This window comes from Myotis nattereri (assembly GCF_964212035.1).
Source record: "Myotis nattereri genome assembly, chromosome: 2".
Taxonomy (NCBI): Eukaryota; Metazoa; Chordata; class Mammalia; order Chiroptera; family Vespertilionidae; genus Myotis; species Myotis nattereri.
In genome coordinates, this window is record NC_138076.1 from 176,194,601 (window position 1) to 176,329,700 (window position 135,100).

At 40.9% G+C, this 135,100-nt stretch overlaps 1 protein-coding gene and 1 pseudogene across 2 annotated transcripts; one reads left to right on the top strand and one right to left on the bottom strand.

Moving 5' to 3' along the window:
• Nucleotides 1–22,566: 22,566 nt before the first annotated feature.
• Nucleotides 22,567–100,579, top strand: PKP2 (plakophilin 2). Its single transcript, XM_081083680.1, has 13 exons — nucleotides 22,567–22,893; nucleotides 38,270–38,382; nucleotides 38,743–39,443; nucleotides 46,203–46,338; nucleotides 58,388–58,595; nucleotides 66,102–66,279; nucleotides 81,890–82,007; nucleotides 82,859–83,023; nucleotides 84,079–84,252; nucleotides 88,036–88,189; nucleotides 92,485–92,674; nucleotides 98,898–98,985; nucleotides 99,136–100,579. Exons 1-13 carry the CDS (start codon nucleotides 22,593–22,595, stop codon nucleotides 99,202–99,204), a joined length of 2,595 nt encoding a protein of 864 aa, XP_080939806.1. The 5' UTR covers nucleotides 22,567–22,592; the 3' UTR covers nucleotides 99,205–100,579.
• Nucleotides 31,206–31,754, bottom strand: LOC308512297 (large ribosomal subunit protein uL6-like; annotated as a pseudogene). Its single transcript has one exon. The product of its transcript is annotated as a large ribosomal subunit protein uL6-like (transcript).
• Nucleotides 100,580–135,100: the final 34,521 nt, after the last annotated feature.

Consider the following 135,100-nt stretch of genomic DNA (forward strand, 5'->3'; position numbering starts at 1 on the left):
AGAGATATTTGAATATCCATATTCATAGGAGGGTTATTCACAAAAGCCAAAAGGTGAAAGCAATCCAAGTGTCCATCAGTAGGTAAATGAATAAACAAAATGTGGTGTGCATTTATTATCCAGCCATTAAAAAAAAAAAAAATCTGCCCTGACCGGTTTGGCTCAGTGGATAGAGCATCGGCCTGCGGACTGAAAGGTCCCAGGTTCGATTCTGGTCAAGGGCATGTACCTGGGTTGCGGGCACTTCCCCAGTGGGGGGTGTGCAGGAGGCAGCTGATCAATGTTTCTCTCTCATCGATGTTTCTGACTATATATCCCTCTCCATTCCTCTCTGTAAAAAAATCAATAATATATATATATATCTGTCCTAGAGGGTTTGGCTCAGTGAATAAAGCACCGCCTGCGGACCAAAGGGTCCAGGGTTCGATTCTGGTCAAAGGCAACAACCTCGGTTGCAGGCTCCTCCCTGCCCCAGGCCCTCGTCAGGACGTGTGCAGGAGGCAACCAATCTATGTGTTTCTCTCACATCAATATTTCTGTCTTTCCCTCTTTCTTCCACTCTCTAAAAATCAATGGAAAAATATCCTGGGATGAGGATAAAAAAGAAAAAAAGAAGAAAATTCTGACACAGTGATACAACATGGATGAACCTTGAGGACGTTATGCTAAATGAAATAAACCAGTCACAAAAAGGACAAATATTATGTGATTTTACTTATATGAAGTACCTAGAGTAGTCAAAGACAGAAAGTAGTCAAAGGCAGGTGATTCCTCAGGGTTGGGGTTAGTGGGAAGTTGTTGTTTAATGGGTATAGAGTTTTAGTTTTATAAGATGAAAAGAGTTCTGGAGATTGGTTATACAATGTACTTAATGCCACTAAACTGTACACTTAAAAAGGTTAAGATGGTAAGTTTAATGTCTTTTGTATTTTATCACAATTAAAAAATAAAAAACTAAATTAAAACAAATAACCTAAACATTTTTTAAGAAAAAGAAAAATTTTTAACAAAAAAAGACATTATTTTGAGTGAATGGACAAAAGGAAAAGAGAGAAATGGCACCCTATCACCCATCCCCCATTGTCACCAAACCTGATTCCATGTCTTTCTCCTCTTGTTACTTTGGCTGACCCTTCCCCTACATCCATAAATCCAACCCTGTCTTTCCAAATCTAGCTCAAATGTCACCACCTCTTACTTTATTGATTCATCCAAATAAATATCTTTCCACCTTTGAATTTCTGCAGTCCTTTATTGATCTTCTACAATTCATTATACGTATATGCATGTTTTATCTCCACTAAAAGATTGGGGACTCTTTGAGTGTCTAACACTATAAATGGTTATTTTAATATCCTCTCCCTTCCCCAAACTTCACACCACAGTTTACATAAACCTAATCCTCAGCTATTTTTCCTGCCCTATTTCCTTTTTTTCCTTTTTTTATTTAAATCTATTGGTGTAACATTGGTTAATAATATTATATACATTTTAGGTGTACAACTTTATAATACAACATCTGTATATTCCATTCTATGCTCACCACCCAAAGTCTAGTCTTTCTGTCACCATATATTTAACCCCCTTTATCCTATTCATCCTTCCTCCAGCCCCCTTCCTCTCTGCTAATCACCATACTGTTGTCTGTGTCTGTGAGTTTCTTTTTTTGTTGCTGTTTTATATCCCACATATGAGTAAAATCATATGGTTCTTTTCCTTTTCCATCTGACTTATTTCACTTAGCATAATATTCTTAAGATCTATCCATGCTGTCACAAATGGCAGTATTTCATCCTTTTTATGGCTGAGTAGCATTCCATTGTATATATGTATCACATCTTCTTTATTCAATCATCGATCAAAGGACACTTCAGTTGTTTCCAGACCCGCCCCTATGCCCACTGCAATCTCTCAGCCCACAATTCCTTTCAAGGTGCACGAATTCATGCACAGGGTCCCTAGTTATGAATAATGTTGCAGTGAACATAGAGGTACATGTATCTCTTTCTATTTTAGGGATGGGGAGAGAGAGAGATTGAGAGAGAAACATCAATTTTTGTTGTTCCACTTATTTATGCATTCATTAGTTGATTCTTGTATCAGTCCTGACTGGGGATCGAACCCACAGCCTTGGCATATCGGGAGGACACTAGTCTAACCAACTGAACAACCCAGTCAGGGAGGGGTACATATATCTTTACAAATAAGTGTTTTCAAAAATTTTAGGTAAATACCCATAAGGGGGGTTACTGGATATATAGTAGCTTTATTCTTAATTGTTTTAGGAACCTCCATACTGTTTTCCATAGTGTCTGCAGCAATTTACATTCCCACCAGCAGTGTGCAAGGATTCCCTTTCCTCCACTTCCTCTCCAGCAGTTACTTCTTGTCTTATTGATAATAGCCATTCTAATAGGTATAAGGTGGTATCTCATTGTAGTTTTGATTTGCATATTCATTACAGCTAGTGAAGTTGACCATCTTTTCATATGTCAGCCATCTGTATGTCTTCTTGGGAAAAGTGTCTGTTTGGATCCTTTGCCGATTTAAATTAGATTACTTGGGGTTTGGTGGTTTTTGTTTGTTTTCTTGTCATTGAATTGTATTTATATATATTATATCAGCCCCTTATCTTCTCCCATTCCTGACCTAGTTCTTGCTTGATAAGAATAGAAAAGTAAGTGCTTTTGGAAGTTACGTAGTCTAAAACCCATCTCTTCTCCTGCTCATCTACCTAAGACATGGAACCTTATTCTAGTGATATGATACTCAGAGACCTTTCCTCTGGATAAAAGAGATACTGGAAGATATTCTGATTTTTCCTCTAAAAAAACAAACAAACAAACAAACAACAACAACAAAAAACTGTAGCTGATCTTGGTATAGTCCATGCTGTCAATAATGTTCTTCATTCCCCAGAGTCAGTTTTGCTCATCAGAATTCAGCCCATTAGGCTTTCACATTCCCTAAGTTGAAGTGATGAGGAAAGCTTATTAGCTCAGAACATTCTTTATGGAAACCAGTAATAAGGAAAGAAGAATACAAGACACAAGCCTAGGGCCAAAAGAAATGTAGAGTATTAGATAGTGCTCCTCAATACTGGGAAAATCCCTCAAATTCTTGGGTCTTAGTTTTTCCACTTGGAAACAAAAAAGGGGGGGAAAGTTAAAAGATCTCTGTAGGACTTTTTTTTTAAGCTCAAATGGTTTATAATTTTATGAAACTTCTTTCTCAAAAAAATCACCAAATACCGTTTTGTTACACACAGTGTTTGTTAGTCTTTTCTCATTTTCCTTTGCCTTTGCAGCATTTTTCACTCTTGACTACATTTTCTTCTTTCACTAGATTTAAATAAAAAGTTGTGATTTCCTTAGGAGCAGGTAACACTTAAGACGCGTATGGTTATGTAGGATGGGCATTGCCAACACACCACATCCAAAGGGCAGTATTTCCATCAAATACATCATACCTATGTATTTCCTCAACAATGACCGGCATGTATTCAAACAAAGTTATTTTTTAGCATTTACTCTTTTTAAATGAGAGAAAAAGAGAAGTTCACATAAACTGACCCCATTAATTCTATGCTCCTTTCCATTTTCCAGCCACTGTATCTGCCAGTCTCCCTACCTTTGGTCCTCATCCTCCACCAATATGTCTTACACACCACTACCAGTTATGTCTTCCCAAGACACAGGCATGGTCATCTCTTTTGTTTTCTTGACAACATCCATTTATTGCTGAAGAAAATATGAGTCATCCATGTTCTGACCCCAGCCTACTCTTCTGGCTTATCTCCTGATTACTAAGTATTACATACTCATGGGTGGGGGAGGTGTAATAGAATGAGTTGGCAAAAGAACAATTATTATTGGCTATAATATAAGTGCTTATACTATGTCTGTGTCCAAGTAGACACAGTTGTTTTCAATCCGTTTTAACGTCTGATTGGGTAAAATAAAAGTGAAAATTCTGTCCTCTTATTTGGGGCCTTGAGATAATTTCACAGGGACTTATAAAGTTCCCAGTATTTCAATCCAGGGACACTTTCCGTTTAAGGTAAAGCAAAGCATTCTTCTCATCTTGGAATGATTTATTACTCAGAAGCTAAAGAAAAGTACTCATTAATCCCTCTCTATTATTCACATATGAATGTGACATGCAGAGGGGTGTCTCATCACTTAGTCATTCACAAGTTTTAGGACATTTAGCTCAAAAATAGATGACAACTCATAAAAGTTCTCTCCCCGTTTATTGTTTCTGGTCATTCCATTGTCTACGGCAGCAAGTCCATGACATACCATTATCAGCTGACTGCTGTTTTTAGTTTTTATATAAATGTTCCTCCTGTGAATTTTCTAAATGGATAAGCCTTCTACCTGAGATGTAAAATGAGAAAGCATCAAAGAGCTAAACTGAGGGCCAATTCTTTCCCCCACTTAGTGGCTAAATCTAGAATTTTAAAATGAAACGTATTTCCTTTCAGTTTCAGATTTTAGAAGCATAAGATAGACATATTGAAAAAAAAATAAGAAAATGAGATTTGAGAAACACGGGTGCAAAAGTAAAGATGACTTTCTGTGAATTGGTGACTTGGCTCTACAGTTCTTGCACTAGCATAGGCAGCTTGGGACTAGTGGCTTATCTAGTTGCACTTGCAGGATCTTACACAAATCTTTGGTTCCACATACAAAATGATGGTCCTTGGGATCAAGAGTAATCCCACTTCCTTTTTTGTTTTCTTTTTTTTTTAATAACTCAGGGTTCTTTCTCTGCCAGTGTTTTGAAGTGCCACAGTCCAGACTAACTAAACGTCTACATGCCAATTAATTGCCCAACTTCCTCTTCTTTCTTTTATTTGTAAGTTGGGTGTGTCTTACTCTGTTCAGCAATTATATTTCTTTAAACTGTATATATCAAATATTTATAAACTTAGTCATAATATAAACATACTGTGAGATCGCCTATAAAATCAGGGATTTTTTTGTGATTTCTTTAGCATTGTTATATTTTGGGTACCTCAATTTTAACTCACTAGGCATGGTTACAAAAGGAGCTTTGACCTTTGTCATAAACTCATTGGATTTTCTTGGCATCAGCCCGAAGTATTCTCATTTTAGTCAAGTTCATAGTGCTCTCTCCTTGATGAGTCATATTGTTTTAAAACCACTGACAGTTTCATCAACATTATCATGGTTCTTGCATGTACAGTTTAGCTTAGGCTTTCTTTCACTTCACTGAAACCACCTGGTTCTAGAAACAGCTAACAAAGGTGTTTATATTGGAGAGCACTCAAAGGATCCCATGTCAGGGTCAAATTTTTGTTGTTGTTTTTCTATTCTTTTAGCATTTGGGGGGGAGTAAGGTGTGCATAAACTAAAGAATACATCCTGAAACTGATGGGGGAAGGGAGAACAACACCCTATTTAAGTTAATTCATTTAAATATCAAAGTCCCAAATAAAAAGGAAAATACCCTATAACAACCACTTGATGTCACTGCTGTAGCTCCTCTCCAGCTTTGGAGAAGCAGGGAAGTTGGCTACTTCTTAAGTCACCAGAAAAGAGAAGACAAATATAGTTTTAATATTTTCTCATGGACATTTTTTAAAAAGTAATGATTGCTTCTGTTTTAAACTGGGTTATTCCACCATGTGTCTTTTTTTTTGTAATATATTTTATTGATTTTTTACAGAGAGGAAAGGAGAGGGATAGAGAGTTAGAAACATCGATGACAGAGAAACATCAATCAGCTGCCTCCTGCACACCCCCTACTGGGGATGTGCCTGCAACCAAGGTACATGACCTTGACCGGAATCGAACCTGGGACCTTTCAGTCTGCAGGCCGACGCTCTATCCACTGAGCCAAACCAGTTAGGGCCCACCATGTGTCTTTTACTTGCTCTGTAAAGAGAAGGGAATTGCATGAAGGGACTGAACAGATACTACTGGACAAAGGCAAATATTTCATTCCCGTGTTTGCAGTTCTCCAATGTAGCCATGTATCAAAATTTATCTGGAGATATTTTTAAAAACACAGATCACTGGACTCTACCCTAGAACTACAGAATCAGAATCTCTGGGGTGGGGCATGGACACTTATGTTTTTACAAATTTTTCAGAGTGATTCTGAATATCAGTAAGGTTTGAAAATCCCTGTTTCACTTTGTCCTACACCTCTCCTAATTTATAATGTTAGAGAATGTAAGCTGACTTGATATCCTATTTAATAAAGAGGGAATATGCTAATTGACCCTCACACCATCACAAAGATGGCAGCACCCACAGCCAATAAGGAAGGGATATGCTCATTGACTGCCCCACCCTCAAAGATGGTGGTACCCACAGCCAAAAGATGGCGGCATCCAGTCCCCTCAGCCCCTCTGCACACTTGCCTCCAGAGTTCCCCAGGCCCCTCAGTCCCCCAGCCCCCCAGGACCGGCCCGAGGTGCAGGCAAGTCTCGGATGTTGGCTGCCCAGCCACCTAGGGCCACCCAAGGCTCAGGTAACAAGGCTTGTGCTGCCGGCAGTGGCAGCAGCAGAGGTGTGATGGGGCATTGCCTTCCCCTGATTGCCAGTTCACCTCCCACCCCTGAGGGCTCCCGGACTGTGAGAGGGGACAGGCCGGATTGAGGGACGCCCCCCCACTCCAGTGCATGAATTTTCATGCACTGGGCCTCTAGTTCTATATAACTGAATAATTATGCATTTTTATATCTTCATATGCCACTCAAAATGAACTTTTATCCCTCGTTCAGCCCTTCTTTCTTTCATCTCCTTTCCTTCATGGAACTTCTTTATTTTTCTCTTCCTTAAATATTACACAGTATACACATCTTTAATAGTAATAACTTCATATTTTGCTTTACTTATATATCTATTTTTTCAATTGAAGGAAAGCTGAGCTAATTCCACCTCTCTTTGCTGCTTGGTCTTTTCTTTTATGACAAGCACAATTTTAGTTTCAGCATTTTCCTAATAATAAAAACAAACTCCCTTATTAAATTTATACAATGTTATAGGTAAAATATATATGTGTTTTAAAATAATTCCCTTTACCGGCCAATTACATGCCTGATCCTATTTCGTACAAGTGCCTACATTCTCTCACAAAATCGCACTGGAAGTATACCATTAATGTATCTTTACAAATGAAACTAAAGCCAGAATATGGCCTCCTTCACCCCCACACTCTAATCTTAAAGTCAGAAATTCTAACACAAATACCTTTGCAGGTTTCAGATGCTGCTTTGTCTTGTCGGAAATATGATCACCTTGCTACTGACCAATTTATTAAGTGTCCACTGTGCAGACTGCAAGTTAGATATGAAGAGCCTTACATAAAGACATAGCACGCAATCTTCTTGGTGTGTTGTATTGTTTCTGCTTACCAGGGAAAAGAAGCTCATGGCAAACCCAGAGCAGCGAGCCCACTGCTCTATCAGAATCCAGCGCACTTAGAGCACTTGCCAAACTTTTGCTGAGTGAGGGACAGAAGAATCTATGCCTTGGAAAAAGAGTCTAACAAGGAGCCCCACCTTTGGCTGATAAATTGAAGGTTAGAATGTCTTCTTGGTTTTCGTTTTGTTTTTCAACAACACTCAGTGCATTTCAGCTCTTTTGTAGAAAATATCAACAATCTCAAGTTTCTTGCTTGCTTTTAGACTTGCTTTTAAAGGGGATTTATGACCAGAAACACCTTCACCCAGCCAATCATTTATGTAAGAAAGACTGATTCAATTTTAGCATGCTCTAATTCTGCCTTCTTCCTAACACAACAGCTGGGAAGAATATCAAAGCAAAAATTGCATACTGAAGTCTGATAATAGCCAAAATAATGATTATGTGAGCACCAGATACCTGAAACACTGCCAACAGAAAGAAAACAAATACTGTTCATTTTGTCTGAGCAAAATTGAAAAAGAAATTCAGGTATTTTTTAAAAAAAATAAATGAAGTAAGCACATTACTCAAGTCTGAATAAAAATATTTTGTCAGTCTTTACAAGCAAAAAATATCTCATGACAAAAGGGGACTAATTTCACTCACATCTCAAACAGTTGCACAAATGCTTTTCCTCAAAACAATCCTCGCACTTTTGTAAGCAGCAGCAGTTCTTTACATGTGTTTCCAAATTTGTCATTCGGGATTTTTAAAAGGCACACACTCAAAGATCGAAGTTTAATAAAATGAATAATTGTTACCGCTCCATCAAGGATCCCCCTGAGTGAAAGCAGATGGTCTTCTTTAGCAAGTGTGTGGCAGTGACTCCTTGTGCAGCGCAGGGCCACGGTCCGGCCAGCAGTTTCACCCGCCACTGTGTTCCACCTGACTCGAGTACTTTCGGCTGCTATCCACAGATCCCGGTAAACATTACACTCAAAGAAGAAATGTTCAAAATCATACAGATTTTTGCTCCACAAATCAGAATCTCAGAGGTAGTGTTGGGAATCTGTGCAAATGTCAACATGATGGAAAAGACAGATAAAGTTTTACTAGTATTATTATGAAAACAGTTTTACTATGGAGAACTCTATGAAAGGATCTCAGGGAACTCTAAGGGTATGAACACTATGCTTTAAAAACTATTGCTTTAAACTTAGAAGCCCACCAGAGAAGTTATACAGGAATTTATTTTTAAGGCAGGACTAGAAATTTGAGATTCCCAAGCAAATCAGTAGAAAATGTGTCCCAAGAGTTGCTTGTGTTGAGAGCCAGAGGCGACAGAGGAAAGAAAAGAAGCAGTCTTAACCTCCTAAACAACCAAACTTCTTCGTGGTCTTTTGAATAGTGCTGGACATCCTTTCCACATCAACAATGTTTCTGCTACTATTCCTTCCTCTGGCTGAGAAAAACACATACCCTAGAGCCCTATTTCCCCTTACGAGCCCGATAGCCACTGCATTACCTCTATGGCAGTAGTTTTCAACCTTCCTAATGCCGCGACCCTTTAATACAGTTCCTCATGTTATGGTGACCCCCAACCATAAAATTATTTTTGTTGCTACTTCCTAACTGTAATTTTGCTACTGTTATGAATCATAATGTAAATATCTGATATGCAGGATGTATTTTCATTGTTACAAATTGAACATAATTAAAGCATAGTGATTAATCACAAAAACAATATGTAATTATATATGTGTTTTCCGATGGTCTTAGGCGACCCCTGTGAAAGGGTCGTTCAACCCCCAAAGGGGTCGCGACCCACAGGTTGAGAACCGCTGCTCTATGGGCTCTCCTAAATGGAGATCAACTCATCTCTACTTTCTTTTTCTCTTCCAGGCCATTCTAGAGCCTATAAGTAAGTAGATGAGTATCTTGGATCCATACCTCAAAGCACTGTCCCTCCTCCAAAACTTTCTATGTCTCTCCATTAACTAATTGCAGGTTTTTCAGAGTTGCCAGAGACATTTTCCCCATTAAAAAGTATCCATACATTACTAAAGTTTGAGAAGTACTTTTGTATACAGTACAAAACCTACTCTTAACATTCAAGGCCTTGGAGTTTGGACCTCAACTAAATTTCTTGCATTATAGCCCATTAATCCTTTTTTACCTGTGGATCCCAAACCTGCCTGTTCATCAGAATCACATTGAAAGTGTTTTCAAGCTACAGATTCCCAACACTACCTCTGAGATTCTGATTTATGAAGCAATGGAGCCCAAGAATCTGTATGATTTTTAATGTTTCTTCTGTGAGTCTAATGTTCACCTGGGCCTGGGAATAACAGTCAGAAGTATTCTAGTCAGACTAGGTTCTTATCAGCTTTCCAACTATCACACATTTCTTCTACCTCCGCACTTCTGCTGCCCACTTTCTTATACTCTCTACCCACTTGCCACTTAACCAATTCCCACTCTTAAGATGTAGCTCCATTAATACCCAACCACAGTCCCTACAAATATCCTCCGTGATTGCACCGGGAGGAAAGCTATCTCTTATTCCTGGGATTTCAGGGATACTGTTTATCTTTTCAGTTTATTCAGCACATCACCCCAGACCACTCCCTTCATTGTTGAATGATTTTTGATATGCTATTGTTATTTAACCTTTACATATTTTGTTTTATCTCCCTATCTACAACCTACAATGGAAAGGCCTCCAGGACAACAGTGTGCCTTACCCTTTTGGATACCAAACTCCTGACTACTGTCTTGCACATTGCTGGCTGTTAAAACAATCTGTTACTTTGATGACACATATCTAAACATTCTAAAATATGCAAGGTAACATTTAACATTCACGTAGCACTTTGTGACTTATGAAAAATGTTTCTACCCATTATGTTACTTGTGATGTTATCTCTATTAAATGCGGTAGTGTTTACTGCCTCCATCATTAAGGCAGAACTAAGGCTTAGGGAAGTCTAACAACCTGACCAAGGTTAAATAATCTAATTCCATATTATATTTCTTTATATATTACACCTTATTATTCTTTTTTTATCCCCTAATTTTTCATTTTAAGTATCTTATAAACAAGCAAACATAAAATGAGCCTCTTTATTGAGGACACTAGGCTAAGCTCCTAAAAAATGTCATCTCATTTAATTCTCAGGAACAAAACGAAATGATACTAAGGAGTCTGTGGGTGGAGCAAAGAGAAAAAATGAGGACAGACGACGTTGGCCTTGCTAAGGAGAGGAAGCATGAACTGGACCTTAAGAGATGGGTAGAAATAAACCAGGCAGCCACCGAAAGAAAGAGGAAATGAGCACCAGCAATTTAGGGGATGACAAGAATTTTAGCCTGGCCACTTCAGAATCTTTGTGCTAGAGAGTTTCATATTGTAAAATAAAGTAATCTTGCTAGGTGAAGCTGATGGGCAAGATCTTACAATGCCAGGATAACTAATACTGTCTTGATCCCTTAGGCAACTGACTGTTACCAGGGTCATTTCCTCACTTAAATACTTTCCAGATAATATCTTTGAAATTTTATTTATTGAGTCAATATACTATATTGATATTTCTGCTGAAATCTAGAACATCGAAATATGAGCAGGGTCAATCAAAATACCCAGCACATCCTTCTGAATCTTTTCTTTAGAAGCTGTTGCCACAGTCACAACTTCAGAGGGACTTCTTTCTTACCTTTCCTTTTTTTGTCACAGAGAAACCACTAGGATTCCTATTTGACTTCGGTTCTATGGTCAGAATTTTTTCTTCAAAAGGTTTCCTGCTTTCTGAGATACAAGATTTTAAGCTTTAAAAGAGCAGTCCTGGACAGGCTCTAATGGGAGCTTGTTTGGTTCACTGCAATAGTGATATTGAAGAATTTCAGAAAACTTGGGCTGTAAAGATAATACAAGAAGGCTCAGGAATGCAGAGTTATGTGTCCTGTTTAGACCTATCCCTGAAACCATGAAAATCCGGAGCTTCTCAAAAGGTCTTTGCCCTTCAGAGGATTTAGGTCATGACTCTGGGAGATTTGCCAGAAGTCAGCAGTAAGCTGGGTTTCAGGTTCTAGGATCTACTACAAATTGTGAAAACAGGCAATTGCTCAACCTTACTTTCATTTAACACATTGTTACTCAGAGCATTAAGTTTCAAAATAAAAATAATGAAATAAAATAAACAAATGTCAGAATCCCATCTCTAATTATAAACCATATATATATATATATATATATATATATATATATATATATATATCACTAAAAGATTTGTCCCCACATTGACACTCTATTTAAAAAGAGAGAAGGACTAAAATTAAGGTGTTTTTTTATTATGCATTCATTTAACAAGTCCTGTGAGCTTACTAAATGTATAGATTCTAAGAACTACAGATGACTTGGTGAGCAAGAAAAAGTTTCTGCTTGCATGGGTCTTACATTCTAGTTGGGAAATAATACATATGAACATATATACCTCTGTAAATAAGAAAACTACCAGGCCATCGTAAGTGCTTTGTGGAGAGTGACAGGATAGCTACTTAAGACTAGTTGATCAGAGAAATTCTTTCTGAGGAGGAGATACTTAAACAAATCTGAATGTCAGAAAAAAAGCCAATCCCTTGAAAATGCAGGAAAGCATCTTCCAGGAAGAGGAAAGAATAATGCACAGGTATATTTTATAAAGAAATAAAAAAGAATACTATGCCCCCCCTCACACACCCAACCTCACCTGGACAATTTTTAAATTGGGGTTTATGCTGCAGACCTAATAAAAGAGAACAAAACATAGTTGCTATGGTCTGAATGCTTGTGTCCCAAAAATTCATATATTGAAACCTAATGCCCGCTGTGATGGTATTAGAGAGGTGGGGCCTTTGGGAGGTACTTAGGTCGGGGATGGGATTGGGGCATGTGGGGAAGAAGATAGAGCCCTCATGAATGGGAGTAGTGCTTTTTAAAAGAGACCCCAGAAAGGTCCCTTCCCCGTCTGCCATGTATGGACACAGCAAAAAGGTGCCTTCTGTGATCCAGGAAGGGTCCTTACCAGACACCAAATCTGCTAGTGTCTTGATCTTGGACTTCCCAGCCTCCAGAACTTAAGACATAAATATTTATTGTTATTAAGACAGCCAGTTTATGGTATTTTACATAGCAGCCTGGACAAACTAAGACAATAATGGAATAACAATGTAAAATAATGGGGTTGGACTGACAATTGGTCTATCCTCTCTCATTCACATCACTGTTTACAATTGTTATTCTTTTGAACTATAGCAACTATATTCCAAGTGAATAGTATACTTTCCTTCTTACTATTAAAAAGGTATCATGTATTTTTCCCTTATCATTATAAGTAGAGATGCCACAATAAAATTGTATGACATTTATCACTTTTGAGGTTCAATTTTTTCATTTTTATTCATTTTTTAAATTTATTAATGAGTACATTCTGAGTAAAATTCAAGATTATGATTGTTCAAGCACCAGTGACCTCACTGAAATGGTAAACAAACTGGAACTCCATTCACTTTTAAACCAGTAGAGGACAGTGAATCCTTCGCATCCAGTGAAACACATCTGGATTAACTGCACTTGATTTGTAAAGATACCCAAGGTTCCTCTGAATAGAGTTTATACTCCACTGATAGGACAGGCAGAGAGCTATTTGTATCCACTAATCTTGGGTAAATCCAGATTGCTTTTCTTTGGCTTTGTTCCTCCAGCCATCAAAAGGTCATAGCAATTCTGTCAAATTCTGAGAGATATGCCAATTCTAAATAATAATGATGATGATTATGATAATAATAATAATAGCAAGTACCATTTATGGAGCAGTAAGGGTTTTATATGGTTTGTGAAGATGGCCACAATATCTCCTCCCATCCCTGCATGCACATCCCTTGGAATAAAACTTTGTGGTCTCTCCTTCAAGAAGTGGCATCTTTTTCTCTACCCCTTGAATCTGGGCTAGTCTTGTGACTTGCTTTAGCCAGAAGGCTATATGGTGTCCCCCCAAAATGTATACACACACTTTAAATAATTATAAAGGAAGTGTTTATTAAAATACATTTCATTTTCCACGGACACAGACAATGGTGTGGTGAGGGCCTGGGGAGGGGGCAGGGGCAAGCTAGAAGGGGTCAATGAGGAAAAAAGGGGACATCTGTAATTTCTTCAACAATAAAGATAAACTTAAAAATAATAATAAAATACATTTTATTTTCAAAATTGAGCTATCAACTGTTAAAGTGTAGATGCATTTTTTGGGGACACCCTGTATATGTTCAAAATGACAGTAAGCAAGTGCCAGAGCCTGGGCCTAAAAAGACCTATTGTTTCTGCTCTTGCTCTTAGAATGCTACTGAAGCCCGCCCTATAAAGAAGTCCCAACTAGCCTCCTGGAGGATGGAAGGCCACGTGGACAGAAAGGCTCCACCATCCCAGCTGTTCCAGCCATCCCAGTTGAGGCATGGGACTCGTGAGAATGGCTGTCTCAGACCACCCAGACCAGCCCAGCCACCAGCTAACCTCAGCCATATGAGTGAGCCCAGGCCAGACCCATAGAAGTATTGTGGAGTCAACCACAAAACCATAAGAAGGAAATCTTTCTTGTTTTAAGCTCTTAAATATTGGGATGGGTTTTTTGCAATTATAGATCATTGATATGCTAAATATTGACTAGAGAGCTAAGGACTTTATATTTAGTATCTATATGAATCTTCTTAATCCTGTAAGGTCAATACTATTAATGACACCACATTACAAATGAAGAGCTTAAAGCTGGGTGAATTTAGGTAATTTGTCCAAGTCACACAGTAAAGAAACAATCAAACACAGCACTGGCCTCAAGCACACATTTATATCAACCTACTATTCTATATGATGTTTGTGAGGGAACAAGGGGGGGGGGGGGCGGGTTGGTGAGGCTTTTAAAATCCGACTCAGATTATTAGTATTATTTTTCTATATGGAATATAATGATTCTGTTTGGGGAATTTTAAGAAAATAGTAATGTGTATGAAAAAAGGAGACAAATATTAAAATGCAGAAAATATATTTATGAAGGAATAATATACATCAATTGATAACATATATATCAATCAATATCTTATGTTCAAGTAACTTCCAAGTAAATAAAAAAATATATAGTAAAATAATTTTAATAATTTAAACAACATATGACACTGACATGTTAGATCCTCTATAAAGTTATATATAAATACTCAATTCTACTGAATTTCTCTGCTACTTTCATAAGGTTAAAAATCACTAAAGGTTGTTCTCCTCTGGGTACTCAAGTTGCTTTGATGTTTTGTTTCCGGCCAAGTCACCTCTTCAGAATCCTTTTGTTCAGCTGCTTCAAAATGCCTATAGGTGAGAGGTTACACTCATTATTTATTAAGCACCTGATCGTTATCTCATTGCAAGATTCAGGTTGGAGACAAAGAGGTGAGGATCATGGTCTCTAATGTGGACAAGAATACGTGATAGAAATCAACCAAATTGTACCCTCCCTGCAGCCTCTCTGGCCTTCAGATGAGAGATCTGACAACCAGTAATGTACCCGCTGTAGTCACCCACCCAGAAGGTAATCATTTTAACTCATCTGCCAAGCTCATATGTGCCATGAGTCATGATGAAAGGAACTGTCTTGAAAGCTTCAGTAACGAGGAACAAATTGTGCATTGCCAGCCCTAGTGGTTGCCCACCTGGTTTCCACCTCCCACACCACTTAGGGGTCTTTTAAAAAGAATAATTTTCAGACCTACACACTCACCACATAGCCAAGGTAGCAGACAACATGAACATCTGCATTAAAGAGGAACACCTTCACCCTCACTGCTATTGAGAGTCCCCACTGGAGATGTGTTCAGAGCTTCCTTTTCCAGGCCTGATCCACCTTCGTTATATGTGGCTAATGTAAAACTGCTACCCATTGCCTTGGCAACACGTCCATGTGCTAAAAAAGGAAACAAAACCTGAGGTTTATTTTAAATTTTCTATCTGCCAGAAATACTAATTTAAGAAATACTTTTTAAAAGCAATAGAAAATAATGCCTATAAATAGTAACAGGAAAATAGTTCGTGAGAGAAGACATTCATGAAAATGTATTAAGAGTTTATCTTTTAAATATGAATCAAAGAGTTTTGATGCTGTTCATGTTATTTAAAGTTCTCCATTAAGATAATATTTCCACTCTATAATTTATACTATATTTAGTCTTTTAGGAACTTCCTGAATGTTTTGCATATTGAAATTTCCCATAATGGAATTTATATATGGCTAAAGCAGTGGTTCTCAACCTTCCTAATGCCGCGACCCTTTAATACAGTTCCTCATGTTGTGGTGACGCCCAACCATAAAATTATTTTCATTGCTACTTCATAACTGTAATTTTGCTACTGTTATGAATTGTAATGTAAATATCTGATATGCAGGATGTATTTCCCTTGTTACAAATTGAACATAATTAAAGCATAGTGATTAATCACAAAAACAATATGTAATTATATATGTGTTTTCCGATGGTCCCTGTGAAAGGGTTGTTCAACCCCCAAAGGGGTCATGACCCACAGGTTGAGAACTGCTGGGCTAAAGGTAGTAAAATTACTCTGAGGAAGCCCTAACTGTAGATTTGAAAACAATAAAAGATTAATCCTTTAAAGATGGAGTGTGTAAATGAAAGAAAAATGCAAGTGTAAAGTTCAAGAATTTCTGAATCATTAAGTTCCCAGCAGAAGGAACTGTAGCCTCATAATTAAGTTATCTGTAATTTATGTTCCACTTGTACATTCCTGTGGTTCAAACTTTTTATTTTGTTTTATCAAATTCGGTTGGTAAATGAAAAATCCTATCTAATAAGGAGGGAATATGCTAATTGACCCTCACACTGTCACAAAGATGGTGGAGCCCACAGCCAATAAGGAGGGAATATGCTAATTGACTGCCACGTCCTCAAATATGGCAGCACCCACAGACACAAGATGTCTGGCAGGGCAGGGCAGTTGGGGATGACCAAGCCTGCAGGGAAGGGTAATTAGGGGTGGCTGGGCCAGCAGGGGAAGGCAGTTGGGGGTGACCAGTCCAGCAGGGGAGGACAACTGGGGGCAATTGGGCCAGCAGGGGAGCAGTTAAGCGTCGATCAGGCTGGCAGGGGAGTGGTTAGGGGGTGATCAGGGTGGCAGGCAGAGCGGTTAGGGACAATCAGGCAGGCAGGCAGGTGAGCAGTTGGGAGCCAGCAGTCCTGGATTGTGGAATCGGGCCTAAACTGGCAGTCGGACAACTCCCAAGGGGTCTCAGATTGGAGAGGGTGCAGGCTGGACTGAGGGACACCCCCTACCCAGCACGAATTTTGTGCACTGGGCTTATAGTAAAAGAAATAAAAGAGTTTTCAAAACTGGGCCTAAATATTAAAAAGTAGCAGATTGTAGAGCAGCCAAACACCACAAAAGTACTCAGAGCATTTTACTTCCACACTTCAATCTGTTGACTGGAAGCTACTGTCTGCTGTTATCTCAGGGCTTGCTCACAATTTAGGAAGCTGGCTAGGCAGTTTTCCCAGGAAACAGGGTAGGGCCTGCATTTGTTGGAATAGAAGCATAGTTAGACTACGTTTTGGGGCACAATGCCAGTCTGCATACTTCCTCACCTGGTAATTAACAGTTGCTATTACAACAGGATTCTTATCTCCAAAGGGAGCCATTTAATGAGTTTATATTATTTTCAAAAGGATTATTTTCTTGAATTATTGAATTCTGAAACTATTTAAAATTTATGTCAGTATAATTTTTTATTTATAGAGATTATTACATAACTATTAATTGAATACCCATTTACATTTATTATTGATAGAAACTTGTTAGTCGCCATTTTTGTTCTTTACCGCTGCGTTCCTTCTTTGTTTCCTGTTTTTTCTATTTACAGCAGACCCTTTAGCATTTCTTGCATTGCTGGTTTGGTTGTAATAAACTCCCGTAGACCATTTTTGTCTGTGAAGCTCCTGATTTGACCCTCAATTTTGATTGATAGCCTCGCTGGGTATAGTATTCTTGGATTCAGACCCTTCCTTTGCATGACTTTGTATATTTCATTCCATTCCCTTCTTGCCTGATGTGTTTCTGTTGAGAAATCGGTCGCTAGTCTGATGGGGGATCCTTTGTAGGTAACTTTCTGTCTCTCTCTGGCTGCTTTTAAGATTCTTGCTTTGTCGTTGGTGTTTGCCAGTTTAATTATTATGTGCCTTGGTGTCGGTCTTTTCGGGTTCATTTTGTTTGGGACTCTGTGAGCTTCTTGGATTTGTGTGAGTTTTTTCCTCCCTATATCAGGGAAATTTTCTGTTACTATTTTTTCAAACAGGTTTTCTATTCCTTGCTCAGTTTCCTCTCCTTCTGGCACCCCTATTATTCGGATGTTGTTTCATTTAGCATTGTCCCAGAGTTCTCTTAGGCTCTCTTCCTGCTTTTTAATTTTTTTTTCTAGAAGCTGTTCTGTTTGGGTATTTTTTTCTACCTTGTCTTCTAGCTCGCTGATACGGTCCTCTGCTTCTTCTAGTCTACTGTTGATACTTTCTATTGAGTTCTTTATGGCAGTGATGTCGTTTTTCATTTCTTCTTGGTTTCTCTTCATTTCCTCTTTGTTCTTCTTCATTTCCTCTTGGTTCCTACACATATTGTTGAATTGGTCTTCCATTCTTTTCATCCACCTTATGACCATTACTCTGAATTCTTTCTCTGACAGGTTGCTTGCCTCCATTGCCTCTATTTTGTTTACTTCCTTTTCTGATGATGCCTGTTTTTCTTTCATAATTGGGTTGGTTCTTTGTTTCACCATGATTTCTCTTCTCAAGGTGTTTGGTTATGTAGATCTCTCTCTGTTGCGCTGATTCAAAGGCACAAAATACAACACAACAAGGCACAACGTACAAGGCACCGAACTAAATGCATTCACGATATTAATAACCCCAAATAAAGGTGACCCCCCCGAGCGAAGAGAATTAGGGGATAAAGAAGAAAAAAGAGAAAAATATTAGAGAGAAAAATAAAAAACAAAAAGGAGTGCCGAAATGAGATTGGGAAAAGGGAGAGAAAAAAAAAAAAAAACACAAAAAGACCAAAAAAAACAAAAAACAAAAAAAAACCAACAACAACAAAAACAAAAAAAAAATTAAGAGAATGAAATAGAGGTGGGGAAGAGGCTATTTGTATGGGGAGAGCAAGGGATTGGAAATTAGATATATAAGTAGGGTGAAATTTAGACAGTGGGTAGAAAGAAGGAATAGGTAAAATCCAAAGCAGGAATAGGGTAAGAGAAACAGGACAACAAAAGGGGAAAAGTGAGGAAGAGAGTTTTGGCTTAAGGGTAAATGTGAGATAGAGAGAAATGATGCTAAAGGAACGATGAAAATAGAGTGTAGAACACTAATCCCAAAATAAAATAAAGAAAAATAAAAAAAAAATAATAAAAAATAAAATGACCCTTGAAAAAATGGTAAAAGGATAGCAATAATACTGGTTAAAAAATGTAGTAATTAAAAAGGTAAAATCAGGTGATGAAAAAAATAAAAAATAAATAAATAAATAAAATAGGTTCTTAATGAAATGGTGAAAAAAGAATTAAAAAAATATATATATAAAAATATTCGGAAGTGAAGGTGCTTCAGATCTTCCACTCTTCTTTTTGGCACGCCTCAGTCCTGCCAGGCATTCAGGGGAGTGTTGAACTTCCCTGCGATACACTGTCCCTCCGTGCAGTAAACCACAGACCTGATTTTAAGGCAGGTTGTATTTTTTTACCAGACTGCCTTTGTGATCGCAAAAGAGACAGTTCGTGGCTCTGCCTCTGGGTGGCAGTGTGTCTGGATTTACCTCCGAGGCTCTAAGTCCTCTCTATCAGTAGGGTTTTGTCCTCTATGGTATTTGGAACTGATTCGGGAAAGACCACTGCCCAGAGCTGGTTCCTTGCCACTGTCCGCTGTTTCCCAGGCTCCCCAAAAAGAACTTTCCCCTACAGGCTCTGCGAATGACCCCAACTGGGGAATCCCATGCGCTGGGTTTAATAATCAAATGCACGGATCTAAGGGGAACTGTAACAAGAGCCTGATAGTTGTGCGAATTCGCAAGCCTCCACCTTCCAGGTCTGCGCACAGTCTCCGTGCGCAGTCTCCGCGCGCCCACTCGCCCCTGGCACCAAGCAGCCAGCAGATTGGCAAAGTCCAAGGCTGCTCCTTTACATCCAGTCCAGCTATGGGCTCATTTTTCGCGTTCCCTTCTGCCAGCAGCCCTGTGGGGCCCCTTCCCCACTCGCGGGTCACGCTGGTCCCAACGGCTGCAGACTCTGTGGGGCGCAGATTCCGCCCCGCGCGCGCGAGCTCGGTCCTCCCTCCAACCCGAACTGCAAACCGCACCTTTAGGGGATGTCCAACCTTTCCGTGAGAAGAAGCAGTGCTCGTCTGAGTTCACGCAGTCACGCTGCTTGAGATCCCTTGTTTCCAGGTTAGTAGCTGGTCTCTGGATGCCGGCAACAACCACCCAAGATGGCGCAGTCTCCGCTGCTTAGCTGGCGCACCAGGAGAGGCTTCAGCCGCAGTCTCCAACCGTCCTTTTTTTTCCCTGGGGGTTCTCGGTCTTTCCTAGCTGCAGACAATCTCTCAGCTGAAAATCCTCTACCTATTCGGGCTGAATGTTACCCGTTTCAGCTGCTCACCCTTATCTGCTCCAGGACAAGGCACAGGACACGTCCGCTTATACCTCCGCCATTTTCCGAGCCTCTTGAATAACTAGAGTACGTAGGATATCTATCTGACTTTTTTAAAAATAAGTTACAGGCCCTGACTGGGTAGCTCAGTTGGTTAGAATGTCATCCCATACATCAAGGTTTTGGGTTCCATCCCCAGTCAGGGCACATACAAGAATCAACCAATGAATGCATAAATAAGTGGAACAACAAGTTTATGTTTCTCTCTCACATGCATTTTCTCTAAAATCAATAAATTACCAAAAAAAATAAACAAAAGAGTATGAAAGCCTAAATAAGTACTATGAATAGTTGTTGTAGTAATTATTATGTACAATGTAATAAATAAACTAGGTGCTTTTATGCATCATTCATTCATTCAACATATACCTATTATCTACTATGTGCACTGTTCCAGGAACTGGAGATCAACAGTGAACAAAACAAAATCCCTGCTTTCATGGAGCTTATTCTACAGTAAGGAAACAATAATTAAATAACCAAAGCATAAAGCACATGTAATGAAAATAAGAGCTATGGAAAATGTGTATTTGAATAAGCGTCTCATTCAAATGATAAGTTGACATGAGCAGAGACCAAAGGAAGTAAAAAAATCCAAAATTGGATCTCAGGGCGATGTCTGTTAAAGATCATTGAACAATTATTTATTGAGGATTTCTTGTAACCACTTACCATTCAATCCTTACAGCAGCACTTCATGGTAGGTGTCTTATTGCTCCCATTTTGCAGGTAAGAGAACTGAGGCTTAAAAATGTAAGGAAACTTTCTTAAAGCCACACTACTTATAAAGGACAAGCTAAGATTTAACCCATATCTGCCTCAGTCACAAGCTGTGCTTTTGGCCATCTTCCTTCTGTCAAATCACCCAACCCCCTGATAGCCCTGCAGCTCTGTGTGTGACAGGGTATGGAGCCCCAACCCCCCTGATGGGCCCTGCTCTGTGCATGATAGGGGGCAGCGCCCCAACTCCCTGATTGGCCCTGCTCTGTGCGTGACAGGGGGTGGCATCTCAACCTCCCGATCCGCCCTGCTCTGAGCCTGACCAGGGGCAGCACCTAGGGATTGGGCCTGCCCTCTGCCACCCGGGAGCAGGCCTAAGCCAGCAGGTCGTTATCTCCCGAGGGGTTCCAGACTGCAAGAGGGCATAGGCCAGGCTGAGGGACCTCCTCTCCTCCCCGAGTGACCAAATTTTTGTGCACCGGGCCTCTAGTATAAAGATAAAATGGCATGCATAGGAAAGTGGGGAAGGGGAAAGCTGTGCTCTCTAGCCACCCCAGATCTGAGTGAGTGGAGCTTTACAGTAATTGAGTGGCTTGAGGAAAAGCAAACATCTTCCCAAGCAATCAAAGGAAGACTATCTGACTTAATACCTGTGATAGATGTTTTTCTTTCTGCCTCTCAAGGCCAAAGAGGAAAATCAGGATGAGTGGCTTTGGTTGTAAACTTTAAGGTCAAGGACCCTTTCTGTTGAGCTTAGCTTTCAAGTTCTCAGTAGTCAAGTATGTGTGAAACATATTTAATAGCGGGATAAATACAAGTTGTGGAAGACGAGATTGAAAGTCAGAGGTGCCTTCCATGGGCCCCCTCCAGAGCCTGTCGTAAAGATCACGTAATCAACATTAGCAGGGCTGTTAAAAAGTATCACCTATTAGAAGTGTGCTCTTCCCTAGCGCCTCTAGCTGGAGTTTCTCTGTGTGGGTGTGTTCCTCGGAGAGGAGTTGTGTGCAGAGAGTGTACTGGGTACAATGTGTATTTATTTGTAAGAGGAAACAGAAGATCTCAATGAGGAAGAACATATGTTTCTGAGACTGCATCTGTGCAAAAAGTACATAATCCCTGAAGTTGTACTAAGGAAAAAAAACAACTACCGGATTATAAAAAACCAGAATCTTTTATTTCACGCATGTCCTCTTGGCACAGTTCCCCCCTCCTGCTTTTTCTGCCTGACCAAATAATTCTTTCTCACCCTCAGGTCCAGGAAAACCACGAAATGTTTCGAACAGTTTGGCATAGCCTGACTCGCCAGGTTAGTAATCACGTGGGGATCCCAGAGGCAAACCTTAGCCCTAGAAGAGACGTGACTCTTCAGGGATCACCTGCCCGGGGCGCTACGCAATGGAGCTGAAATCATCCTTTGAGGGCTGGGCAGAGGCCCAGCAAGGAAACTAAAGTTGGGCGCGGCCCTGGCAGGTAGCAGCCTAGGTGATCTGGAGCGTGCGCGACCACCAGGTGTCCCACTCGCCAGGTGTCCCGGCTGGCCGCCGGCTCCGCCCCGCCCCCGGGCTCAGTGCGCCTGTCTGGCGGGAGCCGCGCCCCCTCGCCCTGGGAGGTTGGGCTCCAGGGCTCCCTTGGCCTTGGTCCCCTCCGGCCGCCCACCGGCGCTGGGGGCGGGGCCGGGGCGGCGGGGCGGGGCCAGGGCGGCGGGGTGGGGCTCGCACCAATGCCCCCGGCTCGTCGGCAGCTGCTTCACCCGCAGATCTCGCAGCAGGCGAGCGGCTCGGTCCCCTCCCGCGGTCCCATGGCAGCCCCCGGCTCCCCCGCGGAATGCGGTTACATCCGGACGGTCCTGGGCCAGCAGATCCTGGGGCAGCTGGACAGCTCCAGCCTGGCTCTGCCCTCCGAGGCCAAGCTGAAGCTGGCGGGGAGCAGCGGCCGCGGCGGCCAGGCGGCCAAGAGCCTGCGGATCCAGGAGCAGGTGCAGCAGACCCTGGCCCGGAAGGGCCGCAGCTTCGTGGGCAACGGTGAGTGGAGCCCGCCACCCCGCTGCATCGCCCGACCCTCCTCCTTCTCCCCCTTTCCTCCTCACCCCGTTGCTTTGACTCCCTGCTTCCTGAGGGTGCGGGACCTGGTATCCTGCCCACCTGTTGCTCGCGGTCCCTTTGAACGAGCCGCCGCGCCTCGCGACCCAGACCGGCTTGCTTGGGGAAAGCAGTCTTTTCTAAAATAACCTCCCACTCAGCTTTGTCCTGTGTGTATCAGCGTATATTAAATGCACGTCTATATCTATGTGAAAGAATTCAGTCTTAAGATTTTTACTCCTTCCTTAACCGGCTCCCCCCGGCGCCTTCCTCCCACCCCCTCCCCCCCTCCCCCCAGGGGTCTTAATGGGGAGGCTCCGGGAGTCTGTAAACACTTTGAAATGCTGTGCTAATGCAGAAAGTCGATAGGATCATTTTCCTAGGGGAAAGCGCCCCTCGGTTTTATTAGTTTTTTTAAAGAGTCTAAGGCACCATTGAATATTTTGAAAAAGAAAACCTGGAAGTACTGGCGCTCCTACAAACTGTAAATTGGGATGGCGGTGCCTCGCCCAGGTACTTCGGGGCGCTCCACCCAGTGTACTGCGCCAGTGGTTGATCTAGGAAGTGAAAAAATTGGGAAGGAGGCTTTGGGCTAGGAACAGTCAGTGCCCCGCGGGGGGAGGAGGGGGGCTTTGGCCGGGCCAGCCGCAGCACCCACACCCACACCCCCTCAGAGGCGAAAGGGGTTTTTATAAAGTAAAACACTGTATCAGTAATTAATAGTTGGGGTAGAGGGAAGGTGAAGAAGATGGCAAACTAGTTCTACAAATTAGAAAACAGGAAATATTTTCTCCCCTGCTAAAATCGTGATTGAAGCTACACAGTCCCATTTTTATTAGTTTTTTTTTTTCATTATAAAAGTATTGAAGGGTTATAGAAAAGAGAACAGGAAAGAAATTGAACAATTAATTAAGTTGGGATATCAGTTTGTTTCCTGCAATGTTGAACTTTTCTCTAGGAAATAATTCGGCAATGGCAAATGGAGAGCGCATTAGGAAAAAGAAAAATGCTTGCAGGTCGGACTAGAAATTTAAAATAGCAGACCCTGGGAGGCCATATAGTTTTCAATTCGTGTGAAAGAATCCTAAAGGATCAGGCAGTCAATATTTACATATTTGAAAGGCAAATAGTTGTTTGATGATTATAGTTAATGTAACTGAGTGCCTACTATGTGTCGGGAATTGGACTACATGGTTCATGTTCATTGTGTTATTTATGCCCCCCACTCCCCCCAAAAAGAAAATCTGTTAGGTAAGCCCTCTAATCCCCATTGTACAGATGAAGACTGTAAGCAGTTAGGTAAGACTCAGGTTCCCACAGATAGTAAGTAGCAGAACTGATATTTAAACTTACAAGCCTGAATTTTTAAACTACTCATCAGTTATATTAAGCTTTTTGGTTATTAATACTAAGTAGGATCTTTATCAGACACCAAGTTCCCTCCCATTTTTTCCATAAATAAAATTGAGGTGGTTCTGAGAGAGTGGAAGGTGTAGATAACACAGAATTGCCACAGTGCATGGAAAAAAACCTATATTTATGTTAAGGAGGCTGACTAATGGCTTCAGGATAGCTGAGGTCAGTTGTTGACCAATGGAGTCACTGCACCCCTTTATTCTGTGCAAGTCCAGTGCTACACTAGAACCAAACTAGCTTCTGCTTGGAGACACAGGGATGCACATTAGATCGTCTTCCGTACCCTCTGAGAGTGGCTAGCCGGAAATAACAGGACGCCAGCTATGCAATAAATCTGAGGAACAGAGAAGGAAAGGGAGCATTACTGAGCATCTAGTATGTGCCTAACCCTATTTAAAAATATGTTTGCATTTTACTATATCCTTAAAACAATTATATAAGATAGATATGAGGAGTCATTTCACATATGTAGAATGTGTAGGTCTCTCCACATTGATTGGACGCTTAGTCTCAAAGCCACACATGATCTGTCTGTCCTCTCTACAGCATGATGAATTCATGTTGTTTCGTGAATTCAAGAACTATCAAATGAGTCTGTTCTTCATGAAAGGCATTGAATTAAACATAGACTCTGCTTGCTTTTAAGCAAGGAGTTTAAGGTCTGAAGAAGGAAACCTACCTCTAAAAAAAATGTATCAAATAAAACATGGTAAGTGACAGTAAAAAAGAACAGCTAGTACGTTATGGAGTTTAGAAGGATGAATTAGACCACTGACTGAAGGGACTTTGAGGAGCTGCTTGGAGGAATTGGGATTTTAGATCCCCCAAGATTCAGTGGGATTGGACATAGAGAGGTTGCTGGAGAGAACATTTTAGGCGGGAATAGCAGGAATGTGTCATAGTTCACAGAATTGATATGGTAGAGCAAAGTGCACTGTCATGATACTTCTGCTCTAATGCTAAGGGCAACTGGCTGAGTGGCTCTTCAAACTAAGGAACAAAGTGTTTGAAATATTTTGTTTGCAACGGGAGCTTCCCAGCAAGCTGAAATGCACTCAGCAGCCTACACAGAAATGCAAGTCAGGCAGAGAGATAAGGCAGCAAACACCTACTTACTTTAAAGCCTCAGCTTTTTGAGACTCAAAGAAGTAATCCACTTGAAAGGAATTTAACATGAACGTGCCATGAACAATTACCAGAGGTGGTTCAAGTATGTTGTTTAATCCAAGTTCTTTGAAAAGGTCTGGGGGCTCTTGATGGTTGTGAGTATTGCATTTATTATTTCCGTATTACTGTCATGTCTCTACAGTTGAAACAGACAAGCAATTGTTGAAACAGTGCTGGTCTGGAAAGAATCCTGTATCAACACAAGAAATTCTGGGAAGAGGTGACCCTGGTGTTGACTGTTTTTAGTTCCTTGGGCCCTGGAGAATTCTGAATTGTTGACATACCTGTAAGATTGAGGCAGCAGATAATCTGCTGAAAAACATGAGCTCTATGGGGCTGATCTGTTGATAAATACCCTGCAAGGATCTTTAACCCGGCCAGTTTCTCTCTAGTGCCTTAATATTGGTGGGTGGTTTTCACTGTAAATCATTCTAACTCGTGTTGTTATTGTAAACTGTGCTGAACACTTTTAAAGTTAGCTGTAACTCATGGGGGTGGAGGCAGAGGGGCAGAGGTGTACAGCAGCATTGTGAAATGAGTCTGTATTGTAGGGAGTTTTTAAAATTCTTTTATAAAAGTCACAGAGAAGACATTTAAGGATTGCAAGTATTAGCAAAGGGAAAAATTTTAAATGTCCATAATCCTAGTTATTACACTTTGGGAATACTACCACTTTACATATTACACTGTCCCCCCATGGGTGCCCATGTAGGAAGAAAGTCATGTTTTAAAGTGTTGTCTGTAATACTTATAAAACACAATGAACAACAGTATCTTAATAAAATTTTCAACTTCTTTCAAATTTTACCTTAAAAACTTGAGGCATGCCATTTACTGAAATGGTTTCCCTGGACAATATCTTTTGAATATCTGGCATCAGGGGGAATTCTGGAGAAAGGACTGAAAACTGGCTAAGGCAGCAAATGGCAATTGATAGGTGTTACTGGGGTGGGGGAGTTAGACATGGTTCAAATCCTGTACGAATTCTTTTATTGCCAAAAAGGAATTCCAGGAATGAAGCAATTCTGGAAGCGAAGTGACTAGTCATTCTGAAGGTAGGAGAGATTAGGAGAGGGGAGAGAAAAAAAAAGACTTCAATAATAGGGTGGTAAGGTCATGGCCATGCTGCTCTGAATGAAAAGTGTTGGTGGTGCCACCTGATTTAATATTCCATGTCTGCCTAATATTGCCCATGGGTGACCTTCTATCCAGTGTCTAGCAAATTGCTTGCAGAGAATTTAAAAAAAAAAAAAGGTGTTGTGTTGTTTTTTTTTTAAGAAATTCTTCTGACTATAATTAGTCGAAGGAAATAGAATGTTAAGACAATGCTGATTACAAAAAAATGAGCTCTTCACCCCTAGAAATGGTGAGAACACATCTTTTGTGGGTAAGGCAGGGTCTGGTAGAGAGGTTTCAGAATCAATGGAACAGTGTGTGATTATAAAAGTTCCTTGCCTATGTGTCACAGATAAGATACAGGAAATTACCTTAAAGAGAAGAAGACTGTTCGTTCACTCTGGCGTTTTAAAAGACTCCATTAATGTTATCTCTGCCCTGTGCTACTGGTTCCAATCATAGGAACACAGGGTAGCTCACTTGAATTAGATATTCTAGGTATTTGTTGTTCACATTAGCTCATTCTCCTGAAGTGTTGTTTTGGATATCAACTGTAAATGGTTTTCCCATATAATAAATTAAGGCTACACATATTTATATTATTTTCTCTTCAAATAGTTAACATTGATTTTACACTCAAATTGAATTTCTGGTCTGATCAATAAAAATGATTTTCTCTTTATTCAGTTTCTTCTTAAGGTGAAGAAAACTCTTTGTAAATGTCCTAGAGAAATATAGTAGCTTTCTGTTCACACTTTGCAAGTAAAAAGGGTGGATCGTTCCACTACTGACATATAAAAAAAAAAAATGATTTTCTGAGAAGACAAATATTATTGGCAACTTATCAATGATAACAATGAAATATAATAACAAAATGTTGCTAAGACCTCTGGTATTTAAAAATCTGACTTGATTAATGTGACTTATAATAATATAATTTAGTTCTATCTCAGATGACATTCAGGAATCTTAAGTTATACAATTCTGAGATTAATGTTTTCCAGCTATTTTGCATGTACACAAATATGTGAAGACAGAAGCACCATACTTCTCTTGGGGAAGTAAACAGTAAAAGGCAATGCAAGTGGGATATACAAAATTAGGAAAAAACTTAATCTTTGTATTAGAATGAGCCATCTCACTCCCCTGCCTTATTAGGGTAAGAATAATAATAGAATTTCAGGTCCTCTGCCAATGGAAATATAAGAAATCTATTGTGTATCTCTGTGTAATGCAGTTAATGATGATTGGATGATTGAATATTGGACATAAAAACAGTTTGTTATGTTCTTAAATACTTAAAGATGAGCTAGGGAACCCAATATGTAGCCTTAGAGAAAAATGCATATTTACAAAAAAGAAAACACAATCACCACTACCATTAAAATAATTCACATATTTATATCTTGGAATAATCAGCTTTAGGCTTTAACAATATTAATTGGCCAAAGCATGATAACCAGATTTCAGCCATTCCTTTATTTTCAGAAGAAAATATTGCTCATTAGAAGTTTAGTAAATTGTTCCCACTAAATCTTAAATCACAGTAATACAACCATGGGATGGGGTTGAGAAGTATCACGTCAGAATTATTGTATCTTGATTACCTTTTTTCCTTTGAAGGAAACAAACAGGAACTTTTCTTGACAGATAATCAGAGTTATTATAGACCACCAAAATATTACAGATAAATAAACAAGCCACACAGAGAAGAGAATGAGAGTAAATATATATTATCCAAAAGTCTTTCTAACCTTGCCAAAATGAGCATAGTCAGCTTTCTTAGTCACTCAGGAAGAAAGTCTGCCTACATTTGGGAGAAATTTTTCTTCCCTATATGTTTCCAGAATGACAGAGAAACAGTAGAAAATATTTGAGTATCTTACATGTACTCCAAGGCAAAAACACACAAGCAACCACTTTCCTCACATTTTGGCTCCATGGTGGCAAGCCACAGGATAGATGTCAGCCTGAAGCATTAAGTGTCAACTGAATTGTGTGACTAGCAGATTTTGAATGGACAAGGAAATATGACTCATCAACAATTAACTTGTCAACTGCTAATGCAGGACTGTACTAGACATGGAAGTAAAGGATGTGAGTCTTCATGTTGAGGAGGTAAAATTTACTGGAAAGATAAGGTAACCTCTTCCTGCTTTAGTCTGGCCTCACTCCAATCTATTCTCCCTATAGCTACTAGAGTAAATTTTCTGAAGTCTCATCAAACCATCTTCTGATTTATTATCCTTCTGATTCATTTTCTTGCTGTTATCTGCAAGAGTAAAATCCTCATTCAACATGGCATTCCAAAGTCTTCATGATCTAATGCCTGCAACTCCTCAACTGTCATCCTATCACCACTACTCCCACAGCCCACCAGACAAACATGTGCATTTATCTTACATGGTGTTCTTATGCCTACCCCTCCCCCACTCCTCCCTCCCTTTTCTGGGCCTGGTTAACTCTTGCAAGCCCCTCAAAACGCAGTTCAGTTGTGTCCTCCATTGGGCAGCCTTCCCTCACCCCTCCTCCACCTCACAGTATAGAAGGAGATCTTAATACAAGTTAAAGATTTGGTCATTATGAGTCACAGAAGATGTTTCAGCAGAGGAGAAACACGGAAAATGCAAAGGTTTTCTGAAACCACACTTGGCAGATTTGGTGGATTTAAAAGAGAAGGGATAGAAGTTGTGAAAATCAGTTGGAAGGAAAAAGGTTAGCCCTAGCAATTGAGAAGCTATAGAAATATGATTACTTAAGACCATTACAAAACCTGTAGTGAGTTTTATAAAGAAAAAAAATTTAAATTTGTGAGTTCCAAAAATTCATCTTTTTGACTGTTGCATCATTGTGAGAGTATAATGTGATACTTGTCATTGCAATTCTAAAGTAATCACTATGGGGATATCTCAGCAAGTGAATTGGTAGGAATGCCAAAGGAGACAAATTATATGAATTAAGAGATTTAGACATTTCCAGACTGTAGCAATGTAGTACTTAGCCAGTGCTAAGTTACCAGTTTATAATGACAAATTCTATAATCACATATTCTGGCTACCCAAACAAAATACATTTATAGCCACCAGCACTATGAAAGGGCCTTTTTAATCTGTATTTTTTTTTGTAGTTATCTATTGCAGTAATTTGAAATTGGCCCCAAAATGCCATAAACTGATGCATCAAAGGATAACCTCAAATTGCTTAGGGGGCTCCTGAAAAGTAAGGATTTTTGGTGGTTGATTGGTATATCCATTGACTAGTCACAGAGTGGCACATGGAGCATGTGGCCCATTCTCCCAAGAGAGCTGGTCTGTCCCTGGCATAGTCAACTTTGTTGGGAGGCAGCTATGCTCACCACTATGCCACCAATGCCTATGGCTGGTATATTCAACTTAGTAAGAAATCATAGGCAGTACTATCCAGGCGTACCCCCGCTACACTGAATTGTTTCCTAGGGTTGATTATGTGAGCTGTGTTAACTGTAATAAGAATTACACAATAATCACTACCGCACACATTTTGTTAATTTCTCAAGAAGGTGAAACATTATTAGACTTCGATGTGTTTTAAAACATCTTTTCACCATTGTTTTTGAAACCAACAACTCGTTGGTTTCCAGCCTGAGCAAGTACCTACCTGAGTTCTATGCAATGTGTGAAATTGTTGCATATCTGGTCATTTTTCTTATAAAGCAATAAAAGAAGATAAAGGAAGTTAGTTTGCTTTTTTAATGTAAGTCTGGGGAAAAGAATCCTGTGTTATATGCCTCACAAACAAAAATGTGTCACCAACTCGGAGAGTCCTGATAATATGGCTCTTGATGGGTCCTAACATATTTCATATTCTCTTTTAAGTTACTGGTAAATAACTCTAAGGAGCCACAGAAATGTGAATTGCTATACAGATTTCTTCTAGTAAGTTTCAAGATGCCATGTCTTACTTGTAATGGCATGCCCCCAATTTTTCTCTAATGGAAGAAGTGAAGTATTTGTAAGGTGTGCAGAGAAAGAGCGCTATTATTACCCAAAGGTTCCTGTAGAAAGACCAAGTACCAGAGGTGACAGTGTTTAGACCTCCAAATTCTCTTTCCACCAAAAAGACCATTGTGAATCCACACTGTGAAGGCAACTGCTTGTGAGCACAATTAAATGTAGCATTTATTATTTTATTTTATTTTTTAAAATACATTTTTATTGATTTCAGAGAAAAAGAAAGTGGGAGAGAGAGATGGAAACATCAGTGATGAAAGAGAATCATTGATCAGCTGCCTCCTGTAGACACCACATTGGGGATCAAGCCCACAACCGGGGCATGTGCCCTGACCGGGAATCAAACCATGACCTCCTGGTTCATAGGTCGATGCTTAACCACTGAGCCATGCCAGCCAGGCTAATTGTAGCATTTAAATTAATACCAGCAGCGAATGCTGACTGATTTCTATGCATACATATTTCCCCCCAAATCAATACACGGCCTTTATTGCATCTTTAAAAATCAAGGTAAGGCTGAGGAATCACCTGACATCTTGTTGTTTCTATAGCTGCACAGTGTAGATCTCATTTATCAGCCTGCTGACCTGTTCCTTTTTCAGAAACAGAGATACCATCCAAATATTTTCTGATATCCTTCTTTTTAAAGTTGTGGCTTGTTGAATCAAAGCAGCTGAATTTTGTACAAGTTCAATGTCAGCTCCTTAAAAAATGTATTCATCTTTCTGGGCTTGAGATACTGAACAAACAATGCCTGAACTCACCCGAACCGTGCAGATGTATTTTTCACCCAAGAAATTGTGGGTTTCAACAAGAGAACCATTCTCCTAAATAACAATGTTGGTGGGGAGTTGAGCGTACACAGACCTCATATTGTAATGGAAACCTGGTGTAACACCCTTGTTCTGTACAGGACAGCAGATAGTGCAAATGGTAGCTCATGTGTCAACCCAGAACCTATTTTTTTTCCCCAAGGAAACTGAGTTCTACATTTATGTGACAGAAGTCCCTCCACGGGGTGCCTTTGGATTCCTTCACAATAACTGTGCGTCCCTTCCAAGTGATGTTGACATTTTCTGGAATGTCGACAGTCTGATGGCTGAGAATGGTCTTCATCTACTCAATGGAGGTGGCAAAATCTGTGGCATACACTTAACAATACCTGTTTCCTAAGAATTGCTTGTCCCTCCATCTCTGTACATTCTCCTTTGAGAGCTCAGGGTGAACCAAGCAAATTAGTTTTTAACCAGGCTCAGAGGGTGCTAGACGCTTGAAAGAAAAGATGCTATGCTGACTATGAATGCTATTCTCTTCTCTAATAGAAGGTTATCTAAAAGTTTTGTTTTCTTGTTTGTTTAGCAAGTCCCTGTCATCTACTTACTTTAAGGCCGTGGTTCTCAACCTTCCTAATGCCGCGACCCTTTAATACAGTTCCTCATGTTGTAGTGACCCACAGCCATAAAATTATTTTCGTTGCTACTTCATAACTGTAATTTTGCTATTGTTATGAATTGTAATGTAAATATCTGATATGCAGGATGTATTTTCATTGTTACAAATTGAACATAATTAAAGCATAGTGATTAATCACAAAAACAATATGTAATTATATATGTGTTTTCCGATGGTCTTAGGCGACCCCTGTGAAAGGGTCGTTCAACCCCCAAAGGGGTCGCGACCCACAGGTTGGCGACCCACAGGTTGAGAACCACTGCCTTCAGGGAAGCTATAGTTGATTTTTTAAATGTGCCCAATATAAGTAATGGTGTCAAAATAGAGGCTTCTCATTGTGGTTTCATAAATGTATTTGATTTATCCAATTAGGAAATAAAACTGCTCACAAAACCTACAAAGAAAAAACTGATTATGGAAATCAACTTATTTTTTTAACCCTAAAATAATCCATTATTTTGGATAATGCATAGGTGAACAGAAATCAAGATATTTTCCTACAAGCTGTTTGGGTATAGTATATCCCTCAGATTAATATTCAGACTAGGAAAGAAAGAGAATTACATTGTCCTGTAAGGTCTACTACACCTCTGCCATCTTCTGAGCAATTTGTAATCCTTCCTTCCATCAAAACCAGTCCCCTTTAGCCTTCTCCTCCAGCCCCAGCCCCACCCCTACAATTGCTTTGACCAGAATTGCTTCCTATTTGAGGAGGGTGGAGTTTAAAGTTGTTCTGTAACTGCTTCTTTTATTTCCTTTAAAGTGGGTTCCATAAAATGTCCATGGTGTTCTTAGAAGAAAAGGTTTGGATAATATTGCCTGAGTTAATATTAATTTGAAATATTCCCTATAAATCATTACCTCCTTTTTGGAAACACCAAAAATACATAATGCATGATGCAAGTGAAATGAATGGCAAAAAAAAAAAACCCACTATAATGTTATTCTGATCCTCAGTGGCCGGGTCAATCAAAAATAGCCTATTTGACTTTGTGTGGCAGACACACAATGCAATATACAAATCATGTATCATAGAGATACACAATTAAAACCTATATGATCCTATTCATCAGTGTCACCCAATAAATTTAATAAGAAAAAATAAAACAGAAAAAAAAATCAAATTCAATATCACTGGTAAAGTTACCAGAATAAAAGCTCTGAGGTACAACACAATGTAAAGCTTGCATACTAGCATATTTCTCCTTCTAGAATAGATTAATTCAAGAAAAAGTGTGAAATATAAATTTTTTGTGATCCAAATTCTGTTTTAAAAACCATACCTCGTTTTTGCATGTTGCTTTACATTTTCAAAGCATTTGAATGAGTGCTTTCTCAGGTAAACCTCTTTCTCAGCAACTCTGTTAGTAGCTGGAATTGAGGGAAACTGAGGCAGCTCAGTGATTTGACCAGATACGTAGAATGCAGTAGAGTGGAGGCTCCAGACCAAGTCCACAGATTCCTTTGGTTTAGGGAAGATACCCACCTCCTTTTGTGAAGCAAATGAATCCTTTGAAATATAGCCACACGCTCATTCTCCATGTTAGAAAATGTGAGTTTTCATGTTGGATATGTTTAAAGCAGGGTGTGCCTGTATGTATAGTATGTTTTTGTTTGCTGTCATTTCTATTTTTGGAGAATAATTCGTGGCTGAATTATTTCATCTGTCCCATAGTCATTATTATGGTATATAATATTTTATCCTCTGACTGAACAGAAAATAATGACTTGCCTTAAAGAGATTAGTTTCCATCCTGATTAATATTTATCTTTTAAGAAAAAATTCCACCTTGTTCAAAATTTCTTTAAAATCTTAGAACACAGTTGCTAATTCACCTTTAATCCACTATACTGATCTCAAACGCATGACTATCTAGGCAAATTAATCTGCATTATTTGTCGTTTGAGATTGGCCTTTTAACCAGAGAAACCATCCTTTGTACCAGCCTGCAGGTTGAATATCAGGAATCACAACTTCTCTGGAAAAGGAAGAGAGTTTGTGGTTTAAAGATCCAATCTTATTTTATTCCTGTTACCAACCCCGTTGTAGATACTTTGGGAACCAGTAAACTGGTTTCAGTTCATACATCTGAAAATGCAAGGAGAAGCTTCCTTATGAGGACTTGTGTCAGCAAGTAGAGAACTAATATTTGCAGAGTATTTTGAGTTGCTCAGGCAAAGGTTCTAGAGCAGGAGTGGGGAATGTCTGGCCCAAGGGCCTTATAAGGTCTGACCCTGCCAAGGAATTAGGGGGGAGTTATTAAATGTTTGACCAAATATAGCAGGCTAATTTTTAAGTTGATAATTTTGTATGGCCCGTGAATGATGTTATCAATATCCAAATGGCCCTTGGCAGAAAAAAGGCTCCCTTATCCTGTTCTAGAGGAAGGAGAATGATCGATTTTTGGTCCTTATATCAAAAACTATGATGATAATCCCTTCAAGGTCTCATATTTGACAATTCCAGAAAAGTCTCCATGCACTTAAACAACAGAGACCAGTGGAAAGGAGGAACCCAGAGTTCAAACCTGATATTAAATCTCTTTGCAATTTAAAGCAGTTAATTTGTTTCCCTATTTATCAAGGGAAATGATAATAGCTGGCTCTGCATCACAGAATATTGAAAAGAAACACATAAAATAATTTGAGCTCCTGAAAGAAAAGTAATATTGGAATGTAAGGAGTTCAAATGAATTGCTTTAAAAAGCCTTACAGCCTCCAGCAACAACGTGAGTTAAACTTCTTACTTCCACAGGCCTGCTTATAAAGTTCAATGATTAGCTATTTTGATAGGCTACACTGTTTCCCTGGGTCCTGCTCAAAGATTCTTACACATTTTTTAAAATATATTTTATTGATTTTTTACAGAGAGGAAGGGAGAGGGATAGAGAGTTAGAAACATCGATGAGCGAGAAACATCGATCAGCTGCCTCCTGCACACCCCCTACTGGGGATGTGCCTGCAACCAAGGTACATGCCCTTGACCGGAACCGAACCTGGGACCCTTTGGTCCGCAGGCCGACGCTCTATCCACTGAGCCAAACCGGTCAGGGCGATTCTTACACATTTTAAAAATCCTTGCTGGAATCTTAGTTTGAAGATGCAAATAGCCCTCTAAACCCACCCCCACCCCCACCCTCCCAAGCCTCCCACCCCCAGTAACTGTTTATGAATATCTGCTTGTTCCTGGACACTGCAGGGACGCCAGGTTAGAGGGACCCATTGAAGAAATGTTGAATTCCTAAATTCCTTTCATCATCTGCCATTTTAGTACAGAGTAACAGGAATTAATCATTCTGGCAGCCATCCATATATGCCATTAGGATTTTCCCATTCTGGTTGTCCCTGCCTTTCATATATTTAGTTTTCATACAGTCTAAAATTCTGAACATGGATAACCTTGAACTACTTTTTTTTTCTTTATTGATTAAGGTATTACATATGTGTCCTTATCGCCCCATTGCCCCACCCCCACCTCCCCCACTCATGCCCTCACCACCCTGGTGTCTGTGTCCATTGATTAGACTTATATGCATGCATACAAGTCCTCTGGTTGATCTCTCCCCCTTACCCCCACCCTCCGCTACCTTCCCTCTGAGGTTTGACGGTCTGATTGATGCTTCTCTGTCTCTGAATCTGTTTTTGTTCATCAGTTTATGTTGTTCATTATGTTCCATAAGTGAGTGAGATCATGTGGTATTTATCTTTCTCTGACTGGCTTATTTCGCTTAGCATAATGCTCTCCAGTTCCATCCATGCTGTTGCAAATGGTAAGAATTCCTTCTTTTTTACAGCAGTGTAGTATTCCAGTAGATTTGTGTAGATTCCAGTAGTATTGTGTAGATTTGCCAGTTTTTTAATCCACTCATCTACTGATGGGCACTTAGGCTGTTTCCAAATCTTAGCTATTGTAAATTGTGCTGCTATGAACATAGGGGTGCATATATCCTTTCTGATTGGTGTTTCTGGCTTCTTGGGATATATTCCTAGAAGTGGGACCACTGGGTCAAATGGGAGTTCCATTTTTAGTTTTTTGAGGGAACTCCATACTGTTCTCCACAGTGGCTGCACCAGTCAGCATTCCCACCCAGTAAACTAAACTACTTTTTATTAAAGTAATAAATTTAGTTTCTTATATATCAATTGACCAATAATTTTCTTCCTCACCATAACCTCTGTAGAAAAGGCTTCTGTTTTATTGGAGGGGGGCAGAGTTTAAGCACTCCCCTGCCCCTGCTCACCCCCTCACCACACCCCACTGCGGAGGACTCCCTGGTACCCAGGCCTTTCAGAATTAGAGCCAGCATATTCCCTGGACCTGCTCAGTTAGCCTCCTTTCCCATACCAGCAGGACCCTTGCAGCCCTGCCTCCCTGAAAGTCTGGGATGGATTTGGGGTGGGAGTGGAGGACAGAGGGAATGGTGAGTGGGGGCAGAGTTAGGGACTTCGGGCAGCCTGAGCAGGAGCTGGAGGTAGGCATTGAGAGCTCAGCCCTGAGGCCACTCACAGCTTTGCTCTGGGGTCTTAGAGAAGATTCCTTTACCCCATTCATTGTCCCAGTTTTAGGCATTTTCTGTCATTAAGGTTAAAAGTTAAGGGGCTACTTGACTTTTTACCATCCCTTGTGGAGATATCAGCCCCCTAGAAATCAGGCCTGGCTTACCTCAACTTCTCTAGTCTTTAGAGTGACATTTACAAACCTGCACTGCCTCCCCCAGGACCCCTCCAGGCCTAAAACTTGTTTACCAGCCAGATTATTTAGCTCCAGGAAATAAGACACATGTACACGCACGTTTTGGGATGGATTCATTCTTCTTCATGCTCTCACACAACAACAATCTCCATTCCCTCCTCCCTCAAAATAACTTGTGAATTTATCTTTGAAACTTTGACTTTATAACAATGTATTGAGAAAATATGTTGGTGTGTTCCAATTGTATTGGAAAGAAAAACCTAGGCTAAAATTAGGGAATCAGAAATTTCCTAGGTTTTAGAGATCTTTGATTATTTTGACCAGCTTGTGTGTGTGTGTGTGTGTGTGTGTGTGTGTGTGTGAGAGAGAGAGAGAGAGAGAGAGAGAGAGAGAGAGAGAGAGAGAGAAGGCAGTAGGAGATTATAAAGGAACAAATAACAAGATGGGAGAAGGATCAAGTTGTAGAAGATGGTGACAACACTGTCTTCCACCACCCGCTCCTCAGAGGAGTGCTTTAAGAGACACACACGTCAGCTGAGAGTCCCTGTGGGCCCCCAGGACTGAGCAGGAAAGGCTGTGTTCACAGCAGAGTGGGCTGGCGGTTAGATCACCAAACTAAGAATGAGCCAACCCAGCTCATTCCAAAAATGGACTCATTTGTAGGGCAGAGGCTGATTTCCTCTCCTGCCTCACTCTCACATGGCCAAATACTGCCCTCCAACCCCCCCCCCCCCCAGTCCTGTTTACTTTGACCACACTGAGCCACCTTGTTGTTTATACAAGCTATCTTATCTAGTATTGTTGAGTCACCCTTATATTTATTGCCTACACCTACTGCCTTCTCAGGTAGCTTCTGGGGTCCTGCCCTGGGAATAGAGCTCTCTGACTTAAGAAGCTGAACTTTTATTTTTTGAAGTATATTTTTATTGATTTCAGAGAGGAAGGGAGAGGGAAAGAGAGAAACATCAATGATGAGAATCATTGATCAGCTGCCTCCTGCACACCCCCTACTGGGGATCAAGTACACAACTCGGGCATGTGCCCTGACTGGGAATGGAACTGTGACCTCCTGGTTCATAGGCCCAGGCTCAACCACGGAGCCACACCAGCCAGGCCAAGAAGCTGAAGTTTTATAGTATAGACCCACCTAAGCCAATAAGTGATTCCCAGATTTCTCAGCATTGTAACAAACAGACACTTCTTTTATATTTGTGAAAATTTCCTCTCCCCTTTCTTCGCTTTCCTTTAAAATATTTAATTATATATTTTACTTTTAATTCAACTTTTATTTCGAAAAGCTTGTAGATAATGCTGTGATAACAACCTTTCATCATTTGCTACATCCAAGGATAATGTTACACCAGCACGTAAAAACACTAATATAAATCTAATACTTGTTTTTGACCTTAATACTTACACTTAAAATATGCTACTGTTATACAGTGTTTAACTACTACATTCTTTTAATGTACGTGCTTGATTGCAGGAAATCTTCACCGAGCCAGCAGTGTTCCTGAGTATGTCTACAACCTGCACTTGGTGGAAAATGACTTCCCTGGCGGGCATTCCCCGGCTCCTAAAACCTATGACAGGCGAAAGGTAGGATGCCAAAGAACGCGACACTAGTTATCAGAAACATTTTCCATCTCCCACCGATTAGTGTTTAATGTTGCCTCTCCGAAATACTGCTACTTCCTAAATGAACTATGAGAAGATTGATTTTGTGTGGACACTGTAGAAAACTGGACATTGAAACGGCCTCAAATCCTGGTGCAAATAACGCGTCAAACCAGGTTAACCACGTCTTGTTTAGAAACAGATTTTACCCAGAAAGGGCCTAGCTTCTCCAGGTGATTCCGAGAAAGGGACCCCTTGTGTAAGAGCCCCGGAATAGTGAGTCTTCAACAGAGGTGGAGACCGACCGATGCCTCATTTCACCTTTCTCTCTCCCTCGTGCAGTCGGGCATAACCGCGGCGTATGAAGGTCGCTGGGGGAGAGGCACCGCGCAGTACAGCTCCCAGAAGTCGGTGGAAGACAGGCCCCTGAGGCAGCCTCTGCGGAGACTGGAGATCTCCCCGGACAGCAGCCCCGAGCGGGTCCGCTACTCGCACAGCGAGTACCAGTACAGCCAGAGGAGCCAGGCGGCGCACACGCTGCGGCACCGCGACAGCCTGCGGTCCACCCTCCTGCTGCCGCCCAGGTACGCGCGCTCCGAAATCCTGGGCTTCACGTCGGGGGCCGCGAGCCGGCAGCGCTACTATGACACTTACCACAGGCAGGTCCAGTACGGCTCGGTGAACGACTCCGTGTTTGACGGCGCCCCGCCCAACCCCGTGGTGCGGGCGTACCCGCGGCCCGGGACCAGCCACAGCATGAGCAACCTCCTGGAGAAAGAGAACTACCTGATGGCCGGCTCGGCGCTCGGGCAGGCCAGGCCGCTGCTGCCCCTGCAGCCCCTGCAGCCCGCCGCGCACAACAGGGCTGCCCGCGCCTCCTGGCATCAGAGTTCCTTCCACAGCGCGCGCACGGCGAGGGACGCGGGGCCCAGTGTCGCCGTGGATGCGGCCGGGAGGAGGACGCACCTGACTGCGGGCCAGGTGGCTGCCGGAAGCGGGGCCGTGCTGGCGGAGAGAACCGCTTTCACCGACGCCCAGCTCAGGTGAGGCCCCGTCTCAGTCTGCAGTTCCCACAGCCCCCAGGCCGAGCTGGCACTTCCGAGGCTGCAGAGAAAGGTGTTCAGAAATAAGTGTTCCAGGAACGGCTTTGCGGGCAGCTGTGAAAGTGACAGATGATCTTCCCACGGGCCGGATCCTGCCCATTTGAAATGAATAAAACTAAAAAAAAAAAAAAGACCGTACCCTTTTATGTAATGACTAGGGGCCTGGTGCACGAAATTCATGCACTGGATGTGTGTGGGGGGGTGTCCCTCAGCCCAGCCTGCCCCCTCTCACATACTGGGAGCCCTCAGGCGTTGACCCCCATCACCCTCCAATCGCAGGATCGGCCCCTTGCCCAGGCCTGACGCCTCTAACAGAGGCGTCAGGCCTGGGCAGGGGACCCTCATTTCCCGCCATCACTGGTTCTGCCCCCAGCCCAGGCCTGATGCCTCTGGCCCAGGCGTCAGGACTGGGCAGGGGACCACCAGACCCCTCCGATTGCTGGCTCTGCCCCTTGCCCAGGCCTGATGCCTCGGCCAGAGGCGTAGACCCCCATCACCCTCCGATCGCCTGATTGGCCCCTTGCCCAGGCCTGACGCCTCCGCCAGAGGTGTCAGGCTTGGACAGGGGACCCCCATCTCCCCCTGATCACTGGCTCTGGCCCCTGCCTCTGGCCCAGGAATCATGCCTGGGCAGGGGACCCCCATCTCCCTCTGATTGCTTGCTCCACCCCCCGCCCAAGCCTGACGCCTCTGACCCAGGCTTCAGGCCTGGGCAAGGGGACCATCATATCCCCCCAATCCCCGGCTCCGCCCCCTACCCAGGCCTGATGCCTCGGCCAGAGGAGTTGACCCTCATCACCCTCCGATCACCAATCACCAGATCGGCCCCTTGACCAGGCCTGAGGCCTCTGGCAGAGGTGTCAGGCCTGGGCAGGGAACCCCCAGCTCCCCGCGGTTGCAGGCTCCGCCCCTGCCCAGGCCTAACGCCTCTGGCCTAGGCGTCCGGCCTGGACAGTGGGGACCCGCAGCTGCAGCGGCCCCGCGATCGTGAGCTTCGCTTTAGGCCCAGGCAAGGGACTCCTAGCTCCTGGGACTGCCAGCTTCGACTGTGCCCAGCTCCCATCACTGGCTCCACCCCTACTTCCTGCTATCACTGGCCAGGGTGGAAAAGGCACCTGATTCTCTGATCATGGCTGGGGGGCAGGGCAAAGGCGGCCCCAGGGCCACCTTTGCCCTGCCCCCCAGCTCTTAGCTCCCCCCTGGGTTTCCGATCACTGTCAGTGGCAGGGGGCTTCTTCCTGCTTTCCCTTTCACCTCCCTGCATTGTGCCTACATATGCAAATTAACCACCATCTTGTTGGCAGTTAACTGCCAATCTTAGTTGGCAGTTAACTGCCAATCTTAGTTGGCAATTAATTTGCATATAGCCCTGATTAGCCAATGAAAAGGGTATCATCGTACGCCAATTACCATTTTTCTCTTTTATTAGTGTAGATGTTTACTTTGAATTTATATTAGTTCACACAAACACTCCATCCATACTTTTGTTCCGGCCCTCCAGTCCAGTTTAAGAACCCATTGTGCCCCTCGAGTCAAAAAGTTTGCCCACCCCTGGATCATTAGCCTATTTACCTCGGGGACAGAGGCCAGGCTACCTGCTCGGAAGGCAGCCTTGGGGGGAAATGTGACAGTCAGTCCATCTGTTACACTTCCAAATTCGATGCTGGCTGAAGGGTTATGGCTCCCTCTCCGCTGAATGAGCGCCAACTCCAATAGACCAGGAAATGGATCATTGCATGCATATTCTTGAAATAAAGGAAGGAAAAAGGCAAAAAGGCTGTTCCAGGTGCCGAGTGAACCTCAAATGCTATTTTGATAACTACTACCACAGAAAGACTGATGGCTAAGCAAGGCAGCTAATTTTTAGATGTCTCCTTCCTTCTATACCCAATACGTTTTTGTTTTAAAGAATGTTTTAATTTAAAAAAAATTGATTGATTTTAGTGAGAGAGAAAGGGAAACATTGATTTGCTGTTCCACTTATTGATGCATTCATAGATTGGTTCTTGTATGTGCCCTGACCAGGGAAAGAACCCACAACCTTGGCATTAGGTGCTCTAACCAACTGAGCTACCCAGCAAGGGATACTTCTTTATTCAGTGATTTGGAGGGCATTTTTTGGCAATACCAAATAATTTTAAACATTGAATTTTCAAAGTTATTCCTTTGCCTGTCTTACTTTGGCTTGACTAATGTTACTTTGGAACTAAATCCTATTCAAATTTAATGCTGGGCACAAATTTTATAAACTGAGGAAAAAGTTACATAGAGAAAGGTTTAAGAAATGGATGCATGATTAAGTTACTGGTCCTGAAATAATGATGTATCATTATGGTAAAACATAAAATATATGATTTTTGTTTGATTTTTAATGTTGCTTAGTGGAAGTTGTCACCTTTAATTATCACTTTAAGTGACATCGTACGGTAAAATCATTGACTATGCAGGTACTGCTGATAGAAGATGATAGGGCTAGTCTAAACTCAAAGCAGGAAATATTTTTTATAACCTTTCCATAATCCCACCAAGTTTTCCTGCCTTTCAGCATGGCACCTAAGGCCCATGTTTTCCCCTGCTTATCACTCCAGTCTTATCTTTCTTATCTTCATCCTTTGTCACCACCCTTCCCACACCACCCCCACATAACACTCAAACCACTTGCAACCTCTTTTATTTCCCTTAATGGAAGATATTCATGCATATATTTCCTTTCTTCTCCCATCTAGCTACCTAGCTACCTAGCCGCTTACCTACCTGCCATCCCTTTCCCCCCAGTAGCCCTGATTTTGCCTGGCTTAGCTCAGATGCATCTTTTCCCTGACCACGCCCCTCGCAGTCTGGTCTAGGTGCCCCAGTTAGCTGCTCTGTGTGACTGTCTCTGCCAGAATCATATATTATGGTTATCCATTTACTCACCTGCTCTCCCTCTAGACTTTGAGCTTCTTGTGAGTGTGTCTTATCTTTACATTCTCAACACCCTAAAACAGAGGTAGGTCCATAATAGTCACTATGTAAATGAATGGTGAGAGAATGAAGGAATTAAAGAAGGGAGAAATGAAATATAAACTCTTTCCATCTTTTATTACCCAAATTCTGGAAGAATTATTAACTACACTATTTCAGGTCATTGTTTTAACAAATAGGGTACATTTTATTAGAATAATTATATTTCAAAGAAGAGAAGGAACACTTGGGATTAAGCAATATAAAAGAAAGGGAAAGATATCTATTGAGTAGAGACTCAGCACACGAAATTCTGGCACAGGTACAGTCCCTAGGCCTGGCCTGTGATCAGGACCATCTTCCCCGGCTGCCCGCAGCCAGCCCCGCCCCCGGACAGCTGGAGGGAGGGACCAAGAGGTCAGCTGTTCCTGCCCGCTCGCCAGCCCCGCCCCCACTGCAGTTCACCCTTTGTGTGTGGGCTGACCAGTGGGGTGGGGGCCTTGGCCTGGTGCCACCCATGTCCCCTGCCACCCACCCTTGGTTCCCTGTTCGTCATGGGAGCCTGCCAGCTGAGGGGAGGGACCCGAGAGGTGGTCAGTGCGCCTCATAGTGACTGTTTGACCGGTCATTCTGCTTGTTCCACCATTAGGATCAATTTGCATATTACCCTTTTATTATATAGGATGATTCCTAAAGTTGCCATCCTAGAGATCAGAAACCATAGAAAGGAACTCTCTTTGAAAATGCTGCTCTCTACGGAAAAGCAGAGATATTGCCTATAATGAGGCAAACAGGTGATCCAAGGTGCTGTGTATGCCTGACTCTCTTCCTTGCTTTGGTGTGCCCCTGGCTCATGTCCGTGTCTCAGGCTGTCCCCTGCGAGTCCTGCTGCTGGGCATGCTCTTCTTTGTGTTGTCTCGCATTTCAAACCTACCCAGCCCCTATTAATTTATCTTTATTGTTGAAAGTATTGCAGATGTCCCCCTTTCTCCCCTGTTGACCCCCTCCACCCCATACCCGTCTTCGGAGGTGTAGCCCTATCCTAGTACCTGGGAACCAGCGTGCAGCAGGGCTGTGCTGTTAGCCAGCGGGGACACTGGTTGCTGAGGGATTGCACACGTAAAAAAGTATTGTTTGTTATTTACTGCTAAATAGTTCATATTCTGACCAGGGATATGTTACACTGCCTCCTCTTAGCGTTTTCATTTACATTGACATCATTTTAACGTATTCACTAATAATACATTGAAAAGACTCAGTTCTAGAGAGTATGTTCAGGGGATAATGGGTCCTGATCCTCTCTTCCATTCCCAACCCCATTCCCAAGCCCCAATTCTGAAGATTTCAGGAAGTGCTTGATGAGTGAGAGTGAGGAGGGAGGGAGGAAAGAAGGAAGGGAAGGAGGGAGGGAGGAAGGGAGGGAGGGAGGGAGGGAGGGAAGGAGGAAGGGAGGGAGGGAGGGAGGGAGGGAGGGGGAAGGGGATGGAAGGGAGGAGTGCTGTAGGAGAATAGAGGAGGAAAGGAATAGCTCTAGCTGGGAATAGGTACACAAGAAAGATTTCACAGAAGTGAGGATATTTGGGTTGAATCTTGAAGAATAGCTAAGAATTAGGCAGAAGGGTGGGCTTTCTAGAGAAATCAGGGAGTGGTTTGTGAAGAGGCATGCAGTGTTAAGAAAAGGATTAAAAGTCACATGTGATTGGAGGATGGGTGGTTGATCAGAGGAGGGGGAAGAGGGGATTGAGGATGGTAGGATTTGGAGCCAGACTGGGGTCAAAACATAAGCTATATTTTAGAGTTGGGCATCACAGACAGTAGCAAAACAGAAAATTGACACCCTGACAGCTGTAGCAAACCTCCTATTGAGGAAGTTTCATTTAGTTTGGGAACTAATTTTGATGATAAAGAAAAATGGCACTAGATTGGCTAGGAGTGCATGCAGAGTTTCTTTGTGAATCATGTTCAGGAAAATGAACGATTCAAATAATGGAATTATTTTTGGAAATTCAAACTCTCCTGAGTTATTTATGACTTATGAAGTGGATTAATGGTTGAATCTTGGGGGGGGAAAAAAGCTGTATTAAGCAGAAAGCTATTCCAATGCTATGAGTGATCTTTTATCAATTAAAAAACCTGCAGTGGTAGATGCTAAAGACTTAAAATTGCCATTAAAATGAGACTGGTAGAGTTTTGGTGTCTCTGTAAAGGCATTGGAGTCTATGCATGAAAAATATTTCCATCTCTTTTAAAAAGGTATATATATATACTCAAATTCTGGTTTTAATGGTAATAGCCTGTTTTGGGGTTTTTTTGTGGGTGTTTTTTTTTTTAACCAATTAAATTAATTCCTCAGGCACAACATTTTAAAATATGAGATCATTATATAATTCTCAGTATAGACGCCAGAACTGTTTTCTGCCTAATTTTTAATGCTCTTACACCCATGAGGTAACATTTCTGTGTTTGAACATGTGTTTCAGAAGCAGTAGGTATTAGTTTTTAGTTATGAGGCTCACCTATGCCACATCCACCCTACACAAATACAACAGTCACAACACAACACATACTCACATCTGAACACGTGTGCATATATTGTGCATTAGTCTGATACAGGAGAGAATGTACTTACTGTGCTTGCTAGAAGATACTGGAAAACACTCCCATAGAGTTTACAACCTGGAATGAATCAGGCATAACCATCTTTGAAGCCAAAACAGGGTCATAGGTTACCTTTAAGACATGTTTTTAGCTACAATTCTAAGATTAACAGTTAGTGTCCTATGTGGTGTCACAGAGTCAATGCTTAAAGAAGCACATTGATAATAGACTGTCTAATTAGGTGTCCCTCTAGGCAAAAATAAAAGGGGAGAATGCAATGTCATTCTATGAGGCATTTGGGAGTTATTGTTTATTTATTTTTTTACAAGTAGCATTTTAATTGTCCTCAGTAAATTATCCTCTCAGTGTCAAACTGCCTCAGATTTTATCACCACTATAAATACCTACAATTAGTAAAGAACAAAAGTATGCTACTAGCTAGACATAATCTCAGTATCATTACAATAGCAAAGGCAATGAAAACATGATGTGTATAATATTTTTTAGGGAAATGCATATTTGTAATTGCATTAAATCATTACCTTTCCTGATAGATTTTGTCAAACCAGCATGACTTATTTTAACAGAACAAACTCAGTTTTCCTGGCTTTTACTGTTTATATACTATTTTACTCAGTGAATAAGAACACTTTTTGAATGCTTTTTTAGAAGCTCACTTTTAGCTGAAATAATAGATTTTGTGCAGCATTGCGAAAAATGTAATGACTTTAGGAAAGGTGTTTTCTTTACAGGTGAAACATTACCAAGGTAGCAATAATTTTTTATTCCTGTGACCAGATTTCTTTTAAATTTTACCTAAAGTGTTATTGTGCCTTTAAAGTCACTTTTAAGATTAAATGCTCACATTATCCATATTTATCTTAAACAGAGTTCAGTTTCTTTCTTTGGTCTATGTTATGATTCTGCTCAATTCACTGATGTCTTCTGAGACTAGTCTGACCAGAGCTGGAGTATTTCTGCTTCTAGCTTCCTGTACCTTCTGATCTCAGATTCCGATTTTTCTCTTGGCTGAAGAAGAGCCAAGACTCAGATGTTCTGGGTGTTTCCTGATATTAGCCGCGTCATCTCTAGAAGATCAGGTTGGTAGGCAGGGGGGAGCAGGTGGGAATTTTGCTGAACCTGTGACTTTTTGTCTAGGAATGCAGACCTGGAGATGACCCTGGAGCGGGCCGTGAGTATGCTCGATGCAGACCACACACCACCCGCCAGGATTTCCGTGGCAGCCACCTTCATACAGCACGAGTGCTTCCAGAAATCCGAAGCACGGAAAAGGGTGAGTAGCATCTTAAGTCTATTGCAAAACTACATTTCTAGTGGGGGGATTATAGTTCAAAAAGGTGTGCAGTGAAAACTGGGCTTCTCTCCTACTCCAAACCCCAGCTTACTCCCGTTTCCCTCTTTTCCTCTTTCTCCCATTCTCTCTACTTCTCCCTCTCTCCTTCACTTTCTCTCTCTCCCTCTCTCTCTCTTTGTCTCTCTTATTAGTTTCTGGGCATCTCTCCAGAGATACTTTATGCATGTAAAAACAATTATTGGATGGGTTGATTTTGTTTGAAACAAAATCACAAGTGGTAGCAGATTATTTACAATACTCTGTACTTTGTTTTCATTTAATATCTTGGAAATCTTTCATATATATTAGCTCTACTTTATTTTTTAGAACTGCTGCATAGATTTCTGTTGTATCAATACACCAGTTTAGTTTGTTCATTTTTAAAATACCTTTATTAAGGTATAGTGTGACAAAGTTTTGACATGTTTTTGGCACTGTGAAAAATCATCACAATCAAGATAGTGAGTATGTCCATTACCTCCAAAGTTTCCTTGTGCCCCTTTGTGATCCATACATCCCACCCCTCCCCAGTCCACTTCTAGGCCCTAGGCAGCCAGTGATCTGCTTTCTGTTACTATATGTACATTATAGCATTTTCTTTATCCATTCATCTATCAATGGACACTTAGGTTGTTTCCAAAATTTTGTTAAGAAATTATACAGCTATCTTTATAAAGGTTATTAATCTGTGATTTTCTTTTCTTATAATGTCTTTGTCCAGTTTTGGATTGAAGGTGATACTAGCCTGACAGGATAAATTGGAAAGTGTTCTCTGCTCTTCAGTTTTCTGAAAGAGTTTCATTGTAGTTATTTCAGACAAGAAATCTCCTGTCATTCTTATTCTGCCTCTGTACATAATGCCCCTCTCTGCCCCTCCCCGACCCCATCAAGCCAAGTTGCTTGTAATAGTTTCTGTTTATCACTAGTGTTGAGCAATTTGGACACAACATATCTTGGTGTAGTTTTCTTGTGCTTAGGAGTTCATTGAGCTTAAATTTGTGGATTTCTACTTTTCATCACATTTGGAATTTGGGTTGGAAATATTTCACCATTATTTTCTCAAATATTTTTTGGCCCTCCTTTGGGAACTCTATTTACATACATATCAGGCTACCTGAAGTTGTCCCACAGCTCATCCATACTCATTTTTCTTTCTTTTTTCCGCCTGTGTTTCCTTTTGGATAATTTCAATCGCTCTACTTTAAATTCAATAATCTTCTTCAGCACTTAAAATGCCATTAATCTTAGTCAGCGTATTTTTATATTTCATAAATTATAGTTTTCATCTCCAGAAGTTAAATTTGAGTCTTTTTTATATCTTCTATGTCCCTACCTAACTTGTTCCATCTTTCCCCAAGATTTCTGGACATATAGAAGACTGTTTAAATTGCTGCTTAAATTACCTTGTCTGCTAATTCTAATATCTGTGTCCATTCTTGGTGGGTTTCAGTTGATTTATTTTTCTCCTCATTATGGTTCATATATCTCTCCTTCTTTGCATGCCTGGAAATTTCTTATTGAATGCCAGGTATTATGAGTTTTATCTTACTGGGTGCAGGATATTTTTATTTTTCTGTAAATACTCTCGAGCTTTGTTCAAGACGGCAATTAAGTTACTTGAAAACAGTTTGATCCTTTCAAACCCTGCTTTGGAAATTTGTTTGGTGGGACCAGAGCAGCATTTACTCTAGAACTAGCTATCTTTTTATGGCAAGATACTTCTGAGAACTCTACCTAATGCACCATGAATTAGGAGGTTTTCTGGCTAAATGAGAATAGGAGGGTTTGTGGTCGATGTGAGCAAGAGGAGCTGTTCCCTTAATCCTTTTAGGTGGTTATCTCCCTGGCCTCAGACACATACATTTATTAATACTCTGTTGAATACTAGAGTGTCTTTCTCTGCAGCTCTTCTTTCTGGTACTTTTCCCTGCAAACTACTGGCCTCTTTGCTTTTCTTAGACTCTGCACTGTCTCCTCAACTCCGCTTGTGGAATTCCACTTATTTCCCTCGATGCACTTCCATCGCCTGGAACTCTCTCAAGGCAATGATCCAAGACAGCAGTGAGGCTCACCTTGCTTGTTTTCCACATATTGAGTCATTTTCCATCATTGCTTCCCACCCCCCCCCCCCATGTCCAGTTATTGAAACCATTGTATGCTTTGTCTGTTTTTTTTGTTTGTTTGTTTCAGGACATAGGTAAATTCAGTCCTTTTTACTGTTGAGTCATTTTTTATTTTGATAAATAACTCTTCACCCAAATTATACAAATTTACACTCCCACCAATATTGTGAACTATTACTACCACAGGATATTATTTTTTGTTTGCTTTTTTGTTCATCTGACAAGCCAAAAAAAGTATCTCTTTGTAGTAGAAATTTTACTATTTTATTGAAATCAAGACTAATAGTTGATTAGTTAATCAACAGAGTTACCGAGAAAATGTTTTTTAAAATTATACACATACACACTTACAGAGTTTGTTATCATCTTTCTTACATAAATAATGCTCTTTATGTATTATTTGCCATTTTTAGTTTCTTTAAAGTGAAATAAGAACTTAATGGCACTAATTCCTATGAGTTCAAATCCTTCTAGAATTGTATATGTTATCTACTCTTTTAAGTTAATGTTGTCTACAAATAATTACAGAGCTTTTTAGAGTTCTTCACCTTTATGTAACCTTTCCAAAGCACTCAGATTAGTTTTCAGAGAGACAGGACTCTTTTCATACTTATATTTCATTCATTTTCAGAATCCTATATAATAAAAGGGTAACATGTAAATTGACCATCCCTCCACTACGCTCACCAGCCAATCAGGAGTGAGTATGCAAATTAACTCAGCAAAGATGGCGGGTTAATTTGCATATACAGGCACTGGGTGGAGAGCAGAGCAGGAGAGCTGGCAGCTTGCAGGGACATGGCTCCCTCGGTCGCTCCCCCAAACCGCCGGTTGGAGAGCAGAGCAGGAGAGCCGGAGGCTTGGGGGGAGAGCAGATTGGGAGAGGTGGCAGAGAGTGGAGAGGCTTGGGGAGCCAAGTTTCCCAAGCCACTAGATGGAGAGCAGAGAGGGAGAACTGGTGGCTTGGAGGACTTGGCAGAGTAGAAGGCCGTGGGACAGAGACAGAGCAGGAAGGGAAAACCAAGAGTGTGGGGAGCACCAGGAATTCTGGGAATAGTAATTCTGCTGGCAGCCCCAGGACCTGAAGCAGAAGCCCAGAGTGTGGGGAGCACCAGGAATCCTGGGAATAGTAGTTTTGGTGGCAGCCCCAGGACCTGAAGCAGAAGCCCAGAGTGTGGGGAGCACCAGGAATCCTGGGAATCGTAGTTCTGGTGATAGATGGATCTCCTAGACACTAGAGCAGTGATGGTGAACCTATGACATGCGTGTCAGAGGTGACATGCGAACTCATTTTTTTGGTTGATTTTTCTTTGGTAAATGGCATTTAAATATATAAAATAAATATCAAAAATATACATCTTTGTTTTATTATGGTTGCAAGTATCAAAAAATTTCTATATGTGACACGGCACCAGAGTTAAGTTAGGGTTTTTCAAAACGCTGACACGCCGAGCTCAAAAGGTTCGCCATCACTGTTCTAGACACTAGAGCAAAGTGAACCTGGAGCAAGTTACTGTTGCGGTGGGGGATGGAGGGAAAGCAAAGGTGAGAGACATAAGTAAAATCAGAGTGTCTAGGAAAAATTAAAGGGAAGATATCCTAAAACTTACAGGAAATCTCCACCAGTGAAACAAAGAAAAAAAATGCCTCTATTATTCTGTGAGCAACAAACCAAACGGGGTTGGGGGGTCTCAGACAATTCGTTCATATGATTGCAAAGTCAGACAGAAACTCCCAGATTGGAGAGGGCTCCCCTGAGGGCTCCCAGATTGGAGAGGGTGCTGGTCGGACTGAGGGACCCCCACACCCCCCAGTGCACAAATCTTCATGCACTGGGCCTCTAGTAGGTAAATAAATTGCATTATTACAATAACCACTACAGTTGACATAAATACATTGGGAAACAAACCTAAGTTATTCTTGTTAAACACATAACTCAACCAGTAAAAATAGGAGTGCAAAGCCCAACAAAGAATTAACCTACCAGCTTTGAAAGTACTCAGGGAATCAGTAGATTTCACAGAGGGAAAAGAAAATGTGGTTAGTCCTGCAAATCAGGTAAGTCAAGTCAGACAAAAGCACTTCTAGCTCCAGTTCACTCATGAGATTACAGTCTGAATTTGGCCTAGAGCTGCTGTTGTCTAAAGGCTTGAATGGGGCTGGAGGATCTGCTTCCAAAATAGCTTCTTACATGGCCAGAAATTTGGTGGTTGTAATTTGCAGTGGAATTGGGCTAAAAATAAGTCCTTTTATGGCTAATTCAGATAAATGGTCATAGGTTGACACTCAACCACTAAGCCACACCAGCCGAGCTAAATGTTTAAATCTTTTTTATTCCTAATCTTTCAAAAAGGGACATTGTTATATGTACTTTTTATAATATGGAATTTTATAATATGGAATTACTTGAATTTTCTTTTGTTACCCAAGTTGGGGACAGATTTCTCCTATCTCTTTTTTATTTTTATTATTTTTTATTTTACTTTATTGATTTTTAGAGAGAGAGAGAGAGAAACATCTATGTGAGAGCAAAACATCTATCAGCTGCCTCCTGCACTCCACCTACCCTGGATGGAGCCTGCAACCCAGGCATGTACTCTGACCAGGAATTGAATCCAGCAACCCTTTGGGACACTGGATGACCCCCCCAACCAGCTAAGCCACACCAGCCAGGGCAATTTCCCCTATTCCTTAAATTACTAATTTGATTTTTTTTTTCTTTGCTTAAATACAGAATAAAAGCTGTGCTTACCTTCTTAACTCTTATTCCCTGATAAAACTAGAACAAAGACTAGTTTTGAGAATAATGAAAACTATATTAAAAACTAAAAACATATGCTTTGTAGAAAATCTAAGAATGGAGATGTTAGAACCTACAAACATTAACGAAGTCCTGCTAATATTAAGCATGATGCTATAGTTTTTAAATGTATGTATAAAAGACAATTATGAATTGGACATAAAGATCAAAATTTTAAGTCATAACTTTTAAAACCAGTAGCAACTTTTCCATTCTTAATTTATATAATTAGCACTCTCAGCATTTAACACCGTCCATCACTCTTTACTTTTTGAAACTTTCTTTTTTTGATCCAGAGTCTCTGGATTCTTTTTCCATCTCTCTGGCTCCTTTGGGTTTCCTCTGTGAAAAATTGATGCTTGACCTGTCCCTTAAATAGTCGTTAGATGTCTTCCTGGGAGTTTTCTTATTCAGCACCATCTCTTGACCTGCCTCATCCATGTTCATGGCTTCCATTACTGTGTGATCTAAATGCGGATGACTCAGAGCATCTCCAGCCCATATCTCTCCTCTGGGTTCCAAACACGTGTCCATCTACTTCCTAGCCTTCCCACTAAACTCAGCAACCTATCAAAAAATGGGCCGAAACCGGTTTGGCTCAGTGGATAGAGCGTCGGCCTGCGGACTGAAGGGTCCCAGGTTTGATTCCGGTCAAGGGCATGTATCTGGGTTGCGGGCACATCTCCAGTAGGAGATGTGCAGGAGGCGGCTAATCGATGTTTCTCTCTCGTCGATGTTTCTAACTCTCTATCTCTCTCCCTTCCTCTCTGTAAAAAATCAATAAAATATATATTTAAAAAAAAAAATGAACACGTGATCTTTTGCTTTCCTTATCCATTATCCAAACCTCCCTCTATACTTGTTCTCCCCGCTGCGTTGAGGTAGGACACTTGGTGGTTTGAGCATTGGTGCTCAGGAGCCACTCAGGGATGGGTTTGTATCCAAGCACCCTAATTACCAGGGTGACCTCGAGCAAGATATTTTGCCTCTCTAAGCCTCAGCTTTGCTGCCTATAAAGTAGAAATAATAGTCCTACTGCGAAGAGTTGTTGTGAGAATGCAATCAGATAACAGTGCAGTGCCTGCCCAGAATAAAAACTCAGAGAAGATTACTTCCTCTGTGAGTGAGTGGTAGTTCACCCAGGTAGTGGTACACATCATCCCTGTCACCATCGTCCCTGCTAATCCAGCTATCTCCTAATGAATCTCCCTTCCTCCACTCTTATCCACACCTAATCCATTCTCCTCACATCACCCAGGAGACCTTCTAATAGCTGCCCTGCTTGTCTCTGCAGGATAAGAAAAAATTCCTTAATTTAATCTGCAAGACCTTCTTAAACTGGCTTTATTTTATGCCTAGTTTTAGATCTCATCACAGAGGCATGACTGCCATAACCGTTTTGTAAGATCTTATTATAAAACTAATGTAAGTTCATTATAAGAAAGGGAAAAAAAAAAAAAACATACCCATGGTTCCACTATTATCATCATTTTGGTTTTGTTCACTGATTTTTTAAGGCATATATAGGCTGAGGCAATCTTACAGTTGTTCGCATGGAAAATAACGCAAGAATCTATATGTAAAAAAGGCTCATATGCTAAGTGTCCAACCGTCCGACCAATCGCTATGATGCACACTGACCGCCAGCAGGCAGACACTCAATGCAGGAGCTGCTGAGCTGCAGTGACTTGGCAGCAGCGGTTCTCAAGTGACACACCTCGAAACCAGAGAGGGGGGAGCCCAATTCCTCACGGTCTGCACAATTCCACCTTCGGCCATGGGTTATGTTGTTGCTGGGGCACTGTAGGCCCCGAATCTGGTTTACTGCACACTTGGGTTTTTATTCCACACCCTGTACGACAGCAACTTTGCAGAGTGCCCTCTCGTACTCTGGGATCCCTTAGGGGATGTCAGAGAGCTGGTTTCAGCCTGATCCCCGCAGGCCAGGCCGAAGGACCCCACCTGTCGGAGGGACCCTGCTCACAGACTCAGGGGAGGGACCATGAGAGGTTGGCTCCAGGGCGTGTCTGGCCCATCTCGCCCAGTCCCACCCCTCCGGCCACCTTCTAATTAATTTCCTTTCAATATGCACGAGTCCGTGCACCAGGTCACTAGTTGATAAATAATAAAACAAGAATAAACTGGGTTTCACACACCCACAACTGTATACCTACTCTTACCCCATACTGTATGTACATAGCTATAATCAAATTAAATATGTGCCCTTGTCTGTAGGGATTTTTTGTTTTGCTTTTTAAAAGTATGCACAAGTGTTGGAGAGGATGTGGAGAAAAAGGAACCCTTCTGCACTGCTGGTGGGAATGCAGACTCATGCAGCCACTGTGGAAAACAGTATGGAGTTTCCTCAAAAAACTAAAAATGGAACTCCCATTTGACCCAGTGATCACACTTCTAGGAATATATCCCAAGAAACCAGAAACACCAATCAGAAAGGATATATGCACCCCTATGTTCATAGCGGCACATTAGCTCATTAGTTCATAGCTAAGATTTGGAAACAGCCTAAGTGCCCATCAGCAGATGAGTGGATTAAAAAACTGGCACATCTACACAATGGAATACTACACTACTGTAAAAAAGAAGGAATTCTTACCATTTGCAACAGCATGGATGGAACTGGAGAGCATTATGCTAAGCGAAATAAGCCAGTCAGAGAAAGATAAATACCACATGATCTCACTCACTTATGGAACATAATCAACAACATAAACTGATGAACAAAAACAGATTCAGAGACAGAGAAGCATCAATCAGACTGTCAAACCTCAGAGGGAAGGTAGCGGAGGGTGGGGGTAAGGGGGAGAGATCAACCAAAGGACTTGTATGCATGCATATAAGCCAAACCAATGGGCATGGACAACAGGGGGATGAGAGCATGAGTGGGATGAATGGGGGGGGGGAGGGGGGCGGTTGGGGGTTAATGGGGGGATGAGGACACATTTGTAATACTTTAACCAATAAAAAAAAAAAACTATGCACAAATATATGTTTGCTGTTTAAAAATATACAAAGTAACAGGCCCCATTCATAATTTAAAACCCCATCATTTCTCCCAAACCCCCTAATCTCATTCCCTTCTTTATGTCTGTTTTTATGAGTAGAAATGCAAGTATTTTATTTAGCTTTTTTTCTGTAACATTATATCATAAGCATTTTCTCATAACATTAATAGGTTGTAGGCATTTTAATGGTGGTATATTAATGGTGATAGTAGCAGCTACCACACGTTAAGTAACTACTGCATGCCTCGCACACAGTCTTACACAGTCCTCTTTTGATGGGTGAGGTAGCTGTGTCATTGTTCTGCCTCTCCCATGTATACCTCACCATGTGGATAGGTGACAATTAATCATTAACCAGTCTTCCCCCATTGTTGGACAATTATGGTTTCTTATTTTTCACTATTATAAATAATGTAGTGACCATCATAGTGTCTTCATTTCAAATTGTTTCTGCATTTCAAATTGTTTCCTAACTAAGATTTCTGGAATAGAAATCTTTTTGACATAAATTGTCAGTTGCCTTCCTGAAGGGTTTTAGTACCAATTTATAGGGAGTGATTAATTCTAAGGGGACAGAAAGGAGAGAACAGGAGTGACATTTCACAGATGAGGTGACATTTGAGCTGGCTCCTGCAGGATAAGTAGGGCTTTGCCAGAAGAGAGGCAGAGGGGGCCGAGCATCCCCTACAGGAAAGAAAGAGAGCAAAGGCACCGAGGCACAAGGGGAGCCCTCACCCCAAGAGAGGCGGTCTGCTCCCTTTGCGGATTTGCCACCAGAAATCCTAATCAGTTAATTATTTTAGAGTTGGCAGGGAAGAAAATCAGAATAGAGTCAAAAGAGAAACTTAAAATTCTAATATGTGATTTTGCCCCTGTATATATTTCCAAACCATCTCAAAGGAAAGCTCCTTTGAAGTCCTAAGACATTCGTGTTAGTCTTTCTCTTTTCCTTCCCCCAAAGGGAGAAGAAATCCCCTGAGGATTTAGTATAACTGGGAAACAGATGTAACCTCTCTGGCTCCAGCTGCTGCCCTGAGTTTAAAGGAGCAGGAACAACACCTGTGACATTAGACCTGATGTGTGTAGGGTTCATGATCAGTGTCCTTCCAGTTCTATACTGTAAGGAGAATATCGTCAGCTTCATGCATTTGATAAGATTTATATCCATTTGCTTGATAAAATGGGGTAAAAGTAACTTTTCTATTTTTAAATATAGGGTAGATGCCAGACACGAGTGAGTCAAATTCTGCAGTGAAGTAGAGCTGTAGTCGGATTTCAGCATTTATCTGAGCATGGTGTGCCTACAGGTGCTGAAAGCCGAGGGATAGAAGTGGTCGGCTAAGAGAGCGGGTCAGAGAGCAGGTCAGAAAGCTGTGAAACAGAAGCCTGCAGCCCCGTCAGAGGTTTCCATGGGCCACTTCTCACTAATGCTGCCCTCCCGGCTGGAAATGCAGAGTGGTCAGTAAGCCACCTCACATCATATTTTCAAGAAGGCAGCTTATACATTATGAATTAAGTAATAAAATATTTCTAAATCTGCCAACATACCTTCAGGACAAACAGGATTTTCTTTTTGCATCTGATGTTTGTGCTGCTCCTGTGAAGATTTAATCTAGCTGGCATTTGTGATGTTTATGGAGTGAACTGCCTCAAAACCTAAGTATGAAATAGAATTTGAAGGAATTAGGGAAACTTGAGTTACAGGCTGTTTTTAAATAAATTCTACCTTTCTGCTTTTAAGGAAATATAATAATGGAAATAGATGAAGTGATCCAATAGATGATCAGGTTTCATTGATAGCTAGGAAATGAAATCTTTATCATTGGCACTGTCATACACATATATTACAATGGCTCTAGACATCACCCGTCAAAGTTGGTGTGGTCCATCTTCCGGTTGTCTCCTGTTCTGCAAATGTCTCCTCTGAAGGGAGCCAGTAAGTGGAAATATGACTCCTCATTACCACCAGTGGAGCCTTAGGGACCAAAAGAGTACTTTCCTTTTAAGGTTCTAGCGAGCTATTGATTGGATAATATTTATAACACCCTGAACACTGTGCTAGCACTTCCTAATGATGGAAGTGGGAGGAGGAGTTGTTATTTTTGTTTTATTATTATTGTGGTGATTATTTAGGTTATTTTATCATTTTGACTTTCATTCCGGCCTTTCTAGTCTTCTCCCCAGTCCTAACAAAGGACGATGTAAAATTGGAAGACTGGATCTTAATAATATTTATCTGTCTGTGGAAGGCAGGCTGGCATTTGATGAGACATGGGAAATATGAATACGTGCCCCCTGGCCCTGACCGGTTTGGTTCAGTGGATAGAGCGTCGGCCTGCAGACTTAGGGGTCCCAGGTTCGATTCCGGTCAAGGGCATGTACCTTGGTTGCGGGCACATCCCCATTAGGGACTGTGTAGGAGGCAGCTGATTGATGTTTCTCTCTCATCAATGTTTCTAACTCTCTATCCCTCTCCCTTCTTCTCTGTAAAAAATCAATAAAATGTATTTTTTTTAAAAAAGAAAACGTGCCCCCTGGGCCAGGTGTGCAGCTCTCACCCAAACATGAACTGCTGTGTAATTAGGGCATCATAGGCAATGAACTTCATCTGAAAGGGAAACTCCTGCCCTTTCACAATTTATGTCCTAAAAATGTCTGCTTTAAGATGTTGGAAATGACTGGGATTTTTATCAAAAGTTCCTAACCAACTTTTTAAATCACATGCTAATGGAAGCCTATGGGAAAGAAAACTCTTAGTCTACAACTTAACATTTCTCTGCAGCAACCCTGTGACCACCTCTTGATTTCTTTAAATAATATGTGCTGTCTAAAACACAAAGTCTCCTTGCTTAGGCTGCCATTACTTGGCCCGTTCTCAAACAGCCATAGTTTTTGGAATCTAAACCATCTATTTTTCTTCTTACTCCTAGCTCTGGCCCTTTTTCTAATAGACAGTATGTCCTCTCTTGCGTATTTATAAAGAAGAAATCTTTTTAAAATAGCACTTTAAAAAGTGTAAAGTTATGTTATTTACTTGAATTAAAATGTTTGAATAATGTATATAAATCTTTTTAAATACTCAAAGCAGTCTATATATATAAAAGCCAAGTGACCAGAAAACCAGAACGACCGGTCGCTATGATGTGCACTGCGGCTGGCCAACCGGCCCGATAGGGGGGCGACCCCTCCCTCTGACTGGCCCTGGCCAGATTGGGGGCCCGGCTGGCTGGCCAACCTCCCATGGACCCTCCCCTCAGCCGGCCCCTCCTCCTGACCGGCCCCACCCCTGATCCACCCCATCTCAATGTGGGGCGGGGCCAGCCAGCCAACCTCCTGTGTCCCCTCCTGCTGGCCCGGCCTAATCAGCCCCCATTGAGGGGGGCCAGCCAGACCCCACCTGTGGGTGAATTCATGCACCGGGCCTCTAGTTGATCATAAAAATAGTTTACATTAAGGGTTAGTTTGCATTGCTCCTGTGGTTGCCATGGTAAGTGAATTTTTATTGCTACCGTTGATGAAGGTGATTTCTGTTCAGTTTCAGATTATAAAGTTCTGTCCTAGAAAAAAACACTCATGTAATGTGGTGTTCTTCCATAAAACTTTCCTTACTCCTCAAATTCCCAGTTCTCTTCATCTTTCTTATGCTCAAGGCTTTTATCACTTAACTCTTTCTATCCACTTAGCTATCCTTATTCACCCTTTATCACTTAATTTTCTCTTTCATTTTTTCATAGGTTTTTGTGTTAACTTCTCTAATTTATTGTAAGCTCCTTGATGAGAGATGCCTGATAGCAGGACTATATTGTACACCAAGCATGTCAAACTCATGGCCCTCGGGCCGCATGCCTCGTTTATTTGGCCCGTGTTAGCCTTTGAGTTTGACATGCTTGTTTACACTATATGTATGCCACACATCGTTGTTGATTGACGGGAGTTAAAATCAATTTCATCTGTTCATTCAAATTTCACTGGATGTCTTTAATACCATATCAAAATTAATACATATGTACAGTATCTGAAATGTGCATCCATTTCTCCCCCAGGTCTATCAGCTTCAAGGCATCCCCAAGCTTCTGCACCTCCTAAAAGTTCAGAATGAAGATATTCAGAGAGCCGTGTGTGGGGCCTTGAGAAACTTGGTGTTTGAAGACAATGACAACAAGTTGGAGGTAGCTGAACTCAACGGGGTACCTCGGCTGCTGCAGGTGCTGAAGCAAACCAGAGACTTGGAGACTAAAAAACAAATAACAGGTAGTGTTTACTGAATATTAAAGTGTATAGACAGTGCACCCCAGCCAAATGTGTTACGTCATCTCTTTTTCTTAAGTTTCCTGGGACAAATGATTGATGGGCTCATTGTCATTTGACAGATGGCTTTTAAGGAACATTGTCACCTGCTGGCTAAGACCCCAGGTTCAAGTCAAGTTTGAATTCCTTTTCTTCTGAGGAAGAAATTACAGTGAACTTTGTAACAGGGTTTCAATGTTGTCCAGGGTGTCCAAAACATTCTGAAGAAACCCAACAAGAACCACACGCAATTCATTTTATTATTCACTCAATACTCTATTTGCTAAATCTATACAAAGAAAGTAAATTAGTCAAATAGTGTCCTAACGTAGAGGATCAGTTTAAATCAAGTTAACCAAAATACCAGTAACTGTACTTCCCAATCCTTCTGTCACCTGAGCCCCTCAAAATACCAGCTTCCTAGCCCACCTAGCCCTCCACCCCAAAAAGAGAAAAAGAAAAGAGTGGCTGGATATGTTTTTCAGTTCTGTACTTCCTGTGTCTGTTCAAATACTGATTTGAACAAAAGAATATCTCCTTTCTACCCAATGTATTTTGCACGAGGAAACTAAAACCCAAAGAAGTTAACCCTTTTAATATATAAATGTTTTTCAGTGGTAATAGTTGACTATTTTTACTTTAAAATGAGGTACTTCATAAATGTGGTTTTAAGTTGAATATATTGTGATTATGCCATCCACACTTCATTATACAACAGCTTTCTTTTTTCTATAAAACTATTATATCCTCTCTACTTATTTATATCTTAAAATCTCACATTTTTTCTATCTTGATGTATTTTAATTTTATAAAACTATATGAAGGTTTGTGCCATGCTACCCTTCTGCCTGCCTGCTATCATGCCCCATGGCATAGTTCCTTTCATATTTATGAGTCATATTAAAATACCTGCAGAAATTGAGTGATCTAGGATACTCATTCATTTATTCAGCCAACATTTACAGGGCAGCCTACCAAGGCCAGGCAGTGAAAATCACAGTCCAGAGAGGTGTTGTGGCTTTTATATTCCAGCCATTAAAACATGAACAATTATGTAACGGTTGGCATAAAAACAAACAAACAAACAAAAAAAACCCCTCACATTTAGAAACTAAGATTTTCTTCATTAAAATATAGAAATGAACCACAAGAGAGAATCTTGTTTTACAGTTAAAAAAATAAAAGACTTCATGAAGGAGATATGTTTCATTGTAGACCTTAAAAAAGGGATAGCCTTGGGGCTGATGTTTTAAAGGAGAAAGTTATTCCCAGCAAAGAGAACATCACTACTCGCAAAGCAAAGAAACAGAAAGAAGCTGCTGGTCATTTAGAGGAAGCTTGGATAAGAGTGATGGAGGTTAGCGTACCGGGGTTGCTAGAAAGCTTGGGAGGATGTGTGGGTGTGTATCAAGGAAGTAATTCATTGACTCAGACTTCCTCTTCTTTTGTATAAGAAAATAGGAAACTAAGGTCAGAGAACATTCTGTGGTATTGCTGCCATGGCAACCATTCAGGCATCTTTAGATCATCTGCAGAGCTGATCAATGGAGTTTGCTTGTGCTAGTCCCAGGACTTCTAATATAAGCCAACATTCCTACCAGAGGGTGTTCATTATATGTTCATTGAATTGAGCCAGTACTTGAATGTTTGATACAAATCCTTCTTAATAACTTCCTTTAGTTCTATTAGTAGAAAAGTTAAATAAGTGCTTTTCTGGCCTCAGAAATAAATTGTTGACTTGAATAGACATGTTTATATCTTTTGTTGGAAACACAAAGTGAGTAGCCATATATGTGAATCTCTTCTTGTCTAGTTCATAAACATCTTTTTATTGAGTCCCTATTATGTGCTAGTCACTCAACTTGAGCTTTTCCTTTTTCATCTCTGTTCCTCCTGACAGCTCTAAAAGGCATTATTGAGGATTTACATATGATCATGTGAGGTTCAGGGGGATTAAGTAAATGGCCCAAGGTTACACAGTAAAGAACAAAGTCCAGATTTGAGCCCAGGTTTATCTGGGTGTTTTTGCTCTATCAAAGTGGCTCCCACTGACAGTGTGGGGACACGGGGTGATTAACCTTTACTCATCTTTGAAAAGGGGCTTGTCTTTGAGAATCTCTGAGGAAAGAGCTCTCCCTCACTTCTCTTTGACCCTCCCTCTCTCCTCTTGTCACTGCCTGTTCTGCTCTCTGTTCTGCTCTTGTGTAGCCTTGGATCTGGCCTCTGTGATTCAGTATCGCACGTTCCCCATCTATCCACCACTCTGCTAGTGCTTTCTTTCTAAAATGAAAATATTGTCTCCTTATGCCCCCCGTTGCCTATACGATAAAGTCTGTACTCTGTAGCATGCCACACACAGATTTAATTATCTGAGCCTGATGACCTCGCAGCAGTGTCCCCTCGTACCCCTCCAGCCCGAGTTCTGCAATGCTGAAGGATCCGCCGGTGTTCCATGTTTCCCTGTCTCCATGTCTTTGCCACTGTTGCCTTGGACTGGCATCCTGCTCTGCACTTAGAAACCTTCCATAGCTGTCCCAAGTATCACTTCTCTGAAGTATTTTCAAAAGCCATCCCTCTATTTACTTTCAGCCCCTCCCCCTTGGTTTGGAAGGGAGGGGCTTCTCTGATCTACCTTTGCATCTTTAATGTGAGGTTGTCATTCATTTCTTGCCTGTCTGTTTATTGCCATAACACTGTGGTGCTCATGTAAGATTCTCAACAACTCTGGATGTCTGGCCAAATATTTTACAAAACCAGACTTATGGCCTGGGAATATTTGAATTATACATAAATAAGAGAATCAGGTGTGTTTGCAGATAAGACCTTGATTTTTCTAACCAAGTTATTAATAGAACCGTCAATTTATATGTTCTCTCTCTCTATCAGAGCTTTGTTCCCTATAGAGAATGTCAACTCACTGACCTTTCTGGCATTTTCTGTACCAGCCTCGGAGAGAAGTTCTTCCCTCTTCCAATGAAAAGACTTCAGGATCAAAGATCTCTCCCCTATGAGATGGTTCCCCCTTCCTTACCAGGGAGTGTGGTAGTGTACTTTGATTGAAATGAGAACAGTACATACTAGTCTCAGAGATTCATTTTCAAGGTCACTGAGGAATGAGCACTGGCTGTAGTGTGTAGGTCTCTGCCTTGGATTAAAACAGACAGGTGTTAAGATTTAGGGGATTCTTGTCCCCCTTCTGCATATGGCAAGGAAGAGTCAAGGGAAGACTGTCAATGAAATTTGTTGAAAATTTATTTTAACCTCTGTGTATTTTATAGAAATACTTTTTTGGATTGCTGTATTTTCATAAGATATGAAAACCATTTTTCTATAAAATATTCATTGTGCACCTTCTTTAAATAATTGTGTGTTATTTTTTTTCTGCATTTGTAATGTGCAACAAGATACCTTGGGTTTATTTTTAACTTGGAATAAATGGCCTTTGTGGTAATGTAATATCCCAGGTAAAATTTATAAAATTTAGGTGAAAGGAAGGGTATATTCTTGCAAAGGAGATTGTTTTTTTTAAAAAATCCTCATGCTCTGTGATCACTTCGAAAAACAAAGTTAAACCCCAATAGGTTTGGCTCAGTGGACAGAGTGTTGGCCTATGGACTGAGGGGTCCCAAGTTCGATTCCAGTCTAGGGCACCTGGGTTTCAGGCTTGATCTCCAGCCCTGGTCCAGGCACCTGAGGGAGGCAACCAATCGATGTGTCACTCTCTGATCGATGTTTCTCTCTGTCACTCCCTCTCCCTTCCACTCTAAAATCAGTGGGAAAATATTCTCAAGTGAGGATTAACCAAAAAAAACAAAACCAGAAAACAAACAAAGTTAAAAACCCCAGTCAGTTCTTTTCCTGCTCCCGCTCCCCATCTCCTGCACTGAAGAGAAGGATTCATTTAACCATAAAATTCTCACATTTTGCTACCTTATTATAATGCAGGCTTTAATATCATGTCATGAAATAACTGTACTTCCAGTTATATCTGTAAGATATTAAAATATAGGTAATATCTGTAAGATCCCTTTACAGATCACTAGTTAGCTATGTTTTGCAAATATCATAGTTGACAATAAATTTCTAGATAATGCAGTTATCATAATTGCTAACTATTCAAAGTGTATCTCTTACTAGAATCCACTTCCCTTTCTTTTCGGCTAGAATGAGAGCTTAGTGATAGAAACAATAGGCAGACCAGCTACAACAAAGAACTATAATAATTGAAATTTAGGCACTATGAATAAATTACCCAGAAGTTCAAGGTGAGACAAATGAAGACCTAAACTCTAAATATTATATCAGGGAGTATAGAATCAGATCATTGAATAGATATTCAGGTTTATCTAGTCCACTAATTTCCCAATACCAGAAATGGGAATCATTTTGAAAATATGAATTCCGGGAATTCATCCTGAGATTCTGGCTCAGTCAGTTTGGTGTGTAACCCAGGAATATATGGTTCTGATTTGCCACTGGGCTCATTTGGAAACTGCTAGTTGAGTCTAAAACACTGGTTTCAGAATAAAGCCCTCTCGTCAATATTTTGGTAAAAGATGAGCTCATTTTTATCAGCTCCAATGATGGAGAGGATCTTACAAACATCTTTCTGTTGTTTTCAGTGCTCTCTTAGAAGCTTATGCTTTTAGGGAGCCAGAAATCTTCCCAATCATTTCCACTCATTGGTTCTGGTTTCACCTGCTGTAAATGATTTTTCACTGTTGAATTTGCATTTCTTCAGTTACTGGAGAACATGCATTCCTATGTATATTAGACTCTAGTATATGTTAACTTGGGGTTAATTTTTCTACTAGGCATTGAATTTTAATAATTTATAAGAACTATATATATTAAGAGTATTCACTCTTTGTCTCATATTGTCATACATGTTTTCCCAATTTGTAAGGGATCATTTGTTGGATTTGTGTGTATATATGTGAGGGTGTATTATAAGTGTGTATAATCTTGCATCTCTTTTCAGCATTTAAGCTCTTCCTAGCTTCGTGCCTTACAGAAATTTGGCAGGCATGACATTTCTGTACAATACCCTACATTAAAAATTCAAAAATTATGTGTACTGAAACATCCCAAACCATAGAAATAGCATAGAAATAATAATTGCATGTCAAGCTATAAAGGACATGGAAAGGAAATTCCACTCCCTTTGTTCAAATTAATCTTCCCTGGGTTTTATTGTAGGTGTACTTTTCCTTTGCGTGCCCTGTGTGGTCCTTAATAAAAAGGAAAGTATTATGCTTCACACTTTTAAGCCTCTAGCAGGAAGAAACTCTTTTTTATTTATTTATTGGGGTGATATTGGTTAATAAAGTTAAATGGGTTTCAGTGTACAGTTCTATAATACAATCTGTATATTGTCTTGTGTGTTCACCACTGCAAGTCAAGTCTCCTACCATCACCACAAGCAGAGACTCTTAACTTGGCTGCTTATCTAGAACAGGAAGCTTTTTCCCCTTCTCTTTTTAACTTTCTTTGGTATCTTAGTAACCAAAACTCTACCTCAGACCTGCCTTTAATTGTTTTCAACCACCTGGGGTTTTATTCTGTCTCTTGCCCTTCCAGGGCCTCTTAAGGTGAAGTGGGAGGAATGAAGTCATTGTGTTGCAAAACCTGTGGCTGTGGGACACCGAGGATGACTAACTCCAATGCTAGTTTGATCAGGAAGAGACCTCTTCATAAGCCAGAATTCTAGTCCTTACAAGACTTGAGACCCAGTGTCGCCGTATCTAATGGAAGCTAAGTGTAGGTTGCAGTGGAAATTTGGTTATTGTTTTAGAAATTAGTCACTTGTACACAGCCAAAGTAAATTGTTTAAACACTAAGCCTAGCATGTTCTAATTGATGAGCCAACTACAAGTGTGGTTGAATAATTACCAAGCTTTAACTGCACAGACTCTTATTTCAGTCATTAATGTTAGAGGAGATGATATCACCACATAATTCAGTCAAGACCGCCATCTTTGCTTTATTCATAAAGTAGACTGCCCTGTATTACTATGCTTCCTCTTTCCTTTCATTCAGACAAAGCAGTAACTTTAACCCAGTGGTTCTCAACCTTCTGGCCCTTTAAATACAGTTCCTCATGTTGTGACCCAACCATAAAATTATTTTCGTTGCTACTTCATAACTGTAATGTTGCTACTGTTATGAATCATCATGTAAATATCTGCTATGCAGGATGGTCTTAAGCGACCCCTGTGAAAGGGTTGTTCGACCACCAAAGGGGTCACGACCCACAGGTTGAGAACCGCTGCTTTAACCCATAGGCATTATTGACTGGGCAGTAGGAGAGTGAATGGGAAAGAAAATGAAGATCCCTTCTCTTTCTGTTCCCCCTCTTTCTCCTTTCCTGGGTGCTAGTGAGTTAAAGAAGTTTACTGAGGGTATGAAAGATGGCCAGGCAACTTTATACCTTCTGAGAGTCACTGGAATAGTAAGCAATAGGTATGTAGTCTTTCCACTGAATCAGAAGTATTTGAGCAAAAAAATTATAAGAAAACAAATCCTAAATGTATACACCATTTTGTATTCTTTCTCACTACCCAGCTTCAGACTGTCTCACAACGGCCCAGAAAGTACAGCGTCTTATTATCTTAACTTTTTCCTGAGTTGGTTTATATGGCCTTTCTCTCTTTAATAGGTGTGTGGTATGGGATGGAGAGAGTTCAGAAAGAAAGGGAAAGTTAAATAAGCAAATGTGGTACCCGTCTTAGACCAATTCTCAGGCCATACAAGTTTTCAGATAGATAAAATACTCCTGTCTCTCCTTCGTTGCCAAACTATAAATATAAGAAATAGGTGAGGTAGCCAGCATAAATTCCAGGAGGACATAAAATCTATCATTGGGTCAGAGTCAATAAATAGTAATTGGTAATGTTGATCAGCCTACTGTTGACAGGCATAAGCATAGTTGGAGGCTTTCCTCAGGCCCTTCCTGTGAGTATTGGGAGGCAAATGTGAGGTGGAAGTTGCACAGTGGCGTATTCTCTCCATGCATCTAAAGGAGAAAAATAAGACCCTTTGAAAACGTTGAAGTCAGTTATAATAGGGTCGTTTCAAGTCTCCCTCTTGGTAGCTCAGAATTTATTATTTCAATGAGCTCAGTTTATGGTAGGGGCTTAAGAGAAGTGACAATAAATGTGTAAGGATTTCTGGCTTTCATTCACATTCCTGATTAATTTAAATTTGCATAGTTTTATATTATAAGCTCTCTTCCTCTCCCCCTTCTCTATCTATCTATCTACCTGCCTATCTGTCAGTTTTTCAATTGTTCTTATGGATCAGCTTCTATTGAATTCTAATTACCTCTAAATAAGTTTTTTCAATTGGAAAAGGGGCTGTCTCCCTAGCCCTACCTTTTTGGTTTATAACTAGTCATAGCCCTAGAAGTTTGGCCTTAACTGATCTTTTCAGCAGTTCTTTTGACCCAATCCTGCACTGTTTTGATTCTAGGTTTGCTGTGGAATTTGTCCTCTAGTGACAAACTCAAGAATCTCATGATAACAGAAGCCTTGATTATCCTGACTGAGAACATCATCATCCCCTATTCGGGGTGGCCAGAAGGAGACTACCCCAAAGCGAATGGTTTGCTTGATTTTGATATATTCTACAATGTCACAGGATGCCTAAGGTAATGCCACTCTGCAATCCCCCTCCACCACCCCACCACCCATACACACACACACACACTTTTTTCTCCATGCACCTTAAATACTGCATTCATGTCTGTCTAAAACTCTATCCTATGGCCGGTAAGGGGAAGCTGTAAGAATATAGATCTTTCTAACTACTAGAACCACTATGTAGAGACAATGAGAACGGTTCAGATATCAATAGAGTATTGTTTCCAAACCCATTTGATTTCAGAAGCTACCCACCATAGCTCATAAGAGAGAGGACGTCATTTTCAATAGAGAACCCAGGTATCTGGTCTGAACACCTACAGGTCCATGCAGAATGGCCTTCCCCATCTCACAGGTTTTAAAGCAGTTTTCATGCTATTTTTAATTCGCAAAAATCTGCTTTAATGGCATGGCTAAAAGACATAATTTTGAACCTGGTGTTTTATTATTTTTATTTTTTTATTGAGGTATAGTTGACCTACTTTATATTATTTTCAGGTATATAACATAATGATTTGTTATTATATGTATTGTGAAATGATCACCACAAAGTCCAGCTAGCATCCATCACCGTATGTAGTTGCAGAATATTTTTTTCTTGTGATGAGAACTTTTAAGATTTACTCCCGAATATGCAATACAATTATAATTATAGTCACCATGCTGTACATTACATCCCCAGGATTTATTTCTTTTATGTTTTTCTTATTTATTGATTTGAGAGAGAAAAAGGAAAAAAACTGATTTGTTGTTCAACTTATTTATGTATCCATTGGTTGATTCTTGTATGTGCCCTGACTGGGGATCAAACCTGCAACCTTGGCATATTGGGAGGGTGCTCTAACCAACTGTGCTACCCAACCACGGCCTGTATTTGCGCCTTTTGGCACCTTTCAAAAATTTTGCTAACACCCTCCATCCCCCAACTCCTCTCCCACCTTCAGCAATCTGCTCTCTAAATCTATTATTTCAGTTTTGTTTTGTTTTTTAGATTCCATATATAAGTGAGATCAGACAATATTTGCTTTCCTCTGCTTGACTTTTTTCAGTTAACATAGTGCCCTCAAGGTCCATCCATGTCATCACAAAAGGCAGAATTTCCTTCTTTTTTATGGCTGAACATATTATAAAATTTTTTTTTATTTCTGTGAAAAATGCCATTGGAAATTTTTAAAAATATATTTTATTGGTTTTAGAAAGGAAGGAAGAGGGAGAGAGAAATAGAAACATCAATGATGAGAGAGAATCATTGATTGGCTGCCTCCTGCACGCCCCCTACTGGGGATCGAGCCCACAACCCAGGCATGTGTCCTTGGCTAGAATCGAACCTGGGACCCTTCAGTCCTCAGGCTGACACTCTATCCATTGAGCCAAACCAGCTAGGGTGCCATTGGGATTTTTAATCCTCACCTAAGGATGTGATTTATTTTTTTCATTGATTCTAGAGAGAGAGAAAGGCAGAGGGAGAGATAGAGAAACATTAATGTTAGAGTGAAACATCTATCACTAACTCCTGCACACTCCCCACCAGGGACCAAGTCCACAACCCAGGCATATGCCCCAACCAAGAATTGAACTCACACCCCTTTGGTGCACAGGATGATGCCCAACCAACTGAGCCACGCTAAATTTGGATATGTATTGTATTGAGCCTGTAGATTGCTTTAGGTAGTGTGGACTTAACAATATCAGCTGTCCCAATCCGCAGGAGTGCGGTATATCTTTCCACATGTCTTATTCAGTGTCTTACAGATTTCACCTTCTTGTTTAACACTAGAAAGACTGACATTTAGTATATCCCTATATTGCCCAAAAGCAGTCGAAATGACTGCATTGTGAAAGAATAATATCGGAGCACTCTTCACTTATGTTCCTTAGCTTTTCCAATAACTCACTTCTATTTGACATTTCTTTCATGAATTTAGGGCGCAAAAGAAATAAAATAAACAACTTATTAGAACAAGTATCACTGCATAAAGATTCAAATAACAAGTACTAGTTTAGCTTATTGAGCAACTGCAACTTATCAAGTATCGACAATTTATCATGTACTTGTATGTTATCATGTGATGGTAAACGCATTTATATGTTGTACAAAAATTCACAAAATTCTAAGACATTGTGTCCTTATATACATAATTGTTTTTCTAATTGAAATTAAAAAGCAGTCAAAATGACTTCTTGGGCAATCTAGTGTTAAATTTTTTCCTGGGTGTTTTTTTGGGTTTTTTTGTGTTTTTTTTTTAAATATATTTTATTGATTTTTTACAGAGAGGAAGGGAGAGGGATAGAGAGTTAGAAACATCGATGGGAGAGAAACATCGATCAGCTGCCTCCCGCACACACCCCACTGGGGATGTGCCCGCAACCAAGGTACATGCCCTTGACCGGAATCGAACCCGGGACCCTTCAGTCCGCAGGCCGACGCTCTATCCACTGAGCCAAACCGGTCAGTGCTCCTGGGTGTTTTTAAATAGCTATAAGGCAACATTGCCTAAAAGGACAGAATGTCTTGCCATAAGAACCTACAAAGAAGCTACTTTGATCAGCATTTCCTAACATTGGGATAAAAAATGCCTGAAATGTTATTTTCCCTTGGGTTGTCAGATGACAACTAAATCAAGAAGAAATAGAGCCCTCGTCTGTTTGATTCAGTGGTTAGAGCATCAGCCCAAAGACTAAAGAGTCTCTGGTTCAATTTCAGTCAAGGGCACATACCTTGATTGCAGGCTCGATCCCTGGACCGGCCCAGCTGCATGAGAGAGGCAACCAACCGATGTGTCTCTTTCACATAGTTGCTTCTCTCTGTCTCTCCCCTTCCCTTCCACTCTCTCTAAAAATCAATGGAAAAATTTTCCTTGGGTGAGACTTAACAAAAAAAAAAAAAAAAGGAAAAAGAAGGAGGAGGAGGGGGAGGAGGAGGAGGAGGAGGAGGAGGAGGAGGAGGAGGAGGAGGAGGATAGAAGCACATGCAAGAGGAAGAAAAAATGCTAGTCTTAACTTCTCTAGATTCATGCATATCAAGCTTTCTCATATTTGGAAATATTCATTGTCCTTTATGTTCAAGGATTAAAAGAAATCAGATAGAGGATGTAATAAAAATTAGGCAGTCCCAAAGAAGTCAAGATGTATTCTGCCTTTCAATCTTTTCTCTAGTTACAGAGTTCATTTTGTTGTTGTAGTTTTTAGGGAGTCTGGGTGTTAACTGAGGGAATTTATTATGGTAAGATGCTTCTCTTACTTCCACAGTTAGTAATGCATATCAGATACCACTGTTGTGTAATACAGTATGTTAGCTTCTGAGAGTTTTACAAAGAAAAATTAGAAAGTCCTTCAGGAGCTTTTCATCTAGCAGGGGATTCTGATGCGCAAACGGTGTAGAACACTGCCACAGTGAATGTGTTAGAGCAGGGGTTCTCTAAGTGGGGCCCCCAGTAGCATCTGGAACTTGTTGGAATTCTTGGAATCAGAAGCTCTCAGGGTGGGGCCCAGCAATCCACTTTTAGCAAGCCCTCCAGGGGCTTCTGGTGCACTGTGGTGTCGTCAGAGGTCCAGGTACAGTGCCGCAGGAATGCAGAACAAAGGGCCATTCATGCCAGCTGAGTGAGATCAGAAAGACACTAAAGAAGCGGCAGAGGCGCCAGGTGAGCTGGGCCTTGCTGGACTATTTCAATAGTCAGGAATTCTCTAAGGACAAAATTCTTCAACAGTATAAGAGGTGCTTAAATGGTCTCCCTTGAAATCCATCTCATATACAGTCCCCTGGAACTGCTTTTTAAATGCATTTTTGAGCCTTTAAAGCTTTTTTATCCATTTAAAAACATTTTGTATTTTAAGATTTCTCTGTAGTTCCCTTTGTTTACCATGAGCAGCAGAGTTCTTAATGTGGCAAGTGTGTCAGTCAGGACTTTTTTCTGTTGAAAATGGCTGGTGCCAAGTTGGGATTCCTGGGCTCAGGTGGCTGAATGTTGACAGTCACTATGGAATTGAAGAAATCACACCAGGAACCATGGCCTCAAGGACTGGGACAGACTTTCAGCATGCCTGCTACTCACTCTTTTTTTTTTTTTTTTTTAAATCTCATCTGTTTCCTCTCCTTTTGCATGCTGGGCTCATTCTTGACAAATGCAGGCAAGCATACACATTTTTTAAATCATTAATCACTAACACCTAGCAAAGTTTCTGGCATATAGTAAGCAAATGTAAAGTATATGAATGAAAAGAATAAATGAATGAGTGAGCAATTGAAGATACATGGTGAATAACCGAGTCTGTCAAGAATGTCAAATTTTGTTGTTGTTGTTAATCCTTACCCGAGGATATTTTTTCCATTGATTTTTAGAGAGAATGGAAGGGTTGGAGGAGGGGTGGGGCGGAGGGAGAGAGAGAGAGAGAGAGAGAGAGAGAGAGAGAGAGAGAGAGAGAGAGATCTATTAGTTGCTTCCTGTATGCACCCTGACCAGAGCTCAAGGATGGAACCTGCAACCCAGGTATATGCCCTTGACTTGGAATCAAACCTGAGACCCTTTGGTCCCAGGCTGGTGCTCGAACCACTGAGCCAAACCAGCCAGGGCAAAAATATCAAATTTGTGATAGAAAGTTATCAAACAGAAGTTGGAAACATAGGCTAAGGCCAGACTCTGGAGGCCCTGAAGGCCATGTTAAGGAGTTCAGTATGGCCCTAGCAGGTTTTGTTCAGGATAGAGCGTTAGCCTGCATACTGAAAGGTCCCAGGTTTGATTCTGGTCAAGGGCACATGCTCAGGTTGTGGGCTTGATCCCTAGTATGGGGCATGCAAGAGGCAGCCGATCAATGATTCTCTCTCATCTTTGATGTTTCTCTCTCTCTCTCTCTCTTCCTCTCTGAAATCAATAAAAATATATTAATAATTTTTAAAAAGGAGCTGAGTATCTTCTTCTGTAACTAATATTATCTAGTGTAGGGAGGATAGGAATATGATAAATTCTAGGTAAAGAAGAATAATTATATCAATAGGAAAGATATATTGAGACGGTAAAAATCTAAAGAGAAAGATGTTGCTTAAAAATCTCTTCCAGTGTCACCCCAATAAATTCAAGAAAAAGGAAAAAATATCTTCCTATAGTCTTCCCTGTGAATGAGGAATAAAATACCTATGTGGTTTGGGAAGATGTAATAGCTGAATACACTCCCATTTACATAGTCAATCCAAACTACCAATTTGAACTACTTTTAGAGGAGAATATAAAAAAAAAAAAAAAAATCTGGGAAATTAAGCACCATAGCATATGCTTACTAAAATATCTGTTCTTATTTCATCTGTATATCTACTTTATTATAATAATGGCTAATATTTATTTATTATGTTCTAGAAATTGTTCTAAATGCTTTATGAGGATTTTCTCAGTTTATCCTCACAGCAGCCATTGTAAAGTATATTTTCCCCATTTTATAGATGAGGAAACGGGCTCAGAGAGATTGAGATATTTTCCCATCATCATACAGCTAGTAAGAGACAAAGCTGAAATTTAATACAGGAAGCATGTCTCCAAAGCCAAAGCTCTTAATTAGCATATGGGATACATTAATGTTAGTCACATGTCTACAAACTGTGCTGATGAGGATAAAACCTCTTCCCTTCACAGTCTGGCAACCTCACAAGGTCAGGTAGGCCAATTACAGACATGTTCACATCTCATTATGAACATTGTACCAGCATTTTAAAAATTCTACGCCAGTGGACCTCTGTACTGCATTTCATATAAAGAAAAGGTACAAAGGATGAAGCGTATGAAATAGGAGATCTTTCCAAGAGAGGAGATGGCATTGGAGACAACTACAGAGTAGAGGTTGTCAGAATGCATGTAAAAGCCACCAGGAGACAGGAATCAGAATGTAAGAAAGACCTGCAGGGAACCTGTAATCAAATACTCTCAGATTCTGACAATAAGAGATGTCTGCTTAGGAGTTATTTATGACCCCAGCTTACTCTAAAAAGATTTTGAGACAGGTGCTGTATGATTCTAAGAAGAGTGAACCTTAGCTGTATAAAAAGGTCATAAATATTAGCAAATGTCTTAATTGCTACAAGTTCACTCAGGTATCCTCTCCCCCAATGGGTTGAGAGCCAACAATGAATTAGCAACATGTGTAGTATTTCTGGCATTGCGGTTGACTTAGATTAGTGTCACTAAATTCTTTCAATCTACTTTGGAGAAAAACTTCTGCATACGTCAGTTCCCTTGGTCTGTATATAGCAGTGGTGCAGAGTGAATCTGCCCTGTAGTTGAAATGTTTGCTTTGTTAATGAACTTGAGGCAACGACTCTGGTTCTGCCCACTTGGAGCTGATACAGCGAAATTGTGTTCACATAGGAGAACATGCGCAGTTTATCCTTCAAAAAGACTAACACTGTCAGATATACCATCTTTGTCAAGTGTCAAATCGTTTATTTATAGGATTAGCATCTGCCCACAGCAGCATGTACCATGGGCTTTGGTGCTTTCTTTAGATCCTTTTGGAATTATATACTTTTCATGGCTGAACTTACTGAAAGGGGATACAGATTTTGCAATAGGGAAAACAATTCGTTCATGCAAATATAAACTTTTTTCTTAAATATTATCCTGGCCTAATGAGTAGTAAAATCCAGGTTAGGAGAGGAGAAATAAATTGGCACACTCAGATTTGTGCTACAGCCACCAAGAGCAATTGTCAACATCTTCATAGCTCCCGTGTGTGGCATCATGTTGGTAGGTTGAAATCAGCCATGGAGGAGTATTTATACCACAGAAATTGGCAAATGCTACAAATTAGAGCTCTCCCTGCTCCCCTGCCTCCAGAAAGCTAGTGGTTAGACATTTACCAGCAAACTACGGGTGCTGAGTTTCCATTAGTTTCCATTATTTTAACAACAAAATGTGGATAATTAGAGTATAGGTCATTATATTGAAATTTCTCAACAATAATTAAATTAGTGAAGCAAAAAAAATTACATAAACAAAACAAACATGGCCATGCTTACCTGGTAACTCCTCTCTGCTCTCCCTGAATCCAGTGTTTCTACAAGTATGTGTCTTACTGGAATTGTCAAGCAGCACAACTAACAACCACCACCCCCCCACACACACCCCCTGCAAAGGTTCGCACACCTCAGACTAAATTTTCACTATCCTATTCATGGCCTTAAGGAGGTGGGCCCAGATTAAAAAGTTGTACTTCACAGAAAAGATATGACATTTCCGTTTGTCAAAAAAATGTTACCTATCAGTTCATAAATAGTGACTGCCTAGTGTAGGCCCCAAACTGTGTAAATTATTAAAGAAAATAGAGAAAATATGGAGGAAGAAGACTCAACAAACAGAAGAATAATTTTTATTACATCAAGAAAACTGTATTTGCTTGTCTTTCTTCATCAGTTAGTTAATGAGTTGAGTCTTGAACAGAAAAAGAAATTACCAAAAATGTCTTTGTCAGAGATTTTTAAAAGCTGCTTCCTGTTAAAAAAAAAAAAAAAATCTGTGAATACCTTACAATTTAAAGTAGTGTTTTACTAACTATATCTTTTGGCACTGAGAGTCTTTAAAAAGAAAAAAGAAAAAAAAAAACCTGAAAACTATCATCATAATCAGGACTATTATTAAAATTTTTAAAGTAATCATTATAAAAGAAAGAGTGAGTTGACATATTTGGATAAAGCCACTGATGTCTTTCCTGTGCTTAGAATCTGCCCCTGTCTTGGAGGTGCAGGATATTGAAGCAGAATATGTTCTACTCTAGGTCTTGAGCATCTTCAGCAATTCTAGTCTGGCACCCCTAGACCTTCCCTTTAGGTATCAAGAATGTCTACTCAAGTTCCAGTGGCTTCTGGGCATGTTTTAGAAATTCATTTGCTGTTTATAATTGATTATAAGTGGAACTTGGCACTCTATCTTGAACAGCCTGCTACACCAAGAGGAAATGACTGTTGCCTACCAACCAGATGATTACTGGGTGCGTCGGCTATTCAGAATACTTTTGGAAGATCCAAAAATGCAGGAAAGAAGAACTTAAGGATAGATTTTCTCCTCCGCATTCTGGTTTCTTGATGTGTAATAGATGCTGCCATATCCTTGTTCAGTTAATGTTCCTTGTCCTGGAAGAACAAAACGTGTAGGTTGTAGAGCTTTGTTCTATCTCCCAATGTTGCTTCTGTTTGCAGATATAACAGTTGACTTTGGCTGATGTTGCGGATACGTCAGGATCTGATGTTGACTTCAGAATAACAGGCAAGCCCTTCTTTGGGCGGAGACTTCTATTGCTCTGCCAGTTCAACTGAGGCTCTCCTTTTGTTCTGTGCCACCACAGGCTGCCTCTGCAGCTTTCTCTGGGTTAATCACAGACAAGGCCCAACTGTTTGATATGTATCAGCTGAGAGTTCAACAAAAGCCCAGTCCTAAATCTCAAGTAACAAGAGGAAGAAGGATGCCTCCTTATCAACCAGTGTCTTATCAAGTGCCTATTGGGTCTTAGAATGGACTCTGAGGAAGTACTTAATTGACTGGTACTACTGGGGGCCTTACCCGCACAATTTACAACACATGGTGTTAGGAAGCCTGTAATTGTTGGTGAACAGGAAGATGCACCCACAGTTTTTTAAAAACCGTTGAGGAGATCACTGTCTCAATGTGCTGGTTAGGACTTTAACACTGGTCCCATAGGCAGCAGGTCTTGCGTACAAGGTGCATGTAAATTGTGCATTAGTATGAAACTGCACCTATTATCAGTAGAAGTGGCCCCATTAAAAATATATCTGCCTCTTAGAATTACTTATTTTGTTGACAAAGTGTCTTGAAAAGATTTACTCCAACACTATTATTGTCTGCCATTTTCATGTCGTGGAAATAATTATACCCTTTTACTCCAAACATTTCATATCAGCACATCGTTTGCCTAGGCCAGCTGACCATTCCCTGAGCTTGAACTTTCAGTGCTGGCAAACTGACAACACACCTGCCTGTAGCCACGCACACACAGCCCTTCTATGGAGGGCCCAGTAACAATCCTGTTAGAAGCAGGCAATTCTGTTTTAAACAAGAGTCACAGGTCAGGATTCTGAATGAGAGTTTTACAAACCTTAATTTCAAGAATTTTGTGAAAGTTACAGGTCATGCCCTGACCGGTTTGGCTCAGTAGATAGAGTCTCGGCCTGCGGACTCAAGGGTCCCAGGTTCGATTCTGGTCAAGGGTATGTCCCTTGGTTGTGGGCACATCCCCAGGAGGGGGTGTGCAGGAGGCAGCTGATCAATATTTCTCTCTCATCAGTGTTCCTAACTCTCTATCCCTCCTCTCCCTTCCTCTCTGTAAAAAAATCAATAAAAAATATTTAAAAAAAAAAGAAAAAAGAAAGTTACAGGTCATGATATTTGTAAAGTACCTACGATAATGTCTAGCACACACACTAAATGGCAGCTGCTTTTATCATCTGGCGTTGTCCATTCTTTGGTGTGCCATATGAATTTAAGGTTCAGTCACACTGTCATTCATCTTAACAAAGACATACCATTCTTCCTTTTAACCCCAGTAAGATGCAGAGTGTTTGATTTTTTTTTTCTCTCTTTTTCATTGTGACATTCGGGAACATGTGAGATAAGTGGTCCAGGGATGAGTCATGAATCACTGATTTGCTTTCAGATAAAACACCTGAATCCTCCTAACTATGTGAAGTTTTATTCAGAGACCTACAGAGTTCAGATTCTATTCTTCTCACCCCTTACTAGTCATATTAACAGAAAAAATTCTTAATTTCAAACACAGATTACAGTTCCAGCTGCCTCCTCTCATTCGGGCCCAGTGGAGGTGCAGACCTTCAAAATAATCCGGCCTTTGTGTGAAGAGCTGTTTTATCTTCTTCTCCACTTCCCCCTGCTGAGGGGGTGGGCAGCCTCCTACCCCCAGTCTAGGACCTGGTTTTTAAATTTTAACGTTAGTATACCATAGTATACAGTTTTAGTTTCCTACAAGGTACTCATATATTTACCCAGACTTCTGTTGGATTATACCTGCCGAAAATAAACTCATTGTTTAATCAAATTTAACAGTAGACACTAAATTAAACATATCCAGTATATTCATTGGTAAATCTAATAATCAATTTTTAGTGAGTAACTACTCTGTATGCTCATTTTCTTTTACTTTTCAACAAGATAATTGTTTTGATATATTTTATTTATAGTTTTGAGTTATTTTTCCATATTAAACCTTTATTTGGCTATACATAGGAAAAAGTTATAGGTAAATATTTCTCAGGATTCAGGAGATACACTGTAAAAAAATCAATTCTGCCTAAGATTAGCCATGTTAATTCTCTGATTCCCACAAACTGAAGTATTAGCTGTTGAAATAATACTTTACAATGGATATATTAATTTCTAATAATTATTGGTTGGTACAATAGCAAATTCCTTTCTAACTAGTGACTTCTATTCATAGATGTAGTGCTATAAAGTAATACACCCTTATCATTCATATTTCTGGGTGGTTGAGTAAGGTAGGAACTGTTTTTCACATGCAGGACCAAATACTGAAGCAGTGGGTTCCATGTGCTTTCTGTCAGCAAAAGTATCAACTGCCAGGAATCCCTGATAAGTAAGTCCCATTTCAAACAAGGAGAGTCTGGATAATACCAAACTACAAGACAACAGTTAGTGCGTGTGAACTGTCAGTGCTGCCAAACTGAATTACCATTCCCACCCAAAATAAACACCCTGAAGTTGAACAAAGCTAAGCCATCCTTCTGTAAGGTATGTAGTGGATTTAGCTAGTGAGAAAGACAGATCTTTGATTTGTCAAAGCATTCTTAAAATACTGCCATTCTTCTAAGCCAGAAGTTGAAAAGGTCAAAGGGGAGCTTTAAAATGTGATAACATTGTCTTGGAATTGGGGATGTATGGTATTTGCTAAGCAAATGCCAGACTGAATGAATGTCAGATGAACTTTGCTCCACTCTGGAGCAACCAGGAGCACAGCATAAAGACCAGCTCTCCGATCCTGACTTGACCACTATTGCTGTTACCTGGAAAAGTAACCTACACTCTGTGGACCTCAGTTTTTCCATATGTAAAATAAGGAGACAGGCTCAGAAAGTAGATAGAGGATCTTAATTGAAATGATCATTTCTTGAAAAAAAAATATAGTAAAATGGTTTTATTAGCAGGTTATGAACCCAGTCATTATCTTTTTTTTATTAAATCTTTATTATTCAGATTATTACAGTTGTTCCTCTCCCCCGCCCCCGCCCCCCCCCATAGCTCCCCTCCACCCGGTTCCCACCACACCCTCTGCCCTTACTGCCCTGCCACACTGTCCTCATCCATAGGTGTACGATTTTTGACCAGCTCTTCCCGCACCCCCCACACCCTTTTCTCCCCAAGAATTGTCAGTCCACTCCCTTTCTATACCCCTGATTGTATTATATTCACCAGTTTATTCTGTTCATCAGAGTATTTATTCACTTGATTTTTAGATTCACTTGTTGATAGATGTGTATTTGTTGTTCATAATTTGTATCTTTACCTTTTTCTTCTTCCTCCTCTTTTTAAAGGATACCTTTCAGCATTTCATATAATACTGGTTTGGTGGTGATGAACTCCTTTAGCTTTTTCTTATCTGTGAAGCTCTTTATCTGACCTTCAATTATGAATGATAGCTTTGTGGGTAAAGTAATCTTGGTTGTAGGTTCTTGGTATTCATCACTTTGAATATTTCTTGCCACTCCCTTCTGGCGTGCATAGTTTTTGTTGAGAAATCAGCTGACAATCGTATGGGTACTCCCTTGTATGTAACTAACTGTTTTTCTGTTGCTGTTTTTAAGATTCTCTCTTTGTCTTTTGCTCTTGGCATTTTAATTATGATGTGTCTTGGTGTGGTCCTCTTTGGATTCCATTTGTTTGGGGTTCTCTGCGCTTCCTGGACTTGTAAGTCTATTTCTTTCACCAGGTGGGGGAAGTTTTCTGTCATTATTTCTTCAAAGAGGTTTTCAATATCTTATCCTCTTCTGGCACCTCCATAAGTGAGATGTTGTATGCTTGAAGTTGTCCCAGAAGCTCCTTACACTATCTTCATATTTTTGGATTCTTTTTGCTTTTTGTTTTTCCGGTTGGGTGTTTTTTGCTTCTTTGTATTTCAAATCTTTGACTTGATTCTTGCGACCCTCTAGTCTGCTGTTGGATCTCTGTATATTATTCTTTATTTCAGTCAGTGTATGCTTAATTTCTAGTTGGTCCTTTTTCATATCCTCGAGGGTCTCACTAGATTTATCGAGGGTCTCACTAAATTTATCAGTGGTTTTTGAAAATTTTTGAAAAACCTTATAACCGTGGTTTTTGAACTCTATATCCAGTAGTTTGCTTTCCTCCATTTCTGTCATTTGTGATCTGTTTCTTTGTCTCTGCATTTTGGCTGCTTCCCTGTGTTGATAGAGTGGCTTTCTGTGCTAGGTGTCCCATAGGGCCCAGTGGCTCAGCCTCCCCAATTACCTGAGGTGGACACTCTTGGTGCACCCCTTTGGGCTTTTTACACAGTCTTGTTGTAGTTAAGCCTTGATTGTTGTTGGTACCACTGGGAGGAATTGACCTCCGGGCCAATTGGCTATGAGACTCAGCTGTGTCTATGGTGGGAGAACTTCTGTGCTGGAGACACCCTTATGGGGCAAGACTTGCTTCAGTGGGGCTTGATGCTCACCGAGTCTGCCCCCTGAGTTTTTCCCTTATGTATCTGAGGAGTTGTAATCTGGATGGTCCCACTCTGACCACTGGGTACACTGGCTCTTGGATCTCTAAAGAGGTGCTAATTTAGCCTCTGCCTGAGGCTACCCAGCGGGAGCTACGGAGAGATCTGTAGATTCCTCTTCTTTGTTTGGGGTTTGGAGGTGCTCAGATGAGGCCCAGCTGTGAAGCAATGCAAGGTACTGTGGGGCCTTAGGCCTTCTTTTGGAGGTTCTGGGTCTCTCTTACCTAGCTGCAGTTTGTTAGGTAATTTTAGATTGCAAAGGGCCAGGCCATTCATATGCAAAGGCCTCTGCCCACAGCTTGGGTGGGACGGGGTCTCAGGGAATCAACAGGGCGGAGCAAACAGCTATGGCTGATCCTTAGCCCTGCCCTAAGAGGACCCAGGTCTCAGTGCCCTGCAGTAATCGCTTCAAGCACCTTTGAGAGAAAGCCGCCCTCGAGTTCCGACTGATGCCTGTCTGTCCAGTTTCTCCCCAGAGACTCGCCCAGAACTGAATTTCAGAACAGTCAGGAGCTTGAGACTCCCTCCCAATTGAAAAAGACAACCGTGTCCTCAGTTGCCAGTCCTTTCTGCGTGCACCTCCGTACCTCTGCACTTTACTTCCACACCTCCTCTGAGTCTCAGTGTGCTTTTCTCTTCCCTTCTAGTTGTAGAATTTCCACTCAGCCAGCCTTCTTGTGGTTCTGGATGATGTCCATTTTGTCTTCTAGTTGTAGTTTTGAAGTGGTTGTGCGAGGCAGCAATTTCAGGTGTTTACCTATGCCGCCATCTTGGTTTCTCCTCATTATCTTTTTAATGGACCAAATATCAAAGTTTTGCCTGACTGGAGTGAACATTGTCCAGTGCACCGAAAGGTGGCTGGTTTGATTCCTGGTCAGGGCACATACCTGAATTGTGGGTTTGATCCCCAGTTTCTCTCCTCTCCCCGCAAACCTCTCCCTCCCTTCCTCTCCCTTCAGATGAGGATTTTTTTAAGTGTCAAAGGTTTTCAGGTATAGTGAAAATTAAGTAAGGAAGTGAATCTTTAATTAGAAATTTCAAAAGAGAACTGAGGTCACAGAAGGGATTTTGTTAAAATAAAAAATTGGTTGTATCAATTCAGCAACCATTAAGTTGTTAGTATCCTTAGTTTTAGGGGTATTAGTCTTATCTCCTCAACTATTAGGTTGAATCATGAAATTGCATTTTTGTTGGTTAAAAACAGTCAGGCATCATCAGTTTCACCCTATAGATGTCATCTCCATGGGAGCAGAGAACACATAGTGCTGTGTGTTATTTCCTTTAGTTCTTGCTATAATGCCAGACACATTTGTTCTTTGACATTATGAATTGAAAGTAGTATTTGGGAGCAGAAAGTCTTTTTGAAATTACTTAGAGAAATATATTATTTTTTAAAATGAAGAAAATAATACCCCAAAAGTTCTTAGAATTATAGTTCTTTTGATGTTCAGAATGACATTGAGACATTATAAATAAGTCTTCAATGTGCTTTGAATATTCTACCTACCAGTCAAAGGAACTAGTCTAATAAATTTTATAGTAATAGTTCTTAGCAATGGAAGTTGGCAAAAGGCATTAATCTTTTGCCATTTTTGTTGACAAGGAGATTAACATTTGGGGTGGCGGTATTTTTTAATGGTTAATGCTAACAAGAAAAACTTAATCCAAAGGAACATGGTAATAATAATACCTGAATATCAACATGATCTGAATCTGAAACATGATCCCCAAATGCATTACTTTCCAATATTTGATAAACTTTATTTCTCTATTAGGAAACAATCTCTGCTTGTGGATTTAGTTACTGTTTATAGAAAGGTGTCATAGCTTAGCAAAATTAGAAATAGAGTAAGTGCAAAGATATTTATAGGTCATGTTTTTTTACTTAGGTCGAACACACTGTGAAACCCTGCATTTTTCATGACTTTCTGCCATTTTAGTTACAGAATAATCACATTTTAGTGCATTTGGTTTAATATTTGCCAATAACAGTTTACTCTGAAACCTACAAAAAAACCCAAATAATAAGAGTCCAGCACCCTATCTTTATAAATGAGGAAACTGCGGCCTAATAAATTTAAGTAACTCTCTGTACCTTGGAGTTAAGTCACAGAGCAAGTTAGAACTTGGCTATCCTACTGCACAATGTCTATTTTGTCATTTGTCCTTTTAATTGCAAAATCTTTGCCTCATATGAGTACCCTCTCAAAAATGGGTGAAGATTAAGTAAATAATGCTATGATCTTGGTGCTTGGAATGAAGCAGAGACTTTTTTTTTTTTTAAGAGACTTTTATTGATGGTGACATGTTATCTATACTAATAAAAGGGTAATATGCTGATTAGTCTGGACCTCCTTCCGGACAAAGCCACGGTGGCGGGAGCCAAGGCAGAGGCAGTTAGGGGCAGCAGGGGAGAGCAGTTAGGGGCAATCAGGCCGACAGGGGAGAACAGTTAGGAGTGATCAAGCTGGCAGGGGAGAGCAGTTAGGGGCGATCAGGCAGGCAGGCAGGTGAGCAATTAGGAGCCAGCAGTCTCAGATTGCGAGAGGGATGTCGGACATCCCCCAAGGAGTCCTGGATTGGAGAGGGTGCAGGCCAGGCTGAGAGACCCTTCACCCCCCCCCCACCCCCCGATCCTGTGCATGAATTTCATACACCAGGCCTCTAGTATGAATATATTTAGAAGCTGTGTCCAGATTTAATGACCACTGAACAACTGATGGAGACCACAGGGCAATACTGTCACTCTTTGACAAATTTGCTGGTTTTCCAAACCCTTGGAAGAAGCATCAAGTAAAGCTTTGAAACAGAGGCCTATTGGATACATGTCCTATGCCTGATGGCTTTTTGTTTGTTTGTTTTTCCTGATAGAAACATGAGTTCAGCTGGCCCTGATGGGAGGAAAGTGATGAGACGGTGTGATGGACTGATTGATTCGCTGGTCCATTATGTCAGAGGAACCATTGCAGATTACCAGCCAGACGACAAGGTGATGCAAGAGTTAAATATCTTACATGTTGAATTATTTTGTCTTACTAAGACTTTTCAGAGTATTCTTGAAGTAGTAGTTTGGGTTTAGTTTTATTCCTTAACTCATTTACTGGGCTGAGGATTTCCCATACACACGTAAAAATATTAAAATATATCAAGCCCCATTTTTTTCTATTTTCCAGACTTATATTCCAACTATCCCTTTAACAACTCTGCATAGATATTTGAAAGGAGCCCAAATGCTCCATGTTCAGCAATGAACTTAAATTCATCTCTTCCCTCCTCCCAAACTTGCTCCTTCTCTGTGTAATCTTTCTTCATAATCACCACCATCCACCAAATAAAAACAGAAAGATGGGTAATGTCTCACTGCCTCTCCTCACATCCCACAGCAATAAGTCATGTCCATTCTTCCTGTGAAATGCCTTTGGTTCATCATTCCTCTGTAATGCTGCCTACCTCTGCGGTCCTAGTTTGTGCAACTTTCATATTGATCATTGCAATTGGCTCCTGATTGGCCCCTACAAACAACATCTCCTCCTGTTTTCCAATTCCACATGGCTACTAAGTTATATACATAAAATGCCGAGTCATTCTGAACCCACTCTAAAAAGTAAACCAGAAGGGCCAATGTTTAAGAAATTCAGCCTCAGCGCCTTAGCACTATGTTTGTGATCATTGATGGTCTAGCCTTAGCCTTTCCGGCCATAGTCATTCTCTTCCCCCAGGTTCCCTATAGTCCAAGCATCCAGTAAACCTTGTAAGATCTAAAGCCTAATAAGTCCTGTGATATCACACTTGCAAAGGGATGTCTATATGTATCTGATTAATATTTGTGTGTTTTCTCAGGCCACAGAGAACTGTGTGTGCATTCTTCATAACCTCTCCTACCAGCTGGAGACAGAGCTCCCAGAGAAATATTCCCAAAGTAACTATATTCAAAACCGGAATATCCAGATGGACAACAATAAAAGTATTGGGTGTTTTGGCAATCGAAGCAGGAAAGTAAAAGAGGTATGTTGGGAGGGCTTTGAAAGAAAAAGTGGTTATGTATGTACATTTCCATGTACTTAGTATACTAGGGTTGGCAAAAGTAGGTTTCCAGTTGTGAGTACACAAAGCATAGGGTTTATTCTTGTATTATTATTTATTAATTATTGAATTAACTTTTATATGAACAATTGTAGACCTACTTTTGCTTGCCCCTCATGTCAGGCATTATTTTGAGTTCTTTTCATCTTTACATCAACCCTATAACGTGTGTATGATTAATACCCTCATATATTGAAGAGGAAACAGAGGTACAAAAAGGTTAATCAGTTTTCCCAGAATTATTCAGCAAATTAATAGAGGGGATGAGATTCAGTTCCAGGCAATCCGGATCTAGATTTGCATTGTTAGCCATTAAAACCGTACTGCTTTATGGCCTATTGCTTAGGAAATAGGCTTAATGCACCATGGCCAACGGTATATAAAGTTTCAACATTTAAAAACAGCCCAGATATTCAGATTTGGACATTCTAAAAACAAACTTCGGACATCCTAAACCCAAATCGGTAGGAAGGAATACTGTTCACACTGGCATTTTATGGAAACTGAAAGAATGTGACCTCTCCTACTCCTCGGGGTGTCGCGGTGTTTGTGAACTTGGAGAACAACTGGTAAATTTAGAATCCTGATGTGATCCCGGGCACTTCACTGGACTCGGAGGGAAGAGGCCTGTGTTTCTTATCTTCAGAGCGTTTGTGCCTAATTTAGCTTTCCGTTTACCAGCAGCCTAGAAACTGTTCTAGGGCAGCCTTTGCTTTATGCTCTGAGTTCTTTCTCACAGTGAAAAGGAAAGTTGAGGGTATGGGATGTTGCTAGGCAGAAATGGTCATCATGGGCTTAAAGTGAAGTGATAGAGAATCATACAGATTTGCATTTTCATTTCCATTTCAGGGGCTTCTTACTATACAAATTATGAGTCTCTCTAGACTAGTCAGAGTTCCTAGTCTCTTGGTTTGGGTGTGGAATTGTCGAAATCCCTTGAAGGCATTAATTCTAGATCTTATCGTGTGTGTGGTTAGCAATACCAGGACATGCCGATGCTCGAAGAAAAGAGCAACCCCAAGGGTGTGGAGTGGCTGTGGCACTCCATCGTGACCCGGATGTATTTGTCCTTGATCGCCAAAAGTGGCCGAAGCTACACCCAGGAAGCATCTTTGGGAGCTCTCCAGAATCTCACGGCAGGAAGTGGCCCAGTGAGTATCATGCCTGTTTTCCTACTTTGTAAAGTAATGCCATTATAGACATACCTACATTAGGTTCAAAGATGAGACGGTGAGGTAAGAACAAAAACATTCTCCCTTCAGTTAAGACAGTTCTCTGTCCTGTTGATTCTGGATGAATACCAGTTCAAGGCCTCTCAGGAATTGCCAGAGAGTCGCAGGGTTCCAGAATGTTCAGCTTCTGCCAAGCCAGGTCACTGTGAGTGAAGGACTCATACATACTGATACTTGTCTTAGCTCTTTCAGTTACAAGTCCCAGAATCCCGCCTAAACTGACTTAAGTTTTAAAAAACAATTTTTAAAGATTAATTTCTTGGCTTACATAACTGAAAAGTCCAGGTGGGTCTTCCTTCTGTCATGGTGGAATGTAGGTGCCCCAGAAACTGGAGTTATGACTATATATAGGCTTCATTTCCCTCTGTTGGTTTCTTTTCTTTTCTTTTTAAAGATTTTTGATTGATTTTTAGAGAGAGAAGAAGGGAGAGGGAGAGAAAGAGAGAAACATCAGTCGGCTGCCTCCTGTACACCCTTTACAGGGATAGAGCCCACAACCCCGGTATGTGCCCTGACCTGGAATCAATCCAGCAACCAACTGAGCCACACTAGCCACAGCTGTTGGTTTCATTCTTAACAGCTCTCCTCATGTTGTAGCACAGATAGCACTAATGATTTCAGGCTTACATTTTATCCAGCTCTATGTCCCCATAAGAAAATAAATTACTTTTGCCCAGTAGCTCTATTAACAAATTGCAGAGCAGTAGTATTATTGCTAGCTTTACACAGTGGCCAGATAAGTTTCTATTGAACGAGTACAAAAAATGTTTTACATAAATGTTAAAGGCACACTTTAAAATTAAATAGCCATTGCATTTTGAAGTTATTTATTACATGTTCTTACAAGCAAATATCTTTTTAAAGAATTCTCATGATTGTCCACAACCCTTAGAACAGAAAACACAAGAATCTTCATGGCCTGTCCGCAATGTGTTAAGAACTCAGACCAGTGTGGCTCAGTGGAGGACATAATAATACTTTCAACGAAGATTTTTTTAAAAGAAAATGTCAGAAATTAAATTGCACTGTGTGTCTGTGTGTGTTTAAGCTTGTTATGCTCTAAGGATGACTGACTGAGCAAACCCTTTAAGGTTGGATTTTAGCCTCTTGCAATCCAAGTTCTCTCATGGAATCCAAGCAACAGAGATATCTTCATAACTGCCCTTATTGTGTGTAACCCTTGACCAGTCCGGTCCCCCGAAAGGAGGCCTACAGTGAACTGGTATTAATCCAGAACCAAGGTTATGAGAATCGAACTTGCCTGGAGATTTATAGGAGAAATTATTAGCAACATGGGACAATGTTGCAAGGACTCTGTTTTTGCAAGTTAGGAGATGCTTTTTATTAACACTTTTACTTTTATGAATATCTTTTCTGATTATTTTCCTAACTTTGTTATGCTTAGATGGTGTGATTAACAACAATATTTGGTTTTGTAATTTCTAAAAAGAATCACTGAATAGAAAAACATGAGAAGCAAGCCATTAAACATAATTCCAGAAAAAATCCACTCCATAAACCTTGTGTTCCTAACTGACCTTTAGGAAGCCTAGGAATGGTGAGGTAATTGATGTGGTCATCTATAATGGATAGATGGGTAGGAGGAGGAGAAGGCTCTAAAGCCCCCAGTAGATGTTGGGAAAGGACCAATAGGTCTTGAGATGACAAAGAAAATGCTGTGTGAGTGACAGAGCTGGATAGCAGTGACTCAGGAGAGCAGAGTTTTGCATATGAGGAAAGACAAATATCTAGACGAGCCATTGGGAAGAGAGAGGAATCCGAAGCCCACCTCTGTGCCTGAGACATGGGGGTTGTACAGAATAAATTGCCTCCTGTCTAGAATGGCTACAGGGGAGGATTCTTCTCAGTGGTTATTGAACTTTTTTTGAGTCAAGGAGACTGAGTATCTAATAAAAGTTATGGGCCCTTTCCCTGAGAAAGATAAACACAAGAATAGTTTTAAGGGCCACCTGTCCCCTCCCTGAAATCTATATTGGGCCCTATATTAAAAGCCCCTGTTCTAAAAGGTACAGTGGAGAACGTAAGGACTGCAATCTGTAGGGGGGGGGGGGCGGGGGGGGGGGGGACACAAGCTGTGTTTGAATAAGATAAACAGAGAAGATACACCCTGAAGAATGGTCATGAATTGCAGAAATTTCTGGCATGGTGACCTCAAATTAGCTTCGAATAGAACTCTATAAAGTTGCCGACACACAAGCTAAGGCATTTGTTGGGGTCCAGCCCCAGCAGGTCCAGGGGTTCCCAAAGGTGTGGAAGGAATGACATGGAGGCAGCTTTCAGGTGATCAGCATAGTTGGGTTCTCCCTTTAGTGTCCTCTTACATCTATATTTATACCATTTGATCCTATAAGCATGCCTCTATAATTACATCATGGTATGTTTTGGGTAACGTTCTACAGTTCCTTGTTTCTTATCTGACCTTTGCCAAAAATCCTGTCTCTATCTAGTTCTGTTGATTTTAATCTTGTCTAGGTTAATCTCTGTGTTCCATTACAAGGGCTATTCCAAGGTCACTGCTCTACTGATAAGCTACAAGAAAGTGACTGAAGGAGATTCTCCTACCCAGTAAAGGTTATGTCCTCCCAGCCTCGCTGCTTGCCTTCCCTGGGACTGCCCTGTGTCAGTGGGTCTCCAGGGGTATGGGCTTTGGTGCTTTCCCTGGTGGGCAGACCCTGGGGATGTGGGCCAAACAAGTCCCAAACTTATTGCCAACAGTCTTAGTCCAAGTTCTTCATAAGTAGTACATGGCATTTCTGTAACACTAGGGGGATTTACTGATTTATTCTCTTCCTTAGTCCTGTTAACCCCTAACCTGGGGAAACAACCTTTCTCGGGGAGGTGGTCCTGGTTAAAACACATAGCGCTTAAGAGGGGGAGCAAACATATGTCATATATGCCAGGTCCCTTGAAACATAAGCTGTGCAGATGTTTCCTCCCTGCAGCGACTGCGTCAAGCAGCAAGGGTGGATCTGCTTCCAGCAGGCATTGGCATTGTTGGAGGTTTGCTGGTGCTAGGAAGGGCCTAGTTGGAACTCAGTTGCCCTGTGAAAGCAGGCGACCAGCCTAATTCTAGAGATTTGCCTCTAGAGGACCTGGTCCTACAACCAGCATATGAGCCTCTGACACAGAGCATAGACTTACAGATGGTCTGACTAGCAATGCATTTCTTTTTTTAAAAGCCCAGTGTCTCTTTCATAATAAACTGTTTTTTTGGAAACAAATAACGTGATTAAAATATGTAAAATGCCAAAATTTGAACAAGACGAAACAGAAAAGATGACTAAGCCAACAACCAATAAATGTAACTTTGATTCTACAACTGTGATACCAAAACATTGTCTTTATCATGTTCATTTCACAGTGATGAACTGAAACTGTGAATAAAGGGCGGACTGATCAACAGGAAGGAAAGGCAAAGACAGGCCCATTTTATTTATAAACAGAAGCAAAAATTATAGTAGCTAACCAAGCCCAAGGCTATATTAAAAAACACTGCATAAACTGTTTTTACCCAGTCATTCAATTGAAACCCTAATAAGGATTTAAAGACAGTATCTTTAGGCTGACTTAGTCCCAGTTTTAGTTTTGAAAACATCTTGCTCAATCTCTAGCCATCGACAGAAACAGCATTATTGTGAAGTCTATTGCAATAGTATTTATAGGATGTATCCCACGAAACAGATGCCGATGTCAGTAGCGCAGACCGTGGTCCAGAAGGAAAACGGCCTGCAGCACACCCGGAAGATGCTGCACGTTGGTGACCCAAGTGTGAAGAAGACCGCAGTCTCCCTGCTGAGGAATCTGTCTCGGAACCTTTCCCTGTGCAATGAAATCGGTGAGTCAGTAAGAATGGCTGCATGTAGTGTGACCGTGTTGGAAATACAAATGCAATAAAACCTTGTCCTTATCGCATTCTTTTTACAATGATGGGCTGAAAATGTGAGTAAAGAGCAAAATGTGATAACTAGGCCTGACTTTTGTGCACCAAGGCATCAAGGGTAGGCTTCCTAACTGGGTCTCCACCAGGATTTTTCTTCATATCCAGCATCTCTCTTTGTTCATTTTAATTACTGCAGAAGATTCAGCCTGGATGGTTTTAGAATAAACACAATGAAACATATTTGCTCCTTTTTATGAAAGTCTGTATTGACAAGGATGATAACTATGTTATACTATCACATAACAATGTTTTCTTTACTTGCTTAATACTTAGAAAAATCTGATAACTGTGAATCAAGTAAAAAAACTATAAAATGACATAATGGTAAGATAATGTCAAAATTAAGTATGCTTCCTAATGCTCTATAAAGTAGTCACTTCACTAAAATTATAAACAAATTTTTGTGGGTTTATTTAATGGAATGGATTATTCTAAAATTACACACACACACACACACACACACACACACACACACACGCAGCATGAGAGATACTGAAGTCTGTGGTTATGTTTTAATAATGTCATTTCCAAAGGCAGGAGGCAGCCCAACACTGGACAGGTGGTTTCATGCCCATTATAAATATAACGAGCCTGGAAATTTTTCGGTGGATCTAAAAGAAACTTTGCCATCGGCACTTTCAACATTATGGGAGTGTTCCCATTGTCTCCTGTGGGCTTTTGTGCTCCGCTTCAATTGGGTGTATAATCCTTTGACTTTTTTTCTTTTCCCAAATAAAACGTTGACTCCATCTTTAAAACTTTGCTGATGAAATAACTGCACTCTACACATTATGCATGTGCCTTCCAGGCAGAAGTGCTGCAGGTCTCGGCGCAGGTCCTCTAACTGTGGGCAGATGAAGCAGTAGCTCCACAGTTTATGGAAGATGATTTCACTAATAAACCGCCCCGCATGTTAAGGGCAATAGTGAGATGAGGCTTCAGCAAGATAAATACAGTTTTTAAATTTTAAATTGGCTTTATGTCAAATATATAATTTGAGTAAAAGGACCTGTCTTGGTTCAGAGTATTAATAGCCAGGAATAAATGAAATCACTTTGAAATGCATGTGTTGTGTTTCTCATGAGAGACTTCAAGGTCAGGTAAAACTTTCCATGTGCTGGCCCGGAATGCAATCCTCACATGTCACTTAGATTTAAAGAAATAAATGTAATAGACACCTAAGTGCGGTGACGGAGTAATAGGCCTCCTGCAGAGGACATGGACCTGCATCCTGCAGTGCCACCAGGTCACCGTGACTGGTCATTTAACTGTTCCAAACAGGGGGAGATTAGTAATCACTACCTAACAGTGTTTTCCCAGGATCAGGTAACAGTGTACAGTATGTGCAAGCAACAGGAAGTATTTGGACACTTCTCTGGGATCTCAATTCACATTCATTCATTGTTGCAGAATTTTAAACATCCATGCCTTGGCTTGGGTTTTTAGCCATTACAGTGGGTCCTGGTTACGTCGAGAGCCACTCCTACTTCGCCGTAAGTCGGAACCCACCTACATAAGCACCTACGTCACTCCCATGGAGCACATACACAGCAGTAATGAAGTGAAACAGTAAAAAACATTTAAAAGAAAGATAACAATTCCTGACCTTTACTTGTGGCAAATAAATAATAAAAAACATGAAGCATATATGTACATACGCTGAAATGACGGAACTTTTTTTTTTTTTCATAAATAAATGGGAGATGGCGATGTAACCTCGAGTCCAACGTAACCTGAGGACTGTACATAAAATCTCCCTCAACTATATGACATTAAGCTATAACCTTCCTATATCGTGATAAGGACTTTAATTTCAGATTTCACTATTAAAGATCCAATTTTAATTGTCCCAAAGTGAATGAGTGAATGTATTTATGGAGGCCCACTGTGTGTGTGTGTGTGTGTGTGTGTGTGTGTGTGAGAGAGAGAGAGAGAGAGAGAGAGAGAGAGAGAGAGAGAGAGCGAGAGAGGGAACACAGGGTGGGGCAAAATAGGTTTACAGTTGTGAGTACACAAAAGAATTTATTCTTGTATTATAATAAGAGAGGAAGAGAAATACAGAGAGGCCCTTTCTATATTGTAGTGTTACGCTTTGTCATGTAAACAGTTATATTTTCTCAGAAAAACAAACATGATACAAAGTGTTAAAGACTCTATCTTCTCTAATTCTCACTCCTTAGACATGACCCTACCTTTCCACCTTAAAATTGATCTACAGAAGTGGACCTGCTGGTGGTGGGGGGGGGGGGGGAAGGTGGGGCTCACTCATCAGTGATTGTTCTCACTGTGGGCAGCCCGGGTCTCAGCAGCCACCACCACACCTTGCAGAGAGATTGAGCATTTTCTGTTGTGATTGTCACAGACTTACTTTTATGTTTTCCACCTAAATTCAGTGGAAGGAAATTTCATGTTCTCAAGGCCTTTAGTTCTATGATTTAACTTATTAAAAAGAGGAAACCTTCTCATAGTAATGTATCTGTGTTGAGAGCTTACTAGGCACAGGGTATTATGATGCAGTAACACATGTTAACTTATTTAATCCCTCAAAACAACCCTGTGAAGTAAATACTACTATTACACACCCACTTTACAAATTAGGGAATACCAAGCATAGAGAGGTTAAGTAGCTTACCCAGACCACACAGCCATTAAGTGGCAGAGACAGGACTGAAACTAAAGAGGTGTGGCCTCGGAGGATGAGATCTAAGCCCTTCACCCTCTGCTGCGATGCTGAAACACCGTCAAAAAGGAAGTGTTCCGGCCTTTGAGTAGAAGGTATGTATGCCTTTCCTGTCAGTGGGGCCCACGTGTCATCAAAGGATGACATTGTTCAGTTCCTTTTATCGCAGGTCTCTGTTATAGGCATGGCAGTCGAAGATAGACATCTGCAAACAAATACTATGACTGTTGTCAAGGGACCCGTAGCCACATCTGGAATTCATGTAACTGATCACAATGTAGACTCATAGAGAGAGAAGTACAGTTCAAGGTGCCACATAAACTCAGATGAAAAATAATAAAATTAAGCAGAAGTATTTGTTTTAAACTACAATAAACACAACACTGTATTAAAGAGCTCTGAGGAGCTACAAAAGCAAGAGAAATATGTTCCATATCTTTTTTTTAAATAAGTCTTTATTGTTGAAAGTATTACATATGACCTTTTTCCCCCCATTGCCTTCTCCCCTTTTGTCCCCCCTCAAAAGCCTTCACCACCCTATTGTCTCTGACTGTGGGTTATACATATATGCATATGCGTTTACTGGTTGATCTCTTCCTACCCTCCCCTTCCATATCTTTTAAGGAGAGTCCAATCTAGTTAGAGAAAAAGAGAAAGCATATGTGAAAATAATTATTGCAAAAAATCAAGTACAAATTCATACTGTCCAAACTATATACCACAGGGCAAGTTATAATGAAATCATCAACCATTACTACCGCTCTTGTTTCTACAAAAGAAGCCAAACTAAAACCCTGCTACCAAGAACTTGCATAGTTAGTGAAAAATAAATTTAAAATAATCTGTCTTTTTAAAATGATACTATTATTTGCGTATTAAAGAAACTTTGGGCAGATAATTTTTTTAAATATATTTAGGTCACCATCAATATTGTTATAGAAAAACAACTATTAATATTTTAATGTATTGCTTCTAAGGTTTCTTATGTGTATTTTGTTTCCTAATGTTATAGTATTATGTATTCTTTATATAAATAAGTATAGATTTTTATATAGAATATTAATATAAGTATTTTCTTATTATTTGTGTGCTTCATAGATATATTTTACATAAAATTCTTTGCAGATGTATTATATTCTATTAGGCTTATTATAATTTTTCATTTATGCATAATGCTATAATAAAGATTTCTACATAAAGCTTTTTCTATTTTTAAAGTGATATCTTTAGTTTGAATTCCTAGAAGTGGAATTACTGAGTCGAACAAAGAATGTGAAAATTTTAAAATTTTTTGCTCTTTCTATCAAATTCCTTTCTGAAAAGATTTCCAGTGTATTGAGCAAACAGCATCATCTTTTTAAAAATCCTTTCAAAACTCCAGTATTAGAGAGGTAACATCTTTCCATATGCTGTTTTTCCTCTATAAAATGTTCTTTACCCAAAACTTACTGGGATCTTGAGGTTAAAAACAGTGTTTTTAATCAAGTGTTCTTTTTCTCTCATTTTGTAGCCAAAGAAACTCTACCTGATTTGGTTTCCATAATTCCTGACACAGTTCCAAGTACTGAGCTTCTCATTGAAACTACAGCCTCTGCCTGTTACACATTGAACAACTTAATCCAGAACAGTTACCAGAATGCCCGGGACCTTCTAAACACTGGGGGCCTGCAGAAAATTATGACTATCAGCGCAGGCGATACGTAAGTCCTTTAGCACCTGCCCATCGGCTGTCTCCCCTTTCCCACCACCACTCCCGTGTGTAAATCTAGTTGTAAACATTGTCACTGTGGACCATGGGCAACATTCAGGGCTGGCCAAACTCCAGAGCTTCTAGCATTTTATTAACCTGATGAATTAATTTGTTTCCCAGAACTACAGCTGTGATTTAAGAACAGCAGAATGTAGGCAGAGTGGGAGGACTATGGACAGGGAATACCTTTCACTGAAATCTGTGGAGCCCATGTTGGCCCAGGTGGCTAAGAAGAAGTAGTGATAACACAAGTGGGAGGCCAGCATAATAAGTTCTTCCTCTCCCAGTTTTCTCTGTTACTTCTCTTTCCATTTCTTGTTCCCTTTTGAGAAGAGAAGTCTAATGCATATACATCATCCCACATCCCCTTTTCTATCTTTGAATTTTCCCCATTTAAAAATGGAGGAAGAGCCCTGGCCGGGTGGCTTGGTTGGAACATACACCAAAAGGTTGCGAGTTCGATTCTCATACCTGGATTGTGGATTCAGTCCCCTGTTGGGGCGAGTATGCGAGGCAGCCAGTTGATGTTTCTCTCTCACATCCATGTTTCTCTTTCCCTTTCTCTCTCTCTAAAAAATCAATAGAAACATATCCGCAGATGAGGATTTAAAATAATCTATCTATATATAAAAGCCTAAGTGACCTTTAAAACTGGACCACCGGTCAACCGGCCTGTCACTATGACGATGCAATGACCACCAGGGGGTAGACGATCAGTGCAGGAGCTGCCCCTGGTGGTCAGTGCAATCCCACAACAAACTTCCTGCCGCTGGCCAACCTCCCACAGTCCCTCCCCCCAGCTGGCTGGCCCCAATAAGCCCGATCAGGAATGGGCAAGACAGTCCCAATCGGCCCCAATTGCCAGCCAGGCCAAGGGACCTCACCTGTGCACGAATTCATACACTGGGCCTCTAGTCCTATTAATTAAAGGCCAATATGCAAATTGACCAAAGAGCAGAACAGCTGGTCGCTATGATGTGCACTGACCACCAAGGGGCAGACGCTCAATGCAGGAGCTGCCCTCTGGTAGTCAGTGTGCTCCCACAGGGCTCACGCTGGTGAGGGCAGCAGTGGTGGCAGGAGCCTCTCCCGCCTCTGTGGCAGCACTAAGGATGTCTGACTGATGGCTTAGGCCCGCTCCCCCTGGGCCTACAGTCAGACATCCCCCAAGGACTCCCGGAATGTGAGAGGGCACAGGCTGGGCTGAGAGGATCCCCCCCACCCCCACCCCCGCCCCTGCAAGTGCATGAATCTTGTGGACCAGGCCTCTAGTAATAAAATAAAAAGAAAGGAAGAGAATGAAAAAACTTGTATAATCAAATTATTACTATTACTTAATTTAGAGTGATAGGATCTAAAGGGGGCATGAAGATTACTATCTTTTTCTCTTTATACAATTCTGAATTGTTTGACTTGTTAAAGACAACTTACTTTTGTAAATAACTAAAAAAGAGAGAAATGTTATAGCCCAGTTCTAATGAGTTGCAAAGCAAATGGACTTCCTCTGTAATGGACAAGCATGTGCTTGGCCACACAAGGGTGAGCAGAGGGGTCTGTGGCATCCTGGGTGATCACCTGTGTCCTCTACCACAGCCCCACCCAGTATAAACCCCTTGTGCTTTGAGCCCCCCTCTGGCAAAGTTCATGGGAGGGAAGACCCCATTCAGAGTCAGGGTCACACGATGAAAAGGAGCCTGGTTAGAGGTCAGTTCCTAAGAGCAGGGAATATTCACCTGTACCCAGAGCCTGGCAAATAGCAGTTGGTCTGTCTTTGTGGGGAAAAAGCGAATTATTGCTGCAAAACAGAAATGACTATTTGCAGTAGTCATCCAAACTTCTAAGCAAATTTCCAAAAGACTGCATGATTTTACTTATTTGAGTACTCAGACATAACGGGCACATTGGAGTAAAAGTTGCTGGTGAAAGTGGCCTCTTTTGTAGTGTCTCAAGAAAGAAATTTCAAAGGGCTCATGCATGGAGAAGTTTAAATGTAGTGGTAAGATTTTTATTGGGCTGAAGAGAAATAATACACCCTCAGGGATGTAGAGGGTGGTCAGGCTCTAGCAGCAACTTCCTTGAAACTTCTGATAGTCCTCCATGTTTTTTCTTGGTTCTCCATAACGAGCAAGGTGTCCCTCAAACCATCCAACCCACTTCCCTATTTCTCCTGGGCTCTCATTGGGCCCTGCCCTTAACCAATCCCTTTCCTGGACCTACCAGGGTTTCATGCCCCCTATCCAACCTGATTCTTTCCCCAGATTTTTCCAGGCTAGGCTCTGCCTCTTTATATCACCTTTTGGCTTTTACTTCGCATGCTTCAAGTAGAAGCTCCTCCCCTGTGCCATGTTGACTTCTAAGAATTCTATTGCGTCATCTGGTTTCTACTGTGCATGTGCTGAGCAGAAGAGTTTTCTCTCCTCCGTCCCATAATCTGGTATCATCAGGCAGCACCCCCCAGGAAGATCTTCCTGGCTGCTTGCAGGGTTAAGTCTCCTCCACGATACCCTGAAGTGTGTACATGAATTTAATGCTATAGCCTCCTAGTAAATCCAGCTTAATGGGATGCTGTAACTTCCTAGTGAAGCAGGCCCAATGTGTGATTCGCTTCCCAGTTTATTAAGTTTAATATTTGATTCAGCTCCTTCGTTTATTAAGCTCAGTGTCTGAATCCCCTTTGGGATTTAGACACTCTTTATTAATAACTAGCTAACTACCTCTGCTTAACACCATCACTTTGGGGAACTTCTTGTAGCTTAGCAACATATGGAGGAGCTAATCTGTTATTTCTTTGTTGCCCCAAGTGTCCATTTGTGAGCCAGTCCTCACATGCCCTGTCTAAAAAAAGAAAAGAGAAAAAGTCAACAAGGAATTTCTACTGTCTGTGCCTGATGCTCCTTGCTTGCTAAAGTGTTGTACAGCTGACCTGTAATTTATGGCATCAGTTTAAATGAAGACATCAACTGAGGCAAGCTCAGATTCCCAGAATTTGAGCTCATTCAGGAGTAGCAGAGCAATGACAGTGCTGGTAGCCCATGCTGCAGCAGCTTCCGGCGAGGCTCAGTCTTCTTTAATCAGACATTTACAGGGACTCAGTCTCTCAGTTCATAAGTTCTCTTCTTCTGAGGGGGCATGCATGACATTCTCTATTTCAGATCCGCTGGTTTCATTCTAGGTTGAGATCCTTTCACACGGGCTAGCCTGGGGACCAATTATCATTTATATCATTTTATCTTTGAATAAATGAGTTCCCAAGTGTCAACAGCCAACTTATAAACAAATTTTATAAATATAACACCCTCGTGAAGGGGAGGAAAAATACTTTTTTCTCTACCCTTCTAGTGTTATCAGGGGAATTGAGGTATTGGGGATGGAGTCCTTACGATATCTCAAGAAAAAGAATTTTTTGAGACTCACACGGGAGGATGAGTGATTTTTATTTGTGTTGAATTACATCCCTTGGTTTCCAGAGTCCCATTTCCCTTAATCCAGTTCTTGAAGGAGTGCAGCTGGGGCTTCAGTAGAGCTGAAAGCAAAGTCAGTGTCCGCAGTTTCCATTCCACATTGCAGCCGGGTCCAGTTCAGCAGCAGCGAGTTATATAGTCCATTAGTCCATTGTGTGTAGGGGTGGTCATGTGGGTGAAAGCAGGAAGCAGGAGTGTGAGAGCCCCAAAACTGGGAGTCAATCAAGAGCACAGCACGCTAAGAGCATAAGAGGAAGCAAGAAAAAGCAAGAGAGCTAACTCTTTTGTTTAGGGGATTAAATGTTCCCGTGCCTGCAGTGGCCACACCCATTCTGGCCAGTGGCCTTTTCCCAGGTGTGACTGACAAACAAGTACCTTTCTAATGTCCCCCAAACTTTACTGGTCATGTCTCTCTCGCCCCCTGTTCAGTGCCTTCCTCCAGCAATCTGTAGGGAATAGGCTGGCGGCTCCCTGGGGAGTGTAAAGCTTTAACTTCCTGGTGAAACTGCCTAAATGACATGTCTATAATATTTGGCCTTGCCTTTGCTCCTTTCCTGTTACTAATAACTAGGTTAATTACAGCAGTATCACTGGGTTCTTGGCTGAGACGCCCCTGCAATAAAAAAGACAGATTACCAAAAGAAAAACAAAGGAAGCTTGATAACATATAGGCCGTCTGCGTCCTTGGGAGAGACCCTGGAAAACTGAGTAACTCCTAGAGATGGCCCAGCCTCTAACAGAAGGTGCCGGGGCAGAGGGAGCCCGTTCAGCGGGATTCCCAGGAAAAGCACAGTAAACAGGGTTGTCAGGCAGATTTAACTCCTTGCCTTCTCCGTTGATCAGACTTTCTAAAGATTTAGTCATCCCTCACTTTCTGGTACAGAAACTCCTTACAAGTGGAGATTTTCCTTATAAATGTCTCTTTCACGGGTAACTTCCACTCAGTTTTCAGAGCTTTCCCTATGTCTGCTCTTTCTTAAAAATAATCAGCTTGCCGAAACCGGTTTGGCTCAGTGGATAGAGCGTCGGCCTGCGGACTGAAGGGTCCCAGGTTCGATTCCGGTCAAGGGCATGTACCTGGGTTGCGGGCACTTCCCTAGTGAGAGATGTGCGGGAGGCAGCTGATCGATGTTTCTCTCTCATTGATGTTTCTAGCTCTCTATCCTCTCCCTTCCTCTCTGTAAAAAATCAATAAAATATATTAAAAAAATAATAATAATAATCAGCTAAAATAATCCCGTGCCAGAGAGGCATATTTTGGGTTGGTGTATTCTGTTCCCCTTCACTTGCTGTTGAACTCTTTCCAATTTTAAATATTAGGGACCCATAGCTTTCATGGATTAATTAGTATCTCAGTTATAAACAAGCTAGTCTGAGAAATCCATGAGGTAACTAAAAATTCTGCTGATCTGCCTTACCCTCTCTGCCCGGTTGGTGTGGAAGAGAAAGGCTTTTAGCTGAAGAATGAGCCCAGCATGCGCTTCTCCATACAGCTTTGCATTCTCTATTCTCGGTTGCATGTTTACAAACTCCTATGATAGGAAAAATAAAAGATATGTTGCTTTGTTAAAAGAAAGTTCAGGTGGTAGAAGAGAAAAAGATCAAAGAAAGCATTTTCTCCTCAGCCAGAAACAGGAAATTTGGGACAAATTTAAAAGCAGAACATCAAAAACTAAATACAATGTCAAATTCAGTGGTAACTTGGATTTAAAACAGGAACACATTTGACATTTGCTCTGCACAAGAACAAAGACATTTTGAACCTATTTTAACAAATGTTCCAACAAGAATTTATTTTATTAACTTGAAAAAATTATTCCTACCTATAGAGTCACTCAGTCTAAGAGAAGGATATGTATATTTTTCAGTCATACTTTCCTGATAAAAATACATGCACACACATTATAAGCATACATATATATTTGTTCTATAAATGGCAGTATAAATATATAAATATAAATTGTATTCTATAAATAAATTTAAGGATTTGTAACATAGTCCTTATAAATATAAAAAATTTGCTCTATAAACTCTTTATTTGTTAGCACTGTTAGTGGTTTTATAAGATTTTTTTCGCCTGGCTGGAGTGGCACAGTGGTTGAGTGTTGATCTATGAACCAGAAGGTCACAGTTTGATTCCCAGTTTGGGCACAAGCCCAGGTTGTGGGCTCGATCCCCAGTAGGGGACCTGCAGGAGGCAGCCAATCAATGATGTTGCTCTCTCTCATCAATGTTTCTATCTCTATCTCTCTTTCTTCCTCTCCCTGAAAAATCAATAAAAACATATTTAAAAGATTTTTTCAAAATAATTTATAGCCTGGCCAGCATGACTCAGTGGTTAAGCATCGACCTTTGAACCAGGAGATCACGGTTTGATTCCTGGTTAGGGTACATGCCCGGGTTGTGGGCAAGATCCTCAGTGGGGGATGTGCAGGATGCAGGCGATCAATGATTCTCTCTCATCATTGATGTTTCTATCTCTTTCTCCCTCTTCCTTCCTCTCTGAAATCAATAAAAATATATTTAAAAAATAATGAGTGGTCCCTGGCCTGAAGCTTACCATTTGATTCTCTTGTCATTGTGAGTAACCTGACTTAATGGATGGCTACTGAGCAACAGCAGTTAAAGAAGATTCACAGACCGTCCAACAGCCACCTCCAGGAGCCTCAGACACATTCTCACTGATCTCGGAATGTCCTTTTCTTCTTTCAGCTATGCCTCCAACAAGGCAAGCAAAGCCGCTTCTGTTCTCTTATATGCCCTGTGGACACACACGGAGCTTCACAATGCCTACAAGAAGGTAAGAGCGCTCAAAAGGCATGCGTCCTAGTTAGCAGAGCCAGATCCTAATGGCCCACTTGTCTGACCCTGGAGGGAAATCACTAAGAACTGCAGTTTTGTGTGTGCAAATGTTGTTATTGATCATATTTTTTGTTTGCTTATTCCAAAGGCTCAGTTTAAGAAGACAGATTTTGTCAACAGCCGGACTACCAAAGCCTACCACTCCCTTAAAGACTGAGGAAAGTGAAAAGTGCTCTCAGAAATACCAACCTCACCATTCTCGGCCACACAAAAAAACCCCAAAGGAAAACACCTATTTTTCTACTTTCCAGTCCAAGAAACCTCAGAAATAAAGCATGCCTTGTTTTTATCCTTTTCTATTTCCATGGTCCCCCGAATCCAGAATATGATTTTATTAGTCTCCCGGAAGATTTTCACAAGTTTGCCACCAGAAGATACTGGCAGCAGGCTCTAATTACCCTCCACAGATAGTGGTCTTTGGGATTAGGGCTTATGGCTCATGCCCTCCTGGAACCGAAATGTGAATTCATGTGGAATGGACGTTGACAGAATAAATAAGGAAAGAAGCTGTTGTAGTATTACTAGGATTTTAAAAGTTTTATCTACATTTCCAAGTTTTGTCACTTATATGCACATTGCTTCACCAGAGAGCCATGCATATATTGTCTGCAGTGTTGAAACAGAATGGAAAGGACAAATATTTGCTAAGTTATCCAGGAGAAAATTTAATGGCAAAACTGTTTTTTGTTTGTTTTGTTATGACTTTGTGCTTGTTCTTATCCTCTTGAATTTTTTCTCTGACTTTAAATGAACTTAAAAGAAGTTTAAATCATGGAGCATGCATGTCTATAAGAAAAAAGAATTGAAAGGTAGTGATCAAGCAGATTTAAAATCTTTTCTACAGAAAAAGGAACTTTGGCTATGAAATTCAGTGTTTCCTCTAACCACTGAGTAAATGAGATTTTTGCTTAAGGAAATACTTTACCTATAACAACAGCATTAAATGCAAATCTCTTCTGAACAGTAGCACTCAATGTAATCTATTTCCTGGACTTACTTAGCCTCTGCAGTGGGCTGGTGGAAGAATGGACTCTATATTTAGCTACAAAAGGAACCAAGGTCTCTCAAACTGCAGGGCCAGCCCAGGGCTCTGAAAACACAGTTCATTTAAATGAGTTTGTTGTTATCAACCAGCCCAAATTTGCCCAACATTTAAAAAAGAGCACAGAGCCACTAAGTCTCATAATCTTCCTCAAGCCATTATTTTAAGTAAAGGAAACTCTAGAGAAGAAAAATAAAGATGTTATATTGAGGATAAAGGGGTCCAGGCCACCCAGAAGTGATATGAGAAGTACTCATATGTAAAAGTTGACAACATCGTCTATTAGGGCGAATCTGTATTAAGTGTTATTTTGACTGGACTCTGGTTTATGCCATTCATAAAGAAGTAATCTTCTCAACTACAATTCTGTTTTGTTATGTTTTTTAAAAGAAACCTTACAATGTTTGTTATAAGAAATAAGAAGTAAAAAATTCATCTCCTTTTGTCCAGAAAAGCGTAATAGAAAATAAATCCCCATTTTCTATTTGAATGTGTATGTAGGTCTTTATTATATTTAGAACTTGAAATTTTTTCCATTTTAACAGCTCAATGGAGAAGATTGAAGTTACTAACCTAGTTTAACCTGAAATTATTTAGATACCCATTTTTAAAATACTGAAGATAGAAATTCTCTTTTTCCAGAGTTTTGACAATAGGCATTTGGAGTATCTTTATTTCTCCAGGTAACTGATTTCTGTTCAAGAAGTTTCTGAAAAAAGAAAAAAAAAAGAAAAAAAAAGTTTCTGTATTTTTTAAGGCACTAGTGGAGTCTTTAGTAAAGTTCACCACAAAGTTAGGCAAAAATAACGTTGCCTGCATTAGAATCTGGGCATTTAATTTATGTATCTTAGTATATGTGATATGATTGATGTGATATTTGAGGATTTGACCTGATAAACTTTAATCTAATGACTAAGAGCTTAATACCTTGTAATTGCTTTGTAATTCTTCCCTAACTAAAGTCCTTAATCCTTTAACAAGTAACTCTTCCTATAAGAAAGATAAGACTAGCTAGTGACTAAAACTTGTTAAAACTGAGATACAAGTGCGTTAGCTATTGTTAAATTTTAGTAAATGGAGTGAGTCTGTGACCACGAAAGATAGACTATATTTGATCCCTGTGTTTTGCTTTGTCACTCTGTTTACAAAAACTTCATGCTTTGTATCTGTGAACATTTCTGAGGGAAGTCATTATTTGATTATCAGTTTTAATCACTGGTCCACTCACAAAGCTCTTTTATTTCCCATGTACCCAGACTATGCCCATGTCATCAAAGGAACTGACCAGCTGAGCAGGGCCCTTGCATTTATTCATGCTAAGAGTTCCAAAGGGCTGTGCCTTGTCAGGAATTCTGTGTGGTCTTCAAGAATATGGGATATTCCTGCCATTTCTATAACTGGAAACATTTGTTTATACCCATGGGAATAACTAAAGGATTATCTAACAAAATAGAGAGGAGATTAAATGTCAAGTGGGAAAATAAACAGCATGAGTAGATAAACCACTTTAAAACCAATATAATCACCCTCTGAAGAAGCAATTTCCTATAAGAAAAGGGAAATAGGAAATATTTATATTTATATATATATTATAGTTATAAATGAAATTTCCTTTAAATAACATGTGTGATGAAGTTACTGCATTAGAATGATGAGGACTTCAGTATATGTGTACTTTAAGCAAAACTGAAGAAGCCTCAGTCACAGAATCTGAGGATTAAGAGGGAATTTAGAGGGCATCTGGTCATGTCCTCCTTAAAGTATCTTCTTGCATCAGAAAAGACTCAGTTCTTATTGAAGTGACAGAGAAAAAAAATATGCCAGCATTCATTCAACTAATGCCCAACATGATCCTGTAACTAGCCCAACTTAAGACTCACTAGCTGTTGCATTTAAGTGTTTGTTGTGTGGCTCAGTGGATGACCATCGACCCATGAACTAGGAGGTCATGGTTTGATTCCCAATCAGGGCACAAGCTCAGGTTGCAGGCTTGGTCCCCAGTAGAAGGCATGCAGGAGGCAGCTGATTGATGATTCTCTCTCATCATTGATGTTTCTCTCTCTCTCTCTCCCTTCCTTTCTGAAATCAATAAAAATATATTTTAAAATGTTTGTTTCCTTTTTTATCTATACTTACTAGAGGCCCAGTGCATGAAAATTTGTGCACTTAAGGGGGGGTGGGTCCCTTAGCCCGGCCTGAGCCCTCTCACAGACCGGGAGCCCTTAGGGGTTGTCAGACTGATGGCTCCCCTTCAGGGAGTAGGCTTAAGCCACAGTCTGGCCTCCCTCTGCAAGAGGTGATCTGCGGGCTGATCTGGGGATACCGCTAGCCAGCGAGTGGCTGCCCCCCATCACCCCGCCACCACCACCACCCCCCTCTCCCCCGATCGCCATTGCCTCCCTCTGCCTGCTGGCACCTGCCTCAGCTGGCCTGGTGCTGCCTGCTCACCAGCCTCACCCCAGGGCCAACTGGTCATTCTGCTGTTCAGTCGATTTGCATATTAGGCTTTTATAATATAGGATTCCTTCCCACAACAAACACTTTATTTTTTAAAAATTGATTTCAGAGAGAGGGAGGGAGAGGAAGATAGAAACATCAGTGATGAGAGAGAATCATTGATTGGCTGCCTCCTGCATGCCCCCTACTGGAGATCAAGCCTGCAACCCTGACATGTGCCCTGACCAGAATCGAACAGTGGTTTCCTGGTTCATAGGTCAACACTCAACTACTGAGCCATGCCAGATGGCCGGAAACAAACTTTTCAAAATAAAACTCTTTTTACTAGTAGGTCTAACATTTTAGTTTATACTGGTACTGACCATTTAATCTCTTATGCAATTAAATGTAGCCTTTTAAGGACTATAAGAAAAAGAACTCTCTTTTTGTGATTTATTCAAGAAAGAGCACTCAAAATGCCACACACTGGCATAAGAGCTGTTTAAAATAGAAGGGAAAGCATTCTGAAGGCCATAGTTTGGGAAACACAGTTAAAGAGCCTGCAATATTTAGCTGGAGAGTGGTGGGTGCTATGTTATTCTGACAGAGTAGAATTGTGAGACTAACTCAGCAATAGTAGACATATTGAGTATACCCTACCGCATCCTCTGAAGTGTGCATATATTTTTTCTTTTTCTTTTATGTTTATATGTGAAAATAACCTGAAACAGAGAGAGGTTAAGTCACATTCCAAAGTCACATAGCTGGAAAGTGCAGAGGAGCTATATGAACAGGGCTAGGGGTGGCCAGGGCTCCTGTGGGAACCAATAATGACAGACTCATGTCTCCATGCTGGGGAAATGTGTGGTCTCTGGCTTTGATCCCTTAATCATTATGAAACTAGAGGCCCAGTGCACAAAATCCATGCACAGGGGTAGAGGGGGGCTCCCTCAGCCTGGCCTGAACCCTCTCACAATCCAGGACCCCTCAGAGGATGTCCAACTGCCAATTTAGGCCCAATCCCGGGATCAAGCCTAAACTGGCAGTCAGACATCCCTCTCGCAATCGGGGACCGCTGGCTCCTAACTGCCTGCCTGCCTGCCTAACTAATCACCCCTAACTGCTCGCCTGCCTGCCTGATCACCCCTAACCACTCTGCATGCCTGCCTGTTCGCCCCTAACCACTTGCCTGCCTTCCTGATCACCCCTAACCACTCTGCATGCCTGCCTGATCTCCCCTAACCACTCACCTGCCTGCCTGATTGCCCCTAACTGCCTCCGCCTCAGCCCCTGCCACAGCAGCTTTGTCCGGAAGGACATCCAGAATGACATCCAGAAGGTCGTTTGGCTGTCTGGTCTAATTAGCATATTATGCTCTTATTATTATAGATGTCCCTCTTTGTCTCTTGTTACAGCCTTATTCTAAATTCTATTTAGTCATATAAATATTGCTACCCAGATTTTTTTTCATTTCCATTTGCATGAAATACCTTTTTCTATCTCTTTACTTTCAGTCTGTGTGTGTCTTTCAATTTGACGTTGGTCTCTTGTATGCAGCATATGTACAGGGCTTGTTTTTTTATCCACTCATCAACCCTGTGTCTTTTAATCGGAGCATTTAGTCCATTTACATGTAAAGTAGTTCTTGATAGGTGTGTAGTTATTGTCATTTTATTAATTGCTGTCTGATTGTTTTGGAGTTACTCTCTTCTCTATGTTGGTGACTTTCTACAGTGTTGTGTTTAGATTTCTTTCTTTCTTTTTATATCTCATAAATTTTTGCTTTGTGGTTACCATGTCCTTCCTATATACCAAGCTATATTTATAGCAGTCTATTTTAAGTTGATGGTTGCTTAAGTTTAAACACATTCTAAAATAACTACAATTTTTATTCACCCTTCCCTGTTTATGTTTTGTCATTATTTTTTGCTTTTGTGTGTGTGTTTGGTTATATCCCTTAATTTTACTGTAATTACACATGATCTTCCTAGTTTTGCCTTTTAACCTTTGTACTAGCATTATAGTTGGTTGAACCACTACTTTTACTAAATGTTTGCCTTTGTCAGTGAGAATTTTTTTCTTTCCTGTATTTTCTTAATCATATTTATTCTTAGTCTTTTCTACTTTAAGAAGTCCCTTTAAAATTACTTTCTATACTGACTTAGCAGTGATAAACTCCTTTAGCTTATTCTTATCTAGGAAACTCTTTATCTCTCCTTTGATTCTATATTGTAGCCTTGCTGGTTAAAGTAATCTTGGTTGTAGGTCTTTCATCTTCACCACTTTGAAGATTTCATGCTATTCCCTTCTGGCCTGCAAAGTCTCTGTTTGAAAAATCAGATATCTTATGGGAACTCAACTTGTACATAACTAATTGCTTTTTTCTTTCTACTTTTAAGATTCTTTCTTCATCTTCAACCTTTGGCATTTTAATTTGACGTGTCCTGATATGGACCTCTTTGGGTTCATCTTCGTTTGGTATTCTCTGCACTTCCTGGACTTGTATGTATGTCTATTTCTTTGCCTGCTTAGGGAAGTTTTCAGTCATTATTTCCTCAAATAAGTTTTAAATCTCTTGTCCTCTTCTCCTTCTGGTACCCCTATGATGCAAATGTGGTATGCTTGATGTTGTCCCAGAGGTCCCTTAAACTATCCTCAATTTTGTTAATTCTTTTTTCTTTCTGCTATCTCTTTGGGTGCTTTCCACTACCTTTTCTTCCAGATCGCAGATTTGATCCTTTGCTTCATCTAGTGTTCTGGTGGTTCCCTTGAATGTATTCTTTTTTAAAAATATATATTTTATTGATTTTCTACAGAGAGGAAGGGAGAGGAATAGTTAGAAACATCGATGAGTGAGAAGCATCAATCAGCTGCGTCCTGCACACCCCCTACTGGGGATGTGCCCGCAATCAAGGTACATGCCCTTGACCGGAATCAAACCTGGGACCCTTCAGTCTGCAGGCCGATGCTCTATCCACTGAGCCAAACCAGTTAGGGCTCAAATGTATTCTTCATTGCAGTTATTGTATTCTTCAGTTTTGACTGATTCTATTTTATGGTTTCTATATCTTTGTTGCAGTTCTCACTGAGTTCATATGTTCTTCCCCTAAGTTCATTGAGCATCTTTATAACCAGTGTTTTGAAGTCTGTATCAGCTTGTTTCCATTGCATTTACTTCTCTTTTTTTGGAATTTTGTTCTGTCCTTTCATTTGGGACTTGTTTCTTGTTTTGTTTTTTGTCTTCTCATTTTGTTTGATTCCTGTGTTTGTTTCTATGTATTGGGCAGATAATTCTATATTTTCTGTGGCAGAGTGGCTTTACATAGCAGGTGTCCTGTGAGGTCCATTGACACCATTTGCCTATTCATCTGAGCCAGGTGTTCCAGGTGTGCCCTTGTGTGAGTCGTGTGTGCCCTCCTGTTGTATTGAGCCTTGAGTAGGATTGACCCTCAGGCTGACAGGCTTTGAGGACTGGTCATGACTGCAGTGGATATGCTTTTGTACAGGAGCTTACCCCACAGAGCAGGGCGCTGGTGCCATCCGCCTCTGCCCTTTGGGTGGTTCGTTTGTGGAGCTGGTTGGGTGATGCTCTGGTGTGGTCTGAAGTTGGCCACTGGGTGTGTTGGTTCTATAGCCTCTTGGGAGGGGCTGTGATGCAGGCCACAGTCAGCTGCCATTTGTGCCTGGCTTGGGGCTTCCTGGTAGGAGCTACAAAGTAATCGGCATTTGGCAACTACCTGTGCTGGACTTGGAGGCGCCTGGGAGAAGCTAAGCTGCAAGCAAGACTGGCTGCCGCTGGTACCAGGCTGGGACTCTAAGAGCATGGGACTCTATAGTGCAAGCGAAGGCCAGCTACCACTTGTGCAAGGTTTGTGGTTGTTTAATTAAAGCTACATTCCAAACCAACACTAGCCGCAGCATATGACAGGTTTGGAGTGACCTGATGGGGGAGTTACAATGCAGGTTGAGATCAGTTGCCACTTGCGTTGAGCTTGGGGTTAGCATGAGGTACAGGGCATGCCGAGGCCAGCTGCTGGGGTTTGTGGGTCTTTTAGAAATTTTAGCAAAGTCCACAACTCGAGCCGAGGCAAGCTGCTTGAAGTGGCCCAGGTGTTTGAGTGGGGTGTGCTGCCCTAGGGAATCACCAATGATGTTAGCCAGGTTAATGGAGAGCTCAGATTTGGTGCCTGCTATCTGGGTTGGAGGAGAGCTCAACAAAGGAGCGATGGTGCCTGCCAGTACCTCCATCCCTGGAGAGAGCTACCCTAACCCCTACCCTTCCAGCCCCCACCCTGAAGCTAGTCAATTCAGTTCCTCCCTGTATGTCCCTGGCACTTTTGGACTGAACTGCCTCCCTGTGCTGGCGCTTGGGTGAGTGAGTTTGTGAGCTGGTGAGTCCATGAGTGGGCCCCTCAGGAGGAACACCTAGGACTCCAGCAGCCCTCCTTCTCACTCGGATGCAACCCCTGCTGGTTTTTACAGCCAGAAGGTATGAGGACTTCTCTTCCTGACTCTGGTTCCCACGGCTGGGGAGCCCAGTGTGGGCTGGGACCCCTTGCTCCTCAGAGGGGACCTCTGCAAGTTCTTAATCACTACACGTGGGTGTGGGACCAGCCTATTTCTCAACTCCATTTCTCATCTCCATCCCTCCTACCAGTCTCAACATGACTTCTTTATGTCATTAGTTAAAGGACTTCTGTTCAGCTGTCTTCAGGTGGTTCTCAATGATGTTTCTCTAATTTAGTTGTGATTTTGCTGTGGTCACAAGGAGGTGAGCACAGCCTTTACTTATTTTATCTTTTTTATTTTTTGTTGTTTGTTTTTTGTTTTGTTTTTGAGAGAAAGAGACATCAATTTGTTGTTCCACTCATTTATGCATTCATTGGTTAATTCTTGTATGTGCCCTGACCAGGGATTGGACCGCAACCTTGACATTGGAACAGCACTCTAACCAATGAGCTATCCGGCCAGGGCATTGCCGCACCATCTTGACTGGAAGTTTTCCTGAATTCTGACTTTACCTCTCACTAGCTCTGTGACTCTGGAGCGTTATTTTAAACTTCTGAGTATTTTACCTCATTGGTTAAATCATAGGATTTTTTAGGGAATAAAATAAGATGTTTTCAAAATGCCTGGCACCTCAGTGCTCAAGAAAAGGCAGCGATTGCTTCCTCCCTCTTAGCTCTGGCTGCCACCCAGGGGTCTCCAGTTGTTTCCCCTGCTTTTCACTGTGTCCCAAGGACCACCTTAGAGCAGAAAGCAAACTCCAGGAAAGAGTGGTGAGAAGAGATGAGGGAAAACTTACCTGCAGAACCTCCTCGCTCCCTCCAGCCCCTCCCCATGCCCCCAGGTTTCCCTCACTCTTCTTCTGCTGACCTGTAACCCACAGCCCCACAGTCCCTTGTCCTGCCCATGTTAACACCGAACCCCATCCTCCTGAAGAACCCGAATCAGGAGAACCTCCCAAGGGCAAAACGTGAACAGACTCCGCTGCTGGCTGTGGGGGTTGCAGCAGGAGACCCTGTGTTTTGTTAACTCAGGTGGAAATACCTTTTCTATTTAAAAAGTAAGGATAAATAATGTGTCAGGTCAGCTGTGCAGTAAAAAAGATTAGGTTTTTTGGAAGAATATTCTGAACCAGTAAATGTTTTATGTTTGTATGAAAGTTGGGTGTGGCATGGTCTACACATCACCCCAACTACACCCTTTCTCACCTCTTTCCAATATAATAGAATTTTTAACAGGACAGGTGTCCAGAATAAAGACTACATTTCCCTGCCTCACTTGCAGCTGAGTGAAGGCATATGATTAAATGCTGACCAGTGGGATGTGAGTGAAGTATAATCCTGTAGCTTCTCAAAACCTTCCTTAAGAGACAGTGGGCAAGTGCCCTTTGCCCTCTTTTGTCCTCTGAATCCATTCTGACTAGAATGCTGATGCTACCTAACTGGACCACAAAAGGGAAGGCCACACTCCGGCGTGGCAGGACAAAGACCTGAGAGGGACCTCGTCACACAAGCTCTGGACCACTTACCTTCAAATACTGCACACGTGAGAGAGAAATAAAACCTTGGGAGGTGTAAGCTATTATTATTTTGGTTTACATAACTCACAATCAAACTTAATTCTGTTACTTCTTGACACCATTGTCTAGAGCAGCGGTTCTCAACCTGTGGGTCACAAACGACCCTTTCACAGGGGTCGCCTAAGACCATCAGAAAACACATATATAATTACATATGGTTTTGTGATTAATCACTATGCTTTAATTATGTTCAATTTGTAACAATGAAATTGGGGGTCACCACAACATGAGGAACTGTATTAAAGGGTCGCGGCATTAGGAAGGTTAAGAACCACTAGTCTAGAGCAAAATCAAATTAAAAGAAGAAATTTCCGAACCTCCATTCTAGATCGAAATGTCAACTATAAGATTAAATTGCTAGTAAGAATACAGAGAATGAGAAGGTAATTCGGTCAGTTAACTTAGGACTTCAGATCCCTTTATCCTATTGATAAAGCTCTTTACAAAGCAGTGTGCAGCCATGTTGTGAAATTAGTTTCTACTCAATGGAAAAATAAACACCATTCCAACAGGGAACTGGAAGGTACAGGCTTGACCATATGGTATCAGGTTTCCTCTAAGAAGCATGCTCTGGGCATATTGCTTGGGGAGGAGGTGAGTAATACCTGAAACACAGTTCATAAAACTATGTGACCAGCAAAGCCTGTTTTCTGCCATGGATTGGCTGGCAAATGTCAAGAGGAAAGTTTCTATACAATGAAAACAGTCATTAAGTAGACAGCTAACTTAGGTCACATTTTTAAAAGATCTACTGGAAAACCATCTACAGGTGCCTAACTCAATGTATCCACAGGGGCTCTGTTTGACAAGAGGCATCTAATTTCTGACTGTGTTTAAGAAACCTTACCAAGTCATAATAAATAGCCCTGTAAGGTTTGGTGGAATTTGCATCATGGATCTTGTCTTTGGACACTCAGTGTCCACTCTCACCTCTTCTGAATTCCCTCCTATTGTATCCTAAGGGCTAGAAGGCAAAAAACTACATTTTTCAGACTCTTTCCGTTAGGGTTTTGGATGCAGCATATGGTCTGCCAGTATCATGCAGGTGGGGAGGAAAATGGGGGCCGTTTTCCAGCTGCTGTTGTGCTGGGAAAGCAAATCCCAAAAGATGTAAGTGTACCAGTGTCCAGTCAGCCTGTGAGTGCTGGCAGCCGTGATAGTGGCAGATGTGAAGGCAGTGACAGCAGCAGCTGCCCCCGACTTCTGATCCACCAACTCTTCCACGGTGTGTGAGCACCAAATTCCTGTAGTAAGCCCTTTCTATTCAGATACCTAAAGTGAATTCTATTTTCTGCACTGAACTCTCAGACAGTATTCCAAACACTTTTATTTTCTAGTAATTGGGGAAATTAACTTCACAGAAGAGCCTAATTTTGTTCACTGAGATTTTTTTAAAATATATTTTTATTGATTTCAGAGAAGAAGGGAGAGGGAGAGAGATAGAAACATTCAATGATGAGAGAGAATCATTGATCAGCTGCCTCTTGCACACCCCCTCCTGGGGATTGAGCCTGCAACCCAGGCATGTGCCTTGACCGAAATCAAACCTGGGACTCCAGTCCGCATGCAGGCCAACGCTCTATCCACTGAGCCAAACCAGCTAGGGCTGTTCACTGAGATTGTTTTTTTCCACTGAGATTTTTAAAGTTAAAAGGAATCTTTGGTATTTGATAATGACTTGTATGTATTTCTCAAACATTAAGCTCAACTGAAATATCTGGCCATTTTCAATAAATCTAGTTGTTTTTCCATAAAACTTTTACTGGACCTGTGATTAAAATTCCAAGAGCTAATAAATTTGACTAATTTACCCCAAATAATTAGCACCTTAATTAATTATATTCAGTTAAGCTATAATCACATAATTTCAGTGAATCTCAATGCTTACATGCATCTAACAGGGTAGACCCAGATATTTAGAAAACTAAACTTTCCTAAGCAGTTGAATGGTGCTAAGAAACCTGGACAGAGAGTTTTAAAAAATACCTGATTCCTTTAAACATTCAAGTACTATTTATAAACCAAATAAATCAAATATGTTTCTCATAAAAATCACAAGACTAGTAGTAAACATTTGAAATTAAATCACAAGTACAAAATGTCAAATTCTCTTAAATGTATTAAATAACAAATATAGGCAGATTGTAATCATTTTAAAACTTGCCTCTAGGTGTACACGGAAGTATGAAGATTATTGTTTTTGATTTATGTCATCATTTCTACGGTAATTTCTTCGTCTCTGTGGGGTTATAAAGTCACCGATGGAACTAAGGGAAGCAGAGTTACCATCTCAAGATAGCTGTGACCATTTGACAGGTAATCCAGGCCCAAACTCAGACTGGTTTCAGTCAGATTCCAGACCTGGACCAGGGTTCTGAGTTCCATTTGATCCTACCTAAGCCACTGGAACCACAGATGACCTCCCTCTGTCCCTCACTGATTACCCTTCTTAGAGGAATAGGACTTTCGAAGTACATGCTTTTTTTTTTGCTACCTTGTCCCCTTATCCAACCTCAGGCAACATTTCATTATCTTACTTAGGTGAGGTGAATTCCTTACTCATACACATACACATACAATCACACACCCCAAGCAAATTGCAATTAATCTCTTTGCTGCCTGAATACAGTTAATTGAATTCTGCAAACCCACATACACATAGTAATTAATGTTTTTATGCTTTGCTTTGTTACCTATCTCATCAGTCATCACTTTTAACAAAAACAGTATATGGGCATTGCTGACTTTGGGCCTTGATACAAAAAGTCTAAAATAATTAAAAATTGGAGAGCAGTATTCCTTTGAAAGAAAAACTTTTTGCTTTTAATCTCTTGGGGGTACAACCATTGTTCCTGAGAGCTTAATAGATTTACTTCATGGGAAATGAAAGGCACTTCCAGGTCTTCAATTTATATCCTACTTCAAAGAAATTTTCCTGGATCAAGAATACTTGGCAGTTTTAAAATCATTTTTGAACAAGTGCCTACTGGGGCTTTTGCTTTCCACAGTTTTAGTTTAAATTTTGGTGAGCAGATAGTTAAAACCATTGATTTGTTCTGTGTTAAGCCACTGGAAATCATACTGAAAGCCAAGGTTTCTTGTAGGAATTTCTTCTGCATCAGGAAAACCATTAGAGAAAGGCCACTTCCTGCAATGCTATGCGTGGCAAATTAATCTTTTTGCAAGACTACTCACAACATTAATACAATATAAAAACCCAAGCAAGTAGCCAAATTCCTCGTTCTTGGAGTTGTGGGCTGAAGTTCAACATTTCTTGACTCACTGCCCAAGATCCATTATTTTGACAAAGTGTGTTCTGGGCTGCAACACCGTGTTTGATAATCACAACAGTAAAGCTCAAACATGATAATCGGGGTTATTCATGAGGTGCCCATACACATAATTTGTTTCCATATATCAGTTATTTTTTTATTCTTGCTTATCCTTTTGATCTCATTTTTTAGAAGACGGTATTCCCTTATTTAGTCTTTCAACTGTAGAATCATAGTTTACCAATTATAAAATGTTAATTTTTAAAACACTAATTCTGATCTGACAAAAACCAACAGTCCTTTGTGGGTCAGTGGAGTCTGATTATGTGATATAAGAAAAACACATTTGTATTTTAAAAGTTTGTACTTGACGAAGATATTTATATTTGCTTGTCACAGTGCCTGGCATTCCACAATTAGAGATTGAGGCTCTGGTTAAATATAAAATCTCTTTTAAATGCCAACTCTCATAGACAAGTTAACACCAAAAGTCCAACCAACTACAAAAGACCATATAAAACAAAACAGTAGCATTTCATAATAAATCATCACACAATGGAATAATAGTAAAGAAAACAAATGAGCTACATGTACCAATGAAAGTAAACTTCAATTAGATATTGGTTAAGCAGAAAAAAGACTCTAAAGACAATATAAAGTGGGGCGATCTCATTTAAATGAAGTTCAAAAACTAAACTAAACTGAAAATCATATTAATTGGGAATAAATATTTATGTGGCTTTGACAAGCTATAAAAATGCATGTAGAGAACTGTTTAAGAACACATGTACAAAAGATGTTTGTGAGAGTATCATTGGCCATGAGAACAGGGCCAAGTCAGTGAATGGATGTCACAGACATTCTGTAATGCATGTAGAGAAGTGCATGTAGAGAGTAATACTCGTAATAAAGGTGTTTGTAAGAGGAAAGAAATCTTATAGGCTGAATTGTGTCCCCTAACCCAAGCCAACTGATGCCCTTATTTAAAAAAAGAAAAGCTATAAAGCATAGTCAGTAAATGATGAAGCCCAAAGCAGGTCAGCAGTTACCTCTGGACAGAAGAATACAATTAGAGAGATTCATGTGGGAGCTTCCAAGGTTTTGGAAGTGGTATATTTATTATACATACAGGTTGTCCCCCAAAAATGTATATACACTTTAACAGCTAGTAGCTCAGTTTTGATAATGAGATATATTTTAATAAACACTGCCTTGATAATTATTCAAAGTATGTGTGTACATTTTTGGGGACACTCTATATTATTATGAGTTCTCTAGTATGATATATGTCATGATTTAAAAGTTTGAAACTAATTTCAAAATTAAAGGTGTACTGCTATGCTTAAAAACTGAAGAAGCCCGAATTCTGGGCAGAGTCCCACACACTGTGCCATCCCCATCTCTAGCAGAGGTCATGGTGCTCACCCAGATCCCCTGCTCAGGTCTGAGGCACACACCCCAGCTCCTGGGAGTGGTGGCAACCATCATCTCAGCTGAGTTCCTCTCTGACACTTTGGATAAACCCAAGGTCATGCCCCCTTCCCAGGGAAAGCCCATGTCCACAGACTAAATCGAGATGATAAAGGTTAATCCCTTTGCCTCTCACAGGATTTAAATATGATGACATAAACATGCTGTAAGTAATTATGCAAAATATTAGAAAAATATGAGGTTATTGATAAAAAGTGCCAGGTAAATATCACTGAAAACAGATGTTGCTCTTAAAATGACATGTTAATCAAAACTACATCCTATCCAGAATCTCTTCCCCTTGTGGAGGTGTTTTTCATCAGAGACCTCGCACAGTAACACAAGTGCTATAACATGGACTTTCCCGTTTTCTTTGTTTTTGTGGATGTGAGGCATTCTTTCTTAAATGTAATAACAACAGAATATAAAAGCCTAAATGTTGCCATCTAAAGAAATATTTCCAATGCAAATGATTGCCCCTCCGTTATCACTGGGCTACTGTCCAAGGGCTGTGGCAGGGAATTTAAAGGTCAGAGACTAAAACATGATACCGGCATGTGCTTGTCTTGTCTGATAATCAGTCGGTAACATCCAAGCTCTGCCTTAAATAGAAAACAGCACTTTGTTCAGTCTGCTGAACAACAAGGCAAGCCCTGAGGGGGCCTCCTAAATTATGCAACAAATGGGGACTTTGGAGAGAGGCAAAAGGAATCTATTTTGGCTGAAAATGGAGAAGAGGAGAGAAATGATCTGAAGGCTCCTGGGTTTTATGTTAGAGGAGGAATGTAGAACCACCTATCATTTTCATTCCTTCCTTCAGTCTTGTTGTGTAACAATGTCCATTTAGATGCGAACTCTACAAACTACCTATCTGGAATTTCTCAGAACTTCATCTGCTTAGGGATTCTACCAAGGAATATCTAATGGGATAGTGTGACAGTTGTTACCTCAATGTCAACATAATGAAGTCAGTGTCTCCCCCAAATATTTACCACCTTTCCCTTGGGTTATGTGAAGGCCCTGCCATCTTTGAGCATATCTAACCCCTTTCATTACCATTCATTCCTTCCTTCATTCAGCAGATGTGTCCTTGCTGCCTGCAATGTGTCAGACACAGTGCTTAGGACGAAGGATGTAATGAACAAGGTAAAGATGATCCTGCCCTTGCGGAACTTTCCTAGGGTCTGCGGCTTCATTGCGAAATGGCTGTGTCTATATATAACACTGATTGACAAAAAGCTTCCCGTGGTTATGATTCACCGATTATAAGAAGTAGAATTTTCTTTTCTTTGGTCTAAAATGATTTCAATGTAAAACTCTCTTAAACCTTTAAAATGGGCCCAGCACTGATCCTTGTTTCTACCTGAAGAACCTGGCACCAGAGCTGGAGAAGCAGAATGCACACATATGGGCCAGCCCGAGAAAGCTGCAAAGCCACTCATTTGCTCTTGGACCTAGAATGCTACAAAATTAAAAAATGGTAATCCTGCCCTAACTGGTTTGGCTCAGTGGATAGAGCGTCGGCCTGTGGACTGAAGGGTCCCAGGTTCAATTTTGGTCAAGGGCATGTACCTGGGTTGCGGGCACATCCCCCGTGAGGAGTGTGCAGGAGGCAGCTGATCATGTTTCTCTCTCATTGATGTTTCTAGCTCTCTATCCCTCTCCCCTCCTCTCTGTGAAAAATCAATAAAATATATATTTTTAAAAAATGGTAATCCGACTTTCCCCAGGACTCTGCAAGAAGGGTTTGGACTGGAAGGGCTGGTTCCAGGCTCGAACATCTTCCACAAAAGTGAAGTATGAACAAATTCCTGTAGAGGTCTTAGGTCAACCAACAGCATTAACCAACACTGAAACCTAATTTCCTACAGAGGTATTTATCCCAAGTCCATTTACAGTCCCTCACCTGTCCATAGACACAGCCCCACCAAATACAACACAGATGGTTCATGGTGAGCCCAAGGGCTTACTCTATAGAGTTATTTTGAAGAAGGCACAACTTTAGTTATATGTTCAAAGTAATCCCTCTGAGATCACAGCAGTGATAACTGTCATGTTGGGAGTTCACACTGGGTGCCTCCTTCAGTTTCATCATCCCTAAAATTGGTATTAAAATTATAACTGTGTCACAGCGTTGTTGTACTTGCCAATTTCTAGCATCATGGCCTTGGGTCATCATCCTTGGAATAAAGTATTTAGACCAGAAGATCAGCAAGTTTCTCCCAATTCTAAACTATCCTGTGATTTTGTTGCCTCCCATGTTCCTTTATTTCTTCTCTTGGTTCCTTTCTTATTGACTCGAGAGAGAGAAGTGAGAGGGAGAGAGAAACATCGATCTGCTGCCTCCTGCACGCCCCCTACTGGGGATTGAGCCTGCAACTGGAGATAGAGCCTGCATATGCCCTGACTGGGAATCAAACCGGAGACCTTTTGGTGAACAGCAGGACACCCAACCAACTGCCGCACTGGCCAGGGCTCCCCTCTCTAAACTCCAGTCCCCACAGACACATACTCAAGAACTGGTTAGAGCCCCCGAGCAACTCTCAAAACCGCTACTGCTTTCTTTTGGATAGGAGTATTCCTAGATCAAAGATTACATTGAAGATTGTTTTCAGTATATTAGAAATGTTGGTTGCTAGCCTTCCGGGTAATAAAGGACCAGGCGAAATAACTGCAGGCCTACTCAACAGTGGTTTCAATCTTGCTGCAAAGCTGTGATCACTTCTAGGTTATTCCACTTAAAAATATGGAGCCTTTAAGGAGACTTCAAAGTGGAATCAAATAACTGAAAAACAGAATATCTAAAGGCTTTTTAAAAATTAGAATCACTTTGCTTGGTAAGAAGTGGCAAAAGGCAAATGTAATAATGGCCTCCAGACTTGAAAGGTTTTTGCAAAAGAACTGTAACAAATAATTGTGAATCTCTCTTCAGAACAAGAAAAACCCCCTTTTGAGTGCTTGGTGTTTGCAGATGAACCTATTTTATTTACACCTATTGCACAAAGTAATCTGATTTTCTCGTCTCGAGTTTTCATGGTCTGTATATTAACTAACGTTTATTGGCTTTCTCAACGTAAGGAAATTCATGGTGAAAGATTAATTTCTAATCTGCTTCCCTCTTACACTATTATGAAATACAAAGATAATTGTAAGGAATGTGGGTGTGTGAGCTCTATGCTGAAAGCCTGTGTTTTCCCACCCATTAAAAGCCATTTCTAGCACTAAAAAGAGCCCTGGGCTTGGAACTTCCAGAGAAGACCTCCCTCTTGTCTCAACAGGGGGCTTAAGAACACTTCTGTCTTTTTCACTCAGGATCATGAAGAGGAAGAGTCCACATACCTATCATGTTGGAAGAGAAGCAGAAAAAGGAATGCTTCCCCTTTATCTCTTTAAGGGCAAATAGTCATCAAGACTGCCCCAGCCCTCACTGATTGGAGGGAAAAGCAGGCTCTGGTCAAAGGTGGCGGCAGGGTGGATACAGTGTCAGTGTTTGCCAAAAACGTTATACACGTTATTGCTTCCAATCTTATCAATAAAACCTCATGAAGTGGACACTACTGTCTCCATATTACAGATGAGAAAGCTAAAACTCAAAATGGCTAAGTAACTTGCCAAAGTCACAGCCAGAAAGAAATGGAGCTGAGACTCAAGACCATGGTTGTCTTACTCCAAATCCTGGATCTTAACTGCACTAGATGGCTCCCCGGATTTGAAGGGACTCTACTCCGAACCCTAGCAGGCCAGTAAAGCTGCTAAAGTAGGACGCAGGCTACAGGGGTTTGCATGGACCAGCTCTCAAAGAGGGAAGCACGTAGTTACCATGACTTCTAACAGCAAAGCAGAGATTAAAAGCCAAGTGTTGAGCTATCTCTCACCTGAGGTCCCTGCAAAATTCAAACTCTGGGTAAGCAAATCAGAGAGAAGAGTTCAAGACTGCCAATAAGAGATCTGCATGGTGTCATTTACTATTGTGGACTTCAACAGCCAGGCTGATTCAAGGCTTAAACCAACTGTGTGTGTGTGGCGGGGGGGGGTGGGGGGGGGGAGGGCGGGGGAAGCCAAGAATAGAACTAAGTTTAGACCCATTTGGATTGGGATCAATATCACACAGTCTTTAAAAATAGAGTGTACCCACAGAGCTGTGACATTGAGCAGGTCTGCCTCATTATCTCAGAACCAGGCCTTTCTGTCCGCCGCTCTTTTTGTAAGTTGCCATTACATGTGGGTGAATATGGCCAAGCCAGCATGTTTAGCTCTCAGAGCCAGGCAAGGTTTTGTGTGTGTCCTTTAGACCAGAAGGCTTGGTCCTCTGCACACCGTCATGGTTCTCACAGAGCTTATGTAACCTAGAGATGACATTTATAGCAATCTACACTCTTTGGTGTAAAGGTATAAATAATGCAAATTAACATATAGCTATGCAAACCCAAATGCTGGAGCATCATCCCCCCTTGCCCAGTAGTTGCATCCTCTGTCCACTCTTTATTCTTTATGCTTTAAATTCAGAGCTCTGGGCATCTTGATGCCATCTTTCCTGCCAATAGGATTTCATTTACTGCCTAAATGCTTTCAACTGGAGATAATGCTGAACAATGTCCTCTGCTTAGTAGGTTGACTTTAATTGAGGGATTAACGAGAATATCTTTTGATCCAAAGAAGCGCACCTGGAAGAACAAAGCACACTTTGCCTCTCATCTGAACAAACAGGCCCTGTGAAGATGATTTTTTCTTGATTTGGGGTTTATATACAGAGCATTACCCTTAAAGATTACCCTTACAGAGCATTTTCTTTTTTTTTTTTTTTAATATATTTTATTGATTTTTTTACAGAGAGGAAGGGAGAGAGATAGAGAGTTAGAAACATCGATGAGAGAGAAACATCGATCAGCTGCCTCCTGCACATCTCCCACTGGGGATGTGCCCGCAACCCAGGCACATGCCCCCAACCGGAATCGAACCTGGGACCTTTCAGTCCGCAGGCCGACGCTCTATCCACTGAGCCAAACCGGTTTTGGCTACAGAGCATTTTCTTAAAGCAGAAGTTTTTTGAAGGCAGAGCCATTGCAGCTAGTCTGATGCAAGTTTGTAGACTGAGGTGTTGGGGTCCAGCCCCAGGAGGTCCAGGGGCTCCCAAAGGTGTAGACGGAGTTGGCGAAGAAGGAAGGACACGGAGGCAGCGTTCAGTTGATCAGCATGGTTGGGTTCTCTCTTTATTGTTCTATTACATCGATATTTATACTATTTGATCCCATAAGCGTGCCTCTATAATTACATCATGGTATGTTTCCGGAAACCTTCTACTGTTCCTAGTTTCATTTCCATAATCCTGTCTCTGTCTAGTTCTGTTGATTTTAATCCTGTCTAGGTTAATCCCTGTGTTCCATTATAAGGGCTATTCCAAGGTCACTATTCTATTGCTCTACTGATAGGCTACAAGGAAGTGACTGAAGGAGATTCTCCTGCCCAGTAAAGGTTATGTCCTCCCAGCCCTGCTGCTTGCCTTCCCTGGGACTGCCCTGTGTCAGTGGGTCTCCAGGGGTACAGGCTTTGGTGCTTTCCCTGGTGGGCAGACCCTGGGGATGTGGGCCCAACAAGTCCCAAACTTATTGCCAACAGTCTTAGTCCAGGTTCTTCATAAGTAGTACGTGGCATTTCTGTAACACTAGGGGGATTTACTGATTTATTCTCTTCCTTAGTCCTGTTAACCCCTAACCTGGAGAAACAACGTTTCTCGGGGAGGTGGTCCTGGTTAAAACACATAGCGCTTAAGAGGGGGAGCAAACATATGTCATATACGCCAGGTCCCTTGAAACATAAGCTGTGCAGATGTTTCCTCCCTGCAGTGACTGCGTCAAGCAGCAAGGGTGGATCGGCTTCCAGCACTGAGGGTGGAGTTTAGATGGACAGCTTATGTCTGAGTTATCTGTGCAGGCCAGAACAAGGAAGCAAGAAACCCAAAAGCTCACTGGTCTTACATGAGCTGATTTTGAATTTATTATCAAGAATAGTCATATTGCTTTAGTCTCGAAGATTCTCTATTTCTCATTTCTATCGCATATGTTGCTTTATTTGATTTTACAACAGTTAATTGGATCAACAAATGAATATGTGAGTTCTTGGGAACTATAAAGCACTATACCCAGCATTGAAAAGGACACACACACAAACTCATAGATGAAACGGATCGCTGCTTGCAGGAATGGGTAGGGGCGGGCGAAATGGGTGAAGAGGTACAAAACCCTAAATAAGTTATGGGGATTTAATATACACGTGGCAACTACAGTCAGTCATGCTATATTATATACATGAAGTTGCTAATAGAGTAGATTTTAAAAGTTCTCATCACAAGGAAAAGGTTTTTTTTGTAACTAAGGTGATGTATACTGCCGGAAGCCAATTCTAGCATGTCATAATTTCAAGAGTTTCATTGAAAGGTTGATGGAACTTGGGGACTCAACAGGGTTGAGTCACACATGTAGTCACCTTTTGGGAATGGCTGATGGCATTTCCCCAAACCTGAAAAGGGATGATTGCTTGGCTGCCAGACAGCTCAGGGCATCTTAATCTATATGTTATGGCCTCCTACTGGCCAAACACCTGAATAGCCATAGGCTAATTCCCCAATTCTGACAATGGACTCTGTGTATGAAAACCCTGACCCTTTGAAGTGTATATCTCTGCCTCGCCTCAGGACAAATTGTGTTAAAAAAAACATGGGGTCCTGAGACAAGGAGAACTTAGAACTCAGATCTTAGTTTCCTTTAAACTAAGCTCCTCTGACCCCCAAATGCCTTTCAAAATTATGCTTCGTCTCTGAACTCTTATTTAATCTACGCACAGCCTTCTCCAGATTTCCTGAACCCTTCTTGATGCCAGAACAAGAACCCTGGCAGTATACTATCTAAACTTATTATAGTGACCATGTCATAATACGGGGTGGGCAAAAGTAGGTTTATAAGTGGTGAATACACGAACACAGAGTTTATTCTTGTATTATTATTTATCAATTACTGTATTATTTATCAATTATTGTGTTATTTATTTGTATTACAACTATAAACCAACTTTTTCCCACCTTTATATATTTAAATATTGAATCATGTTGTACACCTGAACTAATATAATGTTACATGTCAATTATTCCTCAATTTTTAAAAAGGAAATAAAGTTACAGGTTTTTTATGAGATTATTATAAAAACGGTGCTCTTTCTGTGCTGACTGGAAACTTTGCCAAGATACAATGTTAAATGAAAAAAAAAAAAAAGAAAGAAGCAGAAAAGTCTGTATAGAATAGTCTTGTTAATGTTCTATATGAAAAGATGCAAAAGAAACTGCTAAGAATGGTTGCCTTCTGGAAGAAAACTGGACCTCTCTTTAAATGCCACAAATTCAACCCGCAGGCTTTTGACATTGATCTTAGAATCTGACGGCCAAATGGCTGAGATCACAGCTCTTACTATGTCTTAGATAAAGAGTTATTTTTCTAGTGAAAAGTAGTACAGGTTTTATTTCTATTCATGTCTCTCATATATATTTTCACATGTGGTAAACCCCAATTTACTTTCCAAATTTCCACCCAATTGGTGATTTATCCAGACTTTGAATGGCTTCCAGGTTCTTTCCACCTTGGACAGAATCCAAGTGGACTGACTCGAAGATAAATCATTCCCTCGTCACTTGCGTGTGCGTCCTGTCAGTATTTCTGGGAACATTATTTTGTCAAGTCAGTGTAAATGCATATGTTTTTAAATGTTAAAATGCAATGGGAAATGGGTAGCCTGAGAGAAAACAAGACTGCCGATAAAAAGAGTGAGCAAAAAGAAAGAAATAAGGAACAAGAAAAATTAAGGATTAAGTTAGTTAAGGCCTAAAGTAAGAAGGATTACCTGAAGGCATTAAGAAAACTAAAAAGCCATCAAAAACTAGTTTAGAAATATTCCTTAGGAGGGAACAGGGGATTGGCCACTGCAGGGGGTGGCTTACTTGCATTTTTTTCTGAACTGTATTCATCCTAAAATGAAGTGTGTATACCCCATGCAGGGTGCACATTTATCCATTAGGATACAGGATTAAAAATTAGAATTTTTATATTTTTAGTTCCATTTGTATTTAGTTCCAATATGTATCACTCCATACATCATATATTCTTTCAATAGTACAGTAGTCCTCCCTTATTCATGGTTTCACTTCCTACAATTTTGGTCACTTTTGGTTGACCTAGGCCTGAAAATATTAAGTGGAACATTCCAGAAATAAACAACTCGTACATTTTAAATCGCATGCCTTTCTGAGTAGTGTGATGAAATCTTAGGCATCCCCCTCCATTCGCCCAGAATGTGACTCATCCCTTTGTCAGTTGTCTCCATGCTGTAGATGTGCCCTGCCTTTAGTCTCTTAGTAGCCACCCTGGTTATCAGACCCATTGTTGTGGTCTCACAGCGCTTGTGTTCAGTTGACCCTTATTTTACTTAATAATGGCCCCAAAGCACAAGAGTCATGATGCTAGTGATTCAGAAATGCCAAAGGGAAGCCATAAAGTGCTTCCTTTAAGTGAAAAGGTACGTGTGTGGGGGAACAACATAGTATATAGAGGGTTTGGTACTATCCATGGTTTCAGGGGGTCTTGGAACATATGCCCCACAGATGATGGGGGACTAGTGTACAGTCATGAGCTACATAACTATGTTTCAGTCAACAACAGACCCCATCTACACTAATAAAAGACAAAGATGCTAATTGACCATACCTTCGCTATGCCCATCAGCCAATCAGAAGAGTATGCAAATTAACCCAACAAAGATGGCCATTAAATTTGCATACTGCAGGCAGAGCGGGACAGCGCCATCCATCGCCTGCCCCGCCACCATCCGGGCCTGCTATCTGCGACTCGACCCAGGGCAGCCGGGCGGGACAGCAGCGATCCGCCAGCCCAACCGGCTGCCATCCAGGCATCCCGTGTGCCAACCGACCTGGGGTGGCCAGGCGGGACAGCAGCAATCCACTGGCCCGACCGGCCACCAAGGCGGCAGAGATGGGAGGGAGCCGAGGTGGTAGAGATGGGTTGGAGCGAGGCAGCGGAGAAGGGAGCGAAGCCCACTGCGGGCTTTGTTCCCTTCTCTGCTTCGCTCTGGCCTCAGGAAGCCCTATTCTTTCAGGCATAGGCCCGAGGAAGCCCTATTCTTGCAGCAATCTTCTTGCAACGGGCCTCTAGTATACAATAATGGTCTCTTAAAATTATAATGAAGCTGAAAATCTCTATCATCTAGTGAGTCATCGTCATGTGGCAGCACAATGCATGACTCGTGTTTGTGGTGATGCTGGTGTAAACAAACCTACTGCACGGCCAGTCGTATGAGAGCACAGCACATTCAATTACGTACAGCACATAATACTCGCTAATAAATGACTATGTTAATGGTTTACATACTCACTGTACCATAACTTTTGTCATCCTTTTAGAGTATACTCCTCTTACTTACTTTAAAAAGTTTACTGTAAAACGGTATGCCATGTTACGCCTGCAGCAGCCTCATGCATCCATTTACCACATCCCTTGATTGCATCATTTTCTCTTGTGCTTGTATTGTTTTGTTCATTGTGGCCCCCAAGTGCACAAAACTTGCTCCTTAGGTTGCCAGTAAGAGGCCACATTGAGTGGTTGACCTGAAAAGGAAATTAAAAGCAACTAAGGACGATGAAGGTGGTGATGGTGATGGTAATTGCTCATGTTCCATTCCACCACAGCTACTATCTTGAAGAGCAACATGACAGAAGCTGTTCAAGGACCCGCTTCACTGAAGGCAACAAAACTTCAAGAAGGGCCACTGTCAGACCTGGAGAAACTTCTAATGCCCTGACAGAAGGCCAGACGCCCTCTCAGCACCAGGACCATCACAGCCAAAGCAGAAGGTGTGTTTGTGATGCTAACAGGCTGGACCTGCCTGTGGTGTTGAATGTACTGCCAGCTCTGGGTGGTTTCAATGATCCAGGAATTGTCATTCATTACACAGTATGAAAGTGCGTGGTGCTGATTCTGGGAGTGCAGATGTGAAGGCGGCTAAAAAATTTTTGGAAACTCCAGAGGTGCTGATTGTGGAGGGAAATTACCTGCCAGAGCAAATATTCCGTGTGGATGAAACCTCCCTGTTCTGGAAACGGATGCCTGAAAGGACTTTCATCCACCGGATCAATGCCAAATCAATGCCAGGTTTCAAGACGTTTAAGGACAGGATACTAGCCTTGCTTGGGGACAATGTTGCAAGCTACAAATTGAAGCCCTTTTACTCTAACACGGATTTCAAGTGTATCATCAAGCACACACTGCTAGTGTACCACAGAAGCAATGAGAATTCGTGGGTGACCCAGCTCCTCTTCCATGATGCCCTCCAGTGTATGGTACTGTCCTAGGCCTTCACATTCACTCCCACTCACTCACTCACTGACTCACCAAAGGCAGCTTCCTGCAAGCTCCACTCATGGTAAGTGCTGGTACAGGTGTACTATTTTTATCTTTTATACCATATTTTACTGTACCTTTTCTATGCTTAGGTATATTTAGACACACAAATACCATTGTGTTACAGTTTGCCTACAGTCTTCAATATAGTAACATGCTGTACGGGTTTGTAGCGTAGGAACAATGAGCCCTACCATACAGCCTATGTGGGAGGCTGTACCATCTAGGTTTATGTAAGTGCACTCTGTAATGTTTGCACAATAATGAAGTCGCCTAAGGATGCATTTCTCAGAAAGCATCCCCATTGTTAAATGACTCGTGACTGCAAGGTGAATACGGTCTGAGGCTCTAATGCACTAGTATAACATGGTGACTATAGTTGATAACACTATTGCACAGTTGAAATTTGATAAGAGAGTAGAGCTTAAACATTTTTGAAGGGAGGGAGGGAGAAAAGAAGGGAGGGAGTGGAGGAAAGAGGAGGGGAGGGAATGGGAGGGGAGGGGAGGAAGGAAGTAAGGAAAGGAAGGAAGGAAGGAAGAAAGGAAGGAAGGGAGGGAGGGAGGAAGGGAGGGAAGGAGAACCTCCAGCACACACCTGCCTCCACATCTCTCATGAGTATAGTATATCTGATTGGAGGAACCCAACTTATGGTTCGAACCAGCTCAAGAGACAATATAGCTTTTAGCTTTCCAGCCCTTGCAGCACATAAAGGCATAAAGAAGGAATTAGGAATAAATGTCAATCCACTATAATTAACACAAATGCTATCAGGCTAAAATAGTCTAATGTGTTCATTTCACAGCAAGCCTGAGATTGTCAGCAGCACCTTCCAACTGTAACCTACTAAAATTTAAGGACAAGGGCCATCTGTTTTCCTATGTTAAATTCTCAGAACCTAATACAGTTCCAATACCTATCTTTTAAATTAAAAACTACTGAACAATCTCATATAGAGTGGCTAAGAAGATGTTCTTTGTTGTCAGAGAGATCTGGATACAAGTAGTGATGTCTGATGTCTACTCGTCTGTGAACTAGCTAAAAATAATGAAATTTCTCTCAAGAGATTTTGGTGAGAATTAGTGCATGTAAAGCACTTACAACAATGCCCAGCACATAGCATTTAATAGTGTCTATTGTTATTACTGGTATTATCATGATTGTTCCTGCCCCTTGTATCCAACTCTACATTAGGGATCAACTTGCCAGTTCTCACCATGGACGTGTTCCAAGTCAGAAAGCAACATCTCCCTCTATTCCCTGGACACTGGCTGTGCGGCATCACCAAGGTTCTCCTTATGGATCTTTTACTCTGTGAGGCTCCCCAACCACTTGTCTGAGCATCATTGACCTATCTGTATAAAGATATGCTTTAGACCTTCTATCATCTTTAGTTCTCTAAGATCAGTCCCTGCTGCCTTAGAATCCAGGCCCTGCTGCCTCAGGATCTTGTCAGTCACTTCAAAATCAAAACATTTTATATGAGAAAACTATGGCTTTAAACTCTAGTACTTTAATTACTGGTGAGCCTGAGCATTTTCTAAAATGTGTTTATTGGCCACTGAGCTGTGTGTGTGTGTGTGTGTGTGTGTGATTTGCTTATTGGTTTATCTATTGGAGTACTAGGTTTCTTCTCACTGGTTACATATTTGAGATATGTTTAATAAGTTAGTTGCTTCTTGTATACATTACAAGTATTTTTATTTTTTTTTACAGAAATTCTTTTTTTTTTCAGTTTTATTGGAAATAATTGACATACCTCACTGCATAAGTTTAAAGTGTATGGCATGATGGTTTGATTTACTTACATTGTGAAATGATGACCACAGTAGATTTGGTTAATATTCATAATGTCATGTAGATACCATAAAAGGAGAAAAATTTTTCCTTCTAATGAGAGCTCTTAGTATCTACTCTCTTAACAACTTTACTATACAGGGTGGAGCAAAAATAGGTTTACAGTTGTGAGTATGTGAAACAGAGTTTATTCTCATATTCTTATTTATTAATTACTAGAGGCCCAGTGCACAAAATTTGTGCACTGGGGGGTGGGGTGTCCCTCAGTTCAGCCTGCGCCCTCTCCAATCTGGGACTTCCCTCTCACAATCTGGGACTGCTGGCTCCCAACCGCTTGTCTGCCTGCCTGCCTACTTGCCCCTAACCACTCCCCTGCCTGCCAGCCTGATCACCCCCTAACCACTCCCCTGCCAACCTGTTTAACGTCTAACTGCTCCCCTGCCAGCCCCATCACCCCCAACTGCCCTCCCCTGCTGGCCTTCTTTGACCACATGGGGGCAGCCATCTTGTGTGAGGGCATGATAGTAAATTTGCATATTACCTCTTTATTATTTAGGATTGTATGTTATTTTCCATACAAACAACTGTAAACATATATTTGGCCTACCCTGTATATCATATAGCAGTGGTTACTATAGGCATCATGTTGTATATTACATCCCTAGGACTTATTTATCTTATAATTGGGAGTTTGTGTCTTTGACCACCTTCTTCCGATTCCCTTTCTCCCACTCTTCACCTCTGATAACCATAAATATGGTATCTTTTCTATGAGTTTGGGTTTTTTGCTTGTTCATTTAGATTCCACAGATAAGTGAGATTATACATAGTGACTTAATTTACTTAGCATAATCCTTTAAGTTTCATCCATGTTCTCACCAATGATAGGATTTCATTATTTTCTATGACTAAGTAATATTCCATCATATATACATTCACCCATCAGTGGACACAATGTTGTTTCCACATCTTAGTTATTGTAAATAATGCTACTCTGAATATGGGAGTGCAAATATCTTTTTGAAGTTTTTGTTACTTTTGGATATATTTCCAGAAGTAGAATTGCTGGATCACATGGCAGTCGTATTTTTAACTTTTTGAGGAACCTCCATATCATTTCCACAGTGGCTGCACCAATTTACAATCCTGCCAACAGTGCACAAGTTCCCTTTTCTCCACATACACTTGTTATCTCCAACAGATAGTCTTTTGGTTGTTGTTGTTAATCGGCACATGAGGATATTTTTAGAGAGAGTGGAAGGGAGGGAGGAAGAGGGGTGGAGAGAGAGAAAGAGAAACATCCATGTGCAAGAGACACATCTCAATTGGTTGCCTCCCACACATGCAGGGGCTGGAGATCTAACTTACAACCCAAGTATGTGCCCTGACCGGGAATCGAACCCTCGACCCTTTGGTGCTTAGACCAATGTTCTAACCACTTAGCACACCGGCCGGAGCTCCAACAGATATTCTTAATCTCTTCATGTATGGCTCCACTTTTTGTTTTTATTTTAGAGAATTTTCCCAACTCAATATGAAATATGTATCATTTTGTTTCTGGTACTACTCATTTTAAAACCACAGTTTTAATGGGTATAAAATATGCCAGCAAGGGTTATATCATAATGTACAAGGTGTCCCCCAAAAAATGTATGCACACTCTAACAGCTGATAGCTCAATTTTGTAAATGAAATGTACTTTCATAAACACTGCCTTTAAATTATTCAAAGTGTGCCTATGTCTTGGGATATTACGTTTCTCCCCAACCGTTTGCTATTTAAAATAACCTGATGCACATCCTTGTGCCTTTCTTTTCCCATATTTCATATTATTGAGACCCAAATATATAAAGATTTCATTGTTCTCATACATGATTTCCACTGTAGAAACTTCAAGTAGCTTGACCAAATAATTTATTGTCAAAGTGGGACACTTTGAGAGCAAAAGGGGCCATATTAAGAATTAGGCTGAGACAAGAGGCATCTAAAATGGGCTTATAGTCACCTACTTTCACCACCATTCTCAAGTGTGCAGTGTGAAAGAATGTTGGCAGTCCATGGAGAAGGTGTCACAATTGGTGGTCTATGCCAAGTATTTGGTCACAATGTGATACAAACGTAAGTGTCCCTGATTCACACTTCCCTAAACCTTCTTTGGACTCCATGCTTTGAAAAGAGTTACATGAGAAACATCATGGGAAGAGGGGCACACGTATCTATAATTTCTTCTGGTTTTAGGAAAAACAGCTATGCACACACAGAGGAGTCACTCTTGTTTGCTCTCTGTGTTACTGAGACCCTTCCGGTTTGGTCTCCCGCCCATGGATAGCTACCAATGAGATCACTGGAGACCAAAACTGCTCAGGTCTTAGCATAGCCACTTGAGTCTTGATTATACATTCGTGCACACATGACCCATGTTTCATTGATTGTCACTTTCTTTTCTTTTTTTTTAAATATATTTTTGAACCGCATCCAGCACGGCAAGTGGTGAACCTGAGGCGGGAGGGCGGTGAAGGATTAAAGAAAACAGACAAGAGAATATAGCTGGGACCAGGTGGGACACTGTTCTCGGATGGAGAGACAGTGCCACCACCTGTAAGCTGAGTCTTTATTTTATAGTCAGATCCCATGAGGCAAAGCAAGGGTGTGGTCAAGATGTTTACAATGTTCTTGTGAGTTTCGAATCTACTTGATTAAATGCACCTGAGAACTCTATCAAGCTTTGTTTTAGCAGCACTTGCTGCACCTCCCACAGCCTACATCACTCAGCCACTTGGGACCACAGGTTCGGGCCATAAGGTCAAGCTTACAACCATAGCCTTTGGCTGTAATTGTGCTGGGAGGGCTTTGCCCTCCAAGCTGGGACCTGCACGTAGCTTTGCCATGAGAGGACTGTGCCCTCTCATTAGTCCGAGGCTTGAACCTGTCCAAATATTGTAGCCACTCTCCACAAATTTTTATTGATTTCAGAGAGAAAGGGAGCGGGAGAGAGAGATAGAAACATCAATAATGAGAGAGAATCATTGATCAGCTGCCTCCTGCACGCCCCCTTCTGAAGATCGAGCCCACAACCCGGCATGTGCCCTTGACCAGAATTGAACTGGGGACCCTTTCCACAGGCCGATACCCTGAGCCAAACCAGCTAGGGCTTGGTTGTCACTTTCTAAATCTTCATTTTTCAAACTGTGACATAAAACAATTGGACTCTAACTGCAGCCATGCAGACATTGAGTTAAACTGACTTCTGTTAAGCAAACCAATAAAGGAGGAGATAGATCAACATGCTTTTAACCTCCTCTCTAGTGTGACAGCTAAAATAATGAAGGGAAAGAAACAATAAATGTGACATTTGACTAATGTATTAGCAGAAAAACATCTCGGGATTTAAAGCTGAATGAGATTTTAGAAATAACCTAACCCAGGCCTTCACCTGTAAAGTGCGGACCCCAGGGCCCCGAGTGACACCAGCTGGGTCCCTGAGTCCTGGCCCAGAGCTCTTTGTGCCACAGCGCCAAGCTGCACTTTCTTGTGAGGATGGAGGAAGCAATGTTTGACTTTTCTGTTTGGGGCAAGTGAAGTATGTATTCCCATTATAATGTTCCTAGTGGCCCGGTGCAGATGCATGCACATTGAAAGGAAATTAATTAGAAGAAATATTTTAATATCGCTATTCACCCTTTCTCTCTAATAGCAGTATCAGAGATGAAAGAAAATTAGTATAATGTATATGAAAATAATATATCAATTGATTAATAAATAAACAATAACAACATGACATAACAATGACATGATATAAAAACAGCATTGGTAAAAACAATGACTGATAAATTGATTAAACTTATTCTAATATCTCCCTGTACACCACATTAAGAGTAAAAACACTTTCAGAGTGCTTGACCAATTTCCCTTGTGATGAAGTATTTACAACTTTAATGTCACATGCTCTTTGAACTCAAGAGAAAGCAACATATAACTGACCATGTCCGAAAACGGGTTCGGGTAGGAATATTCCTACTCTGTCTGGAGTTTGTCCTTGTGATTTATTAATAGTCATCGCAAATGCTGGCATCACGGGAAACTGTCTTCGAATTAACTTAAATGGGAGGCCAGTGTCAGAAGGGGACAAATAAATTCTTGGAATCAGAACAACCTCCACTTTCTTTCAGCTTCAGAATGTCAACAAAAACAACCAAATTCATGATCGACAATGACAGATCAAAACACAGGTGTGCGATTGGTGCCAGCGAGAACTTTATATGTGTTGCGCATGCAACAGTCAATGTTTATTTTTAAATTGCCAGTGTGCGTCATATGTGCCAGCAGGTCGAACTGTTGGACGTAAGTACAGTCAGTCACTTAGGCTTTTATATGTATAGATAGAAGAGCAGTTACAGAGATGTTTCCAGGCTTGTTTCCCATTATATAACTAAGCACACAGGGTTTACAACAAAAGCATATAAAGCCTGTGTTAAAGACACTGGAGAGAAAAAGACAAAAATAGGTGGAATCACAATGGAAATGCTCTGCCAAACTTAGACTAATCGCTTATCGTTTTACTTCTTCTCCGGTGGAGTGATACATTCACTTGGCCTTGATGGAAAGACAATGACAAATTGATTGATTTGCTTGGACGGTATGTCAGAGAGATGAGGAAATTACTAAGGCAATTTGAGAAATAGAAAAATTCCAAAATTATCTTATCTGAAGACGTTATAACTTTTGAACTAAGCTTTTCAAAATACAATCACAACTGGTGTCTCCAAGATTCTGTTTCTAGGAGACAAACCTGGCTTTGTCATCACATTAGCAAACAGATAAGCAGCTCCCCTGGCTTGCCAATCACCCCTGAAGCATGACCCTAGCAAAGAGTCTGAAACAAAATGTTGGTGTAGGCCACACCAGCTCTCACCAAACTCAGAGCAAAAGAAGGGTTACTTGAAGAAAAACATTCAGTTACTTGAGAAAGAAAAATTCATTGCAGCAATTATGAAGGGAAGACACAATTGCAGATTGAAAGGGGAAGAACTGTTTGAACTCGATCCCTTTAACTCTGGGATCCCTTTAATTCTGTGTCTACCACAGCTATTCAGTAAGGGGTCTCCTATCCTCCACAATGTTTCTCTCCCACAGCCCCATCCAAACCTGCAGGTTCCTCAGCAGTTGCCTTGGAGTCATTCCCTGTCTCTGCTCCAAGGTTTGGGGGTGGAACAGGACTCTGGGTCAGAAAGAGAAAGTTGCTGAGAAAAATATAACTTCACAGAACAATGCCATCTCCATGAGGTCAGGCATCTTTCTGTGGTTCATGAATGTGTCCTACGCTATTAGACCAGTGTCTGACTCATCGAATACTTAAATATTTGTTCAATGAGTGAGCAAACTTCAGAGTCCTTAACCCACTAGAATGGGAGAAGACTGCTTCCATCATCACTGAGCTCCTTTCTCCCAAAATTTTAACTAAAATCTGATCATCTTACATGATGCTCAGGAAATAATCTCTCTGATCTCCAACCTAATCTGATCACTCTAGTCACCCTTATTGGCCACGGCCTTGGTGGTTCTCCAAGGCCTCCAGTTGGCACTCAGGCATTCCCCTGCCTCAAGTGGAGCAGAGGAACCTTTGGTAAGACCAGGAACCCCAGGCCTAAAGGGTCCCCGGAGACCTTTTCTTTGAGATCAGGGAGCAATGCACAGCTCCTCTTGCAGATGGGGCCAACAGCCCAGGCTCTCTTGCCCAGGTTGGGGGTTCTCTTTACAAGGGCCACCCTGTCCCTCTCTCTGCTGCTTCTCCAAGCTTACTTCCTCAAACTTGATCCTGTCCCAAAGGTTTCTGACCTTGCGAAATAAACGACACAAAAAAGATCCCAGGCCTACTCTGCATTCCTCCCTGACTTCCCCCAGGCACTGACACACAGAACTGACTGTCCGCTTAAATGGATGGACTGTAAGGGAAAGATGAAGGATAGAAAAGCAATGTCGTAAATATCTCAAATATTCAGCTACATCAGTACGTGACTTGGTGCATACAATTAAGTCAACTGTGAGCCCTACAGGTTATTCCACAAAATCAGCTTAAAGGGAAGTAAGAACAGTAGTTTATTCCTCTAAACTGCAATACAGAAAGGAAATACTCATTTAGTAACCCCCTCCACCCCCCGCCCCCCCCCCCCCACACACACACACACACGCCCTTTGGTCAATATCCTCTGTAACAAACAGCTTAAAAGAAAGTAAAGAAAGTGATCTCTTCTAAGAAATGTTTGGGTGTTAAGTTGATCACCAGCCTGAAAGGCATTAGAGCCACTTTAATAAAAGAATGTAGACTCAGTTTTAAGGCACTTTACTTATATAAAATTATACTTTTAATCTAATATAATGGCATTTTCTTTCTTGTGAAGATGATAAGCATTATTGATCTCACATCCTAACACATCTTGGGAGTAGGATGAACCTGGATAGTAAGAGCCTTTTTCTCATCCCACCTAACACAGAGGAAACTTCCTAGAAGGAATTCATTTGGAATGAAAGGGAAGCAATTGACTTGCAGGTAAGGGTGGGCAGGGTGGCAGGATTCTTTAGGATGTGTGGTGTGAGTTTGAAGAATAATGGCAATCGGCAACCCATGACAGAGGATGAAATTATGAGGCAGGTTGATTTATTAATTACACACAAACAACAAAGGATTGAAAGCAGCTTTTAGAAACGTTCTCGAGTAGTAGGAAATAGGAACATCAGAGAAATACTTCAACTGCAAGCAGGGCCATCCATAAATCTCTGAAATGAGTTGCAATTTTATTCTTCGTTCTGATCCATTTCCTTTTGCATCCTATGTCCTCACTTACCTTCCGGAAGAAGCCTACACCTCCAGTCTCCAAGAGAAGAGAAAGCACAAGTGGGAATCATTTTTTTACTAAATTTATGGGGGTGACATTGGTCAACATGAATGTATAGGCTTCAGGTGTGTGTTTCTATGTTACAAGATCTGTATACTGCACCATGTGCCCACCACCCAAAGCCAAATCTTCTCCTGACACCATATATTAGGACCCCCTTCTCCTGGGAATAATATTTTATAGTGATTGCAATGATCGGAATTCCTCAGATTCCTTTTGCTGTCCTTTTGCTGTGACCTTCTGACAACTCACATTTCAGGCCAGCCACATCTCTGCTGTGATTTGAACATGTAACATGCTACAGATAAATGATTCAAAATGAAGTGGGACTGCCCGCCTTTACGCTGCGGGGCATGAGCGGTGAGAGCCTAGTTAAAACACTGTTAATATTTACTCTTTTTGTGCCTTTTGCATGCTTGCAGGCAGACCGCATTTTATTGCGCTTCACAGATGATGTGTTTTCTACACATTGAAGGGAAGACCCTCCACCAGGGGAAACATTACAACTCACTGAAGGCTCAGATAATGGTTAGAGGTTTTTTTTAGCAATAAAGTATTTTTAAATTCAAGGATATACATTGTTTTTTTAAAAAAACTATGGTATAATGTGAACATAACTTTTATATGCACTGGGAAACCAAAAAATGTGTGTGATTCGCTTTATTGTGGTACTCACTTTGTTGCAGTGGTCTGTAACTGAACCCGTAATATAGCTGAGGTATGTCTGTATATGTTATAATTGATGACATTTTAAAAACCAAACTATGGAAACCAGGGATCATTCATAGAATATGTGTGTGACATTTTATTAGACATAAGGTAATGGCAAAATAGACATGCCTCTAATGCAAAGTCAGCTACCTTCAAGTTATCACAGTTGAGATAAGCCGTATTTCTAAAACACTTTTTAACACTACTCACTTTTTCAGATTTAAAAAAAAAATAGTAAGAATCAACTTGCACACCTTTCCTTACCCCCAAAATTCAATCCATTGGTCCAGTCCCATAAAATGTAAGCCATGTATACAATTCCAAAGGTTTAAAAGTCCACCATCTTCTATTGCTCCTGTCATTTTCCCTATTACACCAAGACAATTTATAAAAGGAAAATAATGGTTGCTGTCACTGAGCCACTGTCCAGTCCCTTAGAACCTGGCCTGATACCAGCTTCTGTCCCAGACTTCGCTACTTGTGCATGAAGTAACCACACTTCATGAGCAACCAAGTCGAATTTCAGTCTATTTTTAAAGATCTTACAATAGCCCTGACCGGTTTGGCTCAGTGGATAGAGTGTCGGCCTGCGGACTGAAAGGTCCCAGGTTCGATTCCGGTCAAGAGCATGTATCTTGGTTGCGGACACATCCCCAGTAGGGGGTGTGCAAGAGGCAGCTGATCGATGTTTCCCTCTCATGGATGTTTCTAACTCTCTATCCCTCTCCCTTCCTCTCTGTAAAAAAAAAAAAAATCAATAAAATATATATTTTTTAAAAAAGACCTTACAATAAAGGCTAATCTCAGATGTATATTTTCTGTTTTTCCACAGAGTTCTTTTCCATGAGGCACAGGTCCACCACGTAATGTTGAAACAGGTACATGTGTCCATAAGGAGAAGTATGTTTTCCTGAAGTCATTAAGTAATTAAACCACAATATGAAGTCATACTTTCTGGTATAAAAGTGTTAACATTCTTGTAAAAGCCACAGATAAGTTACCAGTCATATTAACCAGAAACCTCAAGAATGAAAGATGCCTCTGTAAAATGTTCCAATCTTCCTGGGACAGGTACTAAACAAAAAGCACCATCTGCTGTGTGTTCAGGAGAATTTCCTGCTACACATACTGAACTATGTCCCTGACCAAAGTGGTGTGAAATACGGCTGCAGACGAACAGGTTATGATCACAAATTCAAGGATATTTTGAATAACAGTATGAGAGAGAGAATACACCCTGCTTTTTTTCTTCAGCATTTGGGATGTTGCATAGCCTGTTGATTAAGTATCTAAGCATTCCATTGAAGTTAATATTTAGCAATGAAAGTTCACTAATAATTATACATGCAAAGAAACTAATTTTTAAAATATTTCATGTTGTCAAATTAGTTTATAATATTAAAAATTGGAAAGGGCCCTAGCTGGTTTGGCTCAGTGGATAGAGCGTTGGCTGCAGACGGAAGGGTCTCAGGCTCGATACCGGTCAAGGACAGGTACCCCGGTTGCAGGTTTGATCCCCAGCCCAGGTCAGGGGCAACCAATCAATGTGTCTCTCTCACATCAATATTTCTCTCTCTGTGTCTCTCCCCCTTCCTCCCACTCTCTAAAAATCAGTGGAAAAAATATCGAGTGAGGATTAGCAACAAAAACAAACAGTGGAAAGGCCTTGTAAGGAATGGTTTGGAGCATGGCCCAGATTCCCGCCTCAGGACCAAGGCATTCAATCCCCCAGCTGCTGAGAATATCAGTGTTCATGGCTCACAGCAGAGTCCTCTTCTGCATCTCATCCTCTGACAAGGTTTTGCCTCCTTTCCCTGGGGTATCCCACATTTCATGACTGGTTAATAACAGGGTGCAAAGGCCTGCCTCCTTACGTCAATTCAGGATGAC

Coding starts and splice junctions, on each gene's coding strand:
- PKP2 (XM_081083680.1), top strand. CDS start 22,593: ATGCCCCCGGCTCGTCGGCAGCTGCTTCACCCGCAGATCTCGCAGCAG. Junction 22,894..38,269: donor CCGCAGCTTCGTGGGCAACG/GTGAGTGGAGCC, acceptor GCTTGATTGCAG/GAAATCTTCACCGAGCCAGC. Junction 84,253..88,035: donor TCACGGCAGGAAGTGGCCCA/GTGAGTATCATG, acceptor CCCACGAAACAG/ATGCCGATGTCAGTAGCGCA.